Raw genomic sequence first — 144,179 nt, 5'->3', positions numbered from 1 at the left:
TACCATAAATAATAACTACGTTGGTTGGGGCCAGACTTTAAACCACCCGAGTAGGGCTAGTGCCCCTTACAGAGACCCTGAATGAGCTGGTTTACAGTTCAATTGAACCTCACTGCACTGTAGTTAAGAGGATGTGTGTGGATGGAAGGCAAGGGAGCTTACCCAACTGGAACGGCCAGCCTCCCTGTCCTATAGAAAGGAGGGTATTTGCTTCAATTAGCCAGCACATTCTAGTGTGGCAAGAGTGTCCCTTTCTAGAATTAGTCCACCGTCAATTAGAGTCTCTGAATCTGGCTCAGTAATTAAATGCCAGCTGACAGTAAATATCAAACTGCTCAGGAGCTGTTGTGAAATATAGACAAGTGGATTCAGTGTGATTGCTGTGGTAATTTGCCTTTTAATCTTTAATACCAATTAAATGCAGGGAGGCAGGCGCCGGCCTGTTGCATCCGGACTGGGAGCCCAGCTAAGACGTAGTAGCAGATGAACCCCTTTGATGCTGGGCTGCTCAGCAGGGGCTGAAGGGGTCGTGGGGGCAGGTGGTCCTTAGGAAGGGAAAGGGGTGTGTGTGTGTGTGTGTGTGTGTGTGTGTGTGTGTGAGAGTGTGAGAGAGAGAGAGAGAGCTGGGCTGCGCAGTCAGGGCTCGGCTGTGTTCCTGGGTGCCAGCCTTGACTCGGCAGTGTGTGCTCCTGCAGGCCACTTTCCACACACCTAGGGTGACCAGATGTCCTCATTTTATAGGGACAGTCCTGATATTCGGGGCTTTTTCTTATATAGGTGCCTATTCCCCCCCCACACACACACTCTGTCCCTATTTTTCATACTTGCTATCTGGGCACCCTACACACACCAGAGTCTCGGCGGCTCCTCTTTTATTTCTTCTTCCCGGGCTGCAAGGGCAGTTAGCCTGGAACTGCTCACTACCACCACAGCATTTACAGCCCAACCTTGATTTAGTGCAAGCGCCGACACCCAGCTCCAACCATGCCCCATCCAAACCTTGAAATCTCATCTAGCTCCGCTCTGTGCTCCGCCATGATTCTCAGAGCCCCATAACAGCCCCTGGTTAGTTCTCACTCTGTTTGGTTTTACTCTCCCAGCACAAAGTAACCAAAAAGGCAGGTTCCCCCGCCGTCTATTAAGGATCGGTCAGTGTCCAGTGGAGACATGGGGACTTTGGCCTGAGACGACATCTGGCCTGCCAGTATCACAGCGTCTGTAAGCTTCCTGGTGCCTCTTCTGCTCTGTGTCTAGGGGACTTTGCATGGCACCTCCAAATGGCTCTAGCTCCCTCTCCTGCATTGGCCTCTCAGTATGTCTAGGTGGTTCTTCTACATCATCTATGTGTCTCCTGGTGGCTGTATGGCCCTACGCAATGAATAAAGGGAGCTCTTTGTGTTGACCCCTCAGGGCTTTGTGCTTCAGATTTTTGCTCTTCTCTAGTACGCATACTCTGCTCCTAGCTAAGTTGCGGGGTGGGAAGGGGAAGGAACGGCAACTAATTAATTATTTGACCGTCAGAGAGCAAGAGAGCGTGTGCTTGAGAAAACTAAATAATGAACACAACAAAGTTGCCTAAAACAAAGATTTCCATCCTTGTAGGAGGGCGCCTGGCTGACTGGAATGCTAACATCGCCCCTATTTGCATCTTTTTAAACAGGCGCCGATAAAAGCAAATACGCCACTACAAATAATTATAATATTTTAATTGCATTTCTGCAGGGCTTTTGTTTTTGCAGGAGACAAAGACAGCGTTGCAAACTGGCAAACATTCCTGCCCGTCTCCTATCAGTGGAGCTTTCGAACATGTTGGTAGCGCAACTGCTGGGCTCCGTTGATCTCTGTCTGGCCCCCCCACAACTCCCCTCGGGAGGCTAGGGGGTTATGTGCCTTTCTGAGCAATGGTGCCTGCTTTAGAGAGGTATCAGAACACTGGTGAGCAGGGGGTAGGGGATGGGGACTCCTGGGTTCTAGTCCTGCCTCTGGCCTTGCGTCTCTACTTCCTCCTCTGTAAAATGGGGATATTGACAATACCTACCACGCAGTGAAGTTGTGGGGAATCGTTAATGTTTATAAAGTACTTGACGATCCTAGGATGAAAGACACAAAATATTATTTACCAGCTGCCTTTGGAGGTGTTCCAATAAATCTCCTAGTCCAACAGATTTCAACAGTTACCAGCTGCTGCCCCTGTTGTCCTCTCTGGATATCTCTAATTAGATTCCATAACCGGGTTCCTGCTCTCAGTGGCAAAACAGCCAGCCTCATCCTGGTCTACGCTACAGAGCGAGGTGGACGTAAGGCAGCTTACGTCGACCTACTTCTGCCAGCGTCCACACTAAAATGCAGCTCCCACCGATGTACCTCGCCCACTACACTGACTTAATAACTCGGCCTCTGCGAGAGGTGTAGCATTTAAGTCAATGTAGTTAGGCTGACGCAGTGTCAGTGCAAACACTGTGCTGCTTACATCGACTGGCGCCTTGCAGAAGCCATCCCATGAAGCCCCCACACTGGCAGTGACGTTGGTGCAAGCGCTCCTGGTGAGGACGCACGCCGCCAACACCAGAAGCGTAGTGCGGACGTGTAAAATCGATTCAATTACTGTGGTGGCTGTACATCAGCGTAACTTAGGTCGACTTAATTTCACAGTGTAGACTTGCCCTCAGTGCCCTGATGATATGAAGGCGAGAGGCAAACCTGACCCATTGCTTCTCGTCTCAGTGATTCTAGTCTATTCACGTCCTGATGCTGCTCTCCTCCAGAAGCTAATTAAGCCACATGACTAACATCTGTTCCTTTCCATGCCCCGTTTCGTCCTCTTTTTCTCCAAGGGGAAACTCACGTGAGTTTATTTAATTTTTGCCCTCCGATGTGTGTGGTTTCTTGCAGGCACTGCCAAAGAAGCGTGCCTTGCACTTGGCTGGAAGGTATGAGGCAGTTCTTTGATCCTGTGGGACTCCGTTCCACAGCCTAGGACTGGCCCTAGAGAAAGCTCTGTCTCCTCCACAGACAAGCTTCATCCGGGTGGTGGTCAGATCCATTGTGCCTGGAGACCTCATCCTATAGCACCAGCTGATCTTTAATTGTAGCTGTGCCTGCAGCTTTGAGACCTTCATGTGATTTCCCCTGACCCGGGCAGTCTCACGTCTAAATCCCCTGCAATGAACCCCATGAATGGCAAGCTTAGGCCAAGCAGCCAACACAACGGGTTGTTCTGTAGCAACTTTGTTTGCAGAGAATGAGGAAAACAGTGCAGAGCCATGCTTTACAGCAAAGATGCATGCACGAAGCTCACACAGTCTCTTCCTAGCCACGCTGCTGCTTGTATCACACAACTGCACATGTGCGTGCGCACACACACACTCTCTCTCTCTCTCACTCTCTCTTTCCATGTGAGATGCTAGGAAACTCACCGAAGAACCAGAAAATAAATGGATTGAAACTTCTCTTCATTTTAAACAGCAAAGGGGGGTGGAAATGACCATGCTACACATGTAGATCCAGCCCTTTACACCTTCTCTCATCCTGCAGAGTGAATTCGATCAACTAGCAACCAGGACCAGATCCACAAAGGTATTTAGGCACCTAGCACCCACTAAATCAATGAGAGTTAGGTCCCTAAATGCCTTTGGGGATTTGGACGAAAGTTCCTTGGGGAGAGGTGGAATTACTCCCAGCTTTCAGGGCGACGGATATTTTTTTAAACCATCCAGTCTAAGGTTGAGTATCTCCTAATTTACAATCCGAATGAATGTTTATACTCTTGGCCCAGAAGCCTATTGCTAGATTCACAGCATTGCCAAACCTGACCGTTTAAAACTCTGGCCCCAGAAATCACAAGACTGAATTTGAAAAAATCTTGAGATTTAAAATAGTAATAATTTGAGGTTTTTTTCTTTGTCTTTATTTGATCCCTGTGCAGAGCCATTAACTCATCACTCTTGTTTAATACAAAAATCCTCACAGGAGAACCACATTCTTTTAGATAAACCTGGAACAGTTACAACAAAATGCCCCCCCCCCCAACTATCAAACTACATTTCCCATAAGCCACAGACCTAAGGGTCAGAGGTCACACCTCACTCCCTGAGTATAAGAAGCCCCAGCTGTAGGCTAGCTGTGCCTTTGTTGCAAAGAGACCTAGTCTGCAGGGAGGGGAGTGGGTGGTGAGTAGTAACAACAGCTTTTTGCCTTGCATAATCAAGTCCCTAAACAGTATGGTATAGTGCTTTTAACTATGCACAAATCCTCATGCTCTGCTCTGGGTTCTACAGTATAACAGTACTTACAGAAACAGCTTCTTCTTCCTTCATTTGCCCCTAGATCCTGCTTTCTGATCTGCACCAGCCAACCCTTAACCCATGGGGCTCTGATGGCTGGTTTGGGGGCTAAATAAATCACAGGGCCAGTGAATCATTCCTCTTTGCCTAATATACTTCCTGCCCAAGGATAATACATGCACGTTTTACAGGAACTGAGGACTCAAAGCACCCCCCCTTCCCATTCACACTCATGTATTAACATATTCCATGCTCCCAAGCGTGCACCTACAGTGCTGGAGCCTTAGTGTTGCCCCAGAGGGCAAGCACTTCCGTGGCCTTCCAGGTACATTCTGTTGGCTAACTTTGAGTTCCTCTTTAAAACACAATTTAAAAGCCACCTGTGGGTCAGGCAGTGTTTTCAGACTCCATGTCTGCAGGCAGCAAAGTGTGTTTGCTGTTCCATATGTTTTTTGCCCCTTATGCAGCCAATTATCAGACACAATAGTTAAAGCAAGGGTATATCTGTGCTGTGATAGCTGAGTGCCTAGAGCACAAATGTAAAATCGACCTAGTTATGGGCTCCTGTGCCTCACCTTTTAGAAGAATGGGAGCCTCTAGCGAAATATAATAACACTTACCACTTATCGAGGGCGTTTCAGCCATAGAACTGAGAACACTTTCCAAAGGGAGCTATCCTTATTTTCAGATAGGGAAACTGAGGCACGGGACAGTGAGGCGAGTAGTCCGAGGGTCATATAGCAAGTCACTGGCAGAGAGTGGCTATCATGCTAATCAATATGGTCTCATTGTGCTACCCTGTCTGTCTGTATCCATCTCTTGTGTTATATCTAAATTGTAAGCTTTCTGTGGCACAGGCCATCTTTTTGTTCTCTGTTTGTACAGCACCTAGCACAGTGGGGTCCTGGTCCACAACCGGGGCTCCTAGGTGATGTAAATAATAATAGCCAGGAATCAAACTCAAATCTTCTCACTCCTGGTCCTATGCCTATTTGTTGGTCTATACTGTAGTCTGCACAGTTGTCGGGCCTGATCCTGATCCCACTGAATTAAACAGTAAAAGTCCCATGGACTTCAGTGGGAGCAAAATCTGACTTGTTTCTCCAGATCCTCCAGTGCCTTGCACTGCGTGTGGACACTTACACCTGGCAAAGTGGGTGTAGAACACCCCCAGAGCAGAATGGCAGTGTTTCACACTCACTTTGCACTGGTTAGAAGAACAGCACAAGATGCATGGCAAGGGAGAGCCAGGTCCGTTGTATCTAGAACCGTCTGGGTAAAGGAATAGAGGCACAGGAGGAGAAAATGCAGGTCGTTGTGTGTGTGTGTGTGTGTGTGTGTGTGTGTGTGTATTATAGGCAGAGCTGATAGCCAAGAGTCCTCTGGAAAAATGAGTCTGCCCTCATGTAATTGAAGACGGTATCATGATAATACATATGTGCAAGGGGGTGAATTAAGGTTAAATACTTGACTTGGTGACCTTAATGTTCTTTTAGCATAGCTTTTGTGTGTGTAATGTACATAGAAAGTGGTGTACGTGTGTAAATGGTTCTTGTTTGTCCTTTTACTGGCTAGCTGACTTTTCCCATTGTCTTTTTGGCTGTCCTGAGTGATTCTAAACATACAAGCCTCAGCCTGGGGCAGGGAGTTTGTTGGAGAAGAGGGAGAGGTTGGTGCACACACACGAACACAATTTCTCATCCTCCCTCTTCCCTGATGTACATTGCCTCTTCTTCCTGAGGTGCTAGGTTGATCATATTCTCCCCTGGCCCAAGAGTGGGGTGCGGGTTGCTAGGATCTGCCTGAGGACAGACTTCTTGCATGCCAAGAGGTCTGACATATCTCAGCTGGTTAGTCATTTAAAACCCCAGATCCTCCACGGGGCAGCCCCGTGCTGCACGAGGATATCGTCTCCTGCTCAATAAAGCTGAAGCGACGTGCCATCTGTTTTAGTGTCTCCCTGCTGGGCCTCTAACGCTGCCCTGTCTGTGCCTGAGCCTGATGCCGGAGGAGGGTCTGAAATGCCTCTCCAGTCAGAGCCAGCTAGAAATCCACTGGGTAATTTCAGCAGAATGGAAACTTGCCCGGATTGGGGCAGCAGAGAGAGCCAGGGGGCAAGAAGGAGTTTGAGTCACGCTCAGAGAAGTGAAGAATTCATCTCTCATTTGTTAGCAGCTGACAGCCTCTCCTTGAGAAGGAAAAATAGCCCCAAATAGGAAGAATGGTTCAAAAAAATGAGAGGTAGTTATGGAAAAATTGAAGCATCAGGTGTGTATCCATCAAAATAGACAGAGGACAAATAGATATTTGGGTACCATTTATTCCATATTCAAAGTACATTTGCCTGGGGGCCGGGAGGGAGGAGATCTCCCCCCCCCGAACACCTGTCCAATATCTTTGCATATTAACGTTTGAGAGACACATCTGGGTTGAGAAATATGCGTAGAGTCAGCAGTCTCTCTCAATTTAATAAAATCACCAGAAACAACACGTCCCAGATGCTATAAAGAAGCTCATTCTGTAATATTATGTTACATTAGTCACGTTGCTTAGTGCGCGACTGGAAGGCGCTCAGATGCTAGGGGGCTCAGATGGTGATGAGCCCGGTATAAGAACCTATATAGAATCGGGAGAGACACAGATGATGAAAAGGGAGAGGCAGAGAAAGCTGCTATTTCACTACCTTGTCATACCCATCAGCAGGAATGACGTGGCCAAAGGATGAGCGGCTGAAGCTGTGTCATTGGGTTTGGAGTTATTCTGGAACAGCTATTGTGCTTGAAATTCACGCCCTGCCTTATCCCAGAATAACTTTCATTTGCAGACAGGTTCCTAGTGGGACTGAAGTTGTCAGAAACTGATGGGGATGGCTTTAATGAGGCACCTCTATTAGCTGTTAACTCCCTCTTGTCCTGGTCATTGGGCCAATGTGATCTTTGCTGGAGACTAGGGTGTAGGGGAGACCAGGCGTTCCTACAACAACTCCAGGAAGGTGGATGAGAGGAAGGAAGGACTTGTGACTAAGGCAGTGGCCTCCTTGTGCCTCAGTTCCCGCTCTGTTACTGGGGATAATAGCGCTGCCTTACCTCGGTGGGGGGCTGCAAGGATAAACCCATTCAAGATTGTGAGGCTCCCAGCTGCAATGCTGATGGGAGCTGTATGGGGGAATCCTAGCTAGATAGATAGAGCACCCTCCTTTGGAGCCTGTTTAGATCCATCTCTCTCCCTCATGTCATCTGATCCTTCCTTCAGCCGGAAATTGAGGTGAGAAATCTCACCGGAACAGGCGCTCTCTGGTGCTGACTCTGGGTTTGGGCCAGACATATCAGAGCAGCCCATCTCATGATGATTTGGTGCTTGTGGATGCAGGAGGGGGGGAACCTAGCAGCGCAAGGGCCCGAGTGAGCTTCCCAGGTCAGAACTTGGGGAAAGACGCTAGTTTGGGGGGAAAGGGAAGAAGGCGGGAGGGGTGCGGTTGCGAGAGAGAGGTGTCTCATCCTCGTTCCCACCTTCCAGCCACCCCCCCTCCGATTCTCTTCCCCTTGCCCAGCTGTTGGGGAGGGAGAAGGTCTCTCCCCTTCTTTGGGACCCCTTTGGGTTAGTCCTGCTACCTGGCACCTGGGGCCAGCTGACCCAGTGGAGAGGAGGGAGAGGTCCGTTAGCAGAGCTGAGGGATGGCTTCAGCTTTCCTCGCTGAGTCCCGATCCTGTGGAGACCCTTAACGGAGCGTTCCTCCACTTGTTCCGTTTACATGGCCGTTACGCAGCCAGCCAGCGCGCGGAAGGCCTCAGCTCAGCAGAGCTTTTAAGCACGTGCTTCAGTCCGTCCCTGTCCCTCGTAGCCCCGAAGTGCTTTCCTGAGCTGGGGCTTCTAGTGGGATGGGGCTGGGCAGCCAGCTTGCAAAGGGGGCAGGGAATTTTGGGAAGACAAAGAGCGTGTCTCCGCAGCAGCTGGGCCCGAGCCTCCCGGCCAGGTAGACAGTCTCTCTAGTGGGGCTCGGGCTAGTGCGCTGAAGATAGCAAAGTGGATGTTGCTGCACCGGCAGAGGCACAGGCAAGCCACCCACCGCCCTGGGTCTGAGCCCAGGCGGCTAGCCCATGCCTGCTCTGGAGTTGCCACGTCCACACAGCTCCTTTTAGTGTGCCAGCTCAAGTCTTGCTAGAGTGAGTCTGTCTGCCTGGGCTGGGAGGCTCGACCCCAGTGGCCACGGAGCCACACCCTGAGCAGTTTTCTGGCCAGAGGCAGCATCTGGCATTGGGGAGGGGATGAGCAGGGCATCGCCGGTAGAGGCTGCTGGGGAGAGATTGTGAGACTTTGGGAACGACCCACAAGAGAGTGAAAGAGAGAGAGCAAGGTCTAATCCCAATGCCATGTTGGCAGCATCACCTGGGGAAGATGAAGGTGCTAAAGCTGCCAGTAACACTCCCTCAAACTCTCTCTCGTCCTTGTTATACCAAACACCAAAAGACAGCCCCAGAATTCCCCCAGATACCCAGTCATAGCCCAGGGCCTCAGTGTGCTAGGTGCTGTACAAACAGAACAAAGGGTGGTCCCCTAGTAAACAGCCCAGTATCGATCCATCGCTCCTCTGGTGTGCCATGACTGCTGTCTGTTGTTAACTGTGACTGGCAGGGAGAAGGGAGCATGCTTTCTGGTGCTTGTGGCAAAAGATTGGGGCAAAAGATCAGGGTACTTGTGGCAGGGAACGTACTTTCTGGTGCGTGTGGCAAAAGATCAGGGTACGTCAACGTAGCGATCGCAGCTGATGGGCACGCTGAAGCCAGGCGGCCGGGATTTCGCTGCTCCAGTCCCCGAGCTGGCTAGACTAAAGTTAGCTCAGGTATATCTACTTCAGCTGCAGTCCCACGCAGTGCCTGCAGTTTAGACGTACCCTAGTTCCCTGTGAGACCTTGTGAATGTCACTTCCCCTCTGTTTTGGAGGGAGTACTTCCTCCCCGTGGGTATGTGAGGCATGGTCAAATGCTTTGAGATCCTTGGACATAAACCCCTATGAAAGGGCAGAGTTAATGGACAAAGGGTTTGTCTGCAAATCATTGTAAACCCCGGTCTGTGGGACCAGGGCTTGTAGACGTGGTGTTTCCAGGCCTGTGCTTGAGCATCCACACTGCACCGTAAACCTGGCTTCCCAATTGCTGGATCTGGTCTCGCAACCGTGCTAACGTGTTTGTATTGCACTACGCAGGCCAGGTCTGGAGCTTGAGCTGTGTCCACACTGCAAAACGACAGGGCTTGGACCTGGGTCTCAGCAGGACTTGGGCTGTGATTCCCCCAGCATGTCCTGAGTGCTTGCTGACCTGAGACAGACACATTTGCGTGTGGACGGAAGTGGGGCTGGGCTCAAACCCGAGTCAGAGCCCAGGCCTAGTGTGCAGTGTAGACATACCCTGCAAGCCCTGAGAGAAAGGGAACATGCTAGTGATCAGGTTTTAAGGCCAAATCCTGAGAGGTGTTGTGGCTGCAGTGACCTTGCTAGGCTAAGGGTGAGGAGAGGCAAAGGTAAACCAAGACAACAAAGATAAATTTTTAGAAAACCCAAGAATTGTACCAAGAGCATAAATAATATGGAACATTACCAAGTACTTATTACTTATCATAATAAACTATAGGTTACCACACATCAACCTTTGTGAGCTTGTACCCGCTACTCCTCCTCACTCCGTGCCGTTCGTACCAAATGCATTGTTATTAGCAAGAACAAAAGAGATTACTCAACAATACACTGTGTCACGTCAGAGAAGAATCAACTTTTCCTCGCTATGGCTGTAAATCCAGCTCCACTATTCCTAGCTGTTCTTTGCCTTGAAGTGATCCTTAGGATGGATGTTCCTGTGGTTGTTTCACCGAGTTTCTCCACAAGCTGGGTTTCTTCACCTACTGGGCTCTCACTTGTCCATTAGGCACCTTTGAACTGTATTCCATCAATGGATGTCCAAGCAGTCACTCTCTCTGTTCATACACTTCCGGTCTTTTGTGGGTGGGCTTCTCGTTTATTGTTTTCAGGATCTGTTTTCATCTAACCCGGCTTTTTGACCAATTCCCTTTTTCACCAATTCTATTTCCTTTCCGTTTTTTCCCTTGATACTCTCTCTGCTACGTCTGTAGGTTCCCCTCCCCCCACTTCCCTTCTCTAGCAGTGTCTGCTCACATACCCAGCTCTGATTTTCTGCTTCTCCTGACCTGAAACCTTTCCTGTTTTCCTTCTTTCCTCCTTCTCACTTCCCAGTGCCCTACTTGTATTCTCTTGTTCTCACCTCCTACCCAGCTCTGGTTCCTCGGCTAGCTGGGCATCAAGATTACTCTCCTTCTCTAACAGTTTTCCCCCCCCTTTGGGCAGATCCCAAGCCTTCTCCCCAGCCGGAGCAGCCTTCTCACTGCCTGTCTCTCTCCCCAGGACTGCATTCTGTGCTAGTGCATCGCAGGGGCTAGTGTCAGGGTTACTGCGACTACTAAGGCCAACTTCTGAGAGGTATTGCAGCTCCCTTGAACTTTTAACCGAATGCCTTGCTCTTATACAGCGCTTTTCATCAGGGGATGAATTTCTGTACTCATGTATTTCTGTGCTCAGCCCCTGTCAAGATTTGGTTCGTTGCAGGCAGTCGATGGGTAATAGCGTGCAGATAGCATGGCTGCCATGTTCTGGCACCAGGTGCCACCCTTCCTGTGCTGTTTCTGGGTTCCCTTAAATAGGTATTGCTGGATGGTCCATGTTGCCAGCCACTGTGCCAATATGCAGCCTCTAAATACGTTTCAAGTCAGGCTATAAATCTGCAGAGGCTTTAGTGTAATCGAGGGGGCTTTTCACAGTCAACCCCCGCCTCTCCTCTGCGTGGAAAGAAAGGCCAATTGCTCTTTCACTGTGCATAGACCAGGCTGCACCAAGAAGCCACCCATATGCCTCCTGCATGAACTCTGCACTAGCTCCATCTGAGTCCCTTGAGGTCTACCGGTGTCATTCCATTAGTAAGTTACAGCTCATTGCCCTTCCTGGGTGAGAGGGGGAAATGGGGTTGATGGGAGGATCTGGCAGAATGGAATTAGAGCATCACTGTTGTTGTTAACATTAATTACTTAGGAATTATTATTACTGTGAGTTTACCTTGACATTTTTTCCTGTCAAAATCTCAGTGTTCACAAATTGACAATCTGATTTTTTCCCCTCTTTGATCAAACGTTCTTGTTTGGGCATAAAACCCTGGGTTTTTTCACATAGAAAATGTCAAAATGGGATGTTTTGACAGTTGTGAAATTTTGTTTTCAAAGTTTATTCAAAACGAGACATTTGTTGAAGCAGATCCTTCCCAGGGAACCGTTTGGGTTTCCAGGCATCGGCATTTTCAGAGTTAAAAACATACCATTGAAAAATTCTCCACCGGCTCCAGTGCACACACACAGTAGTGGTGCTACTTTAGCTCCTTCTTCGCCTCTGCGGCCACTGGTTCTGTGCAACTGTCTCAAGCTGCATCGTGTCTAAAAATTAGCTACTAAGCTCTTTGGGGTGGAGACTGGATTCCTTAAAGCACCTGGGATCTACTGCCTCTACCCCTAGAGAGCCTAGCAAACCCAGGGATGGGGGCGTACAGGATGTGGGGTCTGCTGGATGCAGTGTTAAGTTCGATGTATTTCAGGTAGCTGCTATATGACCAGGCCTGAGTCTTCAGGGGTCCAGTTTTGTCAGTTACACAGCAGCTACACTGATGTAACTGAGAGGAGAATTTGGGTCCAAAGCGTTGTGGGGTCCCACTGGGCTTTGGTTGGATTTGCTGCTAGTTCTAGGGGCTCCTTGAGTGCGGGCTTCATATAGAAATATTGCTGGGGGAGAGGGTTCCCCATAATCCTCCCTAGGATGCAGGGCCGGTGCAAGGAAGTTTCACGCTCTAGGCGAAACTTCCACCTTGTGCCCCCCCCTCACCCAACTAACCCCGCCTCCCCGCGGCAGCTAACCCAGCCCCCCCACCTGGGGACCCCGCCACCCCCCCTGCCCGGAGAGCCTCCCCGCAGCAGCTACCCCCCCTCTGCAGCTAACCTTGCCCGGGGAGACACCCCCCCACCACGGAAGCTAACCCCGCCCGGGGAGCCAGCCCCAGCTCACCTCAGCTCCGCCTCCTCCGCTGAGCACGCCGGCGCCACTCTAATTCTCCTCCCCTCCCAGGCTTGCGGCACCGATTGGAGGAGACTTAGAGTGGGGGCTGTGTGCTCAGCGGAGGAGGCAGAGTGGAGGTGATCTGGGGCGGGGAGTGGTTCCCCTGTGCGCCCCCCCTTGTTACTGCGGGCGGCCCTCCCCGCATCCCCCCCCCGCCCCAGCTCACCTCCACTCCACCTCCTCGCCTGAGCGGGCTTTTAGGTGCCCCCAACCACTAGGCGCCCTAGGTAGCCGCCTAGTTTGCCTAAATGGTTGCACCGGCCCTGCTAGGACGACAGCTAAAGGACTGGGGAAAAGGCAGAAAATGGTCAGGGAATGGATCTTATGGGACAGGACATGTTAGCCCTTCCAGGCCCTCTGGAGGGATGGATGTGCAGAGCAGACAGACACTGTCTAGCCCTGTGAAATTATTGTGCTGCATGAAACCAGCGTGACCATTATGTATGTTTTCCACATAGGTGCTGGAATGAGGGGTGCTGCAGCACCCCCTGGCTTGAAGTGGTTTCCATTATATACCAGGTGTAGAGTTTGGTTCAATGGCTCTCAGCACCCCCACTATAAAAATGATTCCAGCAGCAAGCGTTTTCCATCCTGGCACAAAAGGGGTTAATCAAGGAAGGTCAGAGGGGGATTCAAGACTCCTACTGCAGACTTCTAAAGGGGGGGGGGGAATGGCAGTTTGCTTCCCCCTTTGGATCTATCTTACCACTTTATACTTCCCTGGTATCTGGCATCCACTGATCCCCAAGTTCTTTACAGACATTAACCCGCCTGACCTCCCAGCATCCCTGTAAGGCAGGTAAATTGCATTATTCCATGTTGTCGATAGGAGCACTGAGACCTGCATGGGGGACGTGGCTTATCCAAGTTCATGCAGCAAGTCAACACAGAGCTGCCAGTAGAATCCATCCGTTCTGTTTCCCAGCCCCCTGCTCAAATCACTCAGGTAAAGTCCCTCCTAGAACCAGGAGTAGAACCCCGGAGTGCTGACTTCCACCGCTCTAACCACTGAAGAACGAGGCTCCCACGTTAAATGGTGTGGGAGCAGTTCCCACCACAGCCTGCACCTTTTCCCTCTGTATAAAACCAAGCCGAACCCCCTGCAACTTTTCAGCAGCCCGAAAGTAAGAATGACCCAGGAAAAAAATCAAGAGGGACGATTCGTTCAGGAGACCCCACTATCCCCCTCACCTTCCCCCGTACCCATATCGCTGCTCACCGTTACTCTGCACTGCCTGCTCCTCCGCAACCGTCCGTTCTCAAGCCCCTCCAGAAGGCTGGAGTCTGCATTTGAATAATGAATTCAGTTTAAGACGGAAAAGCTCGGAGTTCCATCTGTAACAAGACTCGAAATAATTACAGCTGATGATTGCCTGGTACCTCAGCCAGAAAAAAACAGAACAGATTTTGGCCGCCAGCAATTACAAGCAGCACCCGCTTGAGTACAGAGAGAACTTTTAAATGAATACATGAATACATTTCTGCAGATCAGAAGGCAGAGGAGCCCGCATTCCAGGGAGGGCAGAGAGAGGAAAACCAAATAACGTCACCCCACAAACCACCCCCCAACCTGAGCAAAGGGGTCAGGCTGCCACGCACGAGGAGCCACAAATTCCCTCTCCCTCAGTTTACCCCGCCGAGGCGAATGAACTTCCCTGTGTGGAGTGAGCGCTGAGTTTGTATCAATAGATGCTGCTGAGGACGGGGCATGTGGATCTAGGCCGGACAAGCCAACCCTCCGTGGCATAGGGAGAAGGACAGAAGCCCTTGAGAAGACTGACCTACCTGAGCAAGATGGAGATGATGATGGATGGGATGGGGGTCATTTGAATGACTCGATGTCCCCAGTTCTCTGGACACAGCAATGCTGTGTTCACATGTTCAGCTGCCTCGGCAGCTGGGCGTCGTTTGGTCATTGCAGTTTCCATTGTCCATGCAGGGTCTTCCATTCCTACGTGTTGATTCTAGCCCAGACAGTCCTAGCAGCTCTGTCTCCAATTCCTAGCCTGATCCCCCATGTCCTAGGGAGAAAGTGAATTCTTTGCCCACAGTGAGTAGTGATGCCAAGGGGATCGGTACAGTTAGTATTGTTGTTTCAATCAAATAGGAACTGGTCCTTATTATTCATGTAGCCCTGCGACCGTGGCACTTTGCAAACAAGTAAGCAGACAGATTTGCTACTTTGTGGAGCTTGCAGTGCATGGTAGGCAGATGAGCTGTTTGAATCAGTGATTGACTTTTCATATTATGCGTATGCAGTGCGTAGTACTTTGGAGCCTCAGTTGCTGAGCGGTGTCCTCTAGGCACAAAGCAGCAATGAGAAACAACCGACTGGGGAGATGGGGAAACAACTGATTAGAGCATTTTGAAAGAGCTTTTGACATAGCATTATTCCCACCCACAGCTCCTTTTCTGAGATTTAAAGTGTGTGTATATCAAATTACACTTCAGATGTGTCTATCACCATCATATTGATGTCCCAGAAGCTGGTGGTATCTGGATGTTTGGATGAAGTTTGGCTAACTTTGTCCTCTCTGTGATTTTTTTGTATTTTGTTTTACCAAACTTTGTTTTTTTCCCCTGAGGACTGGAAGTGCCATATTAAAGCATGAGAGGCTGTTCCCATGAGATTCCCACGCTCAAGAGTGTTGAATAGTTTAGTTAGTTAGGATAAGCATCTGAACTCTTAGGTAGCAGTGTGGTCTAGAGGAATGAATTTTAATTCTGATGCTGCAAAGGATTTCATACCATGTTGTATTTTCATTTTGCCTGGATGGCCACATATCCTTTAGGCAGAAGCTCTGCATCCGAAATGATCTGGACAGAGAGCCAGAGAACAGACTTTTACTAGTGATATGCTCACCTTTGAAGAAGAACTGCACCATAACTAAACAACAAGCATTTCCCTTAGAACTTACTGCCCATACATTCAGTCCAACAGAATTTATAAGACTGTACAACATCATCTGGCAACTCCCAGCAAACTTACAGGCTCTGCCACTGACTCACTGTATAGCCTTGTGCAAGTCTCCTTGCATCTCTCTTTCCTCATCTGCAAAATGGGGATAATAGCCAGAGTTGGTAAGAAAATGTATAATTTCATTTAGATGGTAATTTTCTGATCAGGTCTGGGTTAGAATATTTTACTTAACTGCCTTATTTAAGAACTGGGAGTCGGCAACATGTAACTGTTGATATTGGGGGGGGGGTTACAATTTTGAGCCCACTCCCTGCAAAAAAAAAAGAAATAAAATAAAAATATAAACCCTGGCAAAAATAGGGGGGGGGGGCACATGACCCTGTGTGCCCTCCCACGAGTCGTCTCTGTTGCACAGTGCTTTGAACATGTGTGGTGTTCTGTCAGCACTGCATATGATTATTATTCTCCAAACCCCAAACCTTTAGTGGTTTCCTTGTTGTTAAAAAAACCCAAACACTTCCTCTGCTGAGAACAGCTGTGTTCTGACAGTTTTTAAAAACCTGTTTTCCTTGCTCCCTAGAAAGTGACTGACCAAGGTTGCAGGGAATGCTTGGACAGCGCCTGGGGACCGTAAGTACATTACACTATCTCTTTTCCATGCACCATAATCACAAGTGCTTTGACTTGTCCTAGTGTCATGTATCTAGATTCATCACTGCTCTTATCTTGTTCAGCTCCCATCTACAAGAATCTGCTTAGTTCTCCTCTGCACCTTAAATTTTCTCATTTATCTCGAGTGTCATCGAGAGGCTTTGAGACACTGCCTGTTTCCTTTCATGCACAGCTGCTCAAATTGTCCTGTAAGGTGTGTGGCACGTGGGGGTCCTTGCCATGTCGTGCCTATTCCAGTGGGGGTCACTGCTCCTTATCCTTCCGTTATAGAGCTAAAAACCGATTCTATCACTTAATCCTTGCGAACGCAGGATTGTTCCCCTTCCGCTGCCCGGTCCAGTTGGAAACGGTTCAGATGATTAGAGCTTTCCGTTGCTCTGCCAGTTTGGTAATTGAATCCACAGCCTGTTGGGTAATGCTACCTTTCCAGGGATCTGGTGTCATGTCAAACTGCGTGTTACACTGCTCGGGGGGGGGATCTCTCATAGATGTTCATGGAGCTGGCAGCAAGAGGGTGGGAGCCTTCTATCAAAGAGAACCATGCAAAGAGGGAGCACTGTATTGCATGAAGCTGTTTTTTCTCCTCTCTGTGTGCGGTTTGAATCTGTGGCAAGAATTGATGCTGTCTCAGAGGAGAGAGACAGGTCTTGGATGCAATATATATAAAAAGGATTCTTTACTGAGGCTGCTGGACATAGATGGACCCTGCAGTTCCCAGGCAACTTTAACAGAGCCCGGCCCTTGGCTTGTGCAGTCCTGGAGTGTCTGCTGAGTATTCGACAATGCGCCTTTTGAATCTTCCCTCCCAACAGCGCTAGTCAAATTGTTTTCATCTAAACGTTATTTGGAATGCAAAGGAAATGGCTTTCCAGCCATCACTCAGTTGGGTTGCAATTTTCTTTTCTCGTTTTCTAAACTTGAAACCATAAAGATTTGATAAATATGAACAAAACCCAATTTTTTTTTTAACAGAAAATGTTTTTTTTATTTTCAAAGTAAAATATTTTTGCTTATCAGTTGGGGGGGGGGGAGGGGGGAAATAGTCAAAGCTTGTATGGAATTTTGAAAAAAGTTTCCCCCAGAATTTCCTGAGAAAAGTAATTAGAGCTTTTTGACCTGCTCTTTCCAAGCTCAGCACAAAATGAGCCATAGACAGAACCCGAGTCACTTTCAAATCAGACAGATGCCATATGGCTTAGGGGGGGATCAGTGTTGTGTGTTGATGGATAGGTCAGTAGCATGAAGATGCGTCAATTTCCTTTCCTCGAGGTCCCCTCCCCGCTCCCCATTTAGCAGTCACAGCTTTGGGAGATGTTAAACTTGCAAATCAAGAGTTTCCTTCCCAACATGGTTCCTGTAAGTTAAACCCCCGTGTCTGGCTCATTATGACTGTCTTTGGGAGGATGGAAAGCAAAGTGCAATGTTTAGATGCAGAAGGGAATGCCTATTTTCAGAGCTGCTTCTCAGGTCTGACACTGAAATTTTGACTGTGTCCTGAGTGGGGTTTTTACTACTTTCTTTAGGTTTTCCAGGCACTTGTGGTGTTTCCAGCCAAACTGTGGTTAACAAGAGAGCAGAAATCCAGTTGTCTCTTTTCCCTTCAGTGTGGAAGTCAAGATTATGTTGTTAGCACATCCAGGCTGCAGGGAATTCACGGGAAGGGAAACTTTCTTGACAATTTGGGATGATTCTTTACTTCCTGGATTTGACTTAATCTCCCCTGTGGTCCTGATTCTGACCCCCTCACCCCTTGTGAAGTAAGATCACCCTGCTGAATAGGAGTGAGGGGGAGGGATAGCTCAGTAGTTTGAGCATTGGCCTGCTAAACCCAGGGTTGTGAGTTCAATCCTTGAGGGGGCCATTTAGGGAACTGGGGTAAAAATCTGTCTGGGGATTGGTCCTGCTTTGAGCAGGGGGTTGGACTAGATGACCTCCTGAGGTCCCTTCCAACCCTGATATTCTATGAGTCTATGACTGAATGGGGCCTGCTGTGATTTTTCTGGCTGAAGGATTATGTACGAATGACCCACAGTGAAAGCCAAGTCTCTTCCCGCTGTCTACCAGCACTCTAGACTTCGTCCCGCTGCAGAGAGGTTTTCCTTGTTGTTGTTTACTGAGCCCATGGTGCATTTCAGAGGCTTATCTAACGAGGGCTGGATTCTAGTCCTGTGTTTACGAAGATGGGTTTTCTCTTTGGTGGGGCGATCGTAGTTATTTTATTTAATTCATTCCCTGGTTGTAATTAGGGCCAATAAAAATAAAGCTCTCGCCAAGACTTGGAAAGTGACTAGTGATTTTGGGGGCCCAGTTTGAGGCATCTTAAAGGATCCTCAATTTCAGCAGGTGGATGCTTGACACTTCCTGAAAATCAGTCCCCTTTATGGCGTTGCATGTCGGGCTCACAAAATCACTGTCGCCTTTTAAAAATCTTGGCCTGTGTGTCTAGTTCCAGGTGAAGCAGTATTAACCCATCCCTGGACCCAAGGCAAACATACACTTCTGAGCCTCTGACTTCTAACATGAATAGCAACAAACTGCAATAAATGGAAAGAAGGGAAATAAAATATACTTCGTTGATGTTCCCTCCCATATGTGCCACGGCTGTAAATTCCCATCCCAGCCTGCTGGCTTACTGGTGTTGGAGAAGGAAGCAGTTTCTTTATCCAGTGCTCTTCTCTCTCCATGGCTCTGATGGGTACGGCAAGGTGACCCTCGGATGTGTATGAGGACTGTCTCTGCCCATTCGTCCACTGGTGCAGATTTGTGTGTACACTGAAAGAACTTCACTCACTTGAGTGAATGGCGCTGCAACCTGGTGTAGAGGATCATAATGCCATTCACTGAGATTTGGCCAGGCCACTGACCACTCATTCAAGAGTGTGAAGTTCTTTCAGTTTGCACATCAGTTAAAAAACAAACAAAACCAAAAAACTAACACATATTTTGGAACCTCCTTCCCAGTATTTGGGCCCGACCTGTGTGCTTAGTTTGCCTTGGTCCCAGGAACTTGGCAGTGCTATCATCTGTGTCTTTCTATTGCCTTGATTCAGAACTGCTCTTAAACCCGAGCTCAAGTGCTGTCCTGAATTGGATCCTATAATCACCCTTTATGCCATGCTTTATGACATAATATCTGAGCAGCCTGCATGGTATGCACTGAGGGATAGCTCAGTGGTTTGAGCATTGGCCTGCTAAACCCAGGGTTGTGAGTTCAATCCTTGAGGGGACCACTTAGGGATCTGGGGCAAAATCAGTACTTGGTCCTGCTAGCGAAGGCAGGGGGCTGGACTCAATGACCTCAAGGTCCCTTCCAGTTCTAGGAGATAGGATATCTCCATTCACTTATTTGATCAGGGCAAGAGCTGAGCAAATAATAGTTTGGGTTTTTTCAAATTCCATGACCAAACCAAAACTTCCAGAAAAAACATTGTTTTGGTTTGAATATGTTTCATTCAACCCAAAAATATATATTTTTTTGTTTGTTCCATTTTGGGGTGTTTTTATCCTTTTTAATATTTTTAACAAATCTAGCTACATTTCAAAATAAAACATAGTTGAAATGTTGCAGTTCCTTTTTTTTTTTAATTTGGCCAAATCTATGAGCCAAATTTGACCTGAATGTGTGAATAGTTTTGTTTGACCTAACAATGCATTTTTGGCAAATAAACTCTTTACCGAACTCTCCCCCGCCCCCGCCCCAAAACCCCAAAACCCAGCTCTAATTGGGACCCAGATAATAGGGACATCTGGTTAATCAACTCAAGTGGCTGAGAATCAGTTTACCATATATTAAATAGCCTTTGATTATGTTTAATTGGGACATCCCTGAAACCTTGACATCTGATAATAAGGACAGTGGGAAACTGATCTGACAGCTCGTTAACACTCAATTAATGCTGCTCTGTACAGCACAGCAGTAACTTTTAAAAATGTATGTGTGCAGTCTAAGTGGAATCAAATTGTGACTGCAATTTTTTTAAGTGCATGATCTGATAAAGGCTCTGATTTCTATGCAGCATGGTGTTAACTTTGTGCATCTGTGTGCAATTGAAATGGAATTAAAAGCTGAAGTGCAATTTCTTTAGGTGAGTGCAGTTGCTTTGCCCAGTACAGAATTAGCTCATTTTTAATTTATACATGCAATTAAAGTGCGCTAAGAATAATATTCATAAATCTTTATCCAACTGATTGATTTTTGAAAACCTTCTTTGTACCTCCTGATGCGTATTATGGGGGAACCTGTCGTGTTTGGAGTAATAATAATTTGGCTACTTCATTTAGCATGTTTCATTGTCAGAGCACTCTAACTTTTCATAGGGGTAGTTTTTCAGACCGGTCTTATTGGGGTCTCCCCTTATGGCACCTGCAGACACCCTGGCATAGTGTTGCGCGCACAGTTATTTACAGGCTCAGTGTAGGTGATTTAGAGACATCTAAGTGCCAGGTTTACAGGTGTGGGCAGGAGCTGAGAGATCTAAATGGCCTACATTGTGTCAACAATTATTAATACCTACGCGTTGTGGGCACAAAAATGGAGGGCTCCTTTTGAGAAACTGTCCTTTAGTGTTTCCAAGGCCTTCTCCTGGTAAAGTGAGTCATTAGCATTGTCATTCCCATTTTACAGCTGTAGAAACAGAGGTACGGGGAGATTAGGTGATTTACCTCAAGTCACTATTCATACCAGGATTATAACGCGGAGGTCTGCTGTTCACTAGTCCTGGGCTCAGATCACAAGGCCACATCTCTCGACAATATCACAGTGACTGAGAGTTAGAAGGATGAATATTGGATTTAAAAGCATGTGATGGAGGGAGACAGGTCTCAGAACTTCTGCCAAACTCTGTCCTCCACAACCCTCCAGAAGGAATTGAAGCCTCAACCTGTTCAGTCAACAAATGCCAAGTTAGATGCAGTGCATCATCCAGTCACACTATGGCTGGTGCTGTTCTGAGTATCTTCTCAAATCTGCCTGCTCCAGATTAAACCTTTCATGGGTGAATCACGCATTAGGCAAATCTTTGGCATGTTGTGAGGGACGTTTAGTCCGGGGCTCTGTCTCTGGTCACGTAAACTCTATGGAATACTCTCCAGGCATGAGGAAATGCTTTCGGTTTCAATGCCTTTCATTTTAGATTAAGAGAAAATAACCAATCAATCAAGAACAAAAGTAAAATTAATAGCTTATGAAGCCCAGAGGGACCATGGCGATCAAATCTCCATGAGGGAGTACAGTGTGTGTGACTTCTTCAGAGCACTCTGTAGCTGAACTAAACACAAAATGGCTGCCCATCTCTGAAGCAAGGAAGAGGGGGTTCCTTTATGTTGAAAGGCATTGAACACTGACATCAGAATTGCAGCCTCCCCTTTCAGTTACATAGCTGTGTACGCTGCGTCTATAACTTGTAGTGGCGGAGGGGAGATGTGGACTGGCCCTTGGCCAATTGGGGGCCCTGTTCCTCTCATTCAGACATCATTTTCCATCTTCTCCCTCCTCCCCCAGGACAATTAGATGGGTCCCACACAATGCTTAGCATGGCCAGAGGGTAATTAACAACTCTTTAGTTCGCTAATGAGCCCTAGTTTGCTAATGAGCCTAGCACTGCTTTGCGTAGCAGGCACCCCGATGCCAAGCCGGGAACCTCTGTTCTGGGGGTATGTCTTTGAATAGCCACTCTCAGTCTCCTGAGCTGTTAAAGAGGGGCTGAGTTCCTTCCCAGCAGGTTTGTAATTCAGCTCCCTCTAACCATTCGTCTTTGTCAATTGGGGATTAATTTAAGGCCCAGGTTTTTTTCCTTTCTTTTCTTTTTTTTTTTTTTTATTACATCTGCATGCTCGGTCATGCAAAAAATTACACGATTTCAGAGATTCAGCTGACTCCGGTCTTGAAATGCAAGGGCTGCTTAGTACCGCCATAACCATCCAATTAGGCCAGGCACACAAAAGAGATGTACTGGAATAATACGGCCTTGACTTAAAAGCCATTCTGTCCTGTTCTGAGCACTCCACAGAGAGAACACGGCCCTTTCTGAACCCTGCTGCACGTCTCTGGAGCTAGTGTTCACTGCTAACCATCTGTAGGCACAATGCTGCCCCTTCTCCAAATCTGCCGTGGGAGGGACCCTGGGCTGGTGCTGGGTCACATAATGGAGGAGCGTCTCAGTGACATGCCTTGTACGAGGGCTGGGAATGCGTACACTTTCCTTGCTATCTCTTCTTCTCATCCTCATTACTTATTTGTATTGCAGGGCTGCTTAGTGTCCCCCACCAGCAGGGCCGGCGCAACCCATTAGGCGACCTAGGTGGTTGCCTAGGACGCTACAATTTGGGGGGCGGCGACCGTGGCGGTATTTCGGCGGCAGGACCTTCCGCTGCGTCTGTGGGGGGCGGCATTTCGGGGCGGGACCTTCCGCCGCCTAGGGCGGCAGAAAAGCTGACGGCGCTCCTGCCCACCAGGGACGTACGGCCCATTAGGCTTGCTTCTGTGCACACATGAAATAGAAAGGCAGGCCCTGCTCCAGGCAGCTCACCAAACATGTGACAGGAGACAACAGGGGGAGAAAAAGCAAAACGCCGCCAGAATCTCCCGTTTGTTTCCTAGCTCCCACAGAGCTGTCCCAGTGGCTAGAACAGGGATCCAGGCATTCTCTTCCTGGCTCTGCCACTGATGGACTGTGTGACTTCGGGCATGTCGCTTCTGCCTCTCTGTGTAGGGGAGAAAATGACATGATCGTATGGAGAAATAGTTGTGCCCATCCCACAGTAAAGCCTCTGCACGGCACTGGGATGGGGCTAATTGGAGGCTGGCTTTGATTGGCAAACATAGTGGGTCACATGTTTTTGCAAAAATCTAAGCCAGACAGGGTGATCAGACAGCAAGTGTGAAAAATTGGGACAGGGAATGGGGGGTAATAGGCGCCTATATAAGACAAAGCCCCAAATATCGGGACTGTCCCTATAAAATCGGGACATCTGGTCACCCTAAAGCCAGATGTAGTTTGGACCCAGGTAGCAATTGATCTTAACCTCCTGAAGGGATTAGATAAATAGCTCCAGCTTTGTCTACATCTTGGATCCCAGTGGGGGCTGTGGGTTGGGTGGGTGGGTTCAGAAATGCGTGGCATTAAATACTGCGTCTCAGTATTCAGAGAGGAAATTGAGGAGAGGGTGAGCTTAGCTGCCATGTAACGAAAGTGGCCCGGGCATCATAAGGTTTTCTTAGCAGCTTGATATACCAAAACGCCTGGCTTTGCAACGGATTTCCCACCAAGAGATAACCAGCGATGTGCCTGCCCGCTACCCTCTAACGACGGAGCTGAGGCCTGTAAACTCAGTTTGTGTAATAGTAACCCAGCTTGCAGCTGGGTCAAAGTCCAGTCCCGGCACTGTAATAAGAACAGCGCCTTAGCTAGAAGCCATGCGGCTGCTGTATGCTACAGGCCTTGGTAGCACTTGTTTGTACTTAAACTCAGCAGCAGGTTTGCAGTTCACATGCCAGCTCGTAACTATCCTTTATTTGTAGAATTGTTATTTTTAAAGTAACTCTGGCTGCTTTGGAGTGAAGAGGGAAATCGTTGTCTCTTCCCCATCTTTTCCCTTGAAAAGAATTGGATAAACCTGCCTAAAAGTCAAAGAACTGTTCCATTAGGAAATCAGCCTTCGTTCCTGCTTTGCCTAGGAGCCGTGCGGATGAAATATTAAGCACCAGGGCAGGAATGACACGGTTACAGCAGGCGTAATCAGATGAGTAGCTAAAGGTCTGGCATTCTTTGGGGACACTTGTGATTGATCAGCCCCCGCAAAAATAAATAACCCGGCTCTTTAGAGCGATGTAGCAATTTTAAATATTTAATCTGTATCTATGTGAAGGATAAGTCCTCACCGGGCGCTCGTGACTCTGATTCTGTGGGTGAATTTATCACACGCTCCCTTTCGGGGACTCCAGGTCCAATGGATAGATATCGGCCATGGAATTTAAAATTCTCGCCCCGTCATTATCTTGCCCTGACATGTGAGGCAACAGGTCTGGTTATCAGCCTCGCTTGGGGTGCTCTGACTCGAAAAAGGCTGATGGGGAGGGGGAGAGCTGGAACTCACCTCCAGCATCAGTCACCGCACGGGAGCATGGTGAGAGTAAGGAACGCCCAGGAATGTGCCGCTGTAGAAAATACAGCCGGGGTGCAGAGGCGTAGCGAGCGCCCTCCGTACCCTCCGACCGGAGGGGGCCCCGCAAGGAAGGGGGCCCCTAAAAGTGGCAAAATAAATACCGCATTCCAGTTTCTGCATTGTAAGGGGCCCCGCCCGGACATATGTTCGGAGGGGGCCACCGTTCGGAGGGGGCCACGTTCTTTGTTGCTACGGCCCTGCAGGGGTGGTTCTTGCCCTAGGAAGTGCCATGGAGTGTTAAGTGAAGCAGAAAGGCGGGGCCGGAACTGCTGGGTCTGGCTCCGAATTTCTCCGTCGTTCAGCGGTGTTGGGTACTGGGTTTGTAGTTCAGGCCTCTGTCTGCTGCATAGCAGTGCAGTTGTTAGATGCTGAAACTTTCCCAGATGTTGCGCTGCATAGATGAACATGAGCGGCGGAGCTGGGTCTTCCCAACTGGAAGTTCCTTGGTGCTGCTGTGTAGAAGAATAGAAGCTGTGGGGTTCAGGCTCACCGCTGTACATTTCCTCGTGCTCCCATGTGAAAGGGCCGTCTGGGTGCGTCTCCCAGATGTTGCTGGGTAGAAGAACAGGCTGGACAGCTGGGTTTCACAGCTGTAAGCCCCCCCAGCTGCTGTGCTGCCGAGTATAACGAGGGACGCAGTGGAGTCTCATAGCAGGAAGTTCTGCGTTTTGTAGCAGAGGAGACAATTGTGCTTCAGAGCTGGAAGTTTTCAGGGGGAGCAGGGGGTCATTTAGGGACAGATCTGAAATTGGAAAAATCCTCAAATTGTCTTGCTAAGGGAAGTGTTAGCTGAGCAGGCAAGAACAGATAGCTTGGTTGCAGTTCAGATAGCACTGACCTTCAAGGCACCGGCAAATAATGGTACTAGAGGAGCTGCATTTGCAAACTAATTAAAGCAACTTCTCCCATCCAGGGTATTGCCAGCTTTTCGCCTGAACATCCCAGGAGATGGTACGGTGGTCAGCGGATGTGGTGGCAGGTGATATTAACAGCAGCTTTTGCATGTGGTACAGAAAGTTGTTTAAGTTGTGTTTCCTTGGCTTTGAGGCTCGTTTCAGGCCGGGAAGCCAACAGCAGCTCATGGCTGATCCAGAGCGATTTTTGCTAAAGAGGGCTACAGATGGAGAGGTTGGATTTTCTATTCTGCTCTCTTCTCCAGAAAGGGAGCAGATGGTCCCTCCTTTGCGTGCGGGTATGACACTCAAACAGTTGCAACTTGTGCTGGCTGGTGGACTTTCTCCACCCCCTTGTGCTCTAGGTCATTGGCTGGAGCACATGGTCTCAGGCCATTGGAGCTGAAAGGCTGTAAGGGATTCAGGGGAACAGGAAATGGTTTAATCTCCTACAGGTCAAAGGTATGGGAGGCAACAGGGCTTGTCTAGACAAGGGAAGTTTGCCCTGGTTCAACTACCTTGTTGTTAGGCCTGTGCAAACTCCTCGCATAAATGGGGTTGCACTAGTGGGAAAATAGGGTTTCTGCCTGGTAACTGCACCAGTGCAGTGCATTTATATTGGGAGTTTGCACTGGTGTTCAAACCCCCCAACCCTCCTCCCCCACTGTGAACAAGCCAGCTGCCAAGTATACATAGGGCTGGGACAAGATGCGGAGTGAACAAGACTGAAGGGAGATCTCGGGGATGGCTTGATGTTTCACTTTACTGGAGTGACAGCTGACAGGCAGAGATGGTATGTGCGTAGCTGCAGAGACTGGGTGTCTATTGACATGCTGTGCATTTTCAGAGAGCAGAGCAAGCATTATGAAGTTGCTCTGAATTAAGGGCTTTTCTATTGCTAGCTAAAATTACAGGTGGAGCTGGCAGTAATGCTTATAATTAAAGTTGCTTAACATTTTCCATTATAAGTCCCTGTTTCTGAACTTTAACCATTCAGGCTGAAATTTTCCAAGCTTGCTCCCTGCCTCAGGCTGAATTTTTGTAGACAGCGTCAGCAAAACGATTCAGCCATTTCTGAGATAAAGGTTCAGAGAAAATAGGTGGTTTTGCTGATGTTAAAATTCCCCCCCAACTGCTCATTTTATTTGAAAAGCTCTAATGCTTCCACGCTTTGCAGGATGAACTTGAAATTTGGCAAGAAGATAGGCCTGCAGTCAGAGAGGTGCCTTTTGCTGTCCCTGTGAATTCCATCTGGATTTGGCAGAGCTATAATTCTCTTAAAATTATCGTTTGCACATGCTCAATGGGGCTTGCTGCTAAACTCTTTGAACTTTCCATCTGCACTGAGCATGCTCTAATTCCACACCACAGTTGTGTTCCAGCTGTGTGCCAGAGAACCTTTATCCTGGCTTTCCCTAAGTTAGAAGGGTTTGACTTGGCAATCTTAACGTTCTTCTAATGTAGTTTTGGTATCTGTGTAGGGAGATGTCGGGTAATCTCATGATTAAGGCAGAGAATCACCATTTGTTGCTGAAATTTTTTGGGCTGTGACTTGTAACAACTGATTTAACAGAAAAGCGAAGGAGGGGAGCTGTTAACAAAATGCCAATAGCTTCCCAAATAAATCCTCCTTCCCTGAAATGCAATGATAACACGTAACAATTGCCTTAGATCAGGGGTGGCCAACCTGAGCCTGAGAAGGAGCCAGAATTTACCAATGTACATTACCAAAGAGCCACAGTAATACATCATCAGCCCCTCATCAGCGCCTCCCCCTCCCTCCCCACACCTGCCGATCAGCTGTTTCATGGCATGCAGGAGGCTCTGAGGGGGAGGAGCGAGGGCCTGGCAGGCTCATGGGAGGGGGCAGGAAGGGTGGAGTGGGGGCAGGGCCTGTGGCAGAGCCAGGGGTTAAGCGGTGAGCACCCCCCTGGCACATTGGAAAGTTGGCGCCTGTAGCTCCAGCCCCGGAGTCGGTGCCTAGACAAGGAGCCGCATATTAACTTCTGAAGAGCCGCATGTGGCTCCGGAGCCACAGGTTGGCCACCCCTGCCTTAGATATTTGCAGTCAGATGACCTCAGTGTTTGTAACATTTGAGCCATTTCCTATAGGACAATACAAGGCAATAGAGCAGATGTGCAGATAAATGTATCTATTTTACCTTAGGTGAAACTGGCAAGTTTTTTTTAAAGGTAATGACTTAGCAGCAGCCAGTCACCCACCTGAGGCAGGGGGAATTCTCTCTTCCTCTGGGGAATCGATTCACAAAGTCTCCCTTGGGCAGCACGTTCTTCCATCATTCTCTAATATATACTTTTCTAAGGGTTGGATGGCAACTCTAAGGACATATGGTTCCCTGGCCCTTTGTGTTACCATGCCTACAGGTGTCATTCTTCTGCCTGCTTTTGTATGTACAGTTAATGTGAAGCAGCCAGACTATGCATTGCCCTAAGAGATAGTGGATTTACACACAGTGCAATCAGCTCTTGTTGCTTTGGAAACATCAACAGAGTGAGGATTTCCCCAACGATGCCGTGTGCTTTTCGTTCATGGCATCCCCAAGCAAAAGCCAAAATGAGGCCCTCATGCCAAAGCCAGTTTGATTGGTCCTTCTACGTTAAACAGTCAATCGGGGGTCTTGAACTGAGTGTTGCACTCATGATATCACTTGACTGCCATCTGAGCTATTCTGAATGCACTTAAGTACCACTGGTTCCATGTCAAACCAAATCCACACTGTCTGATCCCCCATCCGGAGCTGGAGGCACACACTGACAAGGAGAGGGAAAGGGAGACACAGATGTCAGGTTGGATAGAAAGCGAGACAGGTGAAGATGAACTATAGAGAGCTCAAGAAACCTTCCCACCCCACCGAGAGAGGCTTGTAATACACGTGCTAACACGCACTGGGATACTGATGAGGAAATAAGGATTACACAAATAGGAGACAAAAACAGATGTTTTCCCTCAAGGACAGTAAGTGAGCAGTAATCACAGACAAACTCCTGTTGAGAGCAGATGGGCTTTGGCAGCCACTCTGCAAAGCACCATGAGACTCGCCTCAACCTTTGGACACGAAGAAACATGCTCAGATGAGCATATTGCTTTGGATGTGACAATGGTCTGACAGGACCTTTCCAGCACAACCTCAAGTGAAATAGCTTGTGTAGCATAGAGAACAGCCTGGACATTTACAGGGCACAGTGAGAGGTTGCTGGTGTTCGAAATAACGAAAGCTACAAAGATATTTAGGGGCAAATTCATTCCATGGAGTTATGCCTCTGATGCATGCTCCAACAGGTCACGTTTATCATCACAAACAACCCTGAATTTCTCACCGGGCTCAGGCCAAGAGACCATCCAGGGTCTATCTGCATTGGATCATCTCCCCTTGCTGCAGGAACCACTTGGGAAAGCCAAAGGAGGTAGCTAGTGATGTGACCAAACACATGGGTATGGAAAGGTTCCCTACTAACTCTTCATGATTCAGGATTTGTGTTTCTACTACTGCGAGCCCGGCACTGAGTAAAGCGCTAGCTAGATGGGAGAGGGGTAGCAGGAGGATAAAGTCAAGAGGAAGAACCAAGGTTAGAGGGCACAAGAGGCAACGTGGTCTAGGGAGACCTGGAGTCCATTCCTTGTTCTGCCACTGACCTCTTGTGCGACCGTGGGTGAGTCACTTAACTTCTGTGCCTGTTTCCCCAGCCACCTTTTCTCTCTCTGTCTATTTTTGTAAGCTCTTTGAGGCAAGGGCTGGGTCTTGCTGTGAGAATGTACAGCCCCTAGCGCAACGGCACCCCAATCTCGGCTGGGACCTGTAGGCATTTCTGCCATATCAGTAATAACGGGCTGAAGCGCATTTGGTCAGATGAAGAATTGTCTCCTGCTTTGCTCTAGGGAAAGGTCATCCTTCTGTGATGACACACGATACCGGACTAAGACGCATGGCTCTCGCCCAAGGTAAATAGAGCAGAACCCTGTTACCACCCGGAGAATGGCAGAGATGGGAGCTCCATGAGAGAACAGGGTGAGAAGAGAGAAACAACAAGCAAACCCAAACAGGGACAGCATGCTGGTCACCAGTGACAGAGAAAGGAAGCCCTAGAACTAGTCCCAAGATCTCTATGCAGGAGGTACAGGGCTGGGCCAGTGCAGTACGTCAAAGGGAACATCAGAAGTGGGGAGAGTGCTCTGTTTGGAAGCATAGCTAAAAATTAGTCCTGAATTCGCCTTTCCATTGCACTGGTGTCAATCTAGAGTTAACTCCACTGACCTAAGTGGAGTTACGTCGGATTTACATCAGCGCAAGTGAGCTCAGACTTTGTTCAGTCTCCAAATGCTGACGCTCAGACCTTTAGACAAAAGTATTAAAAGCAAACATGATCTCCTGCCTCTGAGATAACTGAGAGCTAGAGGACGCTCTTAAAAGGTTGTAGAATATTGTTGTGGGTCCAGGAGGGGTGCTGAAGGAGCTGTTAACAGGTCTCACCCAAGAGGAGGTTAAAAATGGCTTTTAATGTCCTAGCTCCGCGACAGACCATGGACTGCAAGTGGGGTGATTCGGAGTCCTCAGCTGTCTTCTGTACTTCAGCTTTATGATGTCGTCTTCAACTCATTAGAGACTATGTTCAACCTGATCCCTCTCTCACTGGCAAAAGTAGGAGTGTATATATGTGTACGAGGCTATATGCACGTACTTGGTTCTGAGATTGAAATAAAAAGCCAGGTGGGTAGCTGGACTGCTCCGTGGGCCAAACCGACTGCTGCTGTAAAGTAGCTACCCACCCCTGTTGAAGCCAATGGAACTTGCTTACGCCAGGAGTGAATTGAGCTTTGTTTGGATTGCAAACCTTCCCACTGATCATTAAATACTCTCATCAGCAGAGCCCTGATGTGGCAGCGAGATTCCTTGCTCGAGTTTAAATGAGTGATTGCCTCCCTTCTGTGCTCTGTTTGCTGTCTCCATTTCTCTGATCACCAGCAAAGATGAGTATTAAGAAATTCTGGTCCTTGCAGATAATATCCCTCCCCAGGCAGCCCCATCCTATCCGTCTCCAAGTACCATTCCTATAGCTCCGTCAGTCTCTCACTCTCAGAGCCCCAAAGATCAGACTTCCCTCTGTCAGGACCCTTTGGTCTCTCTTGCGTCTGCTTACAACAGACTCCCAGGAAGGCATCTTCGCTCTGGGACCGGCTTTCTAAAGAACCTAGCAGCCAATACTGAGGGCCGAATTTCCCAGGTGCCCAGCTCCTAGAAGCTCCCTGTGTTCTCAGGATTCCCCATTGTGCTGCTGGGGGCTTATAAGTTTTGAAACTCTGCCCCCTTCGCGTGGAACCTAAACGGAAGTTGAGCTCTCTTGAAAATCTAAGCTCCATTGGGGTTCCTTAGGAATAGCCTAGGCACTGGATCCAACTTTCCCCTCTGGATCCTCGGCTGCTGCCCACTTGGGAGTTTCCTCAAAAGCGGGTTGGACCATGAGCCCCCTTTGAGGTTGGCGATGGTATTGTGCATCTGCATTAGTGTGTCACTGAGGGGATGTCTGCACTGTAATGGGGAGTCAGACCTGAGCTAACGTACAGAAAAATAGCAATTTGGTTGTTCCAGCTCGGGGGTCAAGTGGGCTTGGGAGCCCGGGTTTCCCCCTGACCCAGACTGTCCACCCTGCTGTTCTTAGCGCTCTAGCTCGAGCCCCGCTAGTGAGTCTGTCTAGCCAGGCTGGGAGACCCTTTCTCAGCTGCAGTGTAGCCGTACCTTTAGTGGTCCTAGCTGAGATCAGGGCCCTGTTGTGCTAGGTGCTGTACAGACACATAGTGTGAGCCAGCCCCTGCCTCAATGAGTTACTCTAAATAGACAAGGCAAAGGGGAGGAGGGGAACAAAAGCACAGGGAGGGGAAGTGATTTGCTCACAGTCATGCAGAAGGTCAGTGGCAGAGCTAAGAGTAGAACCCAGATCTCTTGCAACTAAATCCAGTGCCCTACCCACTGGGCCATGCTGCCTCAGTTTACATTTAGGATCGTGCCATTATTTTGTTTAGCATCTTATGCTCATCTGACTGCTCATCTGGCACTAAACCCCTTTCTCTTCCTTCACACAATCTGTCTCGTTTCTCCCCTGCGTAGACATCTGTGTCTCTGCAGAATTTTCCTTTGCCTCGTGCTGTTTGATTGAATTCTGTAAAGCATTTGGGGGGAGCAATTTGGAGGGTGGTCCCTCTATAAGATTGCAGTGATTTTTCTCTTGTTTGCATGTTCCTTATATTTGCAAAGCTCGTCTGTGCAGGAGACAGAGCTTTCTCAGGCCTAGCCTAAGACTGTGGAATGAAGGACCATCACAAACCTCCCCACCTTGTGCTCTAAGCGCAAGGCACAGTTCTCTCTCTGTGTTTGAATAGAATATATTTGTATATAAATCCAAAGCAACACACACTTCTCCTGCGGAGAGGATGAGATAACCATGTGGCAGATGTTAGTCGTGTTGCTTAATGCACAACTAGACGATGCTCAGATACTAGGATGATGAGTGGAGTATAAGAACCGGTGTAGACTAGAATATGGGATATTCCTAAATCATCAGTGCACCCTTAAAAGAACGTCAGTGGCCATCACAATGCTTAAATTTCGGCCCTGGCTTAGCCACTAAAGTGCCCGGGTCTGTGTAGGATGCAAAATATGGATATCCTCTGCCCTGAGGAGCTTGTTGTGTAAGCCAATCTTTTGTGCGAGGAACCTTGGAGGGTTGGCATGATGGCAAAGACAGAACTCCAAAAGGCATTGCATTGGGGTGGAGTTTATGGTATTGATGCTGATGGTGAATTTTCCTTTGCTTGGTTCAGCATAATTCAGTTTTATAATGTACAGTGAGGCGGGAGGAGGAGGTATGGACAGAGGCAGGTAGCAGTGCCCGTGTTGGCCCAGCCTCTTTGCCAAATGGAGTTCCATGAGTTTAGGAGGATGGAGGTGGGGGAGCTGTTCCTCGGAAGACTGAATGGGAGGAGGGGTGCTGGGGCATAGGATGGGATGCTACAGCCGGCAGAGCAGAGGGAGCAAGTCTGGGGAGAGTATGGGGGAGAGCAATTCCTAGAGTCTACATGGGCAGAATTGGCTGAGCGGACCCAGCAAGCCGGGGTGGGGGGAAAAGGGCTGCAGGGAGCCTTGATGTAGATGGGCAGAGGGAGCGAGTGGGCAGAGAGTGGAGAGGTGAGATGAGCTTGCTCCAGCCATGAAGAGGAGGCGAATGATTTTCAAGCATTGTTTCTGGATTTGATTTGCTCCCAGCTGTTTGCAGCCTTTCCGGGGTTTGTTTCCTTTCAACAGCGTGCTCTATGTTCTCAGGAATGTTTTTGCTTTGCTGTGATTCTGGGAAGCCATTGGCCCTATGAGATGAGGCTGGCCAAGGTCCCTCATCCCTCGCTCCTTTCAAGCCAGAAACCATGGCGCGAGCAGCGTGGCGGTCTTTCTCTTCCCCCTTATTTCCTTTGTCTTTCTGCCTCTTGCAATGGATATAAAAAGTACCTTTGATCTCTCGGCTCCTTTTTTCCGTCCCTCTTGCAATCTTTCCTCCTTTTTATGACCGGAATTTTGGAAATGAAGTTAGAGACAGAAAGCACGCATGCAAGTCTGCTCATGAAAGGAAAGGCCTGGGATAAAACAAATTCAACAGCCACCCGGCAAGAAGAAGGGAATTGGAGAGAAAAGGAGGGAAAATAAAGCCCAGATCAAAAAGACAAGCTATTGCCAGAGCTAGCCAGACTGTGCTGCGTATAGAGGCATAGCATGGTGGTAAAATAATTGTGCCCCTCCAGATGAAGTCCTCCACCTCCTTTCTGCCTCGCTAACCCAAGGCTGCCATCCTCCGTTAACTCCTGCAATATCTTATCCACCAGCTCTGGGTCTTTTTCACTGGTGGAGAGGACTTGATTAATTAGAGGAGAGCTCTGTTAGGCAGACACCCCCGCTCTATAGGGGGACTGCTGGGAACTATTTAAAGGGATGAAGACGTACAGCAGCAGCTGCCGCCTTCTCTCTCTCTCATATCATTTTCCACTTACTGGTTTGGAAATCCATCTTCCCTGTGCGCTTTCCCCCCTGGGGAATTGATAGGGGACCCCTAGAGCAAATAAATAAAGGCCAGCCACATGCGGAGGGCACCGTACAGTCCTGATAGGGACTGTGATTACTGATGGAGGAAATGGGTCAGGTTGGAGGGCAAAGGGATGGCTGTTCACCGACACCACAAGGCATTAAATCACGGCAGTGCAGTTCCCATGAGCTACTTGCCCTGATGTAGAGCAGGGCGAGGAGGAAGTTTGTGTGTGTGTGTGTGTGTGTGTGTGTGTGCGTGCGCGCGCACATGCACACACGCATGTCGGACTATCTCTGGCACAACAGCTCAGAAGCCAAACGATTGCTGGCAAGCCTCTCCCGCGCATCCCCCTTTTGTTTGTAATAGCTCCGCTCGAGGGAATGGGACCCCAGGGGTCGAGGGCTTCCCTGCCTCCAGGACAAATGTAGCCGTCTGAGGCTTGCAGCAGAGACAGGCCCCCCGCGTTCCTTGGCTCATTAAAGCGCAGCCTTGCCTTCAAGTGGCACAGGTAATGAATCCTCCGCAGGGTGCCTGCTGGCTTTAATAAGCCGGAATGAGCCACGGAAGAGAATTAACCTGGTAGGATTAGTTTACTCTGCAGCAGGATGCGGTGGATCTCGCCTCTCCACCCGTGCCAGGAATCTTAACGGCTCAGCCTGCCTCTGCAGTGCCCTGCCTGGCAGCACAAAGTGTGTGTGTGGAGTGTGTGTGTGTGAATGGGACCAGGGTATTAAACCGGGACAGGACTGAATCTGATCACAGCCAGCGACTGTACTGGAGACAGTGGGGGGTAACTGAAATAAGAGTGCAGCCCTGTGCAGCTTGTATCCTGAATCCCTGCAGAAGGGGCACCCCTTTGTCATGTGCTCGGGGGCCATGGTGCAGAAGGCCCAGGGCAGAGCCTGCTACTGGAGGACATCGATAAATCAGCCCTGCTGCTCTCAGACCAATACAACTCCCTGGGGAAAACATGAGTAAAAGGAGTTGGGGTGGAGGCAGCTACCCGGGGCTGATGCATAGAGGACGTAGGCACATTTGACAAGTAGCTTGGGGAACTAGATGGCCCCAGGGGACTGGTAATGGGCCATGGAGCCTTTCATCTCTGTCTCTGTGCTGGCTTTGGAACTTGGTGAGCTGAATGGTGTCCAGGAACAGTGGCGGCTGCCATGAATTGTGCTCTGGATTAGAGCTTGCCCCAGCTGTGACCAAAAGTTGCTACATTTGTTGGCTCTCTGGAAGGAGTCGTTGGGTCTCAGCCTAGTTACAAGTGTCCATGATGTCTTGGTTTGGAAAGGCGCTCGGGACTGAGCAGCGGAGGTTGTCCTACCACCTTGGGTCAGGGCTGGAGCACATTGGCAGGGAAGTATGCAGGGGGAAGCTTGATTTGCTGCTCTGTGGATCAGTAGAGTACTTCAGTCTCTTTATCTGGCAATCCAGTGCCTTTCACCAGCAAGTACGATTTAACCCTTAGAGGAGTGGCATTGTGTGCTCAGGAGGAGCTGGGGGTAGGAATGCCAAAGTCTTAAATATTTCAAAATAGGCCAGATTAATTTTCATCTGTGTATAGTTGAAATGTGGAGTGCTGGGGAGGTAGTCAGGCCTAGGAGTTAGAGCACAAGGCTAGGGTCCTGGGTTCCCAGCTCTGCTACTGATGCACTGTGTAACCTTGACCCAAGTTGCTTAGGCCCAAACTTTCAAATGGGGCCACTAGCTTTGGGTGCCTTGGTGTTCTGGGTGCCAAACTTCATTGTCCTTGGGCCTGGTTTTCAGAGGTTCTGAGCACCCACTGGCCCAAGCTGTCTCAAACTAGGCACCCCAAAGCTAGTGACCATTTTTGAAAAGTTGATGGTTGACCTCCTGGTGGCTCAGTTTCCTCCTCTGTAAAATGGGTGCAGTGACCATACACTAGCTCCCTGCTGTGCTGGGATGCTCTGTTAACGAAGGCTTATGAAGTGCTTTGAGACTGATGGATAGAAGTATTTAGTTTTCTAAAACCTATTCGCTGCCTGGCATATATTTCTAGGCTCTCTGAGGCCTTGCTTGTCGGCTTTTCTATGACACTCATCACTAAGACAGTCAAGTCCCTCACAGAGGTAATGGAATTTTCCTCACATGTAGGAGTGTGTATTGTGAACCCCATTGTACGGATGGGAGAACGAAGGAACAGAGATTCAGTGGCTTGTCCAGGAAGACACAGGATGTCTGTGGCAGGGCCAGGATCTCATGAATTCCCTTTTGCTCTGGCCAGCATAAACAACATAAAAGCCTGAACCGTAGAGAGCCCACTGAACTCGTCTCTCAGGGCCAAAGAAGACCCACTGGGAAGTTCAAGATCCCTCTGGGTTTTGGGTCCTGCCTTGGCCTCGATTCATTGTCTGTGTCCAGGGTGAAAGAGAACAAGTTGCTTGGCCTGGGATATGTTAAGTTTGATCTCTTTTACACACCTTTAAATTAATTAGAGGCGAGAGGAGGCGGGGAAAGAAAAGCAGGTCAACCAAGAGCAATCCAGGCAGGCTTAGCCCACCAGAGGCCAGATGTTCCCCCTGCCTTTGCTTTGCACTCAGCGCTATTGCCGGGAGCTGGTTGTGGAGGGCAGGGCTGCGGGTCTGAACAGAGTACATGTGCTGTGTCTTTCCTGGATTCACTCCCTGAAGAAGCCTGACTTCCTTTCCCCTTACTCTGGCTTTTATTGTGAGCATCTCAGTCACCTGGCGGGAGAAGGGGACTTGAAGGACAGCGTGACAGGGATAACATCTTCCAAGTGGTTGAAATTAAGGGGAAGGGAAATGGGTGGAGCTGCTTTCTGTGCGAGCCCTGACCTGCACCAAGCCCTGGTTTATAAAAGCATTTGAGTCCAGATTCAGCGAGCCAGAGGGCTGTGAAGCCCCGCAGTCACGGTACGCTTTGTTGGGTATTTTTGCTGTTTTTCAGTAAACAGCCTTGTAATGCAGCCCCCTCCCATCCCAAACCCCCACAGAGCGCGTTCCATGTGGGGGAGAAGAGGCCTAGTCCACATAATGTCCCTGGGACTGAGCTGAATTCTTCTGCAGCCACCGCTGGGCTGGGGAGAGGAAACAGCAGTATGATCACACCAACCGGCGGCCAATGGCCCTGCACTTTGGGAGGGTCCAGTGTAAGGGGTCACTAGACACACGATTGCTCGACTCCAGAGTCATGCTTTAGAAGGCACGTGTCATCATCCCTGTGTGGTGGGGAAAGCTTTCCCGGTGAATCAGTCTGTCTGCACACCGGCTCTCTGTGCCCCCAGCGGTGGCCTCTGGGGCTGTATCTGGAAACTGGAGCTGGAAAGTGTGAATACCAGCTCGGAGAGCGGTACCTGCCCTGGCTCTGAGCTGCAGCACTACAAGTAGAAGTCTAGCTGTGGCGGGAGGGGCTAGCTGTCCCAACTACATACCGAGGGTTTCAGAGGGGATTGTACTCGGGGTGCCTAGCCCGTCATGCCGCTCATGCCACCACAGCTATGCTTCTATTTTCAGCATGCTCGCAAAATCAGAGCTGGCACGATCAGTTTTCTCAGGCTGGCAGTTACACCCGCTCTAAATAAAGCTCAGGACTCCGGAGAACTGTTTCTCTAGAAGCCAGACGGGTTCAGGGGCTTTCTGGGTTGCGTGAAGCCATCTCCAAAAATCCCCAGGACTGCCAGGAACTGCCCGCCTGCTTTCTCCTTGTCTGAAGAAAACCAAGGGCTTTTGCATTCCGGTTTGTCACCGGCGCAGGGGCCAGGCACAAAATGCTCCTTCAGGACTTGCTCCACCCTATTGATTCTCAGAAGGGAAGATGGAGATGGGTGGCCATGTTGCTGGGAAGGAGTGAGCAGGACCTGGCCTAGCTGGGTCCTGTGGCTGCAGCCCTTGAGTGAAAGCAGGGCCAGGAGTGTGAGTAGGTTCAATAATTTGGGGGACCCCTCTGGGGAGCAGAGAGTCCCTCTGGCCAAGGAACCCTGGCAGTTCTGCTGCAGAAGTGTGTGTCGGGGGCTGGGGCAGCAGGGTTTCAGACGGGGGCACAGAACTGGGGGGCCTGCTACTATGCTGGACCCTGCAGTCCTTTCCCTGTGTGGAGAGAGGAGACGTTACAGCGACAAAGGTGCTTCAGCCATCAGACCGCTGCAGCTTGAGCAGAACAGCTCTGCTCTTATGCTGCTGTGTGGGTGAGAGCATTCCCCTTTCCCTCCCCTGCCTGTGGAGTTTCCCAGGACCCCACTGAGTTACTGGCCGGGGGGGGGGTGTGTGTGTGTCTCTGTGGAGAGGAATTGCTCTTCATTGGGAGTGCATGGGGGTGAATATTCAGAGCCTGAAAAGCCCCATTAGATCATGGAGCCCATCCCGCTGCAGACAGAGGATGCAGTTCCCCAGCAGAGCACATAGAGAGTATTAATCTGACTCCACGCTCGCGCCTTGATTCAGTGCTCCTAGGGAAGTGTCCATATGGGCCCCCGGCCAGCCCTGGCAAAGCTGAGAGATATGGAGGTGCAGCTGCGGTTTCCTCTAGGCCCACATGGTAAATAGTCCCCTAGTGCTCCTTGCTGTTTCTGAGGCCAATTCCCGTCCAGTCTCTCCACTCTGGGGAGGCTGCTCTTGCTTCTCCATCTGCATCAAGCATGCATGCTAATGTGGTGTTCGCGCTGCAAAGAAGCCTCTCCCTGACACGTTCTTTAAGAACAGACATGGGTTTTGAAAAGCCCTTGATAGCACTGCCTGTGATTAGAATGTAATTAAGAGCCCCAGGGCCTTTTGTTGGGGCTGATTTGCATATTTTTAACATTGCCTAAAGACTTTGTTGGGTCCTCCCCTCCACCAATTTGCGTCTTTTTGTAATGGTTGCGGCCGGACTGAGTTAAGCCCAAGGTATTGCTCCTGTCTTGACACCCTGCAAGAAGGAGAGCATAAGAACGGCCATATTGGGTCAGACCAAAGGTCCATCTAGCCCAGTATCCTGTCTTCTGACAGTGGCCAAGGCCAGGTGCCCCAGAGGGAATGAACAGACCAGGTCATCATCAAGTGATCCATCCCCTGTCGCCCATTCCCAGCTTCTGGGAGCAGAAGTTTTGGGGAAGATCTGGTTTTGAGTTAACTTATTCCTATAAAATTACAACCCCAAACTCTAGAGCCAGTGGACCTATTGATATTGATAATATTTGTGTTGTAGTTAGCGCCCTTTCTGGATTAGCAAAACACTTGCAAGCCCAGTGGGGTTTTCTTAAAATGTCTTCATTGTTCCCTGAAGAGATTTCAGACTATGCTCTGTCAGTGACCTGCCGGCTTCTACTGTTCATGGCGTGTGGCTGGTTGCCTATCTCACATGCTTCCGGATTGGATGGCTGAGATTTTTTTAAACAGCTGAAGAATGAATGATGCTGGTGACAACTTCCCCTCCTCCCCGTGAAACAGGTTGCAGTGGGGATAGACGTCTGACTCTTCAGTTCGGAAGTGCCGGCCTCTCTCACGTGAGCTAAAGGAGTAAAGGTGGTAGCAGCAATAGACTTTTATTTTCTGTGAAGAAGGACACACCACATTTCCATTCAGCCTCCCAGAGTTTGACCAAAAACTCATGAGTCACCCGACTGAATAGCAGCAAACTGAGCTTCATGCTTTATGCACAAAAATATTAATGAATTTGGATGTGGATTTTGAACCCCCACTATAGGGTGTTTGGATCCGGGGCTCTGAGATGGGTCCACCTGCGAAGTTCAAACCCAGATGTGACTTTGGAGTTGAAACAGCCACTAAATTATGAAAAGGTGTTTGGTTGGAACAACTGAGTTAGGAGATGCGGTGGATCCTCCATCGCTTCCTGTCTTTAAATCAAGGCTGGAGGTCTTTCTAAAAGAGACGTTACAGCTCAAATGGAAGTTCATTCAGAAATTGTTGGGTGAGGTTCTCTGGCTTGGGTTATGCAGGAGGTCAGACCAGTTGATCATAATAGTTTTTTTTTCTGGGCTTAAACTATGATCCTGGATGAGACTAGTGATCCATATGGTTATTATTGTGCTCCATCAGTGTCCAGTGCCAGATGCTTCAAATGCAAGTAACCCTGCAGTAGGTAATTATGAAACAACCTGACCACAAGGGAAGTTTTCTCCTAAACCCCTGTGTTAGTTTGAGGGCCCAGCAAGTCTGCTTGGGAAAGAGGGGTAAAGGAGAAGTTTGCTCTGGACCCTCTCTTTGGAGCGGCATCATGACCTGGTGCAGGGGGTCACAACTCCTCTCACTCAATTTCACCTTTGTCATGACAGAAGGGTGGCTAGGCCAAACCTGAGGGGTGCTGTAACCCTGCGAGCCAGGTTGCAATGCTATTCCCTCAGATTTGACCTGGCCGGAGGGGCCGGACCAAATTTGAATGAGTGGCATTGCAACCCCATGGGCAGTTCACCATGCCCGGAATGAGGAGCTGGGCCCTAGCCCCACTGGACCGGAGCCACCACTGTGGCATGAGTATGGGGTGGGTTTGCTTTTCAACCCCTCTTCCCTGGGCCTCCCCTCAGTGGTAACTTTTTTGGAAGGGGGGGCCCTTAGTTTCAGATTTTGTCCCGGGTCCCCAAAAACTTGTGTGCACTCCTGGGGCCCAGAACTACCGGAGCTTTTGGTTCCAGATGTGATTTTAGCGCCTTCCCTCCTGGTCCTCATGTCAAATCTACATCCAAGAAAACATCCCCAGACCTTTCCATCACAACTTCCATGATTCAGTTTATTGGGGTCTTAAAAACAGTGAAGTAAGGACTGGTTCCAGTTCAGGGGGGAGGGGGCAATTTCAGGAAGAAAAGTTTTACTTATTCAACTGCTATCCCCATCCCTCACTCCATCCTCCTCAGAAAAGAAAGAAAAACAAGCAAATAAAAAATGTGAGAGATTTTCTTTCGTAAATCCATTAGGGAATTGAGAGAATATTTGTGCTCCTTGAATAATGGCTCTTGATATGTAATAATATATTATGAATGTTTTGAAGGCCAACATTACATTTATTTTAAATGATACAATCAGTGCTTGGTGTCTCAGCTGATTTAGTCAATTAAGTTTTTAACCTCATGTCTTCAATCTCATCTCTGGCTAATTTAAATGCAGCGATTTTGATGCAAGTGCACCCACCTGTTCACTTATATAGGCATTTGAGTGACCTTGGACCATTCGTATATATGAATTTCAGATTTTTAAAAAAAAGTGACATGAAAATATTTAATAGCGGTGGTGAGACAATAAATTGATTGACATTAAGGAGCTGGTGTTTCTGAGTAATCCAAATATAGCAAATGCTGTGATGTTCAAAGCGAAATCACACAGATTAAGGGTTTCTAAAAGGACAGTAGTCTCGCCTCTAATTTCTGGGCAGCAGTTAGCGATGGGAGCAAATGACAGCGTTTAGACATCTAACACTGATGTGTGTGATTCTGCAGTCAGGCAGCTGGGTAAATGCTGCCATTTGCACCCACAGTTAATTGCAAGTGCAAAATGTATAGACAGTTATAGGTAGCTGCAAAATTGCACCAGGAAAATCAAAGGCTGTTTCTGAAATTCAGGCCCTAAATGTATGTTTATCTTCTTTTCTTGTTAGTTCTAAAGTGAAAAGTTTGGATCAAGGGGAACTCACAGCTATTGCGGTCATAGCATCTCCCAGCAAGTATCACTGTAAGAAATGATGTAAAAGAGCTAGCTATGAGGTGTTTGTGATATATTGGTGATTGTGCTGGGATTGCAAGCTATCACTTTAAGAGTGGGTGGTTCTTTTGGACCTGCTAGCAGGCTAGGGGGCTCTGTAGCAAAGTGTGCAATGGGAGTCAGTGTGCAAAGAGCCAGATTAAAGCAAGGAGGGTGGGGTGAGTTGTACCTTGCTGCCACAGGGAGCAGTCTGTTTTCTCTCTCTCTGTTACTAGGTTCTTGTGTGTAATTGTTTTGAGTTCTAAGAAGTAAAGTAGTGTTATGCTGCAACCTTCCAGCAAGAGTATATTTGATCTAATTTCTCTATTCATACGTCGTGAACATACCAGTATCCCCCATCTATTTATTTCTCTTCCAGTGTCTCCCAGCAGAAGCCAGTTGTGAAGATAGCGTAGAAGTATTAGCTGTTGGGAAGCTCATAGTTCCTCTAATCCTGATCTTCCCCTTGGGCTTCAGCCTGAGCTCTTTACTTTTGTCTCTTGCTAAATTTAGAACCAAGAAACGAAGCTGCTGTTTTCTATTGATGAAATAGAGTGAGATAAACGACCATGTGCTACTTTATGGGCTAGTGATGCTTTTTCTGCATGCTTCCAAGATGTGCACGCTCTCCCTCTCAATCTCGCTCTTTCGGGTTTTATTCTTGCTCAGTAGCATCGGAGCAGCCGTTCTACTCTGGGTACAGATCACAGATGCATTGCTGGATTTGTGCTGCCAGATGAGAAGCCAGCTCTCCTGTCCAGCAGACCTCTGGCAGGCTGGCTCCAGGTAGCTCCTGCAAACTTTTAACCTGCTCTCTTTTAGGGCTCTTGTTGCTAATTAAACTTGATTCCATCTGGTACGAGGGCTGGGATATTGCATGATATTGAAGGACTCTTCTTTCTCAAGGCAAATACAACTGTGCACTGTGGTGTCAGCTCCTACTGGGAGGAGCTTTGGCTGCTGTGTGCTTAGTGATCTCTGCTTAAGTGTAACTAATACTGTATTAAAGTGCTCATCTGTGTGTCATAGGCCTTATACTGTGAACAGATTCTTCTTTAGTTCAAGTCAAAAGAGTCTATACTTTTTGTCAGAAATATGTTCAGCAGGTAGGCAAAGTTTAGCCAATTAAGTTTGGAAATGTCAGTCTTACCTTTTTCTGCGTTTCCACTTGGGGCATAATAATATACCTGGTTTTGGCTGCATTTTTTAAAATAAAAAAACGCTCTTTTTAAAGAAAAAAAATCATAGAAAAAATGAAATTATTTTAAAATGGTAAAAAATTGAGGGGAAAAATGAATGTCTTTTGTTTCTTTTGACATTTTCAGTGGAAAATACCAACCATTTTCTGATCTGCTCTTAGACAACAATCGTACTTGCTATGGATGGATAATACCTCACCGAGGTGTTGAAAGGAGCAATTAGTATTTGGTAGCTCAAAAGCATCAGCTGAACTGGTAAAAAAAAATAACTTTCCAATTTTTGAAACAATGAAAAATACTGATGAGAAATTTTTGGAAATTTTGTATGAAAATATTGATTTTATTTTTCCAGACAGTTCTATTGCTCCATATTGGCAGGTGCTAAACATTCTTATTAACATGAATTTTCTTTTGTTGTTGTTCCTTTTACTGCATTGTCCTTTCAAGGGTTATCTCCATTTTGACCTGTGATCGTTTTGTTGCTTACTTGCGATTCTGAACTTATCGAACGGCTGGCCTAGAACTCCTGCCAAACTATTGGCAGGTGAAGGTCATGCTGCCATCTCTCATTGGAAAGTCTATTTCCTCTAGATTTTCAGTAAACTCATAGCCCCATTGTCACAGGCTATTAACAATCTGCATGCATATAATACAATACCCAAACACAGCGATATTAACAACATTTATCTGGAGAGAATTCTATTAGAACAACCTCTTTATTTAGCTGTTTCATTGCTAATGTCCCACCCCCTCTTGTTTTTGGATTATAAACTCTTTGGGGGCAGGGACCATTCATCTATTTCTCCTGTACAGCACTGTGTATATTTATGAGCTCTACATATAAGGGTAATAATGTAAATTTCAGGAAAAACAAATGGTTAGGATTTAAGGAACGCACAAAGGTACATTCAGCGAGCTGACCCGACTCCAGGTTGACACCAGTGAAAAAGACCGCAGGATTTGGCCAGGGGCGGCTCTATGTATTTTGCTGTCCCAAGCACGACAGTCAGGCGGCTTTCAGCGCCATGCCTGCTGGCGGTTCGCTGCTCACGCGGATTCGGCGGCATGCCTGCGGGAGGTCCACCGGTCCCACGCCTTTGGCGTACCCACCGCCGAAGCCGCGGGACCGGCGGACCTCCCGCAGGCAAGCCGCCGAAGGCAGCCTGACTGCCGCCCTCACAGGGACCGGCACACCGCCCCCCGTGGCTTGCCGCCCTAGGCACGCGCTTGGTGCGCTGGTGCCTGGAGCCGCCCCTGGGTTTGGCTGATCCAGTAGAACCCATTCATTTCTAAGATGCTTCTTATTTACACTGCAACTTCTGTTCTGGTTAGGGTTTTCCTGTCCCCTTGAATCTCAGATATGTGTCACTGCTTCCAGCCATCTTACTCGGTCATCAAGTTGCTGCAGTGTTTTCACCAGGGTCTTAGATCTGATGCTTTTTCACTTGTGCTCTCGCTCTCCCATCTGTGGTTTTTAGACACTGTTCCCTGCCTATGGTTGCTTTTGGGCTATTTCCCTTTCTACTGCTGATGATATTTGGGAATGAAAACGTCTGTGCTGGCGGGCTTGGCTTCTAATCAGCTAAGTCATCTGAATGTCAATCCAGAAAAGACAACAGGTCCCATTTCATTTTTGAACTGCCAGTGGTAAGGTTAGAGTAGTGTCTAGATGCCTGGAGAAATGGGGTAGTTCCCTTCCTGATAATAAAAGACTTGGGCATCAGAGATCCCTGAAGCTGCCTTTTTTGTACTGTGGAGAGTGTGGTGCAGAAAGCTTTGTCCGTGCCATTTTCCTTTAAGCAGCGAATCAGCTGTAGCTCTGGGAATGGAAATTGAAGTGGGTTTTAATCACACGAGCTCTGGAAATATAGGAGATTAAATCTTTTTAAGGAGGGTGGCTAAGCACTTTATTTGCTGTGCTGGAATCTTCAGGGGGTCGGAGACTAGAGAACTAGATTTAAAGCTTTTAAATACTTTCCCTTAAAAAAAAAATCTTCCACAAGGCACAGTTGGACTGGAAAGACTTTAAAGTGACGGTTGGGGGGTGGAGGGGGGGGGAAGAGGGTGGAATGGAAGCACTTGTAAAAAAAAATAGACAATCATGCTGCAACAAGTCATCCATGGTTCCACTCTAGGAAGTGATTTTACAAATCCAGCATCACAGGTTTACAGATGATAAAGATGTTTCTCCTCCTACAAACTCCCCCTAGCATCTGAAAATCACGCTGGGTTCTGGCTGGCTTATACACAATGGGCTGGACTAAAGCTTCTGCAGGTCACCGTCTGCCCAAAGCTGCACATGTGCAATCACAGTGAAAGCTTTGCACAAGCACGACCGAGGGCAGAATTGAGCCCTGGGATTAGAACTGAATAATTGTATTGATGATGTGGGAGCTGGATTGGAGCCCAGCTCTGTTCCATGGTTACGTTTCTTCTGCAGTGCTAACGGGGTGAAACGTAGCAACGTAACACAAGAATCTGCCTGCTTCTTGGAAGCCAACCACAGCAGATAATTCTGCAGCATCAGGCACAACCTGCTACTTTTTGCTTTTCGGGCTTTTTGTGGCTCAGCCGTGCCCTTAGCTCTTATACTCCATTGACCCCTCCTGCCTCTGCTCTGCCAAGGATGCCAACCTTTGGTGCCAGTTAGTCAAATTTTCCCACAAGCATCTTCATGCTTTCCCTTTATGCATGGGAGGAACTCCATGCAAAGCCGCTATCCTATTGTCCTTAAAGCCTGCCTCTCTCACGATGCTTGCAAAACATTTGATAGCGGAGAGGCAGCTAATTTTCCATGACTGTCTCTGTTACTTGTGTGTGTGTGTTGTCTCCACCTGTTGTCTCATCAAGTGCTTAGATGGTAAGCTCTTGGGGCAGGTACTTTCCTTCCATTATGCATGTACAGCACCTAGCGCAATGTGGCCTCAATCTCTGATTGGGGCTTCTAGTGAACAACAGCACGAGAGAGCAGGTTGCTGGAATGAGAAGGTACCATTTTTTGCATTGTCACTTTTCTGGGTGCTTCCCCGCTCGCACAGGAGAACTGCATGCTTCCAGGTCATATACCAAGTGAGGACAAAACTTCCCTGATTGCATAATTGTCCTTTGAATATTCCTGTACCTTTCTCTGCAATTTCCACTGTTATGGAGACCGGACACCAAGGGTTAGGTTCCATTGGTCTGATTCAGCCTGGCAATTCCTGTTACTGAATAGTCAGTCAGTCTACCTCATTGATTCTTCCAAGGGCCAATGCAGGTTTGTTCCAACAGAACAATGCAAGCCAGTTTTAAGAGATGGGGCTTGAAGCTTTGTACCAGGAAGTCTGTTCCATTGCACAGACTCAAAGACCTTATGTTCTGGGATTTGCTGCTTGTGTTCAGCTTGCATTTATCCAGGGCTGGCCAGGAAACAAGAATTCCGTTCTGCAAAAAAAAATAGAAGTTTTGACATTGGTTTTCTTTCCATAGCAGAACTAAACCAAGACTTTCTGAAAATGTTCATGGAAAAACAAGAGTGACACCCCCCAGAATACCCAACAGCCTAGTGATTAGTGCACTCGCCTGGGAGGTGGGAGAACCAGTGTCAAGCTCCTGCTCTCAATCAGGCAGGGTCAGGAAGCATCCATTGGGCTAACAAGAATCAGGAACAGCAGGGACTGGAACGTGATTCTCCCACATACCAGGTGAATGTCGTAACCACTAGGCTTCTCTAGGGTGGGTTTTGTTTTCTCTCAACCTCTCATGCTGGAGCTGCTCCACCTTATATAAATGAAATATTCATTGGGCTGGGAGAAAGGAGCTGACTCTGTAGCCTGCTGGTCATGCCTCTCTCTCTTCCCCCTCTTCTTTTACCAGCAATTCCATCCCAGAGCTGAAATTTTCATTGACACCAATACGTTTTCCTGAAAAGTTTTGGTTTCAACTAATTGGCCTTTTGGCAACAAAAATGCTTCCCAGCCAAAAACGTTTGTCTTTGTTCAGCTGAGTCCAGGAAGTCAAGGCGCGTGTGGGTAAGGAACTGGACTGTCTGTAGCACCATTCCATAAACGATGCTTAACTTCATCTCTGCTGCTCCCTGCTCAAAGAACCGGGGCTGCTCCTCGGGCCAGCAGGAGAGCTGGTGGCTGAGGGTTTGTGATGGAGAGGGCATGTGCTGCGATTGAGGAGGTCCCAGCCCAGGGAAGGGTAACAGATGGGAAGTAATTTCCCCCCCGCTCTAGATAATGGAGGTGTAGATCAATCTGGCCTGTGTGCTGGTTCTGCTCATAGCTAAGGAATGTTTGGAGTCCCACAGTGGAAATCTGTGTGGCTTGTGCTTTGGGCTAGACCCGATGGGGGACTGAGACAAGACAATACTGACACCCCTTAGCACCCAAGAAAAGTAGGGAGCAGCAGCTCCTGTTATGTCCAAAACTCAGGCAGTGGAAAGTCACAAACCACCTGGAGCTTTTCGGTGGCCTCTTTGCCAGCCTCACCAAAGGTGGCTCAGTTTCTTCTCTGATCCTCCTAGGCTGTGGATTGGAAAGAGAAAATGATTGGCAGGAAAAATGAGTCTTGTTCCCCCACCAACAACGTTATTGATAACACGGCTTTCCATCTCTTTCTCCGTCAGCCACCCCGCCTCCCAGGCGCTTGCAGCCACGGGCTTTCCAGGTACAGTGGGAAGAGAGACCTGCAGAGAGGAATTGGTCTTGGAGTGGGCCTTGGTGCAGTGGGCTTGCTGAGCCTCCTGCAGGCAGCCTTGCGTGGCGCATAATCCAATGCTGTCAGTGCCTCCTGGTTTGGGCAGATATCAGCAATGGAGACGGAGATCGAGCTGCATCTGAACTTTGGAAGTGTGTCAGGCCCCATCGTTCTGTCTCCAGCAGGCGCTTGAAGCCAATGGGAGTTAGGCACATAACTCACTTAGGTGCTTTTTTTAAAGTCCCACGAGGTGCCTCACCACCTTCGTCAATATGGTCTTAGAGGGGAGCAGGAGCAGGTCAGCGCCAGGAGGGGATGCCCAGAACGCACTGTTACGTTGGGGAGTGTTTGGCTCTCTGGGGCTTCGGTTGTAGTGTCTGAAGCCGGGTCAATGCTGGAAACTTTTGCGGCTGTGGCAATGTTAGGATGGGTGTGACACTGTGTGTGCGTGTGACGCTTCTTTGCTGGCCACAGCCCCAGGCTCAGATTTCCAATGCTACTGCTGCACTCAGCAATGCACTGACCGAGGACCTCAATTTCCTTTTCGAAAGGATTTAGGAGATGCTGGAACTGGGTTGCTGCGGCACCCCCTGGCTTGAAGTGGTTTCCATTATATACGGGGTTTACACTTTGGTTCAGTGGCCCTCCGCATCCCGACTATACAAATTGTTCCAGCACCCCCTGGCTCCTAAGTGCCTCAATCCCTTTTGAAAATGAGATTCAAGCTCCTGGATCAATTAGGCACTGCAACAGCTCAATTCCTTTAACAATCCAGGCCCTAGAATACGGGCAGTTAAAAGTTACTGGTTTGAGAGGGATTTGGCCTCTGTAGCTTTTCACTCACTGAACTACCACAAGCTGTCCCAGCAAAGGCATTCGCTTGCCGATATAAGCTGGGTGTACACTAAGAGGGTTTTGCTGGTATAGCCAGACTGCTGTGGCTACACCGATAAAACTTAAGCATGGATTAGGCCTTATTAACATGTTGGAGGGCCCTGCAAAGGCTGCAGGAATTGGCAACTCCAAGAGGGTTATGCATTTAAAAACACACACACCCCCTCCCCAAAGCCGTGGTGGCCAGTTTCATACCACGTTGGTGCTCTATATTTTGTATTTCAGGATGTTGGGGGAGGCGGGGAGAGAGGTTGCTGCTTTATCTGCTAGGCCGTTCTGTCTCTCAGGGCTGTGTGGGTTTATCCTGCACTAGATGCTGCTGCGATCCATTAGTGTCAGAGACGGTGATTGCTGGCAGGGCTCTGCCTGGGTCTTAGATCCGGCCAGCTGGTGGGGTAGCTCCCGTTGACTGTCTGTTCTCGCCCTAACAGGCCTGCGCTGTGCACTGCTAAAAGGATGCGACTAACCCAAGCGCTCCCTGGGGAGCCCCCCTCCTCCATCCCTCCAGCAGCTGGCAGCCTCGCCTGCCCACTCCATCTTCAGAGCCTGCCACCCTTCATTTTAATGACCCACTTCCACAGAGCAAATGAGGCAGCGCCTCCGATCCCTCCCCCTCGCCTGCGAATGAATTAGCACTCCATTAGCTTAATGAGGACTCTCCCGGCCTCCCCTGACAGGGTGTTTGACACTGCGCGAGCAGTTGGCAGGGCGGGTCAGGCTGTGGTAGAGCCAAGCTTGGACTGGAATCGAGGGGCACGGAAGCAGTGCCTGCTTGTAGCCAGGGACCTGGGGCTGGCTCTGCCTGAGATCCCTGGTGCACTGTAGGGCCGGGGATAGGTCCGGGAGCTAACATCCAACCTTCCCTCCACTCTCCACTGATTATGAATGCAAGCAGGAGGGGCTGTTGGATGGAAACACTCTCCCTGCAGCAGTGGTGACTGCTGGCCAGTCCCACTGGCCTGGCACCTGTGTATTGGAGGTGCCCTCTTCTTAACCCCCTCCCTGTGCTGCTCTTCCCAGGAAGCTGGCACATGCCTTGGGTTGACTCTTGGGAGCCTTCTCGGGTGGTTTTACGTGGCTGGGGCTGAGCTGGGGCTGTTTGCCCCATTGCTCCCACTCCACGCCCTGGATCTGTGCCAGCACATGGGCACAAGCCCTGTTGTGTGGGGTTCCTTACCATGGCTCTGCCTGTCAGCTCTGCATCTGAGATGGCTTTGCGAGGGAGGGCCAGTGCTGAGCTTCTGTGACAGCTGGAGGAAAGGAATCCTCCCCACCCCCCAGGCTAGTGCCTCTGCACCCTTCTGTACGCCTGGAGTGGCCTGTTGGTCTGCATGGCCAGAGAGCAACGCCCCACGGCACAGGAGGATCCAGTGGAATTGCATTAATCCCCCTGCGGCCATGGAGACGGTATCAGGCACAGCCCCACGCTGGATGTCCTGGCTCCGAGGTTGCCCTGCGCCCCGTCTGGGAGCTGGTCAGGGGATGCGGCTGGCTCCCCGGGTGTCTGAGATGGTTATGTCAGCAGCGCTGCAGACGTGAGTCAGGCAGCATTAGCTTCCTCGAAGTCTTTGTTTGTTGACAGTTAAATTTGCAATTTCATGGTTTGGTTACAATGAGTTTAGTTTATAAAATTCATGAGCTGTTATGATGTGTTGTGGGAGGGGGGAGGGAAATACTCCTCACGAATCAACAAACAGCAGGGATGTGACCGCCAATCTCCTGAGCAGCAGCGTCTGCGAGCTGCACAGTCTTTGCTGCATCTCTGCACCCCGATTACGGGCCGATTGCTGCGGGGACAGGGCAGGGCTTACAGACAAAGCAAACGCTTCAAGCCGTGCCCGGTGAGAGAGAATGGGGGGGTGACTAGGTGGTGGAGGACTAGAGGCAGACGGGGATGTGTGTGTGAAGGCGATGGTATTAGTTTCCCTTATCTAGGGCTTGTACTCAAATAGACATTTAACTATTTAACTTCTTAAAGGAACGGAGGCTGGTGCTCAGAGCTGTGCAGACTGATCCCCTGAGATCTCAATGACTAACTTTCCTCTGGGGGATTTGCCAGCGGATTCCTTTCAGCTGTGCAGCCTAGATGCTACAGCCGTGGCCCCCTCAGAAATAACGGGACCTGATCCTGTGTGGTGCTGAATGCCCTTAGCTCTGGCTGTTATGAATGAGGATTAGAGGATGCTCAGGGCTCTGATGAAAAATCTAAGAATGGCCATACTGGGTCAGACCAATGGTCCATCTAGCCCAGTGTCTTATCTTCCAACAGGGGCCAGCACAAGAGGGAATGAACAGAACAGGTTGGTTGACCCGAAAGACAAAGGACTTCCACCTTTACCTTTATCTTTATCCCCTTTGAAAATGAGATTTAGGCTCCTAAATCAGTGCGGCATTGCAACTCTGAGTGCAGCAACATATCAATACCTTGAAAAACCCGGGCCCTAGAATACAGGCTTAAAAGGGACTTGACTGCTGTCATTTATTTCACTTGCTGACCTGCTAGAAGCTGTCCTAGCCAAGGCACTCTTTCGCTGGGTCCCTCCTAGGAGGGTTTTGCTGATACAGCTAGACTGGCAAGGCTACACGGGCAAAACTTTTAAGAGTAGACTGGGCCTTATAAACATGTTAAAGGGCCCAGCTCAGTGCACCTCCCCTGAGGTCTCAGGGCAAGCCAGGCGTGAAGTATGTCTTTGATACAGACGTGTCCAGATCCAGTTCAGGACTTTGGGCCAGCATAAGTTTGGAAAAGTTCCATTTAACCCAGCAGGGCGAGTAAAGAGAGCCCTTGTTGCAAACCACATGCAGTGTGCGTGTGTAAAACCCAGGCCGGTTAGGAGGAGGTTTTAAACTTGATTGGAAACCCCAAAAGCAAGCTCCGTTGTTTGCGAGTGTCCATCTCACAGGATCTTGCCTGAGCTGGTTTGTTTGTCCTCTGAGTTACCATAGCATGGGTAGTAAAGTAAAGAATGCCACCCAGGGCCGGCTCCAGCTTTTTTGCCACCCCAAGCGGCGAAAAAAAAAAAGAGAAAAAAGAAAAAGCCGATTGAGCTGCCACCGAAAGCGGAGCGATGGACCTGCTGCCGAAGTGCCGCCGAGGACTAGAAGTGGAGTGATTGAGTTGCCGCCGAAGTGCCGCCGAAGAAGAAGAGAGGGACCGAAGGACCGGCCGCCGAACTATCGCCGCAGACCGGGACGTGCCGCCCCAGTAACGTATGGAGTGCTGCCCCTTTCTATAAGCCGCCCCAGGCACCTGCTTCCTTCGCTGGTGCCTGGAGCCGGCCCTGATGCCACCACATTGCGTAATTTTTAAATACCCCGGAGGGCTCTTTTATCCTTTCTTGACTACGTTTGCTATGAGTTAGTTTCAAACTCCTCCTGTCTCCAGGGCAGTTTCTGAATGCTAGGCTGGAAGAGAAACCCTGCAAATCCCAACCCTTGACTTTGCTGTGTCAGGAGCCGGCCCTACGTCCTGCTCCCTCCTAGCAACTGGAGTTCTCTGTTGCATTCCTTAGGCTGTGAGTCTCAAAGCGGGTGATGAACTGCAGCCAGAATCGAAAGGCAAAGTGGCAGGAATGATCTAAACAAATATTAACCAATTAATATTACATGCAGGGGAGCTCAGAGGACGGGAAGTCTAGCCAGAGCACATAAAGCCATTGGATATTTGGTCTGCACTCCCATTGCTGAGCTGTGTGGCAGGAGCAATAATCAACGGTACTCTTGGACAAGAAACGTCCTGTTTATATGTGTGCATATATCAAATATAACTCTGTTGCTGTGCAGGCCATTAGTTTGATTTAGTTTGATTTAGTTGACTGCAAAACCAGTAAGAAGCTGCTGTGTTTCCAGGTTACTTCTCATTGACTGGTGAAAGAACGCACTAGAAATACCAGGCTGCTGATGTCAATGTTCCCTGAAGCTAAGTCTATTATTAGTCACAGAGTGGTCAGCGGGTGTAGTCCATAAACAAATAGTGAATACCCTCTCCCAAGGGTGCACACCTTTGTGTGGATTTGCTCTCCTGTAGCGCTTTGCCTCTGAGACTCCAAAGGGCTTTGCAAAGGTCAGTATCTCTGCTTTGCAGATAATGCAAATGAGGTCTTGGGACGGGAGGGGGACTTGTCTCAGGTCACAAAGGGCATCGGGAGCGAAGATGTTCTCCCAGCGCCTCGGGATCCCCAAAAACTGGAAGCAGAGGGGAATCTTGCTCTAACCACAGTGCTGTGTCTGTGGGGATTGTTTGCAGGGTGACATTCTGCAGCTGTTAGGTGCTGTCTAGCAGATGTGTGTAATGGGGCGTTTCTCATAGTTGCACAGGCTGCATCATCCCTTGGGTGGTTCAGCTTGTTTCCCTGTGGGCAACCCAGTCAGCAGTCCTGTGCAAAAGGAAGGCAGGGCCGGGGCTCTCTTGGCATATGACAGGAGCAGGTGCTGAGCGCAGGGACTGTGTGATTGTGGCTGGCTCCTAGAATGGCCCCACAACGTGGAGGAAGAGTCCTTGTTCCGTCCCTCTGCTCCTCCTTCATGCAGCTGCACAAGGTCAGACACGCTCCAGCCCTTTGTTTAGATGCTGACTCCCTTTCCCCATGCTCCATCCATTGCAACATAGTCTGTAGTTTCTCCAAAGTGGGGATCCATCATCTATCTCCAGTGCTTATAGGGCTCCTGTTACCATAATATCTGAGCCCCTCACAATCTTCAACGTGTCTATCCTCACAGCACCCCTGGTGGCAGGGCTGGGCTATTATCCCTATTGTACAGATGGGAAACTGAGGCACGGAGACTGAGTCACCCATACTTCTGTAGAGCAGGGAATTAGACCTGGTGTCCTGAGTCCCACCCTGAGCCCCTAAACATTGGCCCATCCTTCCTCTCTTGGATGTCTCCAGGGCACTGCAACATGCATAGCACACTTCTGGGTGATTATATATATATATATATATATACATACATACACACACACACATACACACATACATACATACACACACACACACACACACAAATATAACAGGAGCATCCATTGAGTCATTTGCCCAGCTTTGCAGATTAGCTCTCAAACGTTTAGGCAGGATGGGATTAACGTTCCTCACTACCTGTGAGATCACCATCTCTCCCAGTCTGCAAACAAAATTTCGAGCCTTGCCCTCATCCCATTTTATCCTTCCCATCTCTTATCTCAAGAGCAGGGGAGGCTACAGACACATGGGACTCCAAGCCATGGCACATTCCTTTGTGCAATTAGACCCATGGGTGACACATCGCAAACAAGTGGCAGATTATTTTTTTTTTTAATTCCGTAGGCCCTTCAGTGCCATAGATTAATCATCATTAGCTCTTTCTGACCTTGGCGCGGGTGGCACCCGCATAGCAGCATTATATAGGATTTGCATTGTCATTGGCGAGTAATTAATATCCGCTGATTGGAAAGCAGAGACTGACCCTCCTTTGTTAGCAGAGGCCTGCAAATGCTGCACAGATAAACATACAAAATGAAAGGTGCTCACCTGCCATTAAATTGCTGCTCCAGATTAAATTTCAAATGTCAGAATGGAAACAGCGGCTCATTAAAAGTGCAGCTGTTTAAAAAAAGAAAAAAAAAAACCCAAACCAATGCCACATGCAGAAAAGTGATTACAGAGCAAGCTTGATTAGGTGTGAACATTTTTAGCACCAATCAGGTAATAAACAATGCAACTCCCCCAGCAGCATGCTTCTCCTTCTGCTGTGCTCAGCAGAACGGGCAATTTTCCACTTGTCTCTTTGGAGATCGCATTGTGGAGGTGCTAAAAGAGCTAGAGGACACGGTATTGGCAAGGATGGAGACAGAATTGAGCTCACTGCTGCTTTTCTGGGTGCCTCCTGCTTTCTCTCTGGGTTTTGTATTAGCACCCGTCACTTAGTGTCCGAGTACTTCCCTGGTTAACTAGATTAATACAGCAAAGTCCCCAGTGGACTTTTTGGAGTCTTTGTTTCTCACTTCTTTAGGTACAGGAAGGCCTGCTTGGGGCAGGGCTTTATTGGTTTTCTCTCTTGACTAGGGTGACCAGACAGCGAGTGTGAAAAATTGGGACAGGGGGTGGGGGGTAATAGGAGCCTATATAAGAAAAAGACCCAAAAATCGGGACTGGCCCTATAAAATCGGGACATCTGGTCACCCTACTCTTGACCCTTTTTAGATCAGAGTTGAAAAGCCAGAGTTTCAGAACGGAGGCCCAAAGCCAAGTAAGAAATGGATGGGGGGCGGGGGGGGGGCATCCCATCTGCCTAGCAAGCCCATCTTAACATCCTGAAAAATGTTATTTGCAATCCTCCTGCTGCTGCCTCTAGCCAAGTTGTTCAGTGCATGGGGTTGCCTCCGTTTGAAGTGGTTCTGCACCTCAGCTGGTAGGAGGAGGTGCTGCCTCAGAGTCTGGAACAACAGACTCATTATGGAAGAGTCCAGTGGGAAGCCATAGGGGGGCTGGTATCTCTCCCTGTCTCCATGTAGGTGTGTTTATGTACTTCAATATATACAGGACTCCTGACCAAAGCAAGGGTAACTTATCATACCCTCTGCCCCAGTTTAACCCTGGAGTGGTCAGTATTTGGGGGGGTCTGTTTGAAATGAGTCTGATGGATCTAAGCCTAGTTCCTAGTGGACAGAGCCAGCATTTTCCAGAATGTGCGCTAAACATTAAGCACCTAAATCCATGTTTAGGAAGCTGAGTCTGATTTTTCAAATGTGCTGAGCACAAATCCAGCTTTGCAAATCTTGCCACAGTTCATGTTATATGACTCATGTTACTAGCTAGCAGAAGTCATCCGAAGGGAGGAGGATTGCCTGTGGTGTTAAGATACTGGACTGGGATTCTAAAGAACCAGGTTAAATTCCTGGCTATGCCCCAAACTCCTCATGTGATCTTAGGTAAATCGCTTTATCTCTCAGTTACCCATCTGTAAAGTGGAGATACTACTTCCTTTTTCCTGCCCTTTGTCTGTCTTGTCTATTTAGATGGTGAACTTAGACACAGGCATTGTCTCCTACCCTGCATTTGTACAGCATCTCGCACAATGGGGTACCCTATTTCAGATACTAATCTCTGAATTTTGTGTCCCAGTTAGACCCTAGCAAAGTCTTCCAAGATGGTAGTATAATAACGCACTCCACACCCATAGCACTTTCCATCTAATGTCTACATGGTCACCATCACCACGGGGTGCTATTATACATCTCCTAAGTGGTGGTTTTCTTAGTACGAGGGGAAGATTTGAGCCTTGGAAGACAGGTGATGGCAGCGTTTGGTTTGGGTTTGGGATAGGGGGAGCTGCTCTCTGCATTGGTCTCTGAGGAGAGTCAGTTCTTGAGGCAGAGTGGGGACTAGGTGTAGATGTTGGGTTAAGATTGGTGGAAGATGGGCTGGCTCTGTGGGCTGTGTTGACCATCTCCATTCCAGGGCTGGTGGAAATAAAGCAAGTGACACTTAAACTATCCAGACTCTGTCACTGATTTCTCCTCCACTGGGAAGCTGACCTGCCAGGCCCTGCACATCTGTGATTGCTCAGCAGAGGGGTGACGCTGGTCTAGGGAGAATGAACAACATTATGAATGACAGTGAACCTCCCAACATTTTATCTATGGGGAAAGTGCCCCCCAGAGAGGTGAGGTGACTTCCCTCGGGTCTCTGAGGAAATCAGTGGCAGAGACAGAATCAAGCCGTGAGGTCAGACCATCCTGTGATGGCAACGCATTGTACTTGAGACAGCGTCAAAAATCTTGTCTGTTAAAATGATTGCCAGGTGTCTGTTTGAATTACTTTGGCACGAAAAGTCAGTCAGAAAATGTACATTCATTTAAAAGGTCAAGTAAATCTGATTTCTGCATTTGGTATGCAGGGGCTTATCTTGTTAATTCTCCCCGTCTCAATGCGATGCTTGTTTCAAAGCGGTTCCGCACGCATGCAGGATTTGACGAAGTCAAGTCCAGTGCATTTATTTTTTCATTAATGTATTTATCCTTTTATTGGGCTCTCTTTTGGCAGTGGGTTTCCCTATAGAGTAATGAAAGAAGCTACGGCAGGATGGTCACCCAGGAGGGCCGGGGGTGGCTCATTCACCAGCTAAAACAGGTTTTAAGATGGGAAGATGCAGATAAGAAACCAGTGCTGTGCCCCAGGGTAACACTTCGGGTTTTGCTTGTGTGTGCGTGTGGTTTAAAACAACGTGACAAAAGTTCATGCAAATACTGAGGGGGTTCTGAGGCATTCTGAGCAATTTTAAAAGACCACTGGCCACTACAGATAGCTTAAGACAAACAAGCAAGATATCGATATAGCTTTCACAGAAACCACTCTGGGAATAAATCTGAGTTTAGCCTGGAATGGCAGAGGAGTGTTTCTTGATTAAATTAATGTGTATTGATATTTCTCCTGTTGTTTTGACTTCACAGGCTGTTTAAATTCAGTGTTGTCACAACAAAATACAAAGGAGGCTTCTCTGAGATTGATTTTTTTGTAAATCCTGTCTCTGAAGGAGAGTATTTTTTATTTTATTTATTATTTCCAGGTTTGACAGCCAGGAAAGGCAGCAAATGTTAAAAATATTGCTCAAATAATTACGCTAAAAAGTCAAGTGCACATTTTATCGAGGGAGAAATGTGTTGATCGTAAATATGAGTCAGCTTTCTGCGTCACAAAATTACCGACATCAGTGTTTGCTTTGCTGATTTATTTCCATGAGGGCTGATGTCATGAGCACCAGACTAGTTTGCCCATAGTTAATCTTTTGAAGGCTGAGGCTTTGGTTTCCTTTTTGTGGTCGTCATTGAATGCATCCTACTACATGCTTGCAAAACAGGGTATCATCCAACTTTTTAAATAGAATCTTCCATGCAAATTATATCCCCAAACACTTTGCCGAGTTAAATAATGCAGTTACAAAGTTAAATATTGAATAACGGCTGAGGAAAGGATTAAGACAGAGTCAAGAGAGGTTCTCAAATGAGGTTTGAACACAGAATGGAGAAGGCAGAGACAGACAGGGAAGGGTACATCGTCCCAGCTGCAGAAGAAAAGGCTCTTACAACAGTGCAGAATGACAAGAACACAGATAAATATGCCTCATTCTATTTCCCATTCAAAAGTTAAATTCATAGCTGGATTCCACCCAACCTGCAGTATTCCAGGGATTTGCTAAGGTGTGCGTTCAGCACCTGGAACAGGGCCCAGGAGTCATTGTTCTGCACCATGGAGAGAAAACGGGTGCCAGACATTCATAACTACAATATACAGTATTTGTATTACAGTAGCACCGAGATAGGGCACCCACGGTACGAGGTGCTGTACAACTACATAGTGAGCAAATCAGGTTCTATGCTTCCAGTTGTACAGGGATCAGTGGACTAGAAGGGGGGAATAGAACTAATACTTTAAAAAAATACAGAAGATCTAAAACAGCTTCTCTATACCTAGAAATAGCAGCGCTTCTAGGTCCCTTACAGATGTGGGATCTTGCACGGTCCCAAAATGTTGGGGAAAGAAAGAAATTTACATTTTTGAGGGGGAAGAGGGAGGAAATATTCTTGGGTTGCTTTTTAAAGTGGTGGCTGTCTGAAGGGTTTGGACTGTACCTTAGAATAAGTCCCCGGGTGATGACTCAGTGGGTATGTGACATGGTTAGAGGCAAATTACAGGAGAGGCATCGGATTAAATATATTTATCATATGTCTGTGCAAATTATCGTGTGGATACCACCTTCACATACATGAGGTGTTTGGGTCTAAAACACATGCCCCAAAATAACAGGCCTGCACGAAATAAGTTACTACAGGAGAAATCCCCATCCATGTTCCAATGTGTCTTTGGCTGAATGTCCCGTTTCTGCGAGTGGTTCTGAGCTGACTTCTTGGAGACACCCTGACCTTCTGCAGAAGCAGGGAAAGAGATTATCTGAGATTGAGAACTCTGATTTCAACTAGAGATGTACATGACTTCCCTTTCTGCTTTTAAGTTGGGTTTAGCATGGATTTTATTGAGGGATGGGGCCACATAGGCCCCTACCAACATGAGGATGTCTGACAGCATTATGCTTTGCCTGCTGACAGCACTTGGAGTAGGATGTGCTATGGGCATTTAAACTCCATGTGTCAGTCCCTTTACTCATCTGTCTCATTAGCTTGTTTTCAGTGCTCCTCCCTGCTAGAGAAACATTTCTCCTTATTAATAATGCCTAGCTCTTCTATAGCGCGTTTCATCAGGAAATCTCAAAGCACTTTACAAAGGAGGTCAGTATCATTATCCCCATTTTACAGGTGGGGAAACTGAGGCACGGTGTGGGAAGTGACTTGCCTAAGGACAGGCAGAACGAGTGTGACAAATGTCCTTTGTTGTTTAGTTGTGTGTGTGTATGCACATGTGGATTTCATGAGACTGGTTCTAAGGATATCCCATTCCTATATAGTCCATATGTGTGTGTGTCTAAATAATAATAGTTGAACTTGTATAGAAATGTCCATGTAGTAGAAAAATTTAGATTTAAAAGATTCATCCTGTCTCCAAAATTTACTCAGGTCAGAACACAAGAGAAGATAATTTAATCACAGAAAACTCACAGTTTTTGTCTTCAGTTTTCCCAGCAATTTTTACCTTCATCAAAAGATAAATCAGTTTGTAGTAGCTATTTGGCAACTATTTAAACTGGAGAATTGAACAGCTTAATTAGGCAAAGTATATTAAAGGATCTGAGAGACGCTGCCTCATTTAGCACCTCCTTGGTATACATGAATGTGTGTGCTTGTGCACGCACACGTACTGCAAGTGTCTTGCACGGTGTGCAGGAGGACTGTTGCATAGCAGGTGGTACTGATAAGCACAGGCCCAAACCGCACTGAGCTTTGGGAATGTTAGAATTCAGGTCCAACCATTTCAGCTCAGACCCATCTCAGTCCCAACTGAGGCTGCTTAAGTCTTGCTTTTGCTGGGCAGTCATAACATGGGGTCTGAGCTCCATTGTAAAGCATTGACTTCATTGTGGGTACCTTGGCAAAGCAAACGCGGACCCCGATTTAGGACAGCTTTAAGCATGAGCTTAACTACTGGCCTGAATGGGAATGGTTTTAAGTACTTTGCTGAATCAGGGCTTCATTCAGGCCCCAGTTCAGCAAAGGATTTAAGTATGTGCTTAACTTTCGGCACGTGCTTAACCATGTATAAGTAGGAGCATTGCCAGCAGACCGAGGGACGTGATCATTCCCTCTATTCAGCATTTGTGAGGCCTCATCTGGAGTACTGTGTCCAGTTTTCGGCCCCACACTACAAGAAGGATGTGGAAAAATTGGAAAGAGTCCAGCGGAGTGCAGCAAAAATGATTAGGAGGCTGGAGCACATGATTTATGAGGAGAGGCTGAGGGAACTGGGATTATTTAGTCTGCAGAAGAGAAGAATGAGGGGGGATTTGATAGCTGCTTTCAACTACCTGAAAGGGGGTTCCAAAGAGGATGGATCTAGACTGTTCTCAGTGGTACCTGATGACAGAACAAGGAGTAATGGTCTCAAGTTGCGGTGGGGGAGGTTTAGATTGGATATTAGGAAAAACTTTTTCACTAGGAGGGTGGTGAAGCACTGGAATGGGTTACCTAGGGAGGTGGTGGAATCTCCTTCCTTAGAGGTTTTTAAGGTCAGGCTTGACAAAACCCTGGCTGGGATGATTTAGTTGGGAATTGGTCCTGCTTTGAGCAGGGGGTTGGACTAGATGACCTCCTGAGGTCCCTTCCAACTCTGGTATTCTATGATTCTATGATTTACTTCACATGCTTAAGTGATTTAATGAATCAAGTCCTCCAGCTATTTTGTCCAAGAGTCCTAGGGGCTATGATGATGCTAGGTACTGTACAAAATGAATGTCCCTGCCTGGAAGAACTTAGAAGCCAAATAGACCATGCCGCCACAGGGTTGTGGGGATGGTCAGCACCATCATGCTGGTGCTAGGATTATTGTATTTTTTAAAAACATTGCTGGGTAGGGTTTTGCTGGGAGGGGGGCAGAGATAAATGGAGGGTGGGGCTATATGAGGAGCACATAGAGTAGCTATGACAAAGCAAAGACACTGAGGGAGGGGAGATGGAAAATGGTTCTGAACTACTGGCTAGAGCTGAATTTCCATCAAAAAACTTTTTTTCTGATGGAAAATTGGGGTTTGGGGTAGAATGAACATTTTTTCCCCTTTTCGGAAGCCAGGAATTTTTGGGTGGAAAACTGAAAATCCAAAAAGTAAAACTCTACAGCTGAAATCTCAAAATGTTGAGTTTTGATGCTTTCAGAAACGAGGGGTGGGAAAAAAATCAAATCTTCCTTGATGGAGGGGGAAACCCAATTGTCCAGGCAGCTTTACTGTGGGATTAAGTTTTCTACTATATCGGGGCTTCTTGGGAAACAAACTGAGCTGAAACAAAGGAAATCAAAACAATAAGGAGAGAAACCCTCCAAAAACACAGCTCTGCAGCTACATTTGTTTCTTAATTTGCTTCTGGTCTGACATTACTAACTGAGACCCTTTTTTGTCTTTTTAAAGGTAAACTTGCCACCTCCAGCCTCTGAAATCCTCTCCTGGTTTGGTTATTAACTCAGTGCTAGATATAAATCACCCACCCCCAAAGCAGTTTTCCGCCTGCTTCCAAAATGCATTGAGACACCAGACTTATGTCTCTAAAGTTAAATGAAGATGTTCCAAAATTATTGCAAAGTGCGAATGAGGCTATAATATAAATAATACATTCCATTATTTAACGTGCAGGTGACATGAGAATTGCTTTCCCAGATCAGCCATTGATCTTCTTTTTGGCAGCCTAATTCCAGCACTGCCCCATCCTCATAGCAGGGAGGAAGGTGAAAAGTCCCCTATCAAGCACTTAGCTGACTGTGCACTGCTCTGTGTGGTGTGGGAGTGTGTGTAAATTTTCTTCCTGACCCCTGTGGTGATTAGTTTGCATCCTGAAGCATGAGATTTGATCTCACTCTTCGTCTGCACTGATGACAAAGTTGCAAACCATCACAAGAGCCAGCAGCCCATAAAACCAGCAGTGCCCCATCCTTCATGTATGGCCTTGTCGCTCCAGACAAAATACATTGCATTTGAAAAAGTATGAATGCATTTTAACTAGCACAATCTTAAATATAATTTTGGCCTTAAGGCAGATAAGTTGCTTGTGGCTAACCCTAGGGTTCTCCTTATGAGAGTGCTGGTTTGGGTCTATTCTGGTCATTGTTTTTCTATTGGCTGGAATGTTATAACTGTTGATTAGTTTCTTCCTTTGGCCTGTTTAGTGAAGATATCTGTTTTCCCCCCTATTGGCTTTAGACCTGAACGTTTGCAAGTTGCAGTACTGCAGGGAAGTGGTTGGAGTATTGGCCGGGAGGATAAACCTAGGTTCTTTTTCTTGAGCTTAGGTATTCCCTTGATGTGACCTTGGGCATGCAGTTTACCATCTCCATGCTTCAGTTTCCCCATCAGTAAAATGGAGAAAATACAACCTGGCAAAACTACTATGGACATTTATCAGCACACGTGCACAACATCTGCTCCCCTGCCTTTTCCAGTGATAACTCAGAAAGTTATTGTGAGGATTAACTGTTGTTGTAAAGTGCTATAAGATCCTTCGCAGAAGGATGCTGTGGAAAGGTAGGTTTTATTATACTCTGCCTTGTTTGCAGCTGGCTGACAACCTGGGTGGCTGCCCACATGTGCCTTGCTGCAAACTCACCTTAAATAAAAAAAAAGTGCCTGATAGAAACGCAGACAGCATGAGTCAGGTGGAATCTGCTGTTGTGCCTCGCTCCTCTCCATTAACAAACATCTCAGGCAAGTAGAGAGCAAAGAGGGGAAATATTTCCCAATCTCAAGTGACAGCTTGTTTTTGTTGCACGTTCATTAGCGACATTCCCGTAAACGAATGCTCCCATCCTCTTGTTCTTGCTCATTAAATTATTAGTGTTTCTTCACAGCATCTCCAGCTCGCTAGGAGGGCCCCCCCTTCCAGTGGCAAAACCAGCCAGCAGGGGGGTTCTTCTTGTTTGTCATCCTGCTATTCTGTTCTCAGTCTCTGCAGTTCCATGACTGGTGAGGCAAATGCCTCCCTGCTGGATGTTAACCCACTTCAGAGACGGGCAGTCTGCATGGATGTTGTGCCACCTTGCAGTACAAAACATTGCATTGTGCTAAATGGTTTACATGCAGGGAAGAGGGCATGATCCCACAACTGAAGGCATTGGGTAAAAATTTCAAAGGCAAAAAATGTCATAATTGACTTGAGGCAATTAGGAGCCTAAGTCTTAGGGTCTTAGGCTCCTACGTCGCTTTGAAAATTTGACTAGACACCATCCTGACCTCCTGAGATTTGAATCTGGATATGGATCCAAATCCAAACTTAGAGAGAGTGATCGGCCAATCCAGGGTAATTAGAGATGAGCAGGGACTGGAACCTTTTACCAAAGGTGGCATTTGTATGAAGTGCAAACTGGTTCTTAAACCAAAACCACAGCCTCTCAGGCTTTGCCAAGCCAAAATTGCATCTGTCCTCTGTACAGTATTTGGAATGGAGATGAGTCAGCTTCCCTTCTGTGAGCTCAGATAACATGGAACCTGGATTCAGAGTAGCCATGATTATGAACATGGGAGTTGCCCTATTAGAGAAAGACCCATTAAATCCAGAATCTGACAGCAGCCAGTGCCAGATGCTTCAGAGAGTGGTTCAGGAATCTCCAGAGTGGAATGATATAAACTGCACACAGGAGAAGTTACTTCCTAGCCCCAGTTAATTAGAGGTTGGCTTATGCCCTGAATCACAAAGGTTGATTGTGACCAACAAGGTTTTGTGCAACACCTCCTCCCCCCACAAGACACAAACATCCCCGCTTTTGTCTTAATTCAGAGCAGCAGATCTAAGGTGGAACATTCAACCTTAATTTTGTTTCCTGACCCTTGTGTGCTTACCTCTCAGCCACCTTTAAAAGGACAGCATCAACTCAAATCACAGTTGTCTGAAAAATGTTACCTACTATTGTTACAACTAGCAAAGGTGCAACTCACTCTGTGTCTAATCAGTATCACTCTTTCCCCTGTATAGTCAGTTTCACCTGTTTGTATTGGGTCTTTCAGGTAGCAAGAGGGAGAGAATTTTAAATAGTAAAATGTGATTGTAAAGCTGAAAACAAATAGAAGGAGGCTTCGGAGCTGTTCATCAAATTACCTTAAACTCAATTTGAAAAAGTGGTTTAGATTTCAAGTTCCTGGTGTCCTGTTAATATGGGGATTTTGCGTGGTCATGGCTTGTTCCGCATAGCTTGTGTATTTACGGTGTGTGTGTATACATACAGTTATTCTTGCCTCAGCACAGTAACGATCTGTTACCCATCTAAGACAGATTGCTTTTCACGGTTCAGTGGCCACAGCTCAGACATTCATTTTAATCAATAAAACAGTCAAAAGAGAGAATAGATGTACTTGTTTCTGTTTTTTTTTTTACATTTAATTGAAAATTTTCGAATGATTACTGACATAAATATTGTATAGATTGAAGAGTTTAGAAAACAACAAAGGATAGAGACAAAAACCCAGTAACATAAACCTAAACAAAAAACCCATAAACACACACAGTAGAAAGTCAATAGTGCACAGCTATGTAATGTAATGAATCTCCTCCTCTTACCTTGCTTGTAATAACCCTCATTGGAATTAATTAAAGTTGTGCGTGGACATCAGAAAGAGAATATACACATTGGTCTGTAATTAACACCGTTTTATTTTTGTTACTGGTGACAACAGAGACTATCCCATTCCCATATATCTCTCCATCAGTTTGGCACTGAACACTGAGTGAAACCAGGAAATGCTAATGTCATATAAACCTTATGATCATAAACTCCTTTTCTTCATGTGTTAGAGAACTCACTGCAAAAATGTACTAGGTCAAATTGAAGGCTTTCATTTTCCCCACAGATGGTTGAAAGGCAACTTTGATGAAAAACAACTTTGTTGAAAATGATCATGGGGGAAAAATTATTTTCAACAACATTTTTCAGAGTTTGGGGTGACAGTCGCTTATTTAAACTGCAAATGGTCCTCAAAACCTTTTTTTTTTCTTTTCTGTTTTTGATTTCAGTTCTTCATTGGAAAAATAATGAAATCTTTTCACAAGAAATGTCAATAAACATAAAAAAACCCCTGAAAGTTTTATTTTAAAAATTGATATTTTTCAGCCATCTCTAATTGTCTACTCTTCAGTTCTCAACTTCAGCCTGCTAGTGATATGCAGTGGCAATGAGAGATTCTTTCAGATGTTCTCCCCAGGAACTGAAAATAACCAAACTCAGCCCAAGGGTTTTGAAGGCAAAGACAGCGGCTGGGGCAGGCAGAATTCCTGGGTTCTGTTGCCATCTTTGCCACTGACACAAATTGACCTTGGACAAGTCACTTTGCCTCTGTGCCTCAGTTTCCCCATTTGTTAAATATGAATAATATTTCTCTTTTGTAAAGCACTTGGAGGGCTATGGATGCAAGGTGATATAGTTGTTAAGTAGTATGGGCGTTATTTTATTATTCTCGTAACATCAAGTTATTGATGGTGGATGATCATGAAGGGAAAAGCCAATACGTAGACATGACACCTTGTTTTTTCAGTTGTGAAAAGAAGGAAGATGCAGGAAAACTATCTGATGATTAAATGGCAGATGTTTTTTAAATTTCTTCAGACTTTAGACTTGCTTAGCTGTTTGTGGTGATCTTGGTTCAGATGCATGCAACATTAAGAATATAAGAATGTCCTTATTGGATCAGACCAAGGGTCCATCTAGCCTGGTATCCTGTCTGTGACTGTGGCTAGGGCCAGAGCATCAGGGTAATTTTGGAGAGATGCACCCGTCTTCCCTTCCTGGCTTCTGGCAATCAGAGGCATCAGGTCGCCCCAAGCATGATGGACCTATACTCCATGAATTTATCTAGCTCTTTTTTGAACCCGTGGCCTTTGCAACATCCCATGGCAGTGAGTTCCAAAGGTTAATTGTGCATTGTGTGAAAAAGTATTTCCTCTTGTTGGTGTTAAACCAGCAGCCTTTTAATTTCACTGGGTAAGTCCTGGTTTTTATATTGTGGGAAAGGATCAATAACATTTCTGTTCACTTTTTCTACACCATTCATGATTTCATAGACGCCATCATATCCTGCCTTAATTGTCTCTTTTCTACGATCCACAGCCCTAATCTTTTTAGTCTCTCCTCGGATGGAAGCCGTTCTAAACCCTTGGTCATCTTGATTGACCTTCTGTGAACCTTTTCCAGTTCTACTATATCCTTATTGAGATGGGATGACCAGCACTGGACACAGTATTCATGGTGTGGGCACATCTTGCATTTATATTGTGGCATTATGATATTCTCTCATTTTCTATCCCATTCCTAATAGTTTCTAATGTTGTGTTAGCTTTTTTGACAGTCACATTGAGCTGAAGTTTTCAGAAAACTATCAAGGATGACTCCAGGATCTATGTTGAGTGGCAGCAGCTAATGTAGAACCCATCATTATATATGTGTAGTAGTTGGGATTGTTTTTTCCAAGGTGCGTTCCTTTGCACTAATCGATGTTGAATTTCATCTGCCATTTTGTTGCCCAGTAACCCAGTTTTGTGAGATCCCCCGTAGCCCTCCATGGTCAGCTTTGGATTTAACTATTTTAAATAATTTTGTATAATCTGCGAGCTTTGCCACGTCACTGTTTGCTCGCTTTTCCAGATCAATAATGAATATGTGGAACAGCACAAACCCCAGTACAGATCCTTGGGGCACCCTGCTGTTTATCTCTTGTGAAAACTGACTGTTTATTCCTACCATTTGTTTCCTATCTTTTAACCAATTACTGATACAGGAGAAGATCCTACAGCATCTTCCCTATTATCCCATGACTACTTAGTTTCCGTAAGAGCCTTTGAGGGGCCTTGTCAGAGGCTTTCTGAAAATCCAAGTACGCTATATTGACTGGATCACCCTTACCTCTTGACCTCCTCAAAGCATTCAAATAGATTAGTGAGGCATGACTTCCCTTTAGAAAAGCTGTGTTGACTCCTCCCCCAGTAAATTGGGTTAATCTGTGGGTCTGGTAATGCTGGTCTTTACTATAGTTTCAACAAGTCTTTACTATAGTTTCAACCAGTTTCCTGCAGCCAGAGGAGGTACCCAGAAGTGGGTTTGATCTCCCCGTGCTGCTGGGAGTGGCCCAGCCGGGGGCTCCTAGCTGCTGGTCCTGGCCAGACTGGGGAAGGACAGGACTTCCTCTTCCCCTGAAGGGCCAGGTCTGAAGGGAGCACAACCACAGAGCTTCCTGCAGCCGGGGGAGGTACCTGGAATTAGGTCTGATCTCCCCCCTGAGAGCGTCTGTGCAGGGGAAGAGGAAGTCCTGTCCCTCCACAGCCCCACTGGGACTAGCAGTTGGAGCCTGGAGAACTGTAAGAGCCCCCGACTGGGGTGCCCCCAGCCCGGCCCCATCCCCATTCCTCCGACAGCTAGATTTCACGGGGGAGGTCTTATTTCACGGTCCGTGACACGTTTTTCATGGCTGTGAGTTTGGTAGAGCCCTACTTACTGTACTTTTAGACTTACCATGCCAGAGTTTGTGCTGCTTCCTATTATCCTCACTAGGGTTTGCCTTCTAAATTTTAAAGGATGCCTTTTTGCCTCTAACTGCCTCTTTTACTCTGCTGCTTAGCCATGATGACATACTTTTGGTCCTCTTATTGTCTCTCCTGATATAGGGTATGCATTTTGTCTGAGACTTTATTATAATGTTTTTAAATAGTCCTCTTGAACAGTTAACCTTGGTGACAGTTCCTTTTGCTTTCCACCTACCAAGCATCCCCATTTTTGTGTAGATCCCCTTTTTAAAGTTAAATGTTACAGTGGTGGGATTTTTTGCTATTACCTCCCCCTCCCCCGATGTTAAATTTAATTATAGTTACTATTACTGAACAGCTCCGCTATCATTATTTCACTAGGAGGGTGGTGAAGCACTGGAATGGGTTACCTAGGGAGGTGGTAGAATCTCCATCCTTAGAGGTTTTTAAGGCCCGGCTTGACAAAGCCCTGGCTGGGATGATTTAGTTGGTGTTGGTCCTGCTTTGAGCAGGGGGTTGGACTAGATGACCTCTTGAGGTCTCTTCCAACCCTAATCTTCTATGATTCTATGATACCTGCTGGACCAGAACCTGTGCTCTACTTATGACTAAATCAAGAATTACCTCTCCTCTTGTGGGTTCCAGGACTAGTTTCTCCAAGAAACAGTCATTTATGGTGTCTAGGAATTTTATCTCCTCATCACGCCCAGCGGTGACTTTTATGCAGCCAGTATGGGGCTAGTTGAAATTACCCATTATTGTTACATTCTCTGCTTTTGTAACTTCTCTAACCTCCCTTAACATTTCAGAATCACTGTCACCTCCTGGTCAGGTGGATGGTAGTCTATTTCTACTGCTATACTCTATTCTAGCATGGAATGTCTATCCATAGAGCTGCTATGGTACAGTTTATTTCATTTAAGATTTTTACTTTATTTGACTCTTTCTCTTACATATAATGCCACTCGCCCACTGGTGCATCCTATTCTGTCGTTCCTATATATTTTTGACCCTGGTGTTACCATGTTCCATTGATTTATCTTCATTTCACCAAGTTTCCATAATGCCTATTGTATCCATATCCTCATTTAATACCAGGTGCTCTAGTTCGCCCATCTTAGTGTTTAGACTTACAGCATTTGTATATATTTGTAGGTAAGCACTTGTACATTTTGTCAGTATTTAGTTGCTTGCCTTCTCACTACAGCATCATTTAGCTCTGTAAGAGTCCAGCTGGTGACAGGGGAACCTGCGTGGAATTTAGCATTAGAAAGGTCTTGTAAGACAGCGTGGAAACATGCCCAAGTCTAAGCAATCCAATTTCACCTTCAGTGCAATTGCAGTCAGCAAAGCATTCCTCATCAATAATTCTCGTCACTGATGGGTGTCCCTTTGGCTTAACCCTTCCCCTGTATTCAGATGAGAGATGCTTAGCATCCTAGAAACACGCCCTGGCGGAAGATCCGTAGGCCATATATACCCTCCCTCTGGCCGTGCCGAGGAGTGCATATATTATTCAGCCTAATTGTAAATTGCCTGAGCTACGGTGCTTCCGTGACTCCCATGGGAAGATGATTTCTCAACAGAATAGATTTCCCTATTAGTGCCTCTGTCCTGATATTGAGCTTACACGTCCTATTTATGCATTCCATCCCTCTCCTCCTGGTTGTGTTGGTCTGTGTGGTATGCAGTGCGATACGCTCCTTCTCTTTCCTCTCCAAAACCTTCCTACTTCTCCCTTCCTGCTGATCACACCAACTTCCCTATCACGCAGGCTCACAGTCTTGGGGCCACTTCCCTCTCCTTTGCCTACTCATCCAAGCTGTGACTGGATCTTGCCATTTCTTTCCCTATGACACATTGGAAACCTAGCACTCCCTACCTTTTCCAGTGGCTAAGATACTTGTCCATATTCTAAACCTGTCTAGCTTTGACTACTGCACTCTCTTCTGGCCTCTCTGATCTCCTTATCACCTTCCAAACAGTCTGTCTAAAACAGAACTGATTTAGTTGGGGATTGGTCTTGCTTTGAGCAGGGGGTTGGACTAGATGAGCTCCTGAGGTTCCTTCCAACCCTGATATTCTGTGATTCTATGACCACATCACTGCCTGTCCATGACTCCCTCTGCTGGCTTCCCGTTGCCCTTTGCCAGGTTTAAATTACACATCATCTGCACAATGCGCACCTCAGCCTTTTAACAGGTTTCACGCGGCTCTCCTCCCCATCAGTGACGCCTTTGTTTCCTTGTACGTCCCAACTCTGTGCCTTTTTCCTGACTCGCCTTGTATGCGTGCTTTGTCCTCAATCTCAGCCCACCAATGGATCGTTCCTAAAAATCACTTCTTCTGCAGTGCCCCCAGAGGAAGGAGCCAATCATTGAAAACAGTGATTCAACGCGAACCCCTTGCTGTGAAAATCCCATCTGAAACCCTAGTTACGCACTCAGGGCGACTCGATCAATTACACCTTTATCTCTAGCGTAGATGTTCTCTAATAGGGTAACCAGATAGCAAGCGTGAAAAATTGGGATGGGGTGTGGGGGGGTAATAGGCGCCTATAAAGACAAAGCCCCAAATATCGGGACTGTCCCTATAAAATCAGGACATCTGGTCACCCTATTCCCTAAGCATCTTTGTGCCTCTGCTCCCCATCTGTAGATTGGGGAGAATAGCATTTCCTTACCTTACAGGGACTTTGTGAGGCTAAATACAGTGAAGATCATGAGGTGCTCAGATGGGGGGCTTGCATAAGGTAAATAGCTGATAGGGTTGCTGAGGATTTGGGCTTCTAGGTGGAGCATATACTACTGTGATATTCATCATCTACTGGCTGGTAGGGTAATGGTGTTTCTACTGTGGTGTGCTGCTGCGTATAATTTTGTAATCTGTAAATGTAACTGTTGTGAGGGCACCTAGAGTCTTTTTAAACATATTTTCTTTAAATTGGAATACATAACTATATTGATTTCAGTCGGGAAGGAAATGTCATACTAATTTCTCGTGCTGTTCCAAGGGATATGCTTTCCCAGTTTGAGACCCCGCGAGATCTGCGATGTTCCTTCCCTCTGAGTGGGGAGTCATCATCCGAAAAAAAAAAAAAAGCCGTCTTGTCTCCCTGGTTCTGAGTTTAATAAACCTGGGAAATGGTACGGGAGCTGAGCAGTTGAGAGTCAGAGGCCATTAACTCAGATGAATAAGGAAAAGTTTTAAAATAGTCATCCAGACCCCTGCGCTCCCTGTGAAATGAGGTCTGATTTCTCTTTAAGCTGTTTTTAATAGCTGGAATTACTGAAGATTGGTGTTTACCAGTTAATAGGTTTGTGGGCATGCTGCTTGTTGGCGCTTGTATGGTGATATCCTTTCCGCTGGTATTCATGCGGTAACCTCTTGAGCTCCCAGGGCTCGTAACAAATTAAAGTTGAAGCTTTTGCGCAGTACATTCTCCATCTCCCGGATAGAGGATTTCCTGGGTATTTTCATTGTCATTTCTCATCTACTCAGCTGTAGCGTCTGCTGGTGGCTTATTTGCTCTAGAGTAGACCAAAATCTATCCCTGGATCCACAGCTCTCACTTCCCAATCTAATCAATAGGCGTGGTACATATGTATCGGAAGGGGACTTGGGCCCAAATATGGCTTAATGTTAGTTGATCATAAAAGACAAAATCCCCCAAAGGAGAAACCAAATGACTTTCAGAAAGCAATCAATGAAAAGACACATGGGAGGGAGGAGGGAGATAACCTAGTGCATCTTTTGTCACTTAACTGGAAGCCATATTAAGGGCTTGTCGGCACAATGGGGTAATGCACACTGTGGGGGGTGTTGATTTCTAAATTCAAAGAGATAATGGAACGGATTGTTTTGAAAAGGGTTTTTTGGCGATTTTGAAATGTTTTGTTCCAAAATGTTTTCAAAACTGGAAATTCACCGAAACCAACTCTTCTGCGGTGCCTGTCTTTTCTCCTTGGCTCTGGTGGGAATGGCAAAGTGAGTCTCAGCTGTGGATGAGGACTATCTTTCTCCACTCATCTGCTGGTGTGGATCTGCATGTGAACGGAAAGAACTACGCTCACCTGAGTGTCGGGCGTTGGGATCTGGCGCAGTGCTCCAGCCGACCCCAGTCAAACTTTGGAGCTGAATTTAACCCAATTCTCCAGAGATGCTCCCAACATGGAGACTCAGAACGAGGGTCTGGACCTGAGCTTTCTTGGGTTCTAGAGGGAGGCTGGAGCTCTGAGCTGGGTTGTGAACTTCGACCTGGGCTTTTCTCTGACCCATCGCTTTGAGTGCTGTGCCGGTAAGTCAGGCAAAGGGCACCAGACAGCTCATAAGATAGGGCCGATGTGTCTGTGGTGGATGGGGGGAGGCCTTCCACGCTCTGCGATCCTGGGAAAGTGGTCACTCCCTGGCATGTGAGAAATGAGGTGCTGGTCTTAGTCCAGGTCCCTGGTGTCCATATCGCAACCCCCTTCACACCTTCTTCAGCACCCTTAGCAGGGAGGCTTAGCTTTTAGTGTTATCCAGTGAGAAGAGACTGGATTTCTCTCCCAGTCCTTAGAAACAGCATCCCTCTGGGTCAGGCCTGAGCCGCACTAGTGAGGCAGCACATGTGGGAAGCTTGCCCTGCCTCTGCTGTACCTGCTCTGGGGCTAGACAGAGAACGGTATTCACCCGGGCTGTCAGCCCGTTTGTTCATCCTTTGCCTCCCATGTCTGCGGTGTATTGAAAACGGTTTTAATTACAAGCCATCCCTTTTCGTTTATTGGTCCTGCTTGCAGGCTAGGTGCCTGCGTCCCTACTGAGCCAATCTCCGTTGTCTTTGCAGACTGACTGCAGAGCCTGCCTAGAGTAAGGTGGGGTGAGTTGTGCCTCCGTGCCTTTCTACTGCAGGGAGCAGCCTGCTTTGTGTGTCTCTGTTTCTGATTCCTGTGTGTTAAGATTCTGGAGTTTAAGAAATAAAGTAGCGCTATGTCACAACCTTCCAGCAAAAGTATTTCAGGTTTTAACTAACTTCTCTGTGTGTTTGCTGTGAACATAACCGTATTCAGCTGAGCTCTAGGTTCTATGACAGTCCTTCCTTTGGTTTGTTGGGCTCCGCCTACCAATCCCAATCATCCAATAGGCTGGCACCTTACGGCAGTGCTAATGTAACCCCGACAGACCCCGGTCGTCAGTGGGCAGGATCGTACTTGGGACCTCGGAAGCTTAGTGTATGAGCTGCTACTGCCTGAGCTAAAAGCCACGTGCCTCCTAGCCAAGGCTGTAGCAGACTCATCAATTTCTACCTGGGCTCGGTGCCACTAGAGGGGGACAGAGCGCCACACCAAGCAGGCCTGGGTTACACTAAAAAATATCAAAAGAAGCAATTGGAAGTGGATTGGACAGCAGTGTTGGGGTTAATACCTGTGAGCAATGCATCGCTTTTCCCTCACTACAGCCCTTCTATGCAAGACTGACCCATAAGTGGTGTCCCCTTTAAATAATATATATGTCTTTAGGGGGCACTTTGGGGTGTTTTCTAGGAAGCCAAGGTTCTCCCATCCACAGCAGTAAAATAGATTATATATTGTCCCCAGGATCCTTATAAATCAGCTGCAGCAAGTTTGTGTTCAGATGGGTCAGAATCAGAGAGGTACAGCGTGTTGTGTGTAGCGCTGTATTGCATGGAGATATATATATATATATATATATATATATATATATATATAGTCTAGATTCTTTCTGCTGTTCTCATTCATGTTTGCCATTGGTAATGAGATGGGAAGGCTCCGGGCAAGGAGACAGCGCTGGCACTGCCCTGTCCACCCCCACACTATCCTGACTTATTACATTGTAATACATTGAACCATTCTACTTCATTATTTCATATTGGAGGAGATTTATAGATTGTCCTGGTGGCTGAAGAGGCAGTGATTAAAGGAGCGGCGGTGCTAACGAATGAGCCACAGCACAAAGCCTTTTTAATTAATGCACAGCACAGGGGCTGTAAACTGCCTGCTGATAACCAACCTTGCTCATTCAGGACTTGAACTGACAACTTCCTTCAGAATGAAGGCTTACGTGCAGACATGGAAAGGCATTCAAGCAGCAATTAGGGCTAATAAAGTGATTCGTCCATCCCATCCATCGCTGAAATGCTGGCCAGCTCATTCCTTTCCCCTTCATTACTTTCTCCGAAGAAATGGCCAGCAGAAATTTTGCTTGGCTCCTCCAAATGCGCTGCCAGGTTTAATTTATGGCCTGAATGACGTGTCTGTTCCTTTACGCTGCTCACACAATAGTGTCAGACGAGGATTTTCACTCAAGGGTTCTCCCGGTTCAACCAAGATTTGCCTGAGTCAGGTTGCTTTTGTCGGGTGTGTTCTAAGTGGAAATAGCCTTTTAAATGTAATTGCCTCACGGTGGGTTTTTGTTGAGAGCAGGCAGTGAATTTGTTCCATTGCCAATCTGTCGTTGGGCCGGGGTCTTGTTGGATGGCCAATCTATGCTGGGTTGGACCTGTGCAAGGCTTGGATGGGAGACTGGGAAGATTAAAAAGTCAGTTCGTGGGCAGAAGCAGTGTTTGTGGTTCACCAGGAGGCAATTATCCCACGTAGTCGCTACTGAACCTAAGTTGATACATGGCCCCAGCGGCTGTCCTATTGCTTGTGATGCCTTTGTCTGGAGGGGATATAAAACTTAGGCCTGTCAAAGATCCCACCGCCATTTTTGTGCGAAACTGGGAAAGTTAGCCCTGGTCTCCTGGATAATTACATCCTGACTCCCTACATTTCCTTTGTTTGAATTGGTATGGTGCCTTCTTCGCAGACTGAACCACTTTTGCAGTGTTGCTCTGCACTGTTAAACAGCTCCCATGTTCTGTGGTGGGGTCATTTGTAATGCACTTTGGTATTTAAGGAACTATTTAAATGGAAGATCTTATCCCTTATCAAATGAAGGGGGTCATAAAACCAGCTAACATAACCGCTTACGCTTCACTCCTGCAACTCTACCAATACACCTTACCCCCAGACCTTCATATTCCAACTCTGAGCTCTTTGCGTAATTGATCTGGGCACTTCAGACATGAGATAATGCACCTCGTTACCTCAGCATAGCAAAGACTAACGATCAGCTTACATTCTCCCCTAACGCATGGTGGGAAATTGTCCATTGGGAATCACAGGGCCAGATCCGCAGCAGGTGTAAACGGGCACGGCTCCACTGATTTATACCACCTCTGCACCTGGTCTTTTATCTGCATTTGCATTTCTTAGGCCGTTTCTAAGCACTGCATTCCATGGCAGTTGTCAATACAACAGCAATACCATTTCATTCCATTGGGTAACGTGGAGCCATCACCAGTTTCTTGGGTTTTGCGACTAGTCGGTAAATAATAGGCAACCCACCGCTGAAGGGAGATCACTATCTGTGCTTTGTATTTGGAAGATGGATGCTTATGGGCTCCCTCAGCGGGCTAGAAGTGATCCGAAATGTGAAGTCTTTCTCCATCTCACCTCTCTGGTTCCAAGCACGCGTGTCCCCTCGACAGGCGTAAGTGCCATTTTTCAGCGGGAGAAGGTGGGGACAGTGAGCTTTTAAAACATAAAATAAAGAGAAAAAAATATCAATGCTGCTGCCAGAGGCCGGCAGATTTAATGATATTTACCCGTTGGGTTGATGAAGATGATGAACGAGGCTTTGTGTCCTGTTGAGGGTGAAAAGTCTAAGTACTAGAACGGAGAGTGAATCCATCATGTTCCTTCGCCAGATAGGTTCATCAGTTTAGCCGCTGTTCCCAATAGGCTTATAAATTACCCCTGGCTGAGGGACGGTGTGTCAGCCATGGCTGCTGACTCTTCTTCAGAGAGATGGATAGCCTACGCTGAATGGAAACAACACGGCTTAAATGAAATTCCTCTGCAACTTTACCCCCGGGCTAAACTGTGTTTGTTAATATACATGTGTCCACATAAAACAAAATGTAAGGACGGGATCGTGCCGTTGGTTCACCAAGTGCTTGTGTCCTCCAGAGTTGGCCAAGAGACAATAATCTAAGAGGATGGTGGAAAACCAACATCATGACCAATTGTCAAATTGAGTGTGTAGAATCTTCTTTGCTGAGCACCCACAGGGGATCCAGTTCTATCTATCTAGAGTACTTGGCCCCAACACCACGGTATCTGAGCACCTCACAATCTTCAGTGTACTTATCCTCACACCAGGCCTGTAATGTAAGGCAGTGTTGTTATCCCCATCTTAGATGAAGAACCGAGGCAAAGAGAGACTAAGGGATTTGCCTGAGGTTACACAGGAAGTGGCCGAGTTCCTGAATCCCAAGATAGCACTCTAACCATTGTACCATACTGCCTCTTTCAGTTACATCCTGATGCCTGAGTGCTCTTCACATTGCTAATCTGAACCTGAGAATGTCCAGTTTAGTGGGGCTAAACTGTTTAGGGTTAGTGGAGATTATGGCGGAGGCTTTCAAAGACAAAAAAGGCAGTGTCCCACTCCCATGGAAGTCAGGGACCAAGCCATTGAAATTCCTCCCCTATACAAGTTCTTCCAAGCCAAGATTGTATCATTGCTTCTTTTTATGCAGCCCTTCGCACAGGTTTAGATGCTGAATAGTAATATGCGTATCATCGGAAGGACAGCCTGATGGCTGGGGTCTGAGAAATATTTGCAATGATATGGCATCATGCAACTCTTGCCAGATTTCTTCACAAGCTCAGGAGTCAGACAGTGTTCATCCAGAGTTTGGGGGATTTTACTTTTGCTGAGGTTCATGAACCTTCAAGCAAAGCCAAACTGATTTATGGCTTTAGTTTACAATCCTGTGAAAGTCGTGGTTTCAATGTGAAATTCTCCTGGTTTTAACTGCCAAGTTTCAACTGAGGTCTGCTTTGAGATGATTATTTTTCATGTTGTTACAGGCATTTCTAAAGAGCCCATTACAGTGGAAATTGGGCATTTTTAGCATTTAATTCTCCCAGCTTATCCTTAAAAGTGAAGTATTCTTCCCCTGTTTGAAAGCCAATTTCTTATAATGGTAGATGTCCAGGGTAGATGCATGGAGTGTCTTACAACATGGTTGTTTGGGGGAAATGCCAGTTTATAGGGGTATCTCTTGCCACATGCTTTAAAGCCCAGAGATAAAGCTCAGAACTAATCTCCAGGAACATAAGTACCCTAGTTGTGACTACTCCACCCAGAATACTCTGGCACTGAGTATCACAGGTTCAAACATGGGTGGCTGTATCAGACAAAATCACCCTGCCAGGAGTAGCAGAAGTGCTGAGAAGAAAGGGGGTCAGGGGATGTAATTCTAAAAAGTGCTGAGAGGCAACAGTAGTCCAGAGATTTCAGCAAAGGGCATGACTGACCCCCGCACTGCTCAGGGCTTTGTAATGACTGACGGCTGGAGTCCTTTAAAAGTGGCTCTGGGATTTCACCGAGGCAGGGAGAACAGACGTTTCTGATATGCCATCTCTCCCTTTCATCATTTCATATACTTCCATCGTGTGCTGCCTTATTCATCTCCTCTGTAAGATAAACAATCCCAATCCATCCAATCTCTCTTCAAATGGATTTTTTCCAGACTCCTAAACGTTTTTGTTGCCCGTCTCTGAACCCCTTTTATTTCTGGTATATCCTCCTTGAGATGGGCTGACCAGAACTGACTACGGTGTCCATGTGAGGATGTCCTGTTGATTAATTTAACAGCCATAGAACTCCTCCCTCTTATTCATCTTGCTCCTTATTGCTTCCTAACATTCTGCCTGCTCATTTGATCCCAACTGCCCATTAATCTGAGGTCTTATGGAGCTAAGCACAACACTACATCTTTTTCCTGAGTTCACAGAGAGTGAGGTCCTTGGCGTAGCGATTGTCTTTGCTGTTTGTACAGCGCCTTAGCACAATAGGGTCCAGGGCTGGGGCCCCAGGCACTACTGCAATACAAATAATAAAAAAAGATAATCTAGAACGCTAAAGCCTATATATAGAAAGTTAATCGATTGAATACATGTTTCTTTACCAAATGTTGATACATTGTATATTCAATTGCTTGATTGCACTTTGGTTTGTTATGAAACATACTCAAGAGCCCAGATAACCAATGGTTTATTGCTAAACGTCAGTAATAGTATAATAAGGGGGAAAAGGTTTCAATACAATTCAGTTTCTTGGAAGCTGTCTAATGCTGTTTAAATTCACCTTATAGAGAAGGTGTGCTTTCCAAAGTTGCACATTTCAGCTAGGAGAGTTTATAGGATGATTTTACAAGTTACAAAACTCTTCGCACGTCCCTAAAATCCAATTCCTTTGTTTGTACCTGTTCCTTTACTTGCTGTTCTGTACCTCCCTTCTCTGTTTTGAGCCTAGCATTCCAGGTGCTTGTAAAATGGGGATAATGATAGTTAGTTACCTCCTTTGTAAGGCCCTTTTGAGACTAACCGGAATCAAGAGCTATTTAAGAGGTCAGTGGCATTATTATATGTATTTTCAATGCATTAGCACTCATCCCCTGAGTAGCTGAGTCCATCCCAGGTTAATCAGCCTGGCATAGCAAGGTTGTGAACAGCATCTTTGTCTCATCTGTGGTTATAAGAAGCCTTGCTTTGGGGTGGTAATCCTATTGTAAACTGCAGGGTTTGGGATCACTGATAATAATTCTTATTGACACTTATATGGCAATTTACGTGCATCCTCAAAGTAGTATGCAAACACTAAGCTAATCCTTCCAACACCCATGGCGTAGCACAGGGAGCAATTAGTTAATATTTACGCAGTGCTTTGCAAACGTCGAGTGCGGGTGGGTGCAGCTAGCATCATCACCCGTAAGGGGAAGGAACATTCTGAAAGGACATGGGGAAGTAAGTTGCATTGGGAAGGAAGCTCTCTAGGCAGAAGGCAGAGCTTGGGGCCAGAGGATCAATGGGGCGCCATTTGGAAGTGCCCCACAGCCGCTCCCATTGCTGATTTGTTTATGAGCTCTCTGTTAGTTCAGATGGAACAAACAGTTTGAGAAATCGCTCTGCGCAGTTGAACTGAATGTGTCCTGTCGATTTGGCGCTCGCCTATCTCGCTCATATTTAATGCTGTTGCTTTATTGCATTGCAGGGGTATTGAGAACCTCACACTATTATTCCTGATTGCAAACTTCTCAGCAGCTTCATCAGTCCATGCATCTCATCCCTTCGCTGGGCTTCAGGTCTTCTTCTAGCCTTCCTCCCATTTTTACTGGAGTTGGCTCCTTCTCCATTCTGGGCTGTCTTGAAGCTGTTTCTCAAATACCATAGCTAATCAAATCCTTTTGTATGACATCCATCCACCTAGTTTTGCATCTTCCAGCCCATCTCTTACCCTTCACTTCTAAGTTGAATGCCCCGTTTCCTATATATTTTTCCAATCTTTTCACATGCCCAAACCATCTTAGCCTAGGATTCCCTCAGCTTTTCTACAATTGCTACCACTTTCACACTTTCCCCAATTAGTTTGTCCCAAACATGGTCCATCTTTGTAACTCCAAGCATCCATCTCAACATTTTCATTTCCACTGTATTCAAGGTCCGCTCCTGTCTCTTCCTCAGTGCTCAGCATTCCAAACCATACAAACATGCAGGTCTAATTGCTGGCTTGTAGATCTCACTTTTCCATTTGTTAGGCATTTTCGTATTGCAGGTCATTCTGCTCACTTCTCTCCATTTAATCTATGTCTTTCCTGTTCTGCTTATAAGTTTGTCATTGAGTTCACCATTATCCTGTACTATTGAACCAAGTTACTTGAACTTCTGTACCTTTGGTAGTTGTTGCCCCCTCTCCCCTGACTTAGTCTTGCTGTTTTCCTGCAAGTTATCAACAAATCTATGTATTGTGTTTTATTTTAGCTGATTTTCATGCCATTTCTTTCAAGTGTGTACCTCCAGCTCTCTAAATCTTTCCACTGCTTCTTTGCTCTCTCCCAGGAGCACATCGTCATCTGCAAAAAGCATGCACCAGGGTGCGACACTCTGGATGTTGCCTGTAAGTCCACCGAGCACCAACATAGACAAGAAGGAGGCTCAGAGCCAAGTCATGATGTATTTTGTCTCTTATTAGAAACTGTTCAATTTCTCTACATTGACTTCTGATTGTGGTAAAACCCACCCTTGTACATGTCCTGGACAAGTCTGGTATAGTCATCAGGTATTTGTTTCATTCTCATAGACCACCAGATGACTTCTCTTGGAGTGTGGTCATAAGCCTTCTCACAATCAATGAATACTATGAACAGGGTTTTCCTCTGTTCTCCATCTTTTTCCATAAGCAATCTTAATGCAAAGATAGCGTCCGTTGTTGACTTGCCTGGAACGAAACTAGATGTCACTGACCTTTACTTCTCTTCATAGACTCGTATCAATAACTTTCTCCCAGGGCTTTGTTGTGTGGCTCATGAGTTTGATGCCATAGTTACCACAGTCTTGTAGGTCTCAGCTTCTCTTAAATATTGGAGTCATGTAGCTCTTTCTCCAGGCATCAGGCATCTTCAATCCTCATAATGCAATTAAATGGTTATCAATATGTTAATTTGCCCCAGGCACATCTGTATTTCTGCTGGTATGCCATTGGGACTGAGAGCTTTCTTATTTTTCATGTTGCTCCATGCTTCTAGGACTGGTACTAGAGACCCTGGTTTGGTTTTATCATATGGTGTGGTTCTCTTGGAGCGTCTTGAGTCATCAGCTTTTTAAGGAATGGTGGAGAAATTACTTTAATCTGGTTCTCATTGATTAATGTCTTTGCACTTTCATCTCTAATGACTTTGGTGAGATCAATGTCTTTCATTCTTATAGAGGGTCTTTGCGAGTCTCTATATTTCTTTCTCAGTCTCCTTCATTGCAAGATGAGCATACAAGCCTTCCATGGCTTTAGCCTTGCTGGCTGTCACTCTTTACTATCTTTTGGCTTTTTTATACTCTTGAAAATCTTGCGGTTAGAGCATTGTTTGCCGAAGTTCTTTTCCTTTGTGGTCTCTTGAACTTTCTCATTCCACCACCAGATCACATCGGAGATAAGGTTCTGTTTTTGTTTCACCAAGCAGGCTCTTTGCATGATCTTGAAGTTTGGTTGCAATACAATTCCACTATTGATTTGAATTTTCTCTAAAGAGCTCTTCTCCAACACTTTCCTTTTAAACTCCTCCCTAACTTCCCTAAGCTTCCATCACTTGGTTTTCTGTATTGCTTTGGACAGTTTTCTCTTATACAATGTGTATCCATAGTCAAGAACCAGAATTTAGTGAGTTTCAATGCTTTCCCTGGGATGACTTTACTGTTTTTTATGTTCTTCAGCTCAGTTTATCAAGAAGTAATCTGTCTGCACCCTCATACAGCTATTCTTTTAGGTAATCCAATGTTCTTTAATACATTTGTCATTAAGAAGAAAGACTACCAAATCATTAGTCTGGGTCTACTGTAAGATAGTTTCCCCTTCCTTGATCTTATATCCATATCCATGGCTGCCATGGTACCTTTTGAAGCATTTACCATCACTCCCCACATGACCATTAAGGTCGGCTCCAGTGATTACTCATTCTGTATCACTTCCTGTACCGCAGTGGTTATTTTTCCCCTAGAAATTATTTTTCTTGTTCCTCACATCCGACTGGGGACATATAAGCACATGTAACACTCAGGGAGCCATTTTCAAGAGCTAGTTTACCTAAAATAATCCTATCACTTATCCTATCCACAACACATTCCCACATGACTTTGTCTAAAACTACACCAACTCCATTTCTCTTAGTTGATGTGCCATAGCGTGGTCACTTGTAGCCTTCCCCAATATATCTTATCTTTGCTTCCTTCCATTTGGTCTCTCGAATGCAGGTAATCATCATAGAATATCAGGGTTGGAAGGGACCTCAGGAGGTCATCTAGTCCAACCTGCTGCTCAAAGCAGGACCCATCCCTGCACTTTCCTTTGGTCATATATTTCAAGGTACTGGTCTTATTTCCTGGACACACTTCTTTCACTGAAACCGTGCAGAATAATGCAGTGGCACTCAAACGAGGGTGCTGTACTTGACATCCATGGATTTCATGGATTTCTTTGGGAAAATGTTATGGCCGGTTGCCAGCCTGATGCCAATCCTCCTCCTTTTTCAAACTGGCTTGGAACTAGCTCCAGGGGGCTCCAGCAGCCATAGTTAAATAGTAGCTTGATGGTCCACCCCGCCTCTGCTCTCTCTCCCTTCTTCCATCTGTGCCCTTACCCAGCTCTTATCACTGTAGTGTCTGAACCTCCTGCCATTGCATGGACGGAGAACAGAGGCACAGAGAAGATAGTCTGTAGGTTCTCCTACTGTGCTCATCATAGTGTCTGAGCACCTTAAAGGATTTCCCCAGGGTCACATAGAGTCTGTGGCAGAGCAGGGATTTGAGTCCTAGTCTTGTGCCTTTGCCATCCTTTCTTCGTTCTCTGTCCTTTGTCCTCTCTCCCTCTCATTTCCAGTCCTATCATCGTTATCCCTGGCCCGTCTCCTTTCCCTCCTTCAGTCTGTTTCTTAACCATGGTGCTGTCCAGGCCAGTTGAATAGAATTGGCAGTTTTCTCCTTTTTGCTCATCCCTCTCTGCCTCCCAAATGCTCCCAATAAAAGTCAGGTCACCCCAGATATTGACTGACTTTTTGAGAGTGTGAATGCATTCAACTCCTCTGGGGGGAGCGTGTGGACCCTGCTGAGAAGAAGCTGCAGGGACCAGAGGTTCTGGAACCTAGTAAAGGATGCTGTCCGCTGGGCACTTAAACATGGGGCACTTAAACATGGATGGATTAAGGCAGGATCCCTGGAAACCAAGTCTATGGGTCCAAGGAGGCACCAATGAGAAGCTAAGAGTTTGTCTCAGGAGGGGTGTGAGAGGGAAGGCCAAGCAGGCTGAGGTGGGAGGGAAGCTGAGATAAGGAATCTGTGATACATACAGGCCCTGTTTAGTTTTCATCTTTTCTCATGTTCAAAGGATGTTTCTGAGGTTCGTGACCGTGTTAATCTTTTTGGGAGTCAATGGTTGCACAATTCGGATGCTACTCTGACCGTTCCCCGCCCCCACCACCACACACAACAGGGAATTGCTAATGGGTTCTTCACCTTGCCCCATGGCTGTGCATCATTACACCCCTTTTACTGTGACCCAGCTTAATCCCTCTGCAGTAATCCCCACCACACTCCAAAGGCTGGGCTGCAAGGAGGGGCTCTGCAGAGAGCACAGAGTAGTCCCTTGTCATAGATCTGGTCCAGCTCCCCCACCCAGCTGCCCACCAGACTACTGTGAGGGGAGTCCAACTCTCTGGATCGCTGGGTATTTTAAACCTCTGGGGCCTGAATGAAGTCCAGCCGCTGCCCTGGTTTTGGGGATCCCTACGGGTGCAGACTCTCTGCCAAGCACCGGAGGGCTTGAATCCACTGCCCAACTGCCTGGTTCCTGGGCTCAGTACCGACCCTTCAGGCTCCCCTGTCACTGAAGGATACCCCCTCCCAGAGCTCCACCTCACAGGGTCTGGGCTACGGAGCTGCTGCAAAGTTCCGCCTGACACCCAAGGCATGCAGGAAAAAACTTGGCTTGGATTCTCCTCAGAGCAGTCTGCTGGGCAGCAGGCAAGGGGAGCCGGACAGGATCTGAGACACCCCTATGCATGGGAGAAGGGGGGACCAGTTAGGAGCACCCCAACTGCACCGTGTAGCAGCTGCTCTGCATCAGCAGCCCTTTCCTAGACAGTGCGGGGGGGGGGGGGGGCGAGGGGAGTGTTGTGTCACTACCAGAGGCTGGTGGCAGATCCCTGCAATTGAATGGAATAGCCTGGCAGGCAGCATTGAGTGGGGCCCTTCTGTTGCCCGGAAAGCCCCTGCAGATGTGTTTCCTGGCCGGTGCCCAAGAGTGGAGTGTGTGTGTGTCTCTCAGGGCTGTTCTCACCCAGCTGCTTGAGTGTGGGCGTGTATCCAGGCGCCAATCTCAGCAGCAGAGCTGTGTGTGTGTGTGTGTGTGTGTGTGTGTGTGTGTGTGTGTGTGTGTGCAATCTCAGCAGCAGAGCTTGGCGTGTGTGTGTGAGAGAGATACTTTCTGCAGGTAACACCGTAATTTGCTCAGGAGTCTCTCTCTCTGCAGGCTGCTTTTCTCGGGGGCTGAGCTGTGTGTGTTTCTGGGGAGTGGTGGCTCCAGGCTAGCAGCTCTGGGTGTATCTGGGGGCTGTTTGTACCATGGCAGAGCTTGGTGTGTACATGTGTTTTGCGGGGACTGATTTATCAGGGCTACACCTGGCTGTGGGAGGGGGGCATATGTGGGTGCTTCTGTTACACTGGGAGAGCCAGTTCTCTGTGTTTATATGTGGAAGCTGTTTCTTAAGTGGCAGAGGGACATGTGTGTGGTGCATGTTTCTGGTGATGGGTTCTCCGTGATAGTGGTGTGTGTGTGTGTGTGTGTGTGTGACTTGTTTTTGCAATGGCAGAGTTGGTTGTGTGTACACCTTAGAGCTGTGTTTTCAGCGTGTGTGCGTGCTTGTGTGCATGATTCTGAGGCTTAGTTCCTAAGTGGGAGATCTGTGTGTGTGTGTGTGTGTGTATCGAGGGGTTATTTTCACTGGGGTGAATCGGCTCGTGTGTATCTATCTGGGGGGCTGTTTGTGTCCACGCTGGCTGGATAATGGATGAGATTGTTTATGAGCCGAGTAGCTGGAAGCTGACAGAATGCCGGCAAGTACCTTTGTCACCATGCCCTCCCATCCATCTTTATCGGCTTTTCCAGGTGCTCCTTCCTCTTTGCTTTCCTTTCAGACCACAGGCAGTGGAGAGCAGCCTTTTTTAGAAACATCCTCCTGGGCCAGTGAAACCTGCCCAAGTGTCTGGGGTGTGTGTGTGTGTGTGTGTGTTTAATTATCAAACCCAGATATGTTCTGTGGCAGAAACATCTTGAGAGAGATTCCCCTCCCGGTGGGTTGATATTAGCTGTGAGTAGTTTCTGGCAGGGCCCTGCGGCAACTCTTTATGGCAGATGGTAGAACCGAGGTGAGCAGAGAATCCTTCTGCAGTCAGTGCCTGCGTCTCGTTCCATTCGGTGCCTATGGAGAGGTGCATGGCTGCAAGCTGCTTCCAAGCCATCCCCTCCAGCAAACCAGAAAAGAAGTCTCCTAAGAGGAATTCATAAAAGTCCAGACTTTTAGAATCTGAATCTGAAACCTCCAAATGGTGTATGTTGCTGCTCAGAGAGGCTCTTACCTTTGCAGCGTCTTCTAAATGATGTCAGATGTTGCTGATGTCACTAAGAGGCCGAGTGGCCGAGATCCAGCTTCTCATTCAGGGTTGCTGTCTGTTTCCAGGCTTTGGAAATGATATAAGGAGCAGCACTGGGTGAACCGTGGCAGAGGGGGAAAGCAGCTTTCTAGAGCCTGGTGTCCCCTACTCATCTGAATTAGGGAGATGGAGTCACACCAGCTGGTTAGGCCTAGAAATGGATGGGTTCCTCGATCACCATAGACAGCCTGAGAAGCTCCATTGGCCAAAGCATGCCCTGGCCATCCCTGCCCCACACTGAGGGCCTGTGTAATTGGAGGCAGATGCCTAACCCTGTCTTTCTCCCTTTGCTGAAGGGGGTTAGGTATTGGCCTCGGGCAATGTAGGGGCTGATGCTCTGGCTCTGTCTGTGTTTAGTAGACTGGCTGGGTCCAGTCCTCAGCTGGTGCAAATGGGTGTTGCTCCACTGACTTTAATGGGGCTTCAGCACATGCTTACGTGCTCTGCTGGACAGGGCTGGTGGCTCATGAATCAGACAAACTTGGGTTAACAGCCTTGGCAACTGGAGTCCTCTGTTCATCCTCAAAGGCTTCTCCTGCCATTGTGCCTCCTGGGCCCTCACCCAGAGGAATCACCAATTCAGGATCGAATTGGTGCACCGTCAACTTGTGGAACTCCTGAGGAGGTTGTGAAGGCTAGGACTATAACAGGGTTTAAAAGAGAACTAGATAAATTCATGGAGGTTAAGTCCATTAATGGCTATTAGCCAGGATGGGTAAGGAATGGTGTCCCTAACCTCTGTTTGTCAGAGGGTGGAGATGGATGGCAGGAGAGAGATGACTTGATCATTACCTGTTAGGTTCACTCCCTCTGGGGCACCTGGCATTGGCCACTGTCGGTAGACAGGATACTTGGCTGGATTGACCTTTGGTCTGACCCAGTACGGCCATTCTTATGTTCTTATGTGTTACATCTCCTTGTTCATTGGCCCAGCAGGTGGCAGAGCTCTCAGCCTTGTGCTGGGAGAGGCAGCAGAGAGCAGAGCCGTTTCGCACGCACCTAGGTCAGGTGGGGAGGAAAGGGGTCAAAGCTTGGAAGTGGTTATCTGACCCCCTCCTTCCTGTGGGTGTTAGGATCTGGTGGGACCCAGATCCCTCTCCATCCCTGATTTGGGGGTTGCAAATCAGAAAAACAGACCAAAGTCCAGCAACCCCAATCCGCATCCCTTGGTTTGCCCCTCTCTGATACTCCACCCTCCGGGAAATAGTGACAGACACCACTGAGGAGGGTACATTATGCAGCGGGACCTCCTCCCTGTTACTGGATCAGGGACATGCTTCCCGAGGCCTCGCCTCCAGTGTGCTATTGCTTAATGGCTTTCCGCCCCTTCCCTGCTGTAACCTGTGTATGAACTTTTAAAATAAATGGTTTGGCTTATGAGCCTCCACTCTGGTGTGGAGCCATTGTGTGTCTAATGAGCCAGAGCATCTGCTACCTCCTCTGCAGCAGGGCTGGCTATTCGTATCCATCGCTCAGCAGCACTGCGGGGGCCTCTGGCCGAGGGATTGTGACCCTCTGTCCTGGGCTTGGCCTAGGGGAAAAGCATTTGCCATGGATTCATGTCTGTTACGGGCTGGCAGCCATGGGTTAAGGGAGCCCTCCACCTGTCTGGCACTAATGATTCCTCGTAAGGCAGGGGTCCTCAAACGTCATTGAACCGCGACCCCCTTCTAACAACAAAAATTACTACACCAGGAGGGGGGACTGAAGCCTGATCCCAAGGTCTTCAGCCCCAGGCAGTGGCTTTGGCCCAGGCAGTGGGGCTTGGGCTTCAGCTTGGCCACGAGCTTCGGCTTCAGCCCTGGGCCCCAGCAAGTCTAATCCAGCCCTGGCAACCCCATTAAAATGAGGTCACGACCCACAGTTTGAGACTAGGGTTGCCAACTTTCTAATCGCACAAAACTGAACACCCCTGCCCTGCTCCTTCCCTGAGGCCCTGCCCCTTCTTGCCCCGCCCGCTCCATCCCCTCTCCCTCCATCGCTTGCTCTCCCCCACCCTCATTCACTTTCATCAGGCTGGGCAGGGGGTTTGCGGTGCGGGGTCCTGGTGGTGCTTACTGTGACTCCCAGGAAGCGGCCGCCAGGGCCCTGCAGCCCCTAGGTGCATTGACGGCCAGGGAGTCTCCGTGTGCTGCCCTCATGCCTGCAGGCGCCACCCCCACAGCTCCCATTGGTCGCGGTTCCTGGCCAATGAGAGCTGCAGAGCCGGAACTCAGAGTGGGGGCAGTGGGCAAAGCCTCCCTGGCTGCCCATGTGCCTAGGGGTCGCACCGACCTGGCGGCCATTTCCAGGAGACACGCAGAACCAGGGCAGGCAGGGAGTCAGCTCCAGGCCCCCGGTGTGCTGCCAACCAGAGTTTTAACGGCCTGGTCAACAGTGCCGACCAGAGCCGCCAGGGTCCCTTTTCGACCAGGTGTTCCGGTCAAAAACTGGATGCCTGGCAACCCTATTTGAGAACTGCTGCTCTAGGGCCTGTTGCCGGCAGAGCCAGGCCCAGGTACCCCTTTAGCAAGCTCACATAGGCTTTGATACCGAGTGCTTTTCCCTCAGGGACAGTCACAGAGGAATTTAGGCTGGAGGGAGCCCTCACACTGCCTGACAGGCTAATTTCCCCTGGGCACAGAGAAAGCCAGGCCCAAGGAGAGACCCTTCTCCCTGTCTCTTGCTCAAGGGATGGTGAGATTAAAGGTGACTAGAGCCAGGACACACCAAAACCTTGGGTGGCACAAAATGTCTTCCCCATCCCAGATATTGTCAATCTTTGATCTTCCTTCACAGACCCTGTCCCTCACACTCTGCCTTTCCCTTCCCGTCCTCTAGACTCCTTGATCGTGCTCTCCCATGGTCTGTGAATAGACTCAGGGGATGGAATTCTCCCTCTGAAGTCAGTGGTTTTCCACTTTGCCCTTGGTTCCTCACTAACTTGTCGGGCCTCCTTGCATTGCCGGTCCTGACCTCAAGCATCTTGCTTTCCTCTGCATCCATTAGCATTCTCCTAGAGCCTGTCACTTCCCGTGTAGCTGCTGGGACAGAATCCCAGAACTGATTTGCAGGCACTTCCTTCCCCTAGGAAAAGTCTGATGCCTTAGCAATGTCTCTGGTAATACTGCCGGTGCATACAGGAAAGCAGGAAATCGCACACTCAGTAAGGATGCTCAGATCTGACCTGAAATAAATAAACTGGGGATGTTGGTTGCAAGGTGCAGAGCTGAAAGGTACCAGGCTGACACTCACGTCCTTTCGTTATCTCTAGGGCAATAGCAATGTCAGTTCCCTCATGGCCCTTTGCTGATGTGCTTCATCCCTGGCTCTGAGTTGACCATCCCTTTGTATAAGCCCAATTCCCTCTCCATGGCACCATTCAATTCCTGGCCTCTTTGCGGCCCTGCCAACAAAGTGGGAGACTCGGTGCCAATTATGGTGGTGAATGTTGTGATGTGGACACTGGGGGAGTGGACTGAGCCCTACACTCTCACTTGACACCGGCAATGAAAGGTATTTTGTCCACCACCAACATGGTTGGGATGTGAGCCAGTAAAACAGATGTGAATAGTTGAATGGTCCATTCCAGTTCCTTGGACTGTGCAGTCCCCTAGGTGCAGGTGCTGCGTAGACCCACAGTTCTGCGCTGCCTTGTCTGCTAACTGTACAGCCTAGGAGAGCAGCAAACATGTTGCTTATAGAGCTGGCAGGATGCTTAAGGAGCTAAATTTATTTCATTTTCCAGACTGCAGCTGGGAAAAAATAAGGGGCCATTAGGCTGTCTGTTGTCAAGGAGCTTTACAGGGGGCATCAGTGCTTGGTGTTTGTCTTTACTGAGACATTAAATGTGTCGAGACCTGCGATGAAATGTCTGGATTGGATTCAAGGGGCAAGAGGGATGGGAGGGCAAGCCAAAGAAGGTAAACGTCACCAATCCAAATGCCCCCCATTTTGTGGCTGGGGGGGCATTTGATTCTTCACGGCTCATTTTCATGCAAGGTTGAGTGGTGTTAGAGTTCCTAAACTTAATGCACAGCTTGGCACCTTTTCCCTGTCTCTGCTCCTCACTCCTTAATGCCGATTGGTTGGTACTGTTTGCCATACAGATGGAATGTATACAGGGGAAGCCAGAATCAGAACATACACTACCATTATACCTGGGAGAACCTGGGCCCAGTACCATAGGCTGTGGGATGGATTCCCCCCTTCTTGCCCTGTGCCATCAATTATTTGACTGACTTCAATTTAGAAGCTACTCCCGTCGCTGGCCCATCCCCTGCTATTTGTCAGGAATCCTAAGGACTCCTTTGTTTGCCGCCCACTGTCAACTCACGATCACTCTCCCCACACTGTTAAATAACAGTTATGAGCCTTAGCCTTAGCCAGCTGGGCTATGCATGCGTACAAGCCAGGCTCTTTGCAAGCTGGGAGCCGGGGACACTTTCTTGCCTACTGCTCAGAAGCCTGCAACAAATGGAATGGAATGTAGATCTGAACCCTTTGGTGACTGTCAAAAGGTGCAGGGAAAAAAACAAAGGGAAGAGGGGGGAAACTCTACCATCAGGCTGACTGACAAGGACGGGAAGGGATAATGATGATGGGGAGAGAGTAGGGATGGAATGAAGATTGCACTGAAGAGGTCTCACCAAGAAGCAGAGCTGTCCCTTCCTCCTGTTAAGCCATCAAATGCCTCTCTGCATTGTGCTGGTTCCGATTGACGCCTTTCCCCCCAAATCAGATGAGAGATGCAAGGTAGAGTGTTACTGTCTGTGATTCTGATCGCTGCGTTTTAGGGATGGTTGGACCCTCTCTAGCCTCTAGCACATCCCACAAAGCATTTCTGACAGCTTGGGGGATGCTATTTTTTAGGGTCTCCTCTCCCTTCTCTTTGTGTTGTACTCAATGGATCTCAAGGGTCTATGGCAATTTGAGCATTAAAGTCTTTTGCCTGTGGGTCACCAGGTCAAACCCAGCCTGGGTCAGTGGTGACTGAGGGTTTTTACTGGCATGTACAAAACGATTTTTGGATCTGTCTGCTGTCAAGGGACCAAGTGTCCTCATCACCAAAGAGCCTCTCTTTGGCCATCTTAAGCCGCGAGGCCATGAAGATAAAGCCCATTCTCACTCCTGAATGTGGGCTGTCGAGGTACATGGATGAGACATCTGGCCAAAGCAATGTGGAGGAAGCTGTCTGCTATCCATGCTGCAGCTCTCCTGTGGTTAGACAGAGAACTCCAGTTTTAATGGCTGCCCACAGGAGTGGTAGAAACCAGGCCGATGCCCTAACACTACGATGGTGCAAAGAGAAGAGTGGAGGAATCCAAAATGGAGGCAGGGCCAGACTCTAAATGTCACAAGCACAATGTGAAAATCAATATAACGGGTTAGTGGCAGCCACAGCGAAGCCTGCAATAGATGTGTTACTCAGACTCACCATGGCCAGGAGACCTGTTGCCTTCTATAGGAGTTGTAACTGAAGGCTATGTTTGGTAGACAGCCCTGGGTAAAGGAGACTAAAATATGCCTCCCTTGAGGTAATAAATGAATCAAAGGGCTTCACCCTAGAGCATGGCTCTGTGGGTACCCAGTACATGCTGTCCCAGGGTTAAGGGCTGGAGGGAAGGGTGACATTTCTATTAGCCAAAAAAAAAAAAACCCCAACCAAACAAAAAATGGCATTTTTGGGGCCTTCAAAAGTATTTGTGAATTTGGGTCAAATTTGATGGATAATTTTAGCTAAAAAGAATAGAAAAAAATTGTAGGAAAAATGTTTCATTTCTACTTTTCGTTTTGAAACTGCACTTCGTTTTCAAATGTGACCAACTTAAATAATTACATTGAAAAAAAAAGTGCAAAAAGGGGGAAGGAAAAAACCGCACGGACCCTGAAAACATCTGAATCAAAATGAAAAACTAAATTAAAAAAATCATTTTGTGTCAAGTGAAAATGGTTTGGTTGATTCAAAAGAAATTAAGTTTTCCATTTTAGTTAACATTTTTGGGGGGATAATAAAAACTGTTTTTCAGTTTGAACTGAGGTGGATTTTTTCCCCCCTTGGATTTGTCGATTTGGCTTCCAAAGTGAAAAATCAGTTATTCACTCAGCTCTAGTCATGACCCATGTGCTCACGAAAGGCTGTGCATGTGGATGTGTTTGAGAGCTGGTGGACTCTTGAGTTGGTCACTGCCCCCTGTGCCTCATTGCCCCCCTCTGTATAATGGGGATAAATAATACTGGCCCTTGGTTTGTACAGCACTTTGAGATAACGGATGGGAAAAGGGCTAGAGAAGGATTAGGATATTGTCATGTAGAGAATTTCTATGACTACATCTGGGGGCTGGGCATTGGAAGAGTTAAGTAGACCCCCACCTTCTTAGTGTCATGTTTGTGGTCCCCAGACTGCATTTATCCAGGCTGTAACGCCATTGACTTTAGTAGATCCACTAGGGATGGATTTGGTTCACTGTACTTAAGGAGGGAAAGGCTGCCTTGTCCAGTATTTTGGGGTTCTGTGGAGGGGCTGCTTCCCTTTGACACCCAGTACAGTGAGGTCCTGCATTTCATTGGGGTGAATGTAGGTTTTACCATTTTCCAAAATGTAATGGGGATGTGGGAGCGGTTTTGAATGGATGTATGGGTGGGGGCCGCCTGGTGAATCAATGTGAAGCAACAGAAGCAGCTACAAGCATAGCTGAGAGCTCTTTGTTCAGAATATCCCCAGGTTCAATCATCGCTGGGTTTCGTGGTCTGTTATGGTCCAATTGTTGAGTTCGCTGCTATTTTGACTTTACGAATTATACCCGTGCAGGGTATAGCTACAGTCAGGCATGTATCTATGCCATGCCAAGAGTCCTAGACCATTGTGAGATCAGAGGTAACTCAGCCAATCACAAACCTTACTCTACAGCTATCTTGCATGCAACAACGTCATTGGTTGTATGAGGGGGACTTAAGAGATGGTGGATTATTTGGCCCAATTGCCACCTGCACAAATCAACACAAATCTCCCTGCATAGCTAACTCCTCCACACACAGACTGATACAACCACCCCTGCAACATAACCAGCATGCACAATAATTCCAGTCACACAGAGCCCTCACTGCAACACACACCCCTCATTTGCCACCTGCATAAATCCATGCAGCTCTCCCAGACCAACACAACCTGCATGCTAATCAACACAACTACCCACACAACAACACAATCCGCATATGCAATAACTCCAAATAGCTCCTGTTAGCACCCCCTCATTCACCACCTGCACAAATCCACATAAATCTCCCTTCACAACCACCCCCACAAATGAACACAGCCATCCACACAACACAACTAGCAACTCCAAACACACACAGCTCTTTATTGCAGCATACACCCCATTCGCCATCCCCACAACTTTCCCAACACAACTCTCACACAGCACAAGTATCCACACAGCAATACAGCCAGCATACACAATAACCCCCAACATCACTCTGAAGACTAGAATGTCTGAGTCAAAGTGAAGTAGTGGCAATCGCTACACAAATGGATGAGAGTTCCTTTTCTTTAGAATATCACCAGGCTCAATCATCACTGGGATTCACAATCTGTTACTGTCCAACTGGAAAGTTCTCAGCCATTTTTTGCTATATTTACACATATGACTTTCTGTATTATACCCGTGTGACAGCTCGGACTTTCAGCTCCTCGTGTATATGTATATTAAAAAACCCAAATTGCAAGGCTGCCTTGCGGGCATGCAGCTGTCATGTTTGACAAATACTTGGTTTCAGATACTGGGAGTATTTGCACTGGCACTGAATATTTTGTGTGAGTGATGAAAGGCCCTGTACAAATATGGTATTTGCATCCATGTTGATTACATTATGATTGGAATTATATTTGCTCTGACGCTGATTGTATTCTATGTGTGATTTACACCGGCAGTGCTTGTCTGGGCCAACAGACCTGGGGCCAGATTCAGTTGTTCTCAAGCGATGATTGGCACAGGAATGGAAAGGGGGAGGCAGCAGGAGCAAAGTTGGTTTTAAGCCTCCCTGTGTTTGGGGGCCACCCAGACTTTCTCTGGTCTCAGAGCTACACTAGCCCATACTCAGCTGCAGCAGCCCTCAGGGTCCACTGTGGTGTCCAAGCCCGTACACTTTGGGGCTGTGTGGGGGGTGACGGGATGGCAATATAGAGCCATCTAGCAGCTCTTGGCAACACGGAGAACTGCCTTACACTATTTGTGTAACAGCAGTACCCAGAGGCCCCAACTGAAAGCAGAGCTCCCTCGTGCTAGGAGCTGTACATCCACATGGTGAGAGCCAGTCCCTGCCCAGAAATGACAGATCAATGGTAGAAGGAAAAGTGGAGAGGCAGACCGGGGAAGATATTCTCACAGGCAGTCAGGGTCAAGCACAGAACCCAGGTCTCCTGAATCTCAGACTAATGCCCTACCCACTAGACCATACTTCCTATATCAGCTTTATGCTTCCCCTCTGCTTTGCCAGAGTGATTCAGAGGGGCGGGAGGGGAATGGAGACTACAGCCCCCTCTGTCCAGATCCTTTCCTGAATGAACACTCAATTGCATGGTTTGGTCCCCTGGGAGCTCCCCACTTCTTTTAAGACACTGCACTTCCAACTCTGCTTGACCAGCATGCTCACTAAGGATGCTGATTCCCCTGTCTTTGTTTGCTGAGTAAAATATCTCCATCCTCTGCCTTTTTTGGCGGTGTGTGTGTGTCGTATTTAACTCAATTGCACTGTCCTTGTGGGTTAGCAAGAAGAGGCGCTGCGGTCTTAGTTGTGGTTTTGTCCCTTACTGGGAACAGCTAGATAGAATCTCTGTGGGCATGCGTGTGGCGAGCGAGCATGCAGAGAAGTCATAAATTTACTTGAAGGAACTAGCATTTCTGGTACTGAGCCAGGGGAGTTACTGTACAAGCCCCTAATAATTCCCTGGAACTTGCGCGAAGAACTGCTCCACTGCTCTGGGAATGTGAGTCTGGCCGCTGGTGCCTCCGAATGGCTGGGGAGATCCTGTCAACTTCTCATCGGCAGCCAAAAGAGAATCTGTGATAAGCTGATTAAAAACCAAATACATTTGGGCTGATGAGTCTTTTTCTCTCGCGCTTCAAAGGCAGTCCTCCAGCAGGCAGCTAATAGGAAAGGGCACAGAAAGGATAAGAGCAGTGAAGGTGGAGAACAAGATGGGGAGACGATGAAGAGGGGGGTAGGACGGCAGAACCATGTTGAGGGGGATGACAGTATGAGCTTGGATTTGGGGGAAAGAAGAGTTCTCCTTCAGAGAAGGGGAAACGTAGCATTTCCCCCTCCTCGCCTTCCACCAACCCGTCTGCTATTTGCTGAGTTTCTCAATCAGGAGGATCAAAGGCAGGTGGATGAAGAATCCAATTCAGCCAAGAGCAGGGTCATCAGAAGCCTCCACCCCATTTGAGTGGGGATCCACACCCAGAATGCACTGCAGAGCTACAGCTGGGTAATCCCAGTAGTGTTCATCCTGGAGGCTGCAGAAATCAGGCAGGGAAGCTGAGCTATTTGTTCTCAGCCTTTCAATACAGACGTAAAACTGAGGACCTTGACCACTTGTGCCCTTTAAAAGACCTGTGGCACTTTTTAGCCCTGGTGTCCTGGCCAAATTCTAGCACAGTCGTTACATTCTGTTTTAATCCCTCCTGAAGTTCCAAACTGAATGTTCTTTGCTCCCTGTCCTGAGCTGTTATGCAGTGTTGGCATTGAACAGCCAGACACTTTCCTGTTGTGGCCCCATTTCACTGGTGGTTGAAATGCTTATGAGTGTACACCCCTGGCTTGTCTCACAGGTATTGTATGGTTTATTAATTCCTTCTGCTTGCTGTGGTGAGCAGCTCAAATGAAAGAGGCCAGAGGAGTGGAAAGAATCACCACCCGGCTGGTCATTTCCCATACGGGCAGACCTTTAGGGTGGGACAGGCTTTCTTAGAAGGAATGTGTCCTGGTTTTGGCAAGACTGGTGGTTCCTTAACAGTTTTTCTTGGGGGTGTTTTCATAGAATCATAGATTATTAGGGTTGGAAGGGACCTCAGGAGATCATCTAGTCCAACCCCCTGCTTAAAGCAGGATCAATCCCCAACTAAATCCCCAAATGGCCCCCTCAAGGATTGAGCTCACAACCCTGGGTTTAGCAGGCCAATGCTCAAACCACTGAGCTATCCCTATCCCTATCCCTCTCCCTGTTTTGGCTCTTACACTTCAGGCCCTGGCTAGAAACCAGAAGCGCAGAGGCTGCTATTACTTGGATATTTGTATCACAGCAGCACCTATAGGGCCCAAGGCAAAATCAAGGGCCCATAGAACCAGACACTTCACAAACACGTTCAGAGTCAGATCCTCCGCTCATGTCAATCAGCGTAGCTTTGATTTGCACCCATGAATGATCTGGCCCTTGGTCCTTATCTAAATTAAGACAAGACTCAACAAGTGGGTGAAACAGATAGTTGGAGACTATGGGGGCGGAGGAGGTGACAGTGATAGGAACATGAGGCTAGATATAATACACTAGCTGTATGACAATTAGTGTGGGTTTCAAGTCAAAACGTTGGGTTTTTTTTTAAAACACCACCTGGTAGCTGTTATCAACTGGCAATACATTGTAGGCATCATCCTGAGGAGATATTTCAGACACATAGATTGATCCTAATGGTCCCTCATGGTCTTACAAACTAGTGCGATTTCCTGTACAATGCAGGCCAAAGATCATCATCCTGTGACTTCTGCATCGAGGACAATAACTTGTGGCTAAGTTAGAGCGAATCTTTTAGAAAGATATCGAGCTTTGATTTAAAGACTCCAAGACACGGAGAATCCACCACTAGAGCGGGGCGAAATTTTTCATACAAAACCATTTTCGGTGAAAAACAAAGATTCGGTATACCGGAACATTTCATGAATTGGCATCAGTTTTGCTAAGTTATTTCAGTACGTGGGGGAAAAAACTCTTTAAAAATTTCAGTAGAAATAGTGTTTCATTTTGAGATTTTCAAAATGAAAGGTTTCAATGTTTTGGTTTCAAATTAATTATTTTTTTTCAACATTTCCCGTAATTTTATATTAAGAATAAAAACATTCAAAAGTGCTCAACAGTGAATAAAACATTTCATTTGACCCCATATAATTTTTTGGTGACTTTTCAGTTTGTCAAAAATTTCAGTTTTGGTTTGACAGCAATTTTTTTCTGATTTTTTAAAATTGCCAGCAAACCAAAAAAATCTGGTATTGACACTGCTCTATCCATCATTTCCCTAGATAAGCTGTGCCAATGGTTACTTACTTTACCTCTTTCAAATTTTCACCGGAAGAAGTGGAGGATTACAGAGTGATTTGGAGCAGCCATTCCAGGCATAAGGCATACCATGCAAATGAAAAATAATAGGGAACAGCGCATGATAACTCCTCTACTCACTGTATAACTAGGAGTTCTTTCTATTATGATTACAGGAACAATGGATTATGAAACTGATGTAAATAATCAACATCAATAATGTGCAATACAGCTCCAGCTCCATTAGGGGCAGAGGTAAATTCCCATCTGAGAGGAGTGATGTTCCACATAGAAAAATACTTCGGGTTTGCCTCCAATTCAGGTGCTTGTTATCCAAACAAACTGCCAGTTCGTGCAATGCCTTTAATCTGATCCATGGAGAGATTTTTCATTTTGCCAGACAGGCTTATTAGTCAAATTATTAACAGCAAGAATATTACTTCTCTGCTAATGACTCTGTAATAGGTTGCACTGGGATAATATAACTACTGAAAAGTCCGTATCTTACCAAAACCATCTCCTTTTCCCCATGAGTGATGGGTTTTTCCCCTCATTAGTGGGAAATGATGTGTTATCCTTCCAGTAGCAGATCTGTTTTCCAATAGCTAGAGAATGCTACATCAGGTTTCAGAGATGCTACCCCAGGTATTGGGTTTAATGAAGAACTGGCATCTTCAGTGTGTCTGGTTTTGGTGTTGCTGAGCAGCCAACATCTGGGTTCTTATCTGAACCTTCTGGGTCTGGAAATCTCACAAAATCGAGATCGCAGTTTTGCATGAGTCTTTAGGCAAAACTAGATCTGACCCCAGGGAACCATTTGTGAGGTTTCTAGTAGTTTGTATGATAGCAAGAATATTGTTCCAGGTTAGGAACTAGCCTGTGACTCGGGAGATGTGAATTCAGCTCCTGGCTCGGATACAGACTCCCTCTGTAATCGTAGGTAACTTACTTAGTCTCTCAGTTATCCATCGTAAAATGAGGATGGCAGGAACTGTTTGCCAGGCCTGGATTCAACTACGTGCACTTGCATAGGGCCCCCATCTCAGGGTGAACCCCAACCCCAGAAGGTGGAAAAAACAGGTTGGGTACCTAAAGGCTTGGGGACCACATCGGGCCAGCCAGATCATTTTGTTTGACCCTGCACCCCATTACCCCACATGCTAGAAGGGGGAATTCTCCCCGCATCCTAATCTCACCGCGTTGCTGTGACCTACTGCTGGGCCTGGCCACCCAGGGCATGCTGCTGCTGCTGCAGCTGCAAGAGAGAGAGTGCTCTATTGCTCTGGTAGTGTAAGCCTCCACTATGGCTATCTCATGCTGTTTAGTTTAAGCAAGGTGGGGCAGAGTGGGGGAAGCTATTGCCATAGTGCACAGGGTCCCAACATTTTTTCATTGGACCCTAATCTAGTTGGGGCCTCTTGTTACTATAATAATAATGAATATTAAAGTCATGCCGATGCCTTTAACCAGAACTAGATCCACACGGGTTTTCCCCCGAAGATGAAGTTTATGGTATATGTAATTTGTTTGTAAATACACAAATATGCTCATTAAATAATTAGCATAAAATGTCACACATGGAGCTGCACCGAATTTGGCAGCTGTGCATTTCGCTCATTTCAGGCAATGAAAATAGACTTGTCCTTTTTCATTTTGGTTTCCTGCAGGCACATTCGCAAATAATTTTATTTGATGGTGGAGGAAAAAAATCATCAAATCATTCACTGAACGTTATCTGATGATCTACGGTGTTAGGGGGGAAAAACAGAGAAATAAATATTCATGATTAATTTGACAAAAATTGCCAACCCTCCTTGAATAAATTATTTGCACCAAGTAATGCAATTTGCTTTGGTTACTAGTCAGTTTCACTTCCCGATTCCAGTTCACTTGCACAAAACTGTGTGATGTCTGGGTTGCAAACACTTCAGGGGACAGTCTTCATTGGAATGCAGTAAAAATCGTGGCACCTTTACTGTTGATCTCAGGGATTGGGAGGATTTAAAAAAAAAAAAAAATCAGTGTTTGGCCTAAATTGCTCCGACATTGTCCCTTTAATTCAGCATCCCAGGTATGAGCTAGTGACCCTTTGGGTTTATACTGGAGGGAGGCTCAGCTGAGGTGTTCCCCCATGCAGAATGCACACGGGGTCTGATTGTCCTTTCATTTACCCCAGTGTGACTCAGGAGTAACTGTATTGAAACCAACAGAATCGCACCTCATAGCACCTGAGTGAGCACTCAACCAGGCCCACTCTGTCCAGGTACTGGTCACCGAATATGACAATCGTCGTGACAACCGAAGACACTCAGCTCCTCTACAGCCGCAGCTTAGAGCATTACTAATCTGCTCAGCTCCCTCCGAGCCTTCTGCAGCCTACTGTGTGCAAATCTCTGCCGTGTGCGTGCGGGAGGCTGACCAAATTGCCCAGGTCTTCTGGTTCCCATAAAAGTGACACCAGTGGCTGTTTGAATCTCATACAGGGAAGGGGGGGGCGGAAAGGAGGAGATGAGTTAAGCCGAGGGGCATCTGTTTATAGTCCCCATTCTAATCACATTTTAATTAACTTTTATTTAAAAGGTGGATTTATTGGCATACTAAGTGTGGGTGTGTAGGCACATGCTGCTAAATCTTCCGGAGCCACCTTGCTTTAGATTGGGATACAGCTGTCGATTGCTAATGCAAAGGGACCTGGACTATTCAGCTGGGAGGGAGATGTCCTGCAGGGTTCTCAAGCTACCAGCCACGTGACTGTGCTGCAGAGGGAAAATGCCTAGGCTAGAAGTAAGGTTAGGCAATGCAAAGCATGATGGGCTTTAAAAAAAACAAAATAAAAAAAAAGCATGTCAAGGGAAGAATAAAATAAGAAGCAGCCAGCAATCCAATTCCCCTCACACCATCCGCAGATGTGAATAACGGCGATTGAGATGGGTTTGGTTCAATGGGGCTGGACTTTGGGATGCAGGAATTTGGACCAGCAAAACCTATGAGATCCTTTGTGTAGGAGCCTCTCTTAAAATGTGCAAAGCAGACCTCGAAAGCTTTGTCTCTTGTTCAGATCAGTGTCCAGAAGCTTTGATTCTAACTCTGAACAGGGCCTCGAAGTCTTTGTCCTGTGTGTGTGTGTTGCGGGGCTAGGAATCTCGTGAAATTGGGCTTCATTTGGGAGACTTCCTTATAGGACTTGCTGTTTTCATTTAGAGGACCAGGAGTGTCATTACTCTCATGGCATTTCTGCCTCCTGCTTCCCCTTTATGTTTAACACCTGTCCGCTGGTCTCCGTGCGTTACTGGACATCACTGAGCTCCAAACTCCTCTACATCCGTCTTTCCTGCATCTGTTCTCCATCCTCTTTATTCCTCTCCTCTGTTCCCCTTCCCATCTTCTTCCCCTTCCCACCCTTTACAAATTTCAGCCCCTCCTTGCCATTCCCTGCTGAGCCATTGAAAGAACAAAATTATCTCCCCCGGCCCTGACATGCACACAAGCCCTGTGCTGAGTCTGCCACTCTAAGCACATCCCCTTTACTCTTCCCTTTTCTTGTCCGCTCTTGCCCGGAGTGTAAACCCTGTGGAGACTGACCACTTCTCTTCCGTGCTTCTCGGAGCCCTCCCCTCTGTTCTGAAGGGGCTTCCTTTCTCAGCAAGCTGGATTCCTTTGAGCAACACTGAGCTCCTGCTTAAAAATAACAGTCCCTGTTTCGGTAGGATTTGAAGGCTGTGAAGCCAAAGTTGGGGGGAGGAGGGGAGGAATACCTGGAGCATGGTTGTAGCGTGTGAGGTGCTGTCACTTCCTAATAGAGGGCCCAGCTCTGAGCCTGTCTGATGAAGTGTCTAACGGCTTCTTAGCAGCAGCGTCTGCTCTGGAAATGAAACCCATGTTTTACATCTCATTGCAGGCAAACCCGGCTGCTGATAAACCTGTCAGGAGCAATCGCGCCCCCCTGCAGATGGCCTGTCAGCCTCCTGTCTGCACAGTTTTTTAACCAGTGCTGCAGTTTCCGCGCCTGAGGAGAAGGCAATACCATGGCGGGGCAGAGGTGGGGGGCGGGAATTCTCTTACGGTTCTTCTGCCCTCGTCCAAAGCTCTTGCGTTGGTGCTAGTGCCGCGTTAGCGACCCAAGCCCTTGGGAATGTATTAGGAAGGGTGCTGGCTGTCAGGCTGGGGATGCTGGAGGGAATCCATTAGCCACCATCTCACTTGGGAACTCCAGGAGGTGGAAGGGAGGGAAACAAGAAGTGCAGAGAAGAGCTAAGAGGAGCAGCTGCCTTGCATCCTTCATACCTGACATGGGGCCTGTGGCTGGTCTCTGGCGAACAAGGGGTTGATTCCGGCTCGGCCTCCTTTTCGCTTTCACAGAATGCCTTTGGCAAAGCTAACCGCCAGCCCCTTGGCTTATGACAGGGGCCTTGTTGTTTCTTAAGGGAAAGACCTCACTGACTGCTCCTGGGTTTGTTTCTGCAAACAGGTGGGGCTGGTGGCAAAACCCTGGATCTCATTCCACCAGCTGGCCGGGCTGGGGCTCAGCTCCAGATCCGAACTCCCCACGCACTTTGGGGGATACTTGGACTCCAGGGTTCGATTCAGGCCCAGGCACCTTTGTGCTTCACACAGATCCGGAGCCACTGCCAATTAACAAAGCTAACGGTGCAGCAAGAGGCACAAAGAAAACCGGAACCCACTGAAAGGCAATTCTGCACCTCTGCTCTTGCTCTATGAGTGAGGTGCAATGAGAGGGCAGCTGAGATGGCCAGATCCATCCAGGGCCCTTTCCCTTCCCCATCTGCTCTTCCCTGCTTTCATCCTTCGGCATGAGATGGGCAAGGTCTCTGTTATCCGAAGGGAAGTTTGGAAACACTCCAGCAGCACCTGCCCCTTTTATGATGCTTTTTTTGAGCCTTTGCCAGCTCACCTATTGTTGCTTCAGCCCCCAAAGCAGGACTCTGGAGCCGAACACCTGACATCTGTTTTTCATCCTCTGTACACGTTTTGCTCCTTTAATGCTTGCAACATCTAAACTCGAGCTCTGGGATGTTTGAGTAAAACAGCACAACCCCCTGGAGACTGGAGAGAGCGGCATTATCAAGGCTGTTATTTCATCCGTCTCAGGCAATGCTGAGCACCAGGGATCCATTTGTACCTGGGTCTGCGGGGGCACAGCAAGACTTGTGAAAACCAGCAGCCCCAGTGCAGGAGCACGTGAATCCTTTGCACCTTGCATGGTGCAGGATGTGGTGGGCGTGTGTACGGGGAACACCTCACCTGTTGCTGAAGCTGCAGTTGCCTCTGGGGTGGAAATGCAGCAGGCAGCCTGTCAGCAGTATTGCATGGTGTTTTGGGGAGGAGAAGTTGCTGATACACCTGAAGCCGTAGAGGGAATTTAGGGAAGATGGGATGTAGTTTTTGGAGTTGGAATCTGGAAAGGACACTAGGGCTAACATCCCTGCCCTCTGCTGTGCCCCTGCTGCTCTGAGAAGCGTGCTCTGATGAGCCTGCTAGACAGGGGGAGGTGGGACAGGCGATCAGACAGAGAAGGGGAAGGGGTCAAGTTTGCTTATACTGATGAGATGGCTGCCCTGCAGTGGCACAACTGCAGCTCTGTAAGCAGGAGGCTCTTGCTGCAGAAAACCTCTCTGCTGTTTCGAAATGCAGAACAAGCTAGCAAGGAGGAGCAGGGGGGTGACGGTAGATGTGAAGGACAGGGGGTCAGCTGGGTTGTTTAAGGGTATGAGCTGATCTCACAGCCCTCTGCCTGTCTCTTCCTCTCTCCATCTCCCCCTGACCTAGGGGAACCTTTCCTTTCACGTGCCCTGAGCAGGCGGTTGATTTTGTTTCCACACTTTGGCTTCAGCCGGCATAATGCCCCGCTGTGATGCTCTGGCACAAAGGAAGGCCTGTGAGCGGAACTGAAGTGACTGAGACATGGAATCCCAGACAGAATGAGATCTCTCAGCCCTCTCTATCTCCTCTGTGTGCAACACCCACGTGCCCGCTCTCGCACGCTCACTCCCTGCTCTTCGCTCTTCTGAATAGGCAAAGCCCACAGAGGAGAGGCTCTCTCCAGCAATAGCAGGACTGAGGGTGTTGTGGATGGTGGGAAGCAGATATGCCAGGCTGGAATGGGCACATGCATCAAGGGGAATATTACAGGAGCTCAGCTGAAAGAGAAGCTGAAAGGCACATCTATTAATGCATAAGCAGGGGATGTCTACAATGCTCTGAGTCACACACGGCGGGCCAGGTGGATTGGGCTGAGTGATGGCGTGTCTTCTGATGACAGCATGAGAAGGCCCGGGCTGGTCTCACTGCTGCCCTGCAGCTTCACTAAAGCACATGCGTTAGCTCTTCTGGGCAAGTCGCTTCAACTCTGAGCCTTAGTTTCACCTTTTCCCACCTTGTCCATTGGGATCACATGCACCCACCTCCCCGAGATGCATGAGATCACAGTTGGGGCTGGTGGCAAAACCCTGGATCTCAGCGCCACTGGGATTCGGGGTCTTTGAATGCTAGAATATCGCAGCTTGAGCCTGTCTCTGAGGCCACAAGGGTGTTAGCCTCCAGTGTAGCTGCCCCAAGGCTAATCCCTCGTTTCACAGTAACTGGGTTAAACAGCTGCATCCTAGTGCCCACCACGTCTGCGCCGGAGATCTGCACTGGGGCCGCTTTTCCTCTGTCTGAAATCCCGGTATAGGTGAGGACTTAGGGGCACATTCTGCATTCCAGGCCTCAGAGGCTTCCCTGGTGATGATCTGTATGATTTACCATGCAAGAGTGGGGGCCACACAGGGGGGTGCCCATTCCCTGAGCAGCGCAACGCAGAGCTCTGCTTGTGGAGGCCAGGATGACCTGCTGCTCCCGAGATCTAGCCTCCCACCCCCAAGGCATTAGGAGCACAGCTTTGAGGCAGATAGGTACTAATGGGACGTAGGGCCCCGTGTCTCTCCCCAGCCTGCAGTCTAGGCTGGAGGGTTGCCCCTTGATTACTGTTGGCAGAGTGCTTTGAGATCCTTTGGGCAAAGTGGTTAGCATTCGGAACGTGTCAATTTTTCACAGCAGAAGTTGCTGCTAGGACTCTGTCCCCCCCAAAAGAACAGTTTGGGCTTTCCATAGGGAGAATGCTACTCCAGAGTGGAGAGGAGCGTCCGCTCTTCACCAAACTCCTCTGAATGTTCGCTGGCTGCAGACTCCCCGCACGCGCCGCTGGATGCTGTCTCAGCAAGGCCTGACGATGGGCTAATGGATGCCAGATGGAGCAAGTAGTGCAGCTGGCTGTTTCTCTCTCCCCACCCTCCCCAGGGGAACCCCTGGGGATTTCGCTGGGATGAGACAGGAACAGTCACGGACAAAGGGGCTCGTTATTTTCACTTTCATGGTTCATCAGTCTCTCTTTCTACCTGGAGCTCTCTGGGGGAATCCCTGCAGGCTGCAGGCCAGGGGACGGGGGAAGCGGTGTTAGGTGTGGAGCAGTGCTGGGAACATCCTGTGCATATGGCTTCAGGTGACAGCAGCAGCTAGATCCTGCATTGCAGCCTGGCTCTTTCCACCTCTGCAGGGAGGGCGGTCAAAACGGGGACTGTGATTTCCCCTCTGGCCAAACTCCTCTCTACAGCTGCAGTCCAGGGGGACAGTGGCTGCAAGGGAGATGTTGGACTCTCAGGCTGTAAACTGAGGCCTCCATTTGCAAACTTGGGGATCTCCAGGTAGGCCCCTAAATCTCCAGGCACCTAACCAAACCCACTGGTGCTCCCTGCTCCCCTGGGAGCACTGTGGCTGCTCAGCCCTCTGAAAACCAGCCCATGCAGCTCTTTGGGGAGAGGACGTCTCTTTGTTCTGTGCAGCACCGGCAATGGGCTCCTGGTCCATGGCAGAGGCTCCTAAGGCACTATCACAATACAAATGATAATTAACAGTAGGGTGTCTAGCTTGGAGCTGGTCAATGCATTTTACTTTTTTAACCAAAATTTTCCTTTTTTTGATGTGGATCCCCCCCTCCCCCCACTGAAAAGTCAGAAACACAACACGCTGATGAAAACCAAACCACTGAATGTTTGTATGTTTTTTGGGAGGGTTATTTTGTGCCCCCCCCTTCCTTTGTCTCTTCCCTCCCCCACCTTTTTCTATTTTGCTGCTGAAAAAGCGGGGGTGGGGTGGGGTTAATAAATCCAAAAATGAAAATTAAAAATAATTTGGGTTTTTAATCAAAATTGGGGAATTTAATAATGTTTTCATAGCTTTTTTTAAAGGATTAGATTTGTTTTCTTGTGAGGTACGTACTGTTTTTAACCTGCTGTAACCTAGTTGCAGGCATCTGACTTTGAATTATTTTTTCACAATGATTTTTGCTCTGAAACAATTAAGAGGGATCGGACAGCCCAGAGGGACTGGTAAATGTCTGCGAAACCTATCAACTCTAGAGCAGCAGTTTGAATCCATCCCGTAACAGTAGTAACACAGTCATTACCATCTGCTGCCTGTCCAGTGGCCTGTGTGAAATGGGTTGGGTGAGTCAGGTGGCCACACTTGAACAGCCACCTCTGCATTTGGTCGTAATTCCGCCCTTTGGTTGATTTGGCTTGAGAGAGAGGTCAAGGAATGAACAAAGCTCAGACATTGTACTGCCCTCGGGCTCCTTTCTCTCTGGGATCAATCGGGGAGCTACCAGAGCCTAGAAGAAATAGTTATGTCAAGGTTGAATTGCATTAATGTGAGGGGGAAAGAGATTCTCCACCAGGTTAGCTCCAGGGTAAACGTTCACTATCATACTGGAGCTGCGGCTGCAGTGTTGAGGCTAGTGATGCTGTGAGTGAAGGTGGTGTGCAGAATAAGAGGAATGGTCGTTGAATAACTACTCCAAGAGGAGCTCGTTCTGCTGGGATGATAAGCAGACCCCTGTCCCCAAGCTCCCATTCAGTCACAGGACAGGGTCATCTGGTAGATTATGGGTAATGTCAGCTCACCTGGTTGCTAACAGAGTCCAGGTGTTTCTTTCATGCCTTGTCAGAGGACTGACTCACTCTCTTGGCACCTGGAATCCCTTAAGGAACCTGGGAAGAGAGGTTTGCTGTTCTGGGAAACCCAGAGAGCTGTGGACACGTTTCTCTCCTGCTGTGATAGAATGGGGGAGGAGTAATGAGGGTCAGTTTACGGTGGGGAGCAGTGTGGGTAAAGAAAACGAGAAATGAGGGAGTAGTCAGGGGAGAGGAGAAAGGGACAGGCAGAGAGGATCAGTCTCTTTGCCCCCAAAAGATACAGGATCAAGAAGTGTCTCTGCTGTGAAAAGGCCCTTGTAGCGCCCCCTGGCCCTGTGTCTTTACAGTAACTGAGCTCAGCTCTTCCCATCACCTTTGACTCTCCAGTTCTCAGACACAAGTTGTTGGGCAACTGGGTGAAATTCTTTGGCATGTGTTATACGAAAGGTCAGACCAGATGATCTAATGATCTCTTCTGGCCTGGTGCTTCCCGCTCTAGCGACCAGAGGGGCCCATTCAGTCCTTAGTCTCTGTCCACAAAAGAGCCAACTTCTGTGGGATTTGTGAAAATTACAAGATGTAACCACTATGGAAGGATGTTTTGGAGACTGGCATATCTGCTTGAGCAAATTCATGCCACTACTGTACTAGCAACCTAACATTCTCCACCAACTGAGTCTGCCCTGGAATCACCAGAGATCTGTAACAGGCAGTTTGAATAATGCAGCCTCTCAGCCATTAGTCTCATCTTACTTCTGTGGGGCTTGTAATTACCATATCACCAGGAGCGCCGCCAGCTTTTTTGCCGCCCTAGGCGGCGGAAGTTCCCGCCCCCGAAATGCCGCCCCCGACAAAGGCAGCGGAAGGTCCCGCCCCCGAAATGCCGCCCCCGACAGAGGCGGCAGAAGGTCCAGTCCCCGAAATGCCGCCCCCAACAGAGGCGGCGGAAGGTCCCGCCCCCGAAATACCGACGACGACCGGGGCGGCCGAAGATCCGGCCGCCGCGGTCGCCGTCCCCCAAATGTTAGCGCCCTAGGCAACCGCCTAGGTCGCCTAATGGGTTGCGCTGGCCCTGCATATCACTCATCTCCCTTTCTAAAGGCCAAATAAAGCCCTTCATAAACCAAGTAACACTGTTATTTAACATGGTTACTGTTGAACAGCTGTCAATATGCATTGACCACCATGAGTCAATCCTCATAGAAGATAGGAACCTACTGTTGCTGCCTACTAATAGAGTTATTCCTTTAGCTGAAGTGGATGAGGTTACTGATGAAGGTTGAGGGTTCCAGTCTTGGTGCCGACCTATAGTGGCGAGGGGCATTAGATATGCCTGAGCATGAGAGGTGTTTTGTCATCATCTGGCAAATCCCAAAGGGATGTTGCCTCCCGGCAAAGCAATTGCCATCAGATCGATCTCACGCTAATGTCTCCAGGTGATCTGGCTGGATGTTAGGATTGCAAGTGATGGGCATAATCTAATCACACCACCAAAGTTTTTGGTGACCATGAGATCGCTGGCTGTGTAGGAGCATTCCATGGTAAATGTATTTCGGAATCTGTTGGGTCTTCCTTCCTAATAACGTCTGTACAAAGAAGGCGGCTGAATCTGAACCAGTGCTGAGGAAGACGGTTGCTGGGTTTGGCTTCATCCTCATTGCTGATCTTGTCCTGCCACTTACTATGGAGCAGCTGACAAAGACAAAGAGCATTAAAAACATCCATCCAGTGTTCTTCAGACTTCCATGCCCACATGTCCCTTTCATACAGTAAAGGTGTTTGAGTCACAGTTTGGCAGCAGGGAATGCTGGGAAGTGTCAGGAGCACTGGACTCTGTTCTTAACTCTTTCACTGACTCACTATGTGACCAAGTGGACAAACCACTTAAAATTGCTTCCTCTTAAATTCCTTGTCTCTGAAAGGGGATAACTTCCATTTATCCCCCCCCCCCCGCAAAAAAAAAAGCTTTGTTGCAAAATTTGACAGCAGGTGAAGTTTGCCTGGGTTTTATTGCAAACGCTGAACTCACACAGGTCGAGGGAACTGGCAGCAGTTGTGGTTTCACATCACAACCGGTTGCTCTTTGAGTTTGACTTTGCAGTTGGAGTTTGTATAAACCTCACAAACTAAAACAAACCTCCTGGATCATGAGCCCCTGGAGAATGGAAGCATAGGAAAGTCTCACTGGAACCCCTGCCAACCAACACCTCCGTATTATCACACGGCTCCGTTTGCGAGGCCGACAGCATTTGTGAAGCATGTTGAGGTCTTTGGATGAAAGATGCTCCAGAAGGGTCAAAGGTTATGATATTTGGCACCTCATGTTTTTCAGCTCACCTGTCTTTAAACTGCTCCTAAAAATACAAATGCTTGCAAATCATAAACCAGTTTAGGTGATGGAGTATAGGGATATTGCTCAGTGTCCCAAAGCACTGCCTTTCCAATCATCTCTTTGTTTCATTTTTAAGCAAAGAAATCATAATCTTGACATGTTTATTCTTCAGTGCCTACACCAATTATCTCTTAGGTTTTGTTCTATAGCTCATAGAACTGATAGATTATGATCATGTTTTTATGAGAATTGTGCAGGCATTATTCCTCCAGCTGTATGTGAAGTTGAAAAACAATTAGCAAGCGTGATTCTCTTTGGATTGTTATCTCAATTGAGGCGTGATAGCCTATTACTTAAGACTACGATCCAAGAGACTTCTGCCATTGTAGGTCATTTAAAGTATTTTGGTTCTATAGAGATCCAAACTGGTTGATTTGTAAAACTAGTTTATTCTAGGAGGTTCCAAATGTAAAGTTACCGCTTCTCTATGGATCAATAATAGAGCAATGGAAAATATTGGTCTCATGATACCCCAAACCACACAGAATTCACCTGGTTTTCAATTTCATTGCAAACTCTACATTCAGACCAGCTTGGTCTCAAGACTCACTGACATGGACCTTTTCTACAGAGCCTGGGCTACTGGCTTATGGACGTTGCATCATTTTGATGCAACTTCTGCAATGTTGCCCAGTTTTGACGCAGAATCAGGCGCACCCCACTGATCTTAAATGAAGTTTTGCTCTGAGCGTTTGTTTCCCATTGAACTCCATAGCGAGACTCCAGATGGTCGGGAGCTGAAAGAAAAAGTTTGCGAGAACACCTGCAAAGAGAGATCCTCTGAGACTCATGCCAATTCTAGTGAATATGCCCTTATCCTTGTCAGGATCTTTTCAATCCATCCCATTAAGGTGTTGTAGCAGCCAGGGAGGTGATCAGCAGCACTCCCTCTGCAAGTGGCTATGTCAGAAAGAAACAGATTTTTTTCCCCCTTGCTTGTGAGTTTCCAAATTGTTTGACCAGCATGGAAGCTGTGTCAGAAAACCAAATATTTTGTAAAGGTTTCATTTGCATGGGTCAAGTTTGCAGCTCCCTCCTTTTTCATATGATGCTGAAATAGTGAGGAATCGGCTAATTTCTTCCCTGTCACCTTGAAAGTGTGCTGGGCTATGCAAAAATCAGTTATTAGGTGCATAATTAGTATTTGAATTATGCACTGTATATGGGGAATGCACAGTTTGCTATTGGATCAGACCACAAATGCACGCAGTTTATTTTGCTTCCTTGCAGGGGTCAATACTGGATGCTGCAGCAGATATATCTATTTAATAATCTTACTCTATTGACATTTATATAGTGCCTAACAAGCTCAGTATCCCTGATCGTAGTATCAGATAATGACTACCCGTGTCAGAAGTGCCTAGCCAGTTGTAAAGTGCTGTGTACTCAGGGAGTGAGGGGATGTGGGAGGTTCCTTCCTGCTCCCTGCAGTGATTCACCTACACCCTGAAGGATGAGGTTTGATTTCCACCAGCTGATCATTGCTCATAGTTGCCCAGTTTCTATTCAGATCCACCTACCTTATTCACCCCCTGGCTCTACAGTCATGCCAATGAGGCCCATTTATCTTTGGAGATGATGAAAAATTGTGATTGGAAGGCAAGTTACTCAGTAAATAACCTGGCGGCTAGAAGACCTGGCCTAGGCAGCTGAGCCCTCCACTTAGACTCACAGAACGGGGGTGTATTTGAGCAGCTATGCACTGTTCCAGCTGGACAGCTTGAACTCTCCTCTTCCCTAGCTTCCCACGCACAGCAGAGCTGGCCAGATGTCAGGGCCGGTCCACAACATTTTGGCACCTGAGGTGGGGAGCTCAAATGACGCCCCTCGCTTGGGCCAAAACTTTGAAAGGTCTCAATTCTGCCTTCTTCCTGTTCTACTCCTCTCATGGTACTGCTCTGCTACCTACCCCAATAAAGAAGAACTAACATCTTAAAATGCCTTGTTCAAAAATTTTAAGTAACACTTAACTTTCAAACGCCTGAACAGCAAATGTAACTTTTCTTGTCTGCATAGTAAACGCTGGCATTTTTATCTGTTTGAATAGAATCATAGAATATCAGAGTTGGAAGGGACCTTAGGAGATCATCTATTCCAACCCCCTGCTTAAAGCAGGACCAATTCCCAGACAGATTTTTGCCCCAGATCCCTAAATGCCCCCCCCTCAAGGATTGAACTCACAACCCTGGGTTTAGCAGGCCAATGCCCAAACCACTGAGCTATCCCTCCCCCCAATAATCAAAGTGGTGCTTTCCATGCCTTCTTGGTTGCAAAGATTTGAACTGCTTCCTGAAGGTCCACAGTCTGGGCCAGCTCATGCTCTATTGAGATGGTTGCAAGGCTGACCAGCCTCTCCTGTGTCATTGTGGAGCATAGATGTGTTTTTATTAACTTCAGCTTGGAGAAGCTGCGTTCTCCACTGGCAACTGTTACGGGAAGTGTTAGAAGTATGCACAGAGCAAGAAAAGCATTTGGAAAGAGGGTGGTCATCTTATTTGTGCACATATATTCCGGAATAGCCTTTGGAGTTGATCCTGCTGAAATGTATCTTGAAAGGGCTTTCGGTTCATCACCTAAATCACTCGCATCAATATCGCGCCTCTCATCATGTGTCAACACTGTCTCTAGTGCCCTGCATTGCTGGTGTAGGTCTTCCTTAGGTATAGTGAGGAGTTTTGGAATATCATACAACATCCCAAATATACTGCTGTGTTCCTTGAGCTGCATGAAACGTTCTTCAACTGATTGTATTGCACAATCTAGCACCTGGTTAAAGAATTCAACTTTGAATTGTTGTTTGGGGTCTCTTATGGGAGTATACCGTGCCTTGTAATCAAAATGTCGTCTTCTTCGGTGACTCTTGTATTCTTGAATGGGTGGGAAAATAGCTTCAGTGTGAAGTTCCTCTGCCAACTTCTGTGCACTCTTCAGAATGTTTTGAAATCCCTCATCTGACCAGTAAGACTGTAGGTATGACTTTGCTTTGTCCAGTTGTTCCATTGCTCCAGATATATCAAGGTCAACACCTTGAAGTTTCTTGCTTACAATGTTTATTTCAAATGGTATGTCATGCCACAACACTAAGCCACACAGAAATTTGTTTCTGGTGATTCCATTTCCCTCTGCCACTGTTCTCCCACGAACAGTTCCTGTCATAGCATTATCCTCCATAATGGCAACTATGGCATCATCTATCTTCCCAATTTGGTGTTTGATAGGCTTTATCGCCTCCACTCGACTTTCCCATTGTGTGGCACTCAGTGGTTTCAGTGTCAGAGAGGATGTTCCCAGATGTTGCTTCAAAATTTGCCATCGATGAGTTGATGCAGAGAAAAATACATAGATGCTTTGAATTACATTAAAAAATTCAGCAGCCTGACTAGAAGCTGATGCTGCATCACTGATCACCAAGTTCAATGAATGAGAACTGCATGGGATAAAAAAAGCTCGAGGGTTTAACTCTCGGATCCGTGTCTGCACTCCTCTGTTCTTTCCTCTCATGTTGGCACCATTATCGTAGCCCTGACCTCTCATGTCAGCTATCACAATTCCCGTATCTTCCAGCTTTTTAAGAAGCACATTTGTCATACCACCTCCTATAGTATCATCAATGAATTCTAGAAAATGCTCTCTGACAGTCACCATTGCAGGGACATTTTCACTAGGTTCTGTTGTTGTTACAAAACGCACCATTAAAGTCATTTGTTCTGTATGGCTGATGTCAGGTGTGCAGTCCAGAATAACAGAGTAATATCTTGCTGACTTCAGATCTGCCCCAATCTTCTGTTTGACTTTTGTTGCCAGTAACTCTATGATCTCATTTTGAATTGTTTTTCCAAGATAGTGGTGTGTGTACATTTCTTGGGTGGTGACTCTTAGATGTTCCTGGAGTACAGCATCAAACTCAGCCATCAGCTACACAATTTTAAGGAAGTTTCCATTGTTTGGCACATACAGCTGATCTGAAGTACCACGCAGTGCTAGGTTTTGGGTAGCAAGCATTCTCACAATGGCAATGAGCCTTTTCAGAACATTTTGCCAGGAAAGAGACTCTGATGCAATCTTCTCTTGATGCTGATCATCTATGGTGGCCTTTAACCTTAGTCTCATCTCAAGCTCTTTCCACCTATGGAATGCTCTCTGGTGATTTGCTGCCTTCTGATGGCATGCCAGATTTCTAGCCAGATTTTTCCAGTCCTTTGTTCCTGTAGAACCCAATGTGGCTGGAACATTAGACTGGAAGAATTTGCAACAAAAACAGTATGCAGCATTCTTGGTTTTTGAGTACATAAGCCATGGCCTCTCCACTTTGTCACCACTGGGGATTTCATGCCAGTTATGTGTTGGGTGGAAACTTCTATTTTCATTGTCTTTGGGGAACATGAAGTTTTTCACTTGCTGTGGCCCATGCAGTACAAGGAAGTCCCTCAGGCTACTGCTCAAGTGGGTCCACAGTCCTGGATCATCTAGACGTAAGGAACTAAACTCAGCAGAAGCTGTTTCTTGTGCCTCCACCACACTCTTCTCTGATCTACACTTTTCTTCAGGAATGTGCATGGTTACATCCATTTGAGATGGAGATATGGATGCTGCAGTAGCTGCCAGATCACCTGCACTCTGACTAACTGGAAGATCAGGCATCTCCTCACCACTCACATCCTCACTGGGGCCGGAAGGCTCACCGTGAACATTTGTGTCTGTGTATCTCAGGAGAGCTCCTTCCTGCTTAGATAGAAAAGCTTCCTTTGCTTTCTTTCTTTTTCTGAATGCTGCCCCAGAGGGACGTTTTCTTCTTTCACTCATGACTGATGTTCTGTGCCAGTTATAGTGGCTCTCAACACTCAATTGAAGGGGACAAATAAGCAGGCTGGTAGCAGGGCCTGAGTGAGGGAAGTTATCAGCGTCTTAAGGGCCTAACTGGCTCCTACTACTTCAGTTGACTGCCTGTTCTCCTCAAGTGGGTTCAGGGAAGCAGCGGGAAACAGGAAGCTCCCTGAGAAGCTGGTGTTAATCAGTCTAGGCTCCTGGGGGTGCTAGAGAGGTGCATAAGAGGCTCCTCCTCCTCTCTCTCTGCAGCTCCTGCTGCTTTCTGTTATTTCCTCTCACATTTTCTGCTGCCTGCCTGTTATGTCTCTTGTGCCCTCTTTCCTCCAGCACTGCACTCCACCATCTCTGTGCATCTAGAGCAGAGAGAATACATATGCACCAGCAGCAGACACAATTTTCTACACTCTGGGTCCTAGTGGCGCCCCCCACAGTCTGGCACCTGAGGCGGCTGCCTCAGTTCACCTCATGGTAAGGCCAGCCCTGCCAGATGTTACTCTTGTCCCCTTGTCGACGCAAGTTTCCTTTCACCTTTTGGAATAAAATAAACCCAAACAAACCCTGAACTAGAAACAAAGGGGGAACATATTGACTATGGGAGGCCTGTTGCTATGGCGATGCAGAGTTTTCCGAGGTCCCTCCTCCCGGGGAGGGCTGAATGTGCACATAGTGTTGGTAGGTGGCGTTTTGCTGCCATGTCCAGTTTACCAGCGTTGTGTATGTGCGTGTATGTACGCTGGTTCGGTAATTCCCTGTGCTACTGCTTCAGGAAGCTGGTAGCTATGCTCCTTCCAGTAGGAGTGTATGACAATTACCCTGGCTCCTCAAGAGATGGAGTTCACAGCCTCTGCAATATGGTTGGTCTTTATTCCCATCATCCACCCTGGAGCCGAGGCTCTGTGCTGTTAGGGGCAGTGGACTGCTCAGCTCTGACCGGGGCAGCTTGGTGTGCTCCCTGTCTGGAATCTCTTCCAAACTTCCCGCTCCCAGCCTTTGCACTTAGTTGGGACATCTGGGAAACCAGTTAAAGGATGCTGAATAGGGATGGTCCTGATAGTGGTCCTGCTAGTGAAGGCAGGGGGCTGGACTCGATGACCTTTCGGGGTCCCTTTCAGTTCTATGAGATAGGTATATCTCCATATATTACACTGCAGTGGGTCACCATCAGGAGACGGTTCTCAGCGGCCTGAATCCCAGAGGCTCTGAGCATTACAATGGTAGTCACCGTTCCAAGCACCTGCCATGCTTGTCAACAGCCTTGGGCCAGATCTTCAGCTGAGAAGGAAGGAGCAGAAGTGGGGTAAAGCCCACCCTGAGCTCCCCTGATCCTTGGTGCTGTAACTATGCAGTGGCAGTTCCCTAGCGTTGTTCCAGGAGTGCTCTGTACATCAGATGGCTGCGTGTGTGTCTGTATTATATATAGATAGGGTGCCAGTCAATGGCATGCAGTTGTGTGGAGCGTGGCTCCCGGGTTTTGAGATCTATGGATGAAAAGAGCTATATCATTGCTAAGTGGCGTTGTTATTACTGTAGGACCAATAGGATCTGGGCACTGCAAATGGCTTCCTCTGTGCAGTTCTTTGCATGCAGCTCTGATCAGACACAAGCTAGATACTAGAGCAAACTTAGAGGGCACGGCCGTCAGGAAGGGGGCATGTGTTTTGTGTACCACGTGCTGGGTAGTAACACAAGTGGGTTCCATCCTTATTAAATTGATCTGGCTCTGTGTTAAAGCAACTAATTACAAAGCTGCCCCCACTGCAGGTTACTGTTCCTGGCCACCTGCATAGAGACTGCTGCCTCCTCCAAACTCTTCCCTTCTGGAAGCCATGTTCTTCCCACCTGGTTCTTTGCAGGTTACTGTAATGTGGTAGGGTCTCCCGTGTGCCCTGGACGTCCCCAGCTACTGTAATGGCCACTTGGAGCTGCTGATACAAAGTAGAACAGCTTCTCAGGGGTCTTCTACACTGCAGAGTGGCCCCAGTATGGCATAAGGGCAAAGGACATATTTAGCTCCATTTCTCTCTCAGCTGCACTCACAGCCACAGTTGAGGTCCTGGCTCCGGGAGTGTTAAAAGGCTGGCAAGTGCTTCCATGAGGTCAAACTTTTATAGACCTGGATCAACAGGGGAAAAAGAGATGATCTTCAGGCTTCCCTGTAAGGTGCTACTAACAATGGCAATGCCCTCAGCCTCAGACAAAATAGGGTCACCCACTCTTGAAATATTTGGTGCTTTTCTTAAGGCCCTAGCTCCTTTTGGAGTCAGGTGATTATCTGACAATCTCAGCTCCTTAAAAAAGAGGTAGTTTCTAGCCCACACAGTTGCAGAGAAAAGCTGGAAAACATGAGCCCCGTGGGCTCAGAACCCAGACAGCCAATAAACAAAACCCACAATTTATTATTTTAAAAATCTCAGGCTATTTTGGAGCCTGGCTGATGATTTTTGGAATGCTTTCGTTTGGCAATGCTGTTAACGAGTTAATCTTTTTAAATCCTTGAAACTTGTGAAGGAAGTTTGAGAATGTCATTACTCTTTGTTACTTATATAGGGCCGGATCCTGAATAATCCCAATAATTGAGTTAAGTGACTTCCTTTCTCCTACAGGGAGACCGTTGTTTCCAAGTTTTGCAATAGAATGGAAAAGCTGCTTCCTATCCATCGTGTCCTGTGAAGAATAAATAAATGTTTAGAAAGACCTTGAAACAGCCCTTTCTAAATGGAAAATCAAAGAGCCAGGGAGAATATTAAACACACACCAAAAAAGAGATATTAACTTGCGTTAATGACCTGATGAGATTGAGATAAATGTTTGCCTTGTGCTTAACTCACACCGTAGTGTCTACAAAAATAATGATGCCTGCATCCAGACTCTTACCCACAAAGATATAGACAGGAGCTGTGCAATATAAAATGATACAATATGAAAAAGAAAACGACATAAAACTCACCTGGGCTCCCGAGGAATTAGGGTTTTTTCCTTTTTTTTTCAGATTTAAGGGTGATAAAAGGAGACACTTTTTTTTACCCTGTGCATAAGTAACCCGTAGAAATCTGCCACAGAGACCAAGAGGGGGAAGAGGGCTGATTCCAAATCCATTAAAGTCAACGTAAAGACTCCTCTTGACTTCAAAGGGCTTAGCAAGATTCTAAAAAAATGAATCTGTAGGGCTCTGTCTCTGTCACGGTGGTGGGGGAAGTCACGGATTCCATGACTTTCCACGGGCTTTGTGACTTCTGCAGTGGCCAGTGTGGCTGACCCCAGGGCCGCACAAACAGCAGGCTCCAGGGCCAGCTGCTCAGGTGGCCCCAGGGACAGTCACACTGGACGCTGCTGGAGCTGCCCCGGGACTAGCCGCACTGGCTGCTTTTTGGGCAGCCCCCGGCAGCTGGCCCCGGGGACCGCCTCAGCAGCAGTCCCAGGAATGGTGGGGATGTGGCCTGGGGGCGGCCGAAGCAGCCACTGCTTGGCAGCCCCCAGCGGGCCCAGGCCCCCCCTCCCCAGACCAGTGGCCCCCCAGGGCACCCCCCAGCAGTGCCCCCACTCCCAGCTAAGATTTAGTCATGGGTATTTTTAATAAAAGTCATGGACAGGTCACAGGACCATGAATTTTTGTTATTGCCCCCTGACCTGTCCATGATTTTATTAAAAATAACCATAACTAAATCATAGCCTTAATAATGAGAACTTTCACAGTTACATTATATGATGTGATTATATATAAAATACAAAATATGGGAAAGGATATAAAACCTCATGCTTCAAGGCATAAGCTAACCTCTAGCTAATGGGGAGGTCAGGAAGGAACTTTCTCCAAGGGCAGGTTATTTCATAATTCCTCACTTTAGGATTCTTGCATCTTCTTCTGAACTATCTAAAGCTGATCACTGTTGTAGGTGGACCACTGATCAGGTACAGCTATTCCTCCATTCCTGTTTATAATTTCTATAGTGTATGGGAGGGACTTTTTTTTTTTTTTTAAACAAGCATTTGTTCTTTATGCATTAGGCAATGGAAGAAAAGGATATAATATCGATGCGATTTTAATTGCTCTAACGGATATAGAACATTTAATTTTTAAAATCAGGCTCCCCAATTGCACACGCTGCATGGAAGCAGGACTTTGTGAATGATAGAAAGGAAAATCCCAACATTGTTTAAATTACTTGATGGTTCAAACTACTGCATAGTAAAAATATTTCCAAGTGCCAGAGGAGGGAGCCAACAAAACATGGTAAATCTTAAGGATTCAATTTTTAAACACATTTAGAATAAAATCAGAATAAAAAATTGCATGAAATTAAGATTGCCATTACAGATGTATGTTTCACCCATGAAATAGTCAATTTGCATAAACCTACAAACAGCCAATAGGAGAGTTTTTGTTTTGGTGACATAGTGATGGGTGGAGTTTCCCCCTCTCCCATCTGCTTAGGGAGTTTCAATTGCATTCCTCACAAGTTAATCTCTCATAATAAACTCAGTTGTTTCCCCCCCCCCCCCAATTTGCCCCGGTCATTCAAACCATTACTCCAGACACCAGTACATTCAGGCAGAGACATGAGCCTGGGTGTTTCACCCTGATGCCACTTGCCTTGGCCAATTTCTGATTCATCTTTTGTTCCATCAGGGCAGTTTCACAGCTGGGCCCCTCAAACAGGGCAGAGGCATGGCTCGAATAATGAGCTTCTCTGGCATCTTAGAGCTCTTTCTCCCCACCTCTGCACTCTCAGGAGGCCTCCTAATGAAAAGGACAGCCTCAGTTTGGAGCAGCTCTTCTGAAGGATGCCGTTGCTGAGTGGTTTTCTTTGCTGTGTGCATTAAGAGACATGCCCAGATCTGACAGCTTCACGCAAGGGAGCCAGTGTCTGATCTGGGTGCCTCTGATGCAGCGTGGTACCAGGTGAGGCTTGTGCCATGTTTTCTGGACGGGGGAGGAGGGACCTAGCATGAACCACAACTGCTGCGGAAGGGGCAGGGAGAAGACTAGTGGCTAGAGATGCATCCAGATGACGCTGGAGTTTTTTCTGCTCCCTGCACAATAGCTATCAAAGACAGGGGCATGGAGGCAGAATTAAGGAAAGAGGCACGTGGGTACCACGTGAGCGTCATCAGAGAGGCAACCATACAGCTAACTTCTGTGTACGGATCAGAGGCTTCTCTTTTTCTTCAGAAAGACAAGGAGCTGATGGCTGCAACGGCTTCCCTCCTTCAGAAAGGGTCTCATTTCAGGGCACTCATCTGTTTCCCAGACCTTTTGTTCTTTCTTTCTTCCCAGCAGCCCATCCCCTTTCAAATTCCCCCTCGTCATCAACTTGCCTCATGAAATGCCTGCACTGTGTATGAAATGGAGGAGATGAAAAGGCAGCATCTCAAATTGGCCGGGCTTGGTTGCCATATAGAACATAACAGATGGTACGACATGATGCATCTGAAATATCTGTGCAATAGCATTTTAAGAAACATATAACCGAGCAGGCAGCATATGGAAAATACTTTCTTTGCTGAGGCAGGGTGGGGAATTTTCTCTTTAGACACCTGTTTGTGTCTCTCAGGTATGTAGAGATGATCCCCATCACCACAGCAGCTGTGCTCCTCACAATCTCTAGTGTGTTTATCCTCACAACATCCCTGTGAGGTTGGCAGTGCTATTATTCTCATTTTACAGAGGCACCGAGAGGCTAGGTGACTTGTTCAAGGTCACACAAGAAGTCAGGGACTGAGCGGGGAATTGAACTCCAGAGTCCTAGCACCTTAACCACAGAGCTAACCTTCCTGTTTTGCGTTGTTCCCTTGTAGGGACTCTTGGTTGTAAGGGTTGCTCCCTGTTCCACAACAATCTAGTGAGAGAATCCCCTTCTTTCCTCCTCCATCTACTCTAATCTAGCCTTCTCCGCTCTGGGCAAGCCCTTTCTTCACACCCTTGTAGGTCAGCTGGGGATTGTTTTTAATAAAATTAAATGAAGTTCAGAATAGCAAGCTCATTTTGAACCGAAAAATGGAAACGTTTCCCTTTGACAGTGTCAAAACAAAACCTCTCCATATTTTCAGAATCTTTGAAATGTGGTTTTTTTGTTTTTTGTTTTTGTTTTTTTACTGAAACAATTTGATGAAATCGTGACAAACTTGCAAAATGTTTTGGTGTGGCTGAAAAATTGTTGGTCGAAAAATGTTGCTACAGCGCTAATCAACAGGTCTCTGGATTAGAAGAAAACTCAGGACAAACTAATCTCCAACCTTCTGGTTGCCAATAGTTATCCCAAAGACTTTTTGCCTGGAACATTTTGTGCTTTGGGAGGAAAACTTGATTAAAGGGGTATATGATCTATTACGAGCAACTGCTTCAGAGCGAGGTCTTTGTACTCCATGAAGTCAAAACTCAATCTCCACAGGTTCCGGCTTCTTTCTGTATTTCCATCTTTGTAGATACATCACAGGAAATATACATTTAAAGGGACAAAACGTGAACTTCTTAATAAACACCCATACCTTCCAGTGATGTTCTGCGACAGCAAAGAAATAACTAAGGATCTCAAGGTTTGGTCTCCCAAAGAGTTAGTGGGACAAACAATTGCTTTAAAGATTGCTTGCTTCAAACTGGGAGAGTCAGGGGCTCAAGAGGTTGGTAAAGGGACAGTGCTTTCTGCCTCCAAGTTGCTGGTTCAACTCCAGCCTGTATCAGCGTGAGGGAAAATAGTTACCATGTTGTGGTTCCATGTGAAATGACTTGGTGGGTCTCAGTTCAGATCCACATGAAGGAAACCTTGGCACAAAACTCTCCTCCAAAACTGACACCACATTGGCTCTCTTAGCAGAGAAGCCAGGGCTTGAATGGACCAGAGAGACTGAAATCGTCTCTCACTCATGGAAGCGGTCCCTCCCACAGGTTACAACGATCAATGTTGGCAGGAGACAGTGTGCCTTGCTGATGCATGTGCAATGTGCTGTCAGCCTAGCATGCTGTCTATCTACCCAGGTACATATTTTAAAATCAAGTGTATTTTAAATATCTTTGAGAGACAACCCCCTCCCCCCCCCGACAAATCATACCTTGCTGGTTGGGTTGGTGCTACCCATTTTATTTTAACATCCCTAAAGGCAGTGCAACAATACTTGCATCCAAAAGGACCCTGAACTGTGGGAAAGTTTAGATCTGGGTCTGAATTTTGCAGCTTGGTGTCCATGTCTAAACTCAACCTCTGCTGGAGCTGAAGTGTAAATCTTAGCATGGCAAACTTTCTTTCTCTTCCCTGACTCTGTCCCCTTTGCTGTCTGTACAATGTTCTCTCTACTTCTGTGTTTCCCTTTAATCTAGAGCCCTCTGTTCTTACCTGAGCTACAGAGAACTTATGAGCAAAGCCTCCAGACTGGGAGGAAAATAAAAGAGGAAAGCTAGAAAAATGTTTTCTTTCTCTCTCAAAGAAATGTGCAGCCAGTAAATGATGCCTGAATTATCCTTGAACTGTCTCCTACGTAAGGATCAGGATGCATCATTTCTGCCCTGCTTCTTTTCCCCCCCCTTCTCTCTGACACTCAGACATTTTGATCAAAGCTAGAGGAACAAGAGTCTCCTCTCTCACCCCATCACTGTGTTGATGCAAAATGGAAATCCTGCCATCAGTGACAATGATACATTGGCTCAGATAGGGGGAGAACAGAGCTGTGGGGGGCCGTGGGGGGAAGCGTATGCCGAGGGAGGTTGATTTCTGCTCAGAGATAAAGTGTTTTGTATACAATAGTGAGGGATAATCACTCTGATCAAAGATTTGCATGAGGGTATCCAACATTTCATCATCTGCTGGAGTGGGAGGATCCCACTGTGAGCTGCTGGGGAGGGGAACAAAACTGCTGCCAACTTTTCCCCCCACCCCCTTCTCTTTTTCTTTTCTCCCCCAGCTTCTCCTTTCAGTGACTGAGTTTGGTCTACCCCTTCCTAGCATGGATCTGAGTGTCCCTGTGCGGGTTAGGCACAGTTGAACCAGTAAGTTGTCTGAGTGCTGGAGTGATTAGCAGGTGGACGGTCCCCAGACCTGGGTTCCAGGCCCTGCTCTGCCACTGACTTTTGTGGCCTTGGGGCAAGTCACTTAGCCTCTTTGTGCTTCAATTGCCCATCAGTAAAGGGGGATGATAATAGCACTGCCTGCCCCTAGGGATTGTGAGGGGCTCAGCTACTGTGGTCATGGAGGCCATGTAAGTACCTGAGATAGAGAGCTTGGGTTTGCTGAAGTATGGGGAGTGAGGGTGCCCCTCTCCCAGCCAGGTGTGTGAAACAGCACTAGCTGCATAAATTGAGATGGCTGGGGCTTCAGCCACACATGGGGGCTACTGGTAGCTTTCAGACATTTAGGAAACATGACCTTAGATAGAACATGGGAAGGAGCATGTGTGTGTGTGTGTGTGTGTGTGTATACACACACCGGAGTGTGGAGGCCTATCTCTGCCAGGCACGTGTAGTGCCTATGAGCATGAGAGGTCACACAATGCACAGTCAAACTGTGAAACTCCTTGCCAGAGGATGTTGTGAAGGCCAAGTCCATAACAGGATTCAAAAAAGAACTAGATAAGTTCATGGAGGATAAGTCCATCAATGGCTATTAGCCAGGATGGGCAGGGATGGTGTCCCTAGCCTCTGTTTGCCAGAAGCTGGGAATGGGTGACAGGGGATGGATCACTTGATGATCACCTGTTCTGTTCATTCCCTCTGGGGAACCTGGCACTGGCCACTGTTGGAAGACAGGACACTGGGCTAGATGGACCTTTGGTCTGACCCAGTACGGCCATTCGTGTGTGTGTGTGTGTGTGTGTGTGTGTGTGTGTGTGTGTGTGTGTGCCAGACTGTAAATGTGTGTTCCTGCATGGACATTACGTGCCATCTCAGCATGAGCAGGAGATAAATCCTCCCTTCCCTGAAGTAGAGAAGTTGATCTGTCTGGCCTCCTTTGTGCGCCTGTCATGGGCTGGCTGGACCTCTGAGGCAAGCTGGGCTCAGCCTGGCCTATGACTTAGCAGCTATCCCTCAGCCTCACTGATGGGCTGGCGACATTAGGGCTAATGAATGACCCAAGCTGGGTGTAATGGGGCATGACTAGAAGCTGACCCTGTGGTGGTGAAGCAGGGAGAGCACTACTTCAATAGAGCTGGCCGCTCAGTAGAGGAGGGAAGATTCTGGAGGGAGGAACCAGGGGTGTTCCCCTCTGGGAAGAGCCTCAAGAAATCAGGCTGGGGCACCCACAGGGAGCAGAACAGGCTCCTGTGAGGGAGCCCTGAGCTAGGGCTGGCAAGGATAAGGGAATAGAAGCCTAGGAGGGACAGAAGACCAGTCTGTGGTATTTGGATTCCTAGCGGAGAAAAGCCTGAGGAGCCACTGCTCTGACCAGAGCGAGGAAAATTCAGAAGCCCAAGAGAGGCGAAGGATCTTTTGGGTGCATTAACTGGGACTTTGAGTACCCTGGAAGGGAAATGAACTGTGCTGGGGGGCTGGGCCACAAGAGTCAGAAAGTTGGGAGGAGACATCAGCTGGAACTGGCCAGTGAAGGGCCAAGAAAGAAGCCAGGAGTGCTGGGAGTGAGAGCGGTGAAGTCCCCTGCCACTCTGGGTCATAAGAACATAAGAATGGCCCTACTGGGTCAGACCAAAGGTCCATCTAGCCCAGTATCCTGTCTTCCGACAGTGGCCAGTGCCAGGTGCCCCAGAGGGAATGAACAGAACACGTAATGATCAAGGGATCCATCCGTCCAGGCATAAGTGGGCACCCTAGTGATGAGGATGTGCCCTTAGAGCATCTCAATGTATGCTGCTGAGTGTGGAGTATCCCATTCATTTCCATGGGTCCCAAAGGTGGGAGTCTGACTTTAGTGGCAGGGCCCAGTTGACCGAGACACACCGGAGTGGGAAGGGATACGCTCATTAGCCATGGGAACAGTCTGCCATAACAGCAGAAGGAACACATGGAAATGCAGGAGTAACAAGTGGGAAAGGAACGAACCCCTCCCTACCAGGGCATGTCTGAATCCAGCTGCATGTGTGGGTGTGCAACCTGGGGAATATCAGGGGCAGCTAGGGCAGGGGTGTGCGTGTGCACGCGCATGTCTGATTACAAACCTGAGTTCATATGAATGTAAGTGTGTATGTTAGTGAATAGGAATTAGTGTATTGTGTGCTTGTAAACACCCACACAAAAGCATGCATATGCACACACCGATCGTGTGTGTGTATTTACATGTGAACACACACACACACGTACACATATATGAAAGAAAATATGGATGTATAGTTGCAAACACACCACATATGCATCTGAGCCCCACTGTGTAGCAAAAAGTAAACCCAGCAACATCCTTTTTGTCATACCTGCATTACCTTTGCCCTTTCCTTCTGGACACTGTCTCCATTATTCTCCTTGACTGGAACCAATGCGCTTTGCCAAGGCCATGGCTTCGAAGTGATATCGTGGAGTGCCGACCAGTTACCGTGCAGTGCTGGCAGTGCACAATTTTATTGTGTGGGCCCTGGGGAAGGGAGGGCCTCGCGGAGCTTCCAGTTGTTCATCATCCAACATCTCCACATGCCTTGTAGCTTGTAAGTTAGTTGCTTAACATACATTCAGGGATTTCCATCCCAGCATTTTAGATGAGGCGCTGGGAGAGGTGAGCATGTGTGTCTGGAATGCGCTTTCCTCTCTGCAGTCCCGGCCTCTTCCAGCAGCTGTTGAATCCATGGGTTCTGGGTGTGCACAGGGCGACTTCAGAAGCCCCTGGTTTTAACACCGAGACAGTAATGACTCTTGAGTGGAATTAGTATCTTGTCCATCTGACCCCATTCTGACATCGAACAAGAGGAACTAAGTGCACTTAACAGGACACCAGCTCCTGCCAACCCTAAATCAATAACAGGTGTCTCTGGCTTTTAGATCCTTTCTTTTCATCTCTCTCCTTTTCTGCCAGCAGCGCACACTTTATTTTTTTTTCTCCTAGGAAACTTTCCCACTCTACCTTTCATCTGGACCTGGGCAGCATCCCCTCTGCCAAGTCTGCAGCTCGAGTCGGAGATAAGAAATCCTTGCCTAGCTGGATTCCTCAGCCCAATCTCCCTGCCTGTCCCCTAGTTATTAGCACTTATGCAGCCTTCTTTATCTTCAGAGTGCTTTACAAATATTCATTATTCCTCCCCAAACCCCGCTGTGGTAGGTGAGCAAGGACTGCTATCCCCATTTTACACACCTGCCAAGGTTTGTGCCTGTTTTGTGACCTCAGGGTGGTCTCCCCGATTGCTATCCATGCGGTGCTGTTTTCTGTTCTGGAGGGGTTGGGGTTGCTTTATTTCCAATGCTCTGTCAGCTGGCTTGTTTGCACCTCAGCTGCATGATTTCAGAGTCCCACGTGGAGAGGCAACGGTATGCAGATTACCATGAAAAGAAGGGGGGGAAATAAAGAACAAAACTGAGACTCTAATGCTCTTAAAGGCTTTCAATAGCTGCCACTTCAAGGGATGAACCATGCACCTTGGTGTATCTCCTCCCTCACTCCATCCCACTTCATCCTTATCCTCCTCAGCCATTAATCCATTCATACGGCTCAGCCTGATTGTTCTCAGTTTGCCTCCAGTATGGAGCCCTGAGATGTCCCACTGTCCCAGCCTTTGACAGTTCGGTTATTATCTTACTGCCAGGTAAATGCTCCTTTAGCTGCTGCTTGCCAGGAGCCGTGGTGACGTCCAGTGGACATGACGGGAAAGCCTGCTGTGTGCAGTCTGTGTGGGCAGCACAGGTGGCCATGGGTAACCTCAGGCGGTCCAGAGCTCAAGTTCAGGTCAACACCAGGCCTCGCTGAACTATCTTAGGAAGAATCTAAACCAGATATCTCTGCCTTACTAGAACGGGTGCTGAGGGGTATGGTCCTTGGGCAGAAGAATCTGAGCTAAGTATCTGTATTCAGTTGGAACTGGCACTAGGGATCATACTTGGATAGAAGATCCTGAAGTATGCATTTATATGCACACACATCTGGGACAGACTGCAGCCCCTGGGTGGAAGGGAAGAAATGGGATTCTATTTCCATGCACGCATGGACAGGAGCCCACTCTAGGTAAGATAAGCATCTAAGCCCAGTTGGAATAGGCTATTTCGATGCCTTTCTCAGCATCCCTAGAGCAGAGATGCAGAATCCGAGCCTGGCTCAGTTACTGGAGTAAGAAGGAAGAGTGGAAGACTAACAGCTCAACCACCCTGCCTCTAACTCATCCTCGAAGAGCTTGGGCAAAATTTTTTGTACAAACTATTTTTTCAGCAAAAAATGCAGGTTTGGGTCGACCAAAACAATTTTCGAATTTGAGTAGATGTTGACAAATTATTTCAGTCAAATAAAAAGGTGGAAATGTCAAAATTGGTTCGTTTTGGCACTTCTGAAACTAAACATTTTGGCTTTTCGTTTCGTAAAGACCTTTTGTTTTGGGATTTCACTTGATTATTCATTTCTTCTCTCTTCAATCCGAACGAACTTTAAACCCCACCTGCAGCGAGGTGCATGAGCAAGGAACATGTCCCAGGGCAAGCGTCAGCACCTCTCGCAAATGGTCCTTGTGCCCTGGCTGCAGGATCTGATGCAACGGGTCTCTGGAGGGTTCTGATGGCAGATAGCTAGGGAGTTAAAGCCGCCTTTGCCTGTGTGTTGTGCTTATCCCTTTGGTAAATGTGAGTTCAGAGAGTGAGATTTTTTGTGTGTGTGTGCTTGCATGAAATGCAAATCAATAGATGTTGTATTCACATTCTAACAAGATGTCAAGGAGAAAAGGGTAGCCTTTCATTCAGGGAGAGACACAAACACACACAGGGAGAAGAGAAAGACAGGGAAGAGGGGACAGAAAAAAGGGAGGGGGGGAGAGATGGCGAGGAGCACAGGAAGTGGGGGGGGGGCGTGTAAGATATGCAGAGTGTGTCTCCAGGCCGCAGAGAGGCTCATCACAGCTCTGCTGGACCATGCGAGCTGTTATGACTTAAGCCGTGCTAGGTGCTGCCCAAATGCAGAGACAGACAGAGGTAGGGTGACCAGATGTCCCGATTTTATAGGGACAGTCCCGATTTTTGGGTCTTTTTCTTATATAGGCTCCTATTACCCCCCACCCTCTGTCCTGATTTTTCACATTTGCTGTCTGGTCACCCTAGACAGAGGAGCCTCAAAAGCCAAAGCCAGTTGTAGGGTTGGTCGGGAGGGGATGGAGAAGCTGAGCACCCAGGGTGGGGCAATTGGCACAGGGTTTACTTACGATGCATTAGGTAGTAGGTCGGTTTGCTAAATTCCCCTTCCCTGTGACCCCCTCCACCATTCAGCTCCCTTGTCTTCCCCCACTGCAGTCCTTGGCGGCCGTGCCACTCCTCCCCCCGCTCCCCAAGTACAGAGCAGTTCGCTCCCTAGATGAATGAAGGGATCCGTACTAGTTATTTCATGACTTGACTCATAGGCTTTGCTGGATGCATGGGCAATCGGGAGAGACTGAATATCACTGATGATCTGGGAATTCAGGAAAACAATGTGTCCTTAAGTTCTCCTCCCTAGCTAGCACATGGGGTTGGGGAGGTGGCCCGCACTATGGGGAACTGGAGAATACCTATGTTAGAGCCATAGACGGGCACTGAGAAATCAACATTAACAATCCACAGCATAACAAACATGGGTTAGGAAGGGCACCACAGGGCAAAGCCAGGGCCGGATTAACTCTCCGGTGGGTCTGGGGCTATTAGATTTTGTGGGGCCCCTGAGGGTTTGGAGTGGAGGAGTGGGCTCAGGGCTGGGGCAGGGGATTGACATGCGGGATGCAGGCGCCGCTTACCTTGGGCGGCTCTTGGTCAGCGGCGCAGCAGGGCTAAGACAGGATCCCTGCCTGCCCTGGCTCCATGCTGCTCTGCTCCCCGAAGTGGCCGGCATGTCCAGCCCCTAGGCAGCAGGGCCAGGCCGCTCTGCGCGGTGCACGCTGCCCATGCCCGCAGGCGCCACCCCCGCAGCTCCCACTGGCCGCAGTACCTGGCCAATGGGAGCTGCGGAGCTGGCGCTGGGGGTGGGGGCAGCACGCAAAGATTCCCTGAACGCCCCTCACCTAGGGGCCACAGGGGCATGCTGGCGCTTGCAGCTCCAGGCCCAGGGTGGACGCCGAGGCTCAAGAATGGGTGTCCGGCCCGGGGCATGGAGACTTGCCATGGGCCGGATGAAAAGAAGCAGTGGGCCTCATCCGGCCTATGGGGCCCCCCTTAGCCCAGGGCCCTGGACTGCAGCCCCTAAAGCCCCTGCATTAATCTGGCCCTGGGCAAAGCGGCTGGGGGTAGTCTCTTCCTGCTGGATCTACTCACACTATGCTAGTGTTGTGATGAGGTCCTGCTTAGATATGCTCATGAATCAACTCCCCAGCACAGGGCATCAGTTGGACCAGACCTTCAGCCTTAAAGCATGGGCCTCTTCCACTTAACCTAAACATATTACCCGGTAGCAGTTGTAGGCTATGGTCCGCTATGTGGAGCGTCCATTACAGGGGGAAAGCATACTTAGCCAGCATGTTACATGTTCACTTTCTAGACCCCTAGTTCCTCCTTAACCATCTGATTTCACACCATTATTACTACTACTTAGGCGCTACCACAATGCACATGCTATGACCCTCAGTCATGAACCAGGACCCCATTATGTATGTACTGTACAAACACAGAAGCATTATATCATGCTAGGGCAGTGACACAAACCAGCAAAAGGATCAGGGCAAAGTCCTACTGCTTTGCATACAATCCACACCCAGAACACCAAGTCTTTTATCTCTCTAAAGTGTCTGTTTTCTGTAATCTTGTGCCTATGTTAATGCTTTTTGGGTGTCTTTTTTCCCTGTAATTCTTTGCTCTAAAAGAGGGATGGGGAGGTGGAATTTCTTTTTTCTCTGAAGGTTTAAGACAGTGTATTATTTACCCAAGTGACTAGACTGGTCCCACTAGTAAATTTGCATTGAGGCAGCTTGAAAAAAACACCCCAAAACGTACATCTAAAAAGCATGTTTAAATGCGCCCAGTAGACCGTAATGTTTTCTTTCAGAGCTGGTGCTGCCTGTCAAATTTAAATATGCAGTTTGGAGTCTCTTTATTTAATGTCAAAAAACCCAAACAACCCCTTCCTCACATCTCCAAGAAAAGCTCTGCTGGGGAAATACATATTTATAACTTTTCTTCCCCCCCCCCTTTTTGAAAACAACAATTGAAGCACCTTGCATACTGCAATGGATTTAGCCTCTTAATTTCCCAAGAGCTAGATCACAGTTGTTGTTCCCATTTTACCGATTTAGAAACTGAGGCACGGGGAGATTTAAGATTTGCCTGAGGCCACACAGGAAGTGTTTTGCAGAGTCGGGAATAGATTTCTAGTTTAGTGCCGTAACCGTTTTGAAGCACATTCTAGTTCTGTCCTCTGCATGTGGATTAAGGCAGTGTGCAGAGGTGTGTATGGCTGTGTGCATTAGAAATGTATTAAAAATCCTTTAAAAGTAGTTAACTGACAAAAGAGCAAATTATTTTTATTAGATTACTACCTCCAGGGTTTTTTTTGAGCGGGAGGGGGGAGTTGGGAGGGCATAGGGTCTTTTGGAATCCATCATATAATTTTGTCCTTTACTTCCCTTCTGAAAGACATCGTTAGTTCCAACAAAGAAGGGCTGGTAGCACTTTTTATGATTAAGGTTGCCTGACATTTCCCATTACAAGACCCTGTTTTCAACTGCTTATAATTTTGCCATACTTTAACTGCTTGGCCTGAAGTTTTCCATGGTGGATGTTTGTGTGAGGCTGAATTTTTTTGGGAAATGTTCAGTTGAGATGGTTCAACTGTTTCTGAGAATGAGGCTATGGAAAACTGTTGTTTTGCCCATGTTTAAAAAAAAAAATCTTGAGACCTTCCTCTTTGAAATGCTCTAGCATCCCCACGCTTCGAAACAGGAGCTTGAAATTTGGTTGGTGGGGGGGGGTAGCCTTTGCCATTCCCTTGAAAATCTGCCAAATCTGGCCAAATTATAAGCCTTTGAATTTGCAAAATTTCAGTTTGCACATGCTAGTGTTTAGCAGATAAAACCGCTGAAGATTCCACCTTCACTGAGTATGCTTGAGTCTCTCATAGTTCCTTGTGGTGACCAGAGTGTGTACGCACTAGTCACTGAGCGACTAAGCACGCTCCAGCCCAGGGCCCAGCAGGACTTTCCCTGGAACAGCTGCTCCAGGCAGGGGCAGGGCAGGGCACTAGAATGGAGAGCCGGGATCCTGTCTCTGATGTGCTCTCAGTGACATTCCCTCTCCTCCCCCTCCCCCCGCAGCTGGCACCCAGGCAGTGTGGAGGAAGAAGCCATGTGATTCAAATGCAGAGGGGGCAGCAGTTGGATCGGGGGGGAAGAGAAAGCCTGCTGAGACCAGGACTGGCTGGCAGTTGGATGCGGAGAGACTGGTTGGGCAAGAAGACTGTGAACCAGTAGGGAGGGCAGGTTGGTACTGATTCGGCAGGGAGACTGAGACTGGAAGTCAGTGAGGGAAATGGGAGAGACACTGAGATCAGATGAGGAGCTGGGGAGGGGAGACTTGGACTGGGTGGACGAGGAGCTGGGGCATGGGGGGTGAGACAAATCAGATGAGGAACCAGGACTAGCTGGGCAAGCAGACTGTGGACAAGGAGTTTGAGTGGAAGGGGGGGAACTGGGGCAGGCTGGGCAAGGAGACTGGGCCTGGGTGTGGGGAGGTGGAAAAACTGAGGGCTGCCCCGCAGTTTGGACTACAAGGGCGTGAATAGCAGTGCACACCAAAGTGCTGTGCTGTGACTCCGCTGTGTGGATGGTGTGGCTCGAACTAAAAGGTTCCTAGTTTGCATTACCATAGTCCTCTTCAAATGAGATATTAGTAACATGAAGTAGGGACCTTTTAGTTTGTGCCTGGGAGCATCCACATGTGACAGTTACAGCACAATACTTTGATGCATCTGCTATTCACCCCTCTCCCCACACACACACCCCAATCCAAACTGTGGGACAATGTAGACAGCCTGAGAGTTGAGGGGACTGGGCTTCGGACAGTGAGCCCAGAGGGGGAGAGTAGGCCTGGCTGGGCAAGGAGACTGGAACTGGAATGAGAAACCTGGGGAGTGGAGACTGGGTCTGAGAATGGGACAGGCACAAGGAGCCAGTGGCAGGGAAGAAACAGGACCGCAACAGGGACTGGAAGAAATATCATGTGATCACGGAATTCAAGATTGTATTGTAATGCATATGCACAAGGCGGCCAAATTGTTTCCCCTCGTCTTTCCTATTTGTTTCTCTCCAACAGTTTTACACCCACTTGTTGAATCTTGTTGCACAAACAACCTTAACTCTGGCACTTCCTAACCGTGGAGTGCTTGACCTGGCAATCTGAATCATGTTCATTTAGTGGAGGAATTTTGTGTGTAATATAGGTGGTGGTCTCCAGTCATTAGGGCAGGGCAGGGACTTAGAACCCAGGGTTGCAGACTCTTATGTCTAGTTCCAAGGGACAATCTTGTCAAGTGTCTGGAACAGTGGAGTCCTGCAGTGCGACTGAGATTCCCTGCATCCTGCAGGACCCGCTGCCATAATCACAGGAGCAGGATTCAAGAATAGTCCTGCACAGGCTCTATATGGCAGTAGTGGACTGGGAGTGAGGTCTCCTGGGTTCTATTCCCAGCTCTGCCACGGACTCATTCTCTGACTTGGGGCAATTCCCTTAACCCCTTGGTTCACTGCTCCATCTGTACAATGGGAATCCTAATGCTTATCCACCTCACAGCGAGTATTGTAAAGGTTAGTTTTCATGTTAGTACGGTGCTTTGCTATGGTGAAGCAGGGCCACCCAGAGGATTCAGGGGGCCTGGGACAAAGTAATTTCGGGGTCCCCTTCCATAAAAAAAGTTGCAATACTATAGAATACTATATTCTCATGGGGGCCCCTGGGGCAAATTGCCCCACTTGCCCCCCCCCGGGTGGCCCTGTGGTAAAGTGTTATATAAGTGCAAAGCAGTGGTGTTATGGGCTCCATTTGTGTCCTCCTTGCCCTATTCCTCAATCAGCCACAGGGGGTGCATGGAGAGGAGACAGATATTCCTCCTCTCCACTGGCAGCCTGATCTCCTTTCTTAGCTCTGTCTGCTGCAATCCCAGCCTTGCCAGCATGGTACCTAAACTGGATCCATCCAGGACAGAACAATATGCTGCCATGTGAGAGTTGGGCTTATATAGGAGCCACTGCACAGGCAACTGATCCATCCATCTTGTCTTCTCTGTGTTGCTAAAACACCTGCATACGTGAGTTTGTACCTTGCAGCCTATCTAGAGGAAGTATGCAGCAGGGCAGGAGTCTCAGCTGTCATATTCAGGGGGAGGGATTGTTGCCTTTTTTTAAAGTGAGTTTAGTGCTGGTGAAAGTTGAGGCATCGACAGCCCTGGAGACTGAAGTCTTCTGTTTGCCCATGGAAACAGTAATGCAAAATACTCTCTGTGCATGATTAATTGTTTGTATTACAATAACAAAAATCATTCTGGGCTGTATTAGCAGGAGTATTGTAAGCAAGACACGAGAAGTAATTCTTCTGCTCTACTCTGCGCTGATAAAGCCTCACCTGGTGTATTGTGTCCAGTTCTTGACGCCACATTTGAGGAAAGATGTGGGCAAATTGGAGAAAGTCCAGAGAAAGGCAACAAAAAATGATTAAATGTCTAGAAAATGTGATCTATGAGGAAAGATTGAAAAAATTGGGTTTGTTCAGTCTGGAGAAGAGAAGACTGAGAGGGGGCATGATAACAGTTTTCAAGTACATAAGAGGTTGTTACAAAGAGAATGGAGAAAAACTGTTCTCCTTGACCTCTGAGGATAGGACAAGAAGCAATGGGCTTAAATTGCAGCAAGGGCGGTTTAGGTTGGACATTAGGAAAAATGTCCTAACTGTCAGGGTGGTTACGCACTGGAATAAATTGCCTAGGGAGGTTGTGGAATTTCCATCATTGGAGATTTTTAAGAGCAGGTTAGACAAACACCTGTCAGGGATGGTCTAGATAATACTGAGTGCAGGGGACTGGACTAGAAGACCTTTCGAGGTCCCTTCCAGTCCTACGATTCTATGATTCTTTTAAAAGACGCCCAGGTGCTAAGATACATGACTGCTAAATCCGCCTCCCTTGGGAGCAGGCAGAGCTGCTGGGTTATAAAGCTCTAAGCATTCCGTGCCTGACCCTGAGAAGCTCCCGGGTGCGTGTACCTTGCAGTGGAAACCCTACCGCGACTGTAACGCTAGTGGCTGAAACGGAGGCTGAAGGGGCGACAGATGGAAGGCAACAGGCATGCTCCAGATTCTAACTCATTCAGCAGCTTTGGAATGGCGGCAACAAGTTCTAATCCCCAAGCAATCTAATTTGATGAAGCATTTCCCAGCCCTTTTGCATGAAGGACAGCTCAGAGCCATTACCGAGGACTAGCCCAGGGAGCGTCCGTGGCACTGTGCGCATTCCTTTCCCCTAGTGCGGTGCTGCTGGCAGCAGATCAGTCTCCCCTGCCCTGCCATTGTGCCAGTCCCACAGAGCCCTCTCCAGGACCCAGGGGCGCAAGTGGGAGGTGCACCCAGGGGGCAGCTGGCAGCAGTTAGCTCCCCATAGAGTGGAACCTTCAGAAGAGGCAAGTGGCTGTGTGTCACTCAGGAGGCTCGAACCAATGAGTGCCTGGTAGGAGGTCTGCTCTCCCCACTGCACAGACTAGTGCTGGTGTTTCTTCTGCTAGTTGTGTGTATGTGCAGGAAAAAATCAGAGACACTGCCTGCCTGTTCCCATCTCTCTCTCTCTCTCTCTCTCTCTCTAGCTCACTAACTCACTCTCCCTCCCTCTGCAAACATTGGATTTAAACCTGCTCAGAATTCAGCACAGAGGAAAGCAGCGGAAGCAGCAAGCCAAGCAGCCTCTAGACTCCTGCAGCTCCAAGATGTACCATCCTGCCTGCTGGATCGTCTTCACAGCCACAACCGCCCTGCTCTTCATCCCAGGTACAGCGGGGAATTGTTTTTTTTCTCTCTGTCTGTCTAGGGGATGCGTGGATCTTAGACCAGAGGGAGGGAGAATGAAATGGTGTGTGCATCACACGCGCACACACACACACACACAGGAGTTGCTCTGCAGTGGAGTGCTTTTAGCAGCCACTGTGAGCTGGGTTCAAAGATCTATGCCCCGGCTGCTGCCTCCTGAGCTGGCACAGAGACCAGCTGCTGTCCGAACAGCGTGGGGAGAAGAGGCTCTTGCATGCGCAGGAATTGGCTGAATGGTATTTCCAGGCACAGCATGCAGGGATGCTCCGGAGAAGTCTCTCTGTAACACACACACACACACACACTCTCTCTCCCCCCCGCCCATTACATACCCAGTGAATGGGGGAACCTTTCCCTTCGAAGTTCAGTGCCCTCCATCTCCATTTCTTTCCCAAAGTGCCTGCTTCCCCTCTTGTATTTTGGGAGACTCAGCCCTCTATCCTGAATCGTCCTGTTTTCTCCTTCCCTCCCTGAATCGTCCTCGTCTCCTTCCCCACGCTGACACCCACTGCCACTGTTCCCCTGTTTGGGCAATCAGCCTGCGGCAAGAGGCACAGATGCTGCAACCGTAGCAAGCTGAGCAGGTGTAGACTTCCTTAAAGCCTTAATGCAATGCTGCGAATGCTGGACTGTCCTCCTCGCGACACTCGCTGGGAGCTTAGCATCAGGGCTTGGAAAACGCCACTTGTAATGGGGTTTATGGTAATTTGCCTCTAGAGAGTCACTCCGGGCTGAAACTCAACAGACGAGGTCTCAGCGTGGGCACCGAAACACAATCCAGCATATGCCACCCCACTGGCCATACGGGAGGGATAATACTGACAAAGAGGGGCAGGGGGATGGTACAGGCGAGAGAAATTGATGATGGTTTGTGCTTTTAGGCTGAGATCTGCCCAGCTGCCTAAGAGACTCGGACACCCAGTTCCTGTTAAAATGAATGGGAATTGGATGTCCTAATCCCATCCTGGGTCTGTAATCCAAATGTCTCTCCTTGGTCCTGGCTGTGATTTACATTGGCATGGGTGCGGGGGGACAGGGTAGAGCTCTGTGTTTAAATAGCTTGTCAGTGTGCAATTGTATTTTTTCCACAGGGGTTGTGTGAGTGGGTGGGTGGGCAGGGAGGCAGGCTGGGGAAATGTTATATCTCCTATACCAAAAAAAAGACCCGGTGGGGCAGAATCAGTGGGGCATGAGCTGTGGGGCTAATGCCACATACTGCTGGACTGACCACAGGTCCATCAGTGGAGCATCCCCAACTTCAAGAGAGAGCCCAACATCTGATACCTGTTTACAGCATCCTCTGTGAAATTTGCTCCTGAGCAGAGGACTTGTTGGTCACTTCTTAGTGGGCACTGCCATTGGGGAGGCCTGAGGCTCAAAGATGAGAGTCACACACTGTTCCTAGCTTGGCCAGTTCAGAGCCGTTATGGAGGATTACTTGCCACAGTGTTTTTAAAATCTCCGCCCAAGGCGGTGCCCATGTCCTAGACCAGTGGTTCTCAAATGTTTGTACTGGTGACCCCTTTCAGATAGCAAGCCTCAGAGTGTGACCCCCTTTATAAATTGAAAACACTTGTTTATATATTTAACACCATTGCAAATGCTGGAGGCAAAGCAGGGTTTGGGGTGGAGGTTGACAGCTCGCGACCCCCCATGTAATAAACTCGTGATCCCTGAGGGGGTCCTGATCCCCAGTTTGAGAACCCCTTTCCTAAACCAAAGAGGTGCAAAGGTAACTTTGCAAAGAGAGGCGCTTAGGAAACGGTGTTCGGGTAGTGGTAGGGGTGTGTGAACTGCAAAGCTCCTCTGCATTCAAGGGTTGGTTTTTTCCTGGAAAACTTCTTGAAGTCACATCAGTTTTTCGAGGGAAAGACAGGGCCCCTTTTTAGGAGCGATGGTGGCTTGCATCTAAAAAGCTCTACTGAAAAATTGGCAGCTTTTAGAGTCCCAGAGTTGAACGTCATAAGGGGCCATCAGATCATTTAGTCCAGTGGTTTTCAAACTTTCGTACTGGTGACTCCTTTCACACTGCAAGCCTATGAGTGTGACCCCCCCCTTATAAATTAAAACCACATTTTTAAATATTTAACACTTATAAATGCTGGAGGCGAAGCAGGGTTTGGGGGTGGAGGCTGACAGCTTGCAACCCCCCACGTAATAACCTTGCAAACCCCTGAGGGGTCACGACCCCCAGTTTGGGAACCCCTGATCTAGTTTGACCTGTGTATCGCAGGCCACCAGCACCACCCGGCACCTGTATGCTAAACCCGACAGTAACAAGACCCACAGGAGACTAGAATGTTATGTGCCACTGGCGGAGATGTGAAAGTGCCCCATTTAATTGCAAATGAATTGACATTTGACAGGTGTGGAATTGCTGCGGGTGAAATGCTGGTGTGAGGTTCTGTGAATTCTCAGTGGTGAGTTGCAGGGGTCTAGCAAAGGTGCCCACCAAAGCCAGGCAGAGCTCTGCCCTGCTGTACTTGGGAAGTGCAGCTCCGATGCTGTGCAGTGCTCTGCAGGTCCTGGGCCCCTGCTATCCTAATGATGGATGGGACTGATCCAACTTTCAGGCTGGGGCATCGCTATCGGTAATGAGGAGAGCCAAAAGCCAGGGTTCGAGCACTTCAAACTTGGGGGAAGCTTGGTTCTGGTTCCAGAACAGAACTTTGAAGCTCTAGCCTGTCTTCTGCATTCTGATGAGATGCCAGTCTGCTCTAACTCTGATTTTCTTGTGGTCTGAACCAGACTGTAGGAATTTGCCATACTGAACCAACCATTGGTCCATCACATCCAGAAACCTGCCTCCTACATTGATCAACAATGCCTGATACTTCGGAAGATGTCAAATACCCTTCCTTTAATACACCTGGCTAGCCATGCAATGTGGTGCACAGGGGAAGAGTTTCCTTCCTGACCCCTGCAGTGATCAGTTTATGCCCTGAAGCATGACATTTGAATATCTTTATTTACATAATTACAACTGTTATCGATATTATCCAGCTTTTGTAAACCCAGCAACAGTATTTGGGTCACATTCTGATTTCAGTGATGCTGGAGTAACTCAATTAACATCTGTTCAGTCCCTCCAGATGGAGCCCAGCGTAGCTGAGATTAGAATCCAGCCCGCCGACCCCAGGCACCTGTTCCACAGTGTTGTTTAGGAGTGTCAATTATTTGGGGAGCCTGATCCCTCATGCTTTATGCGTGTGAAACTCCCACGGGATACTCAGAAGCAGGTCTCAAGCTTAAACTGCTTCCCCTCGATCTTTATGCTAATCCTGCAGGGTGCTTCGTGTGAGGTGTGAGAAGAGAACTTGCTCAGAAGGTGTAATTAGAGTGAAGGGAAACATCACAACTTGAAGGCTCCTGCAGAAAATAGCATTGCAAAGTTATTATTAGCCATAATGGCTTATTTGCAGGTTTTTTTTCTCTCTCTCTCTCACTCATTCTCTCCCCTCTGTTCTTTTCTGTATCTTCTGTTTGGAAAGATGCGTTTCTCCCAGAGGGGCTCATGTCGTCTTGTTACCAATTTACTCTTGTGGAGTCTAAAGACACGAAAGGTTAATGCAATAATGAAACCCTGACCCCTCCGGTCACAGATAGCGCCTTACTCTGCAGCTTTTCATTTCTTGGTAAGACACGTTTCCATCTCGGAATAATTTCTAAGGCTAATGCTGTTGTCTCCTGGTGCCTTTAGGGAAGGGGTTCGGTGGCCATAAATTGCTTTCCGAGGCGGAATCTCTCTGATGGGAAGGACAATGAAGATTTTTAACGAGCCTGGAGCCGCAAGACAGGGAGGTGGTGGGCGGGAAACTTAATTGTGAAGCCAACAGCAAGTGCTTCAAACTGCAGGGGCATCTCTGGGCACTGAGTTATGATTTGGACTGTGGGGGATGTTGTGGGTCAGATAAAGAAATTGGGGGTGGGGTGGGGGAGGAGGGGTGAGGTATCATGAGTTACTCTGCATGGCCTATAGCGTGATGTGTGAGCTCTATAGGTGACCAAGACACTCTATGCATGTGTTTCAGTTTCCATTGGCATTGATATTTGCTTTATTCATAGGGACACATGTTCACTACCCTTGCAGTTTGAGTTGTTTTCATGGAAGCTGGGTTAGTCACTTCTTTCCAGGCTGGGGTCTGAAGAGGAGTCCCTCGGATGGTCACCTATTGGCCCTCAGGGTCAGAGGTCTTGTTAGAGGTTCAGGGCCAAGCTGTGCCCCGAGCGACAGGCGTGTATCTCTCTTGAAGTCAGTAGAATTATTTTGAACTTACCCACTAATGTAACTGTGAGTGGTGTTTCATGTACGCTGGTGTAAATCAGGAGCGACGCCACGAAAAGCAATGGAGCTACACCAGTGTAAAACTGGAGTGAGACCAGAGTTAGGCCATTCATTGTCAGTCCTTTTCTAAAGACTACACTCAGGGACAGATCCTCATCTGGGGTAAATCTGTATAGCTCCACGGAGTGCAATCCCAATAGCCAATCTGGGACATGAGATCTTAGAGGTGGCTGAGGCAATGGCTACCCACTACTGATAAAATTGGGCCACATGCCATGACAGTTTCATGCCTTGGCGTGGTTAGCCTGCACTGTCATTGCATAGCAAGGCGATGCCATCCTACGTTATCCCAGTGAGATGCTGCTCTGACGCCGAGACACCTGTGAGACTCCCCTCCATTAGGCTTGTTAGAGTGTGGGATGGACCAGCGAAGATTGGGTCTGTCCTGGGAATGAGGAGACAAGCTGAGACATGTCGAGCCTCATCCTTCCTGACACAGAATCCAGGCAGAAGATCCAGAATCCAGCAGGGGCTCTGTGGGGACAAGCTGAGTAGGCAGCCATCTGGAGTGCTGTACATAAGGAGGAGCTGGTGAAATAGCATGAGAATTCTGTGGTCACTCCCCACCAGGCCACGCTGAGCTGCTTTGGCTGTGGAGATTCTGGTCCCCTCCAGTAAGGGGTTCCCTATTTCTGCGTCCTCATGCCCATGGCCTTTGTCACAGCCGTGGCCTGGAATTTTTTCACGTTGGCTGCCTCGGTGCTTCTACTCCACACACACTCACACACTCCGATTCTGGGGGCAGTTTGGGAATGAAAGGTGCCTGCTGGGTTTGACCAAGTGGGGAAACAGCAGCAGCTTTTTGAGAGGAGGAGACAGTTCTGTGTCCCGGAGGGTTGCTGAGCTGGGTGGGGTGAACAGAGCAATGAGGGTGTGTGTGCTGCGAATCTTTGCCCAGGATCCCACGGCCCAAAGGCCCGGTCCAACAAGGAAGCCCAAGACAATAGCCCTATTCAAACTAGGTTCCTTATCTTCCATCTCCAACCCCAACACTTCCATCTGTGGAGCGATGATACTTTGCCAGGGGAGTCACTGGACTGCTGGCCCCCAAGCCCCCCTGCAAAATCCCCCCAAATCCCTAATGTCTGATCCTTGTAGGAAAGTCTGTTAGTTGAGCACTGGCTCCCTTGGTTAATGAATGGCAGGGGTGGAATAGAAGGGCCTCTGTGGTCCTGTATTTCCTGCTGCCAAAACATGGTGCCTTGGAATTGAGCAGCTGTTACTTAGCTCTCGTGGCTGGCTATAAATTTTCCTTTATTGCTTGTATCCCTGTTTTGCTACCCCCCCCTCTGCCCGCCAGCTCCTCATCTCTGCCCCATAATTCCCTAGCAAATACTCGGCACTGGAATGGTCCAGAGTCTTCCTTGGGCAATTCATTCTGCCTCACAGCCCTTCCCTCTCCCACCTCCGAGGTAGGTAAGCGTCACCTCTGTTTTGCAGATGAGTGAGGTCCACAAGGTGCAGCTCATCCCCTCCCTTGGTGACATCCACTAGCATGATCTCTGGGCGAAGAAATCTCCGGGAGGGCCCTCTCAGGGAATTCCCCATCTTCTGCTGCCACTGTGCTGTCGGGGGAGCTTGGTCCATAAATCCATTCCAGCAGACCCCAAGGGATCCATGTAGAAGCCTGCTGCCTATGTAATGGCTTAGTCCCCCAGCCAGCTCCACCTTTTGCTCCCGGGGATTGGCATCCTAAGGTGAAGACGGGATCTTTCATCCTCTCCTGCTTCCCGTTCGCTTCCTGCCACCAGTTGAACAAGGTCAGCGTCCCACCTGGTCCCTTAGTGGTTCCTGCGCTGTTACCTGCAGTTGGAATCCTTTAGTTCCCAAAGGCTATCCAGAATCGCTTAGAGTAGCTATGGCCTTGCTTCAAAGGAGGCGCTGTAGCCACCATGAGGAGAATCGTAGGGTGCGTCTAAGCCCCCAAACTGCCAGTGTAAAGCACTGTTCATTGTACCTGGTGGCCAGAACCCCAGTAAATGGCTTTGAGACTGGCTTGTTGAGGAGGGACTGTAGCAACCGTAGCATTCCAGTGCCCCGGGAGGTGACCCCTGCTTCAGAGCTCGATGAAATTTTTCATGGGAAACCTTTCTTTTCCCCCCTGAAAAATGCAGGTTCAGGTTGAAAAAAATGATTTGTGAACTTCAGTGAATTGTATCGGTCAAAAAAAGAAAAAGAATGGAAATATCAAACCGGTTCATTTCAGCATTTCCTGAACAAAATATTTTGGCTTTTCATTACGGAAAGATGTTTCATTTTGGAATATCCCTTGACTTTTTTGTTTTAAAAAAGCAGCTTTTTGAAACCCTTACAATTGACATGAATCAAAACATTTTTTGACTTTTCGGTCTGCAGCAAATTTGAAAACGTTTTCCTTCCATGTTGGCCTGAAACAATATTTTTTTAACCTGCCCCTGAACAGAATATTGAATTATTCAGACAGCCCTATCTTACTTCTCCTGTCCCTAATGCTGTCTCTGTAAAACAGCTCTTGCTCCTTTTAATTGTGGCCCACATTCACCAATAACCTCTGTGCCCCTGACACCGATCCCCCTTTTCTGTCTCACTACCCCCATCCCGCTCTGTAGTGTCACGGTTCAATTGTGCTACAGGACCACAGAGGCCCTTCTATTCCACCCACTGCTGCCTGTTGGGTAGAATCAGAGCTGCTTTCCTGTGTGTCACGGGCTGCGTACCACTTGACTGCAAAGGGAGGTTTTGCTTTAGCTCAAGTGGCTGGGGCAGGCGCTGGGAGAGCGGGAGGATCAGAGTTCTCGTCCTGCTGTTGCTGTGGGGATGTGAGGCGCCGTAATGTGCAGCGCACTGACAGCCCGGGCCATGGATTTGTTACAATACTTCCCTTCCTCTCAGGGATTAATTAGTTGTTGGTGCAATGCTTTGAAGCTGCAAAGTGCTAAGGACAATTATTTTGCTTTGATTTTGTCTCCTCGTTTTTCTGAATGGGGCATTCCCCTGGGTGGCCCATTGTCACCTCCGCCGCCCAGGAGCTGGTTTCTGCGCCCGGGCGCCGTCATGGCTGTGATTGAGTCTGCAATGGCAGCCTGTGTGCTACAGTCCCCCTCCACGCGGTGCCAGCGTGCCAGCCCACAGGCCCTTCTTGTGGCCGGGCTCCTGCCAGCTCAGCCCAGCCGCCCCAGAGCTGAGGCCGCTTGACAAGAGTTAGCAAGTCAGACAAACGGGCTTGAGCATGGGACTGAAGAACGGACATACACGTCTGCCTTCCTGGCTGCCTATCATGAGACATAGACGTCAACACCTCCCAATGCCAGTCTGTGTTGCATTCACAGCCTGGCTGAGAATGCCTGATCGGATCACACAGTACAGCACCAGGAAATACAGGTGCTCCTGGGCCTGACCCGCTGAAGACCTCTTAGATTTGCGCTTGTGGGCAAATAAGCAGAGCCCCGTCTGCCTTTCACAGGGATCAGGGAGGTTAGCCAGATTTAGTTCGGAGCCTGGTGTGTCCAGGAGCCAATTGTTCCCCGCAAGGGAGGGCGGGTCCTTTGTGTAGGCACCAGCGCATTCTGTAATTTCAGTCTCTGGAGAGAGGATTTTGGATTTGATTCTGATGAACAAAACAGTGGGAAAGTGCCCAGGAAAGGGAAAAGAGTCACAGACACACAGGAATAATTTAAGGGATGGGTACGAGCTGTTTTTACACACACACACACACACACACACACGCACGCACGCACTCTCTCTCTCTCTCTCTCTGAAAGGAGACCCACGTACGAGCTGTTTTTACACACACACACACACACACACACACACACACACACACACACACACACACACACACACACTCTCTCTCACTTGCTGAAAGGAGACCCACGTATGAGCTGTTTTTACACACACACACTCTCTCTCTCTCTCTCTCTCTCTCTCTCTCTCTTGCTGAAAGGAGACCCACGTATGAGCTGTTTTTACACACACACACACACACACACTCTCTCTCTCTCTGTCTCTCTTGCTGAAAGGAGACCCACATACAGACAGTCTATACCCTCTGCCCCCAGACATTACCTCTATGTACACACTGCCCTCTACGCAGACACCCCATGCTCTCACACATCCCCTGATTACATACTGCCAAACACAACTATGCATGCAGTCCTCACCACTCTCCCCCTCATGCTCAGCCTCCATGCGGAGACATCATCACCCTTACCCACCTAGGTGTGTCCTCATTCGCAGACCCCGTTTCCTCCCTCACTGGCATATGTGCACCCCATGTACAGAGGCCCCTAACCAGTGGTGGAGCCAGGGTTTGCAACGGGAGACAATGGCTCATTGGTGGGGGGCTGGAGAGTGAGCCTGCCCCACGCTCCCCAGGCAGCGGTGGCTCCCATTCCATGACTGCGGGGCTGGGCTTGGATGTTTGACCTGACGCCTGAGGTTGCAACACCGTGAGGTTTGCCCCTATGTTGTGATGGAGGGACAGATTAGAGTGAGTGGCATTGCAACGTGGTGCATGGGGTCACAGTGCCCTGTTGCTAAACCCACAGTGGGGAGCTGGGCCCAGTACCCTGGCACAGGAGCTGCCGCTGCTAAGTGAGTGTGGGGCGGGTTTGTTCTCCAGCCCCATCTGAAATCGCCACACATATGGCTAAAGGCCGCTGTGGGGAGGAGGGTAGCGGCAGTCTCCCCTGCCCCTCTATTAGGGTGTTTGTGTAATCCAAGGTCATAGCTTGGTGTGCACTGTAGCACAGGGTCTGTCCCTCAGACAGCTAGCGGGCCAGGGGGACGGGGTCCATGTCCATCAGCCAGGAATCCCTTCTGCGATGCTAGCTGCTGTCTTTGAAGGCCTGTCTCTTCTATTTCTACATCTTGATGGACACCACACGCCCTTTACAGACTCACCTGCATGCTCCCAGTGATGCTTTTTTCCCAATACTGCTGGACCATCACGGCTCAATAGGGGCAGCTGACTGCAAGCATTTCCTGCTTGGGTGCACTCTGTTCTTATTTGTATGATCATAGTGCTTAGAAGCCGCAGCCATGGACCCAGACCCCATTGTGCTAGGCACTGTATGAACACAGAACAAAAGGACAGACCCTGCCCCAAAGAGCGTACAGTTGAAGTATAAGACAAGACAACAGAGGGATACAGCCAGACCAAGGAGGAAACAATGAGACCATAATGGTCAGTACGATAGGTTGTGGTCTAGAATGGCTTGCTTTGGTGTCTTTGTCTTGCGTACTGAGAATTCTTCTTCTTGAGTTACCCCTGTGACACTGAAATTTTAAGCTGGAAATATTGTGAGTGACTCTTGTTAGAGAATAACAGTTTTAACCCTTCAGATCCCAGCACTGTCCTACCCCAGACCCAGCACTGCCAAATGTCCTAGACAACAAAGAGGCCTTTCAGAATATACCCAGCTGGTGAAGATGCTTAGGAAGGATGGTCTTGTGCTTATGGCAATGGATCGGTACTAAGGAGAGCCAGGTTCTATTCTCAACTCTGCCACTGATGCACTGTATGTGCTTGGGCAAGTCATTTAATCTGCCAGTGCCTCTGTTTCCCATCTGCACAGCTGGGATAACCACACTTCCCTACTTCTGGGGGTGCTGGGAGGATGCATTCATCAGTATGTGTCAGGCACTCTGATGTGATGGCAGTTGGGGGCAGTGGAAGTACAGAGGTAGGTAGGTGGGGTTTTCTCTGAGAAATGACCCCATTCATTGCACCTCTGCTTTGCCTGGGATCACTGAACAGGACTCAACTGGGCCTTGATCCTTCAGGGTTATTTATCATTATTACCAAACCCACCCGGTGTTGGAGAACGTGTGTGTGGAACAAGGGTGGTGTGTGGCCACTGCCAGCACTTGCCCTATGCCCTCAAAGAAACACTGGTCCTGCATACAGCTGGGACACAAACCAGTGAGAGTCCATCCTTACTCGGGGTGCCTGCCTTTGAAATGTGGCATAGAAATAGGAAGCTGGGTGAACAATGCCTCTCTCCTGCCCAGGGATGCCCCTTTTCTCCTCCACATACAGACATTCCCCACTGCACAGAACCGAGCTGCAAGCTCTCCCTCAGGATGGTGCTATGGAGCGTGGAGTCGCCTAGGGAACGGAGTGATGTCAGGTCCCTGAAATGGGCTCCCCTCAGTCTATCAATCCCTTACTGCTGCAGCTGGGCCCCATCTACACCAGCTGAGGATCTGGCCCTTGGATGCTTTAAGCCAGCAGTGTCAGAGACAGGAGTTCAGGCTCTGCCTCTGGAGAGTGGTTTTCCTGCTGCTGCAGATGCCTGTTACTTGGCCTGTCACTCATCTCCAGTGGGGGACACCGGACTGATGGGGAGCTGCTGATCCCTGAGCCTGAGAATAAGTACCTGGAGCACATTCGTTCCGCTTTAGTGTCATTTCAATATGAGCGAGAGGGACTTAAAGGGATTTTCTATGCTGTCTTAAAGGCTGGGGCTAGTAGTGGATAAGGCACTGCGGACACCAATCCTTCATCTCTCAGGAGCTGTAGGGAAGAAGTTTTGGCTGGTCCCAGCAGGGGACCTAGTGCTCAGACCAGCATAATGTAACTGCTTTATCTCTTTGGCTGAGGATTGGGGCCAAGCATAGATAGAGGCTGTAATTCCCCCCAACACTGGGTGATTTCTCCCTGCTGGGTATGTGATAGATCTCCGGTATGGGGGAAGTTTGAGTTTGCCTTTGAAAAGCAAATCTCAAATCTTTGGAGCCAGCCCTGTGCTGCATTTCTGTTGAGCTTGGGGAAGCGAAGGTTTTGAGCCAGTATCATGTGAAACACAGTGGCCTAAATTTTCAGAAGTGACTAATTTTGAGTGCCTCAATTTTTGGGGGCCCCATCCTGAGATACCTTTCAAAGGCCCTGGCTTCCCCTTTCTGGAAATCAGGCCGCTTTAAGGTATGTTAAGCCAAGCACCCACAGTCGCTAGTTATTTAGGAAAAAATGTCAGCCAGTGGTTTTTGTGTGATCTCAAACTCACCACAGGCAAAATTCTCCATCTGAGCATCACTTCAAGCTTTCGGAGTAGTTTGAATGAGAGTTGGGAGAAAAAAGTTACGACTCCTTTGCATTTTAAAACAGATTCTCATAGACTCCATGTCCCTGGTGTGGTCACTAGGCACAAATGCCTTTGTGGATAAATTTTGCTGGTGTGAATCCTTCACCAACTCAAAAGGAGAGATTTGTAAGTGTCATGAAGGGCAGCTCCCATGGGAACTGAGCACCTTAACTTCTCTGGGTTTGCCTACTTGCTTCCAGCAGATTTCAAGCTAGACAAATTTTACCCTCTGATATGCAATTTGAAATCTATGCCCTGCTTGGTTTATGACACAAGTCCTCCAATCAGGACACGGAAGCGATGCTACGGGACTGCTGTGACTCACCCGGTGTGCATTTGCAATGGCCTGCAGATCGAGAAAATTTTGAATAATTTTAAACACACTGCTCTGAAGGGCCAGACACACACGCACGCGCCCATTGGCACCAGTGGGAGTTCATGCAAAACTGAGAAGAAGGGTAAGATTTGCTGAGTTAAATGGGGCCTTCTGAATGGTTAATCCCTAAGATGAAAGAGTCAGCTTGTCCGCTGATGTAAAATAGGCCTAGCTTTACTAAAGTCAATGGAGGCTAAACAAACTTACTGAGTAGAAAATTTGGTTCAGAGTAACTGGGAGGGATGCGTGTGCGCAGTGTGAACCCAAGCAAACAGGAAGTGTTTAGCACTGGGCACATGCGTGTGCATATTGCGCTGTGCCCGTTATGTTCGGCAGCGATGGAGCATTCATCCTCCTTTCTTTTGACTTGATCTTGAGGCCTTTACTCAGTATTTAGTCCGTCTCTGCTCAGTCAGAGCTGCGCCTGCAGCCAGAGTTCCTCTAATGAAATCTCTTTGGGACTGAAGACAAATCAAGGAGGTTTCCTGTGCGCATGCAACTCCCTTTGAGATCATCCTGCGGGTGCATTGGCTTTCTTCACCAAGCCCTCCAGCTATACAGGAGCAGCCTGTTGCTTTGTCAGCCCTTCTGAGCAGCCTGGTCATTCCCTGCACCCCGTTCCTCCCCCCTACCTTTCACCCCATCAGGCTGAGCTCTCCTGTTAGCCGTTCTTTGCCATCAACGAGTGCAGAGGGGGAAAGAACTCAGCCCTCCCGCTTTTCCTTTTCATCCAAACTTAAAAATAACAACAGCTCTTCTGCAACCTCCCTACCTCCTAGTCATCTCTCTCTCTCTAATGAAGGCATGGTAGTGATAATTACCAGTGCTGCAACAGCACATACAAAAGGGTCTTTGACACTTACTGCTCGGTGGGCGGGTTTTTCAGGGAACTCCTCTTTGTTTCAGACTCAGAGAAGAAAAGTTTTTTTCCTGCCTGTTTCTTAAAAGAGATTATCACCCCGTGAGGGAGGGAGGGAGTGCTACCAAGCAAGGTGCCCCAAGCGGCTGGGTTAGAGAGAGAGCTTGACATGGCATGGGAGGTGTGCTCTACCACGGCTTGGTGATGTAACCCGTCCACTGAGAAGATAGGAGTTATGCAATGGGTGCCGCTGTCAACATTTTGTGAGGCGCAGATTGAAATAAGATGTGCAGGACCCTAACTAGCCACATGGGGCCTTATAACAGCATCTGTTGCAGGGCAGGGCTGGCAGCAGGGTGGCTTGGTGGTGCGTGTTTCAGGTTCACGGTGGAAGGTTTTCACTCCCGTGGGCTGGGAAGCTTTAGTAGCTGGGAAGGTTGAGTC

This window comes from Emys orbicularis, chromosome 15 (assembly GCF_028017835.1).
Source record: "Emys orbicularis isolate rEmyOrb1 chromosome 15, rEmyOrb1.hap1, whole genome shotgun sequence".
Classification (NCBI taxonomy): Eukaryota; Metazoa; Chordata; order Testudines; family Emydidae; genus Emys; species Emys orbicularis.
This window is presented reverse-complemented; position numbering follows the sequence as displayed.